This window comes from Malus domestica, chromosome 17 (genome assembly GCF_042453785.1).
Source record: "Malus domestica chromosome 17, GDT2T_hap1".
NCBI classification, from domain to species: Eukaryota; Viridiplantae; Streptophyta; class Magnoliopsida; order Rosales; family Rosaceae; genus Malus; species Malus domestica.
The window spans coordinates 8,633,733-8,777,911 of record NC_091677.1 but is presented as its reverse complement, the minus strand read 5'-3'; the positions used below and the strand labels follow the sequence as shown (position 1 = coordinate 8,777,911).

Here is a 144,179-nt window from a genome sequence, read left to right as displayed (position 1 = left end):
GTTGGCATCATCGTGGACAAGACCTTGACACAAGATGTTGTAGATGTCAAGAGGGTAGAAGATAGAATCATGGCAATCAAGATTGTAATAGGACAAGAACTTATCAATGTGATTAGTGCATACGCACCTCAAGTAGGGTTGGATACGAGTTCGAAGGAGAAATTTTGGGAAGACCTTGGAGACTTGGTGCAAGGAATTGCTCAAACGGAGAAGTTATTTATAGGAGGAGATTTAAATGGACACGTGGGCAGGGAGACAGGTAACTATGGAGGTTTTCATGGTGGCCATGGTTTTAGGGAGAGAAACGAGGATGGGGAAGCTATCTTGGATTTTGCAATGGCATATGATCTCTTCTTAGCCAACACCTTCTTTAAGAAGAGAAAAGAACATGTGATCACCTACAAGAGTGGGTCGTCAAAAACACAAATAGATTTTCTTCTAATGAGGAAAGGGGATCGTATAACTTGTAAGGATTGCAAAGTTATACCAGGAGAGAGCGTGGCTAATCAACATCGCTTGTTGGTGATGGATGTACATATCAAAAGAGTGAGAAAAAAGAACAAGACTTGGAAGTGCCCAAGGACTAGATGGTGGAATCTAAAAGAAGAAAAACAAGCCATTTTCAAAGAGAAAGTAATCACCCAGTGTGTGTGGGATAGAGAGGGGGAAGCTAGCCAAATGTGGGATTCCATGGCTAGTTGTATCCGAAAAGTAGCAAAAGAGGTATTAGGAGAGTCCAAGGGCTTTGCCCCACACCAAAAGGAATCTTGGTGGTGGAATGAGGAGGTACAAACAAAGGTGAAGGCTAAGAAAGAATGTTGTAAAGCCTTATACAAGGATAGGATCGATGAAAATGGTGAAAGGTATAGAAAAGCGAAGCAAGAGGCGAAGAAAGCTGTGAGAGAAGCTAAGTTAGCGGCTTATGACGATATGTATAAGCGACTAGATACCAAAGAAGGAGAGTTGGATATCTATAAACTAGCTAGAGCAAGGGAAAAGAAGACAAGGGACCTAAACCAAATGAGGTGCATCAAGGATGATGATGGAAAGGTTCTTGCTACAGAGAACGCGGTTAAAGACAGATGGAGAGGTTATTTTCATAATCTTTTCAATGAAGGACATGAAATGAGTGCTTCTTTAGGGGAGTTGAGTAACTCAGAAGAGTGTAGAAACTACTCTTTTTATCATCGAATCCGGAAGGAAGAAGTGGTTGTAGCTTTGAAGAAGATGAAGCATAGAAAAGCAGTAGGCCCAGACGATATACCAATCGAAGTGTGGAAAGTTTTGGGAGAGACAGGTATAACATGGCTCACTACCTTTTCAAGAGGATTTTGAAAACGAAGAAGATGTCAAATGAGTGGCGAACGAGCACTTTGGTGCCTATCTATAAGAATAAGGGCGACGTACAAAATTGCATGAACTATAAGGGTTTTAAGCTAATGAGTCATACAATGAAGCTCTGGGAGAGAGTCATTGAGCATAGATTGAGGCAAGAGACACGGGTTTCGGACAACCAATACGGGTTCATGCCAGGGCGCTCAACCATGGAGGCAATCTATCTCTTACGAAGATTGATGGAAAGATATAGAGATGGGAAAAAGGATTTACACATGGTCTTTATAGATTTGGAAAAAGCGTATGATAGGGTCCCAAGAGACATTATTTGGAGGATTTTAGATAAGAAAGGAGTACGAGTAGCATATATCCAAGCTATAAAGGATATGTATGAAGGAGCAAAGACTGCCGTAAGAACTCATGAAGGACAAACCGAAAGCTTTACCATAACTGTAGGATTACATCAAGGCTCATCGTTAAGTCCTTACCTTTTTGCTTTGGTAATGGATGAGTTTACAGGACATATTCAAGATGATATTCCTTGGTGTATGCTTTTCGCAGACGATATAGTGTTGATAGATGAAACTCAAGAAGGGGTAAATGCAAAGCTTAACCTTTGGAGAGAAGTGTTGGAATCTAAAGGTCTTCGCCTAAGCCGATCAAAGACAGAATATATGGAGTGCAAGTTCAGTGCAAATGGAGGCCAAAACGAGTTAGGGGTGAGGATCGGAGATCAAGAAATACCAAAGAGCGACCGTTTTCGTTACCTAGGATCTATCTTGCAAAAGAACGGAGAATTAGATGGAGATCTCAACCATAGAATACAAGCTGGATGGATGAAGTGGAAGAGTGCAGCCAGCGTGTTGTGTGACCGCCGTATGCCACTGAAACTCAAGGGAAAATTTTATAGGACGACAATAAGGCCGGCGATGCTGTATGGCACAGAATGTTGGGCGGTGAAGCATCAACACGTACACAAAATGGGTGTAGCGGAGATGAGGATGCTTCGTTGGATGTGTGGGCACACGAGAAAGGATAAGATTAGGAATGAGGATATCCGGGGTAAAGTAGGAGTAGCCGAAATTGAAGGAAAGATGAGAGAAAATCGGTTACGATGGTTTGGACATGTGCAAAGAAGGCCTACTGACGCTCCGATTAGAAGATGCGACTATGGGACAGAGGTTCAGGGCCGAAGGGGTAGAGGAAGACCTAGGAAAACTTTGGAAGAGACTTTAAGAAAAGACTTAGAGTACTTGGATCTAACGGAGGACATGACACAGGACCGAGCACAATGGCGTTCTAAGATTCATATAGCCGATCCCACTCAGTGACTTGGATTTTCCAAGTCTCCAACCGAGAAGTTTTCCTCACTCGGGAATTTAAGGGAACACTACCTCAACCTACATGCTCCACTCACAAAGCTTCAACATACAAGCTTCAACAAAAGAAAATTCAAAGAACTTAGCGAAGAAGGCTTTGGTGTATTTAACATAATACGTTGAAATGAAGGAAAACTTATTTATTGATATCCCCGATAAGTTACAAATATGTACATATACATGAGTCAAAATAAACAAACAAGAGGGAGCCTTCACAAAGGTTGCTTAGGAGAAGTCTCAGCAGTCGGTAGAGCCCCAGAAAGAGAAGGCACCGGAGGGGGAACATTCGGAGCCTCAGTACTGGACAGAACCCTAGAATGAGGGGGCATCAGAAGTTGATCACTTGGAGCTTCATTACGCGGTTCAGCCCCAGAAGACGAAGGCAATAAATGCCTTTGGAACAAACCCACAAATCTCTGATGATCAAGTAAAACCTGACCATCAGATTCCTTCATCTGGTCAAGCTTCCTCTTCATGTTTGTAGCATAGTCATGTGCGAGCCGGTGCAACTGTTTATTCTCATACTTGAGCCCTCTAATCTCCTGTTTAAGACTCATCACTTCAGCCGCCAATGATTCAACTTGGCGGGTTCGAGCAAATAGGCGTTGGGCCATATTAGACACAGAACCTGCACACTGAACACTGAGAGCCAGAGAATCCTTAACAGCCAACTCATCAGACCGTTTGGAAAGTAGTCTGTTATCTTTGGGAGTGAGAAGGTTCCTGGCCACCACCACAGCGGTCATATCATTCTTCATCACGGAATCCCCAACGGTAAGAGGACCAGTAGGGGAGACGAAGGATGGGCGCCATATGTTGTCTGTAGAAGGCGGGGCTGCCTCTTCAACAAGGTTCAAGTCAAAACGACGGTCGGAGGGGCCAGACATTTTTAAAGGTGTTGAAGAGAGAAGAGGTCGGACAAATCAAGATCTTAGAAGTGCAAGAATGGAGCTTCTACTGGTGGAGATTCAAGTGTGCTTTGGAACTTAATGCCAGCCCTAATAAAAATCTGCACTCGACGGAGCTTCAGAAATCGAAGAGGCGCCTGCTCAGAAATCGAAGAGGCATTTGCTTTCTCAAAAGCTGGGCTGCTCAGAGACCACGATGGTCGATCTCAGAAATTGAAGAGGTGTTTGCTTTCTCAAAAGCTGGGCTGCTCAAAGACCACGAGGGCCGATCTCAGAAATCGAAGAGACACCTACTTTTCCAGCCTTGTCAGCACTTGTCACACGCACACTCAACTTTGCGGAAATTATGGGCATTCTGTCGAAGATTTCTGGTGAAGTAGAAAGCACATGAATCTTACTGTTCAATCACCCACTTCCCACACGCAACAGCAGCTCATTGATACCACAGATAACTTTGCCAAAAGTTCCCTGACAAAGTTGAGACACGTGAAGCTTGCAGCTCCCACTACATCGCTCTGACCAAGAAGGGTAAAAGAATAGCAAAGAAACAGCACTAACAAAGTTTAAACACATAAATTTTGAAGGTTTACCTACCATATTATTACCCACAAGGGAAAGGAACAGTACCACTGCTGGATAATTGGAAAGTCCATGTGTGTCAACCTCTGTGCTTCGTGGCAAGGTAGACTAGCAAACATGCCCAACCTTTACTCACATTCGAGAAAACACTCCCAACAAGATTGCTTGCTCCAAAATCGAAGAGGCACCGCCCTCCGAATCTCGAGAGCCAGACTCCCAACATGATTACTTTCTCAAAAATCGAAGAAATGGTAAAGGAACAGTACCACTGCTGGATAATGGAAAGTCCCTGTGTGTCAACCTTTGTGCTTCGTGGCAAGGTATACTAGCAAACATGCCCAACCTTTACTCACATTCGAGAAAACACTCCCAACAAGATTGCTTGCTCCAAAATCGAAGAGGCACTGCCCTCCGAATCTCGAGAGCCAGACTCCCAACATGATTACTTTCTCAAAAATTGAAGAGAAACTGCTCTCCGAATCTCGAGAGCCAGACCCCCAGCAGGATTGCTTTCTCAAAAATCGAAGAGACATCGTTCTCCGAATCTCGAGAGCCAGATCCCCGACAGGATTACTTGTTCGAAAACCGAAGAGGCACCACTTTCCCAACTTCAAGAGCCGGATCTCCTTGGATAAAGCTTGTCTGTAATCTTCACACGCAACATCAGTTTTCCAGATACCACAGACCACTTTTTCAAAGTGCTCTGACAGAGTTAAAACATGTGAAGCTGGCAGCTCCCACTACCGTGCTATGACCAAGCAGGGTAAAGGAATAGCATTACTACTTGTTGTTAGGGAGACTCCTATATAAGTCGACCTCCATCCCCAACGGACAGGCAGAGCTGCAAAAATGCTTAACCCTTCCTCATATCTGAGAGGGCACTCCCAACGAAGCCTTTCGAAATATTCAGCTTTCTTTCCCCCCGATAATACCTCTGCAAACAAGCTATACTAGAGCAAGAATATCTCATATCATCAGGGTTAAAAGCAAGAGTATCCCATATCATACTTTTTCCCTGTCTTTTCCTTTGGCCTTGTTCTTACCTGCAAGACAATGAGAAAGAGAGCAATCAGTCAGCACTTGAAATCAAGCTTCCAGCCAGGAACTGACTGCCTGGAACCCCTTACCTGATTACTTACCTGGCATTGCTCTCGAGTACTCATCTTCAACATCTTATGCTTCCAAGGAAGATACCGCATTTTCCTGAGGAACAGATAGGGCAAGTGAGAATGATACAAGGAAGCATGTGGAGATAAGCGTAACAGCACACGTGCCGATACATCCACTACTCTGTCAAAAGCAAAAGTATCCCATATCAGCAGGGTCGAACGTACTCTAGATTTGATAGACTTGTTTTGACCCTCAAATTCTTCAGTCAACCTTACACTCTTGAGGAAACCAGAAAACCCTCCAGCCCAGTTCAAGAATAAGCCTGTGGAAAATTACTTCTTCAAAAGCAAAAGTATCCCATATCATCTCTTCTCATTTTTCTTCTCTTTATCCTTCATGCTGCCTGCAAGATAGGGAGAATGTGAACAATCAGTCGGAGCTCTGATTGCTTACCTTGTCTGTCACCTCTTTCAGCAGATCCCCTAGCTCGGCGACTTAGGGGACTCCTACTACATGGTTTGTATCGCGTTTGACCAAGCCTGAAACTACAAGTAAGCTTCAAGTGAAATTGATACATTACCTTGTGCATCTCCACCAGTTAAAGATACCACCCCTGGATGGAGGAAGAGTACTTCCAGAGAAGATGCCACATCTACCTATGAGACAGATAAGGCAAGTCAAGACGATACCACACTCCGGTACTTAGAAGTTTCGTGATTACGGGATCATTCTCCCACAATATTTCTTAATGTCATTTGTACTAAATCATTCACTTGTACTCACTAAAGGAGAGCTTGAACCTATGTACTAGTGTAAACCCTTCACAATTAATTAGAACTCTTCTATTCCGTGGACGTAGCCAATCTAGGTGAACCACGTACATCTTGTGTTTGCTTTCCTATCTCTATCCGTTTATATACTTATCCACACTAATGACCGGAGCAATCTAGCGACGATCACAAAAAGCAACCGTTTTTGCTATCTAGGATTTATCTTGCAAGAGAACGGAGAATTAGATGGAGATCTCAACCATAGAATACAAGCTGGATGGATGAAGTGTAAAAGTGCATCCAGCGTGTTGTGTGACCGTCGTAGGCCACTGAAGCTCAAGGGAAAATTTTATAGGACGGCAATAAGGCCAGCGATGTTGTATGGCACATAATGTTGAGCGGTGAAGCATCAACACGTACACAAAATGGGTGTAGCGGAGATGAGGATGCTTCGTGGGATGGGTGGGCACACGAGAAAGGGTAAGATTGGGAATGAGGATATCCGAGGTAAAGTAGGAGTAGCCGAAATTGAAGGAAAGATGAGAGAAAATCGGTTCCGGTGGTTTGGACATGTGCAAAGAAGGCCTACTGACGCTCCGGTTCAAAAATGTGACTATGGGACAGAGGTTCAGGGCCGAATGGGTAGAGGAAGACCTAGGAAAACTTTGGAAGAGACCCTAAGAAAAGACTTAGAGTACTTGGATTTAACGGAGGAAATGACACAAAATCTAGCGCAATGGCGTTCTAGGATTCATAGGCCGACCCCACTTAGTGGGAAAAGGCTTTGTTGTTGTTGTAGTCCATTTATTCCGCAACCATATCATCTAAGTGGGAAATTATAGTTTTGTTTGCCTATCTTTCGTTTGCTAGAAATGAGGTTTATTGTCCTCTCGTCAATGTAGAGACTTTGAAATTAATTTTGTGGGGCTTCTTGAATACTCGATAAAGTTTTAGACTTTGGTTTGCAGAAGATAGTGGATTTACCTGTTAGAGCAAATGAATTAAACAGAGCACAGACTGCGCGGAATGATGAGTTAAGTCTATCTGATCTCTTAAATCTTGAAATAAAATGGACCTCTAAGCGAGAGAAAATTGAGACTGATCTCCCAAATGAGATCCCCAATCTGCTCAAATTACCAGATTTGGCTGGAGTCAATCTCGACAACTTTTTCTTTGAGGAAAGAAAGATGGTTCTTCGAGTAATTCCGAAGAGTTGTTCGGGTCTAGCACACAGATTGTCGGTAAAGAGAGTTTCCAAGGTCATGAAACTCTTAGGTTGTTTGAGAATGTAAAGCCTTTTGAGACAGTTGTGCAGACTACTGAAGGAGAGAGTGGTGATTCTGGTTGGGCGGCAAGTTTTCAGTTTGCTGCTTCTGAATCACAAGCTTCTGAAACCCTTCCTCTAGCTTCTGAAATCCTTCCTCGAGCTTCTGAAAGCCTCTCTCAAGCTTCTGAAAGCCTCTATCAAGCTTCTGAAAGTCTCTCTCAAGCTTCTGAAAGCCTTCCCCAAGAATCAAAATCCCTTGACGCCTTTGTGGGTTCCACGGTGGATTTTTCTGCCCGCATAGGCACGGTATTTGGATCTGTAGTGGACTCAATGAATGAAAAATCAAACCATAGTGTGACTGGGTCTGCATCCTCCGACTGGTTTCAAGATGATCTGTTGGGCGTTTCCAACTCTGGGTTTTCTGGAGAGCCTGAACGGTTGGAAATCCTTGCTGAGGTGAAGGGTGGAATAGCTGAAAATGTGAATAACTCTTTTCCTGATGGTGTCGATTGGGTTCAAGACAACCAGTTGCAGATCACTAGCAACAAGGATCTTGATGGTAATGTTAGTATACCATGCGTCCAGCCCATGATGAAAGACATTAAAGGTCCAACCCATTATAAAGGATGAATGCTAGAAAATTCTAGCATCTTATCAAATGCCAAGGAACTAGAAAAATCTGGTCCAAATATGCATGTCGGTGGAGTGCATGCATAAGCTAGAAAGTTCTAGCTGTTTGAATAATATTGAGGCTATCATGCAAGCCTAAGTCGATGGGCTTGTGTATAAGTCAGCAAAACTCAATTATAAATAGGGGTGTATGTATGTATCATGAGATGTGAAAAAACGAAGTAAGAGTGTTCCACTCCAAGAGTGAGGGTTATAAGAGTTGTTCCACTTCAAGTTTGAGAGTAAGAGTGTTCCACTACACATTGTGTGTGAGTGAAGTTTAGAGTGATAGAAAGTGTATGTTATACTTTCTTGTATTCATCAAGCATTGTCTTTGGCTTGTACCGACATTCATAACAAGTGGTATCAGAGCCCGGTTGGCTCTTACTACGAGATGGAAGGAAGTGGCACTATGATCAAACTCACCAACTCCAATTGGGTAACATGGAAGCCAAGGATAAAGGACATTCTCTATTGCAAGGATCTGCATGAGCCAATTGAAGGAGATGCCGCTAAATCCGAGAGCATGTCGGATGCCGAGTGGAAGAAGATGAATCACAAGACTATTGGCACAATTAGACAATGGGTGGACGATAGTGTTTTTCACCATGTGTCTAATGAAACCAATGCCCACGAGTTTTGGACGAAGCTTGAGTCATTGTTTGAGAAGAAGACCCCAGCCAAGAAAGCCTTCTTAATCAAAGAGCTCATCAATGTGAAGTACAAGGATGGTTTAAGTGTAGCAGAACACTTGAACAATTTCCAGAATATCATCAACCAGTTGGCTACTATGAAAATGACGATTGAGGACGAGCTACAAGCGCTCTTGTTACTTGGATCCTTGCCAGACAGTTGGGAGACCTTTGTGGTGAGTATAAGTAACTCTGCTTCTAATGGTGTTCTTACTCTTGATAATGTTAAAAATAGCATGCTCAATGAAGAAACAAGGAGAAAGACTTCTGGCACAGATAGCAGCCAAGTATTTGTCACAGAGAACCGCGGAAGAAGCAAGAGTAGAGGGCCTAGAGATCATGGCAGGAGTCCTAGCCGATCCAAGTCAAGGTTCAGGGGTGCATGCCACCATTGTGGCAAAGAAGGCCATATGAAGAAAAATTGTCAAGTTTGGAAGAGAGAGCAAAGGGAATGAAACAATCAGAAGAAAGATGATACTGGCAATACCACCGCTGTCATATGTGGTGATGTACCAGAAATATTGTCTGTTAGTGATTGTCTGCATATAGGTAACTCTAACAGAGACATTGAATGGATCTTTGATAATGGAGCTTCCTTCCATGCTACGTCCAAACGGGAGTTCTTCAGTACATACAAAGAAAGTGACTTTGGCATAGTGAAGATGGGGAATGAAAGCTATTCCAAATTCTTGGAATTGGTGATATTTGCCTAAGAACTAATCTCGGCTGCCAGTTGATGTTGAAAGATGTGAGACATATTCCTGATATACGTCTCAATCTGATATCCATTGGTACCCTTGATCGACAAGGTTATTATCACCATATTGGCAAAGGAAAATTGAAGCTTACTAAAGGCTTAATGGTGGTAGCAAGAGTACGACTTTGTTGTACGTTGTACCGGTCAAATGCCAAGATTTTGAAAGGTGAGTTGAATGCTGTGGAGGACTCATCTCTAGATTTGTGGCATAAGAGGCTAAGCCACATGAGCGAGAAAGGCCTACAAGTTTTGGCAAAGAAGTCTCACATTCCCTTTGCCAAAGGTACGTCGTTAAACTCTTGTGAGCACTGTTTATTCGGAAAACAAAAAAGAATTAGTTTTTCGGTTCCATCTACAAAGAAAGGAAATTTGTTAGATCTTGTTTATTCAGATGTGTGTGGTCCCATGGAAGTTGAGTCACTTGGAAGAAATAAATATTTTGTTACTTATATTGATGATGCTTCACGAAAGGTTTGGGTGTATTTGTTGAAATCCAAAGACCAGGTGTTTCAGACATTCCAGGAGTTCCATGCCATGGTGGAGAGGGAAATTGGGAAACCTCTCAAGTGCCTTCGTAGCGACAACGGCGGTGAGTACACATCTTACCAGTTTAGAGAGTATTGTGTGAAACATGGCATACGTCATGAGAAGACAGTTCTTGGAACTCCACAACATAACGGCGTTGCTGAAAGAATGAACCGAACCATCATGGAGAAAGTCAGGTGTATGCTGAGGACTGCAAAGTTATCTAAGCAGTTCTGGGGTGAAGCTGTAAAGACAGCCTGCTATTTGATCAACCGATCTCCATCAGTACCATTAGGTCTTGATGTTCCGGAGAGAGTATGGACTGGTAATGATGTGTCTTACTCTCATCTGAAGGTGTTTGGCTGCAAAGCTTTTGTGCATGTGCCCAAATAGCAGAGATCGAAGTTAGACTACAAAGCTACATCGTGCATCTTTCTTGGTTATGGCGGTGAAGATTTTGGTTACAGATTATGGGACCCATACCAGAAGAAGTTTATCCGAAGTAGAGACGTGGTCTTTTATGAAGATCAAACAATTGGGGATTCGGATAAAGAGACACAACCAGATGGCGCAATCAGAGGAGTTGATCCATTAACTTCAAATGAAGAAAGTCACGATGACATCCCTGAAGCAGCTGCCAATGAAGTGCATGCAGAACCAGATAATGCTGATCAAGGGGAGCCTAGTCAAGAAGAGCAGATTCAAGAAGAACCCAATCAGGGGGAGCCTCCAACCCTGCAAGAGCATGAAGATCAGGTCAGAAGATCCAGCAGAAGTCGAAGACCATCTACCAAGTATTCTTCATCAGAGTATATCATGTTGACTAATTATGGAGAGCCTGAAACTTATGAGGAGGCCAAAGCTCATAATGACAGTGATAAATGGATGAAGGCAATGGAGTTAAAGATGAATTCCTTATTAAAAAATGATACCTATGAGTTGGTGGAGCTTCCAAAGGGCAGAAAAGCATTGAAAAACAAGTGGGTATTCAAATTGAAAAGGGACGACAACATGACAAGGTACAAGGCTCGTTTGGTTGTCAAAGGTTTTGGTCAAAAGAAAGGAGTTGACTTTGATGAGATTTTCTCACCGGTGGTGAAGATGACTTCCATTCGAGTTATCCTTGGTATGGCAGCAAGCATGGATCTTGAGCTCGAGCAGTTAGACGTTAAAACTGTATTTCTCCATGGCAACTTAGAAGAGGAGATATATATGGAGCAACCCAAAGGCTTTGAAGTCAAAGGTAAAGAAACTTTGGTGTGCAAGCTCAAGAAAAGCTTATATGGTCTTAAGCGGGCTCCGAGACAGTGGAATAAGAAGTTCAACTCATTCATGGTGAGTAATGGGTACAAGAGAACTCATGCTAACTCTTGTGTCTATATCAAACAATTTTCTGGAGGTAAATTCATCATTTTATTGCTTTATGTTGATGACATGTTGATTGTCGGTCAAGATGCTTCTATGATTACAAAGCTCAAAGAAGAGTTATCTAAGTCCTTTGACATGAAGGACTTAGGGCCAGCCAAGCAGATTTTGGGCATGGAGATAATACGTGACAGAAAATCCAAGAAGTTGTGGCTGTCACAAGAAAAGTATGTTGAACGGGTGCTTGAAAGGTTCAACATGAAAGCAGCTAAATCGGTAAGCTCACCTTTAGCCAATCATATCAAGTTGAGCAAAGAGTCGTGTCCAAAAACATATGAAGAAAAGGAGAAAATGGCAGTTGTTCCCTACTCTTCAGCAGTAGGAAGTATCATGTATGCAATGGTGTGCACACGGCCAGATATTGCTCATGCAGTAGGTGTGGTGAGCAGGTTTCTCTCTAATCCAGGGAAGGACCACTGGGAAGCTGTTAAGTGGATTCTCAGATATTTAAAGGGGACTTCTAAGATGTGCTTGTGCTTTGGCGATTCCAAACCAATCTTGGAAGGATTTACAAATGCTAACATGGGAGGTGACCTGGATGGTAGAAAATCTATGTATGGGTACTTGTTTACTTTTGTAGGGGGAGCCGTGTCTTGGCAATCCAAGTTGCAAAAGTCTGTTGCTTTGTCCACAACTGAGGCTGAATACATAGCCGCTACAGAAGCATGCAAGGAGTTATTGTGGCTGAAGCGGTTTCTCCAAGAGTTAGGTTTGAAGCAAAGTGATTATGGCGTTTATTGTGATAGTCAGAATGCTCTGGATTTGAGCAAGAATACTACATATCATTCACGCACCAAGCACATTGATATTCATTATCACTGAATTAGAGACGCTATCGAGAACAAGTTGCTACAGCTGAAGAAGAGTCATACCGATAATAATTCTTCAGACATGTTGACAAAGGTAGTCACAAAATCAAAGTTGGAATTCTGCATTAAGGCTGCTGGGATGGACTCCAGGTAACTTGGAGTCATGATTGGAATTCCTCCCTCATGGACTGGAGGGGGAGATTGTTGGTATACCATGCGTCCAGCCCATGATAAAGACATTAAAGGTCCAACCCATTATAAAGGATGGATGCTAGAAAATTCTAGCATCTTATCAAATGCCAAGGAACTAGAAAAATCTGGTCCAAATATGCATGTCGGTGGAGTGCATGCATAAGCTAGAAAGTTCTAGCTGTTTGAATAATATTGAGGCTGTCATGCAAGCCTAAGTCGATGGGCTTGTGTATAAGTCGGCAAAACTCAATTATAAATAGGGGTGCATGTATGTATCATGAGATGTGAAAAAACAAAGTAAGAGTGTTCCACTCCAAGAGTGAGGGTTATAAGAGTTGTTCCACTTCAAGTTTGAGAGTGAGAGTGTTCCACTACACATTGTGTGTGAGTGAAGTTTAGAGTGATAGAAAATGTGTGTTATACTTTCTTGTATTCATCAAGCATTGTCTTTGGCTTGTACCGACATTCCTAACAGGTAAGACTACTGTGGAGAATGATGATTCGTTTGATGCTTGGAATGATTTCACAAGCTCGAGTAATGCACCAAATCTTGTGGATAGTTCTGTTAAACAAAGTGTTGTGGATTGGGTTCAAGACAACCAATTGCAGACCACTAGCAACAAGGCTCTTGATAATAAGACTACTGATGCGGATGGTGATTCATTCGATGCTTGGAATGATTTTGCTAGCTCCAAGAATGCATCAAATCTTGCAGATAATTCTGTAAAACAAAGTATTAATCAGACGGCAGCTGTTGACCACACTTCAGAAATAAATTTGTTCGGCACTAGCAGCTCCGGTGACTTGGATTTTGGTAGCTTTTTGCAACCAGATTTCTCAGCAGGAGCATTTAACAGTTCCAACAGTTCAACTGAAGTGGACAGAGTGCAGCCAGAGCCTTCTGTATTAGACAGGTGTGTGTATAAGCCAACGTTTATCGGTGCTATTATAGCTGCAGAATCCTGTTTCGAATCACCGTGGAATGCTAATTTGCCGTTTTCAATAATGTAATACGTGAAGCTTCATGGAAAATACTTGTGCTCGTTCTTTAAAGAACCTATGTTAACTCCTTTTTCTGTTGCGTGTTTAGGTTGGCTGATGCAAGCACTAACAACAACAACAACAACAACAACAAAGCCTTTTCCCACTAAGTGGGGAGATGCAAGCACTAACGATGAAAAAAAAAATCTGAAGATGTGGTGGAGGGCGGAGATGTTTCCGGCGTAAGAGCAGGGTCAAAATCTGACGATGTGGAGAGAATAATGTCACAGATGCATGATCTCTCGTCTATGCTCGAAAGCACTCTTTCAATCCCTCCCAAGCAAGACGGATTACATCCACCCTCGAAGGATTGAGACGTAATTTACTTATGTGTTTTTATCATGCAATGTTTGTTGTGCATCATGTAATTCTAGTTTTATATGTTCCATTTGTTCACAATTTTGTATTTTATTCTTTATAATCTTATGTAGAAATCAAAGAAATATATTGGAAGTATTTTCTACACGGCGATTGGAATGCCTGTGATCGGACGGTATGTGTATTTTAACCAAAAGGCAGCAAGTGAATAAAGAATTGAAGAAGAATATGAAATTTTACACACAAAAAAAACAGAGTTGGGAAGGCGGGGTCTGTAGGACAACAGTGTGACCACTCCAAGCATCACAGGGCTGTTAATCACGTTCTGATCGCACGGTCATGGTTCATCCACCAGATTGAGATTCTTGTCTCCTTAAGAATCAAGGATACAGAGGTACAATCTATAGAACAGATCCTGTTCAAGTAACGTAAGAATTGTGAGTACGGAAATGACTATATATAGGCTGTTGTGGTTCCGCGCAGCGTCGATGTGGGACTGATGTTGTTATGCTTTGTATATTTTTGCTGCTCACAAGTCACAACTATCTGCCAAGGTTTTGCCTTCAATTCAACCACATTGAAGCAACTACTACAAAAAAAATCAAGGATTCCAATTCAGAAAGAGTATACCTATTGAGAAAGGAGAAAGCTGTTGATAAAGCTGTAAGGAAGATTATGATGGGTTCGGAAGCAGAGGAAATGAGAAGTAGAGCTTGGGAACTTGCAGAGCAGGCAAAGAGGGCTATTGAGAAAGGAGGATCATCACATTCTGATTTGAATGCCCTAATTGAAAGTGTTGAAATCCCGTGGTTAAAATGTTGGAGCACACATTTGGATGAGGCATTACTTAAAAATTTTAGATGCTTTTTTAATCAAAATGGTCCCTCATATTAGTATAAGTCTTTAATTTGGTCCATAGCAATGAAAATTAATCAATGTAGTCCCTATGTTTGAATTTCCATCACCAATGTGATCCTTCCGTTATACCTTTGTTTGTTTGTTGCTCTGGCATATATATGGGACTATAAACCTAATAAAGCCGTGCCACATGAATTATACAAAATAATTAATTCTTTTAAACTATTTAAGGAGGTGTAGTCAAACTTAAATTTTAGAGAATTTAAATAGATTTTAAAATCCTAGTGTAGTCAACTAAAGAATTTTTAAAATCTATGAAAATCTAGGTGTAGTTAGTCGAGATTTTAATAGTCATTTTTAAAGTTCATCCAATGTAGGTGTATGAAAAAGCTAAAGATTTTGTAGGATTTCATTAAATTATGGATTTTGTGGGATTGGAGAGCAAGAAGTGTATATAACCAAGATCAATTAGAATCCTACCTCACACCTTAAGATTTCAAATCCATGGACCTCTTTGAATGTCTGACTCTCTCTTCCTCCTACTGGCTGCTAGCCACTTTCTTTGTTTTCTTCTTCCTTCATCTCTAAAAATTTTCCTTCAATTTTCGTTGATGGGTCACATCATTTATGGATAGAAATGATATTGGGTTGCATAATCTATCTATGTATAAAGAGAATGGAAAAGGTAAATAGTGATTTTGGTGTCACCAATCTTCAACAAAAAGATTTGGACAAAAATGAACTCAAGACAAAAAACTTCAAATGCATTCCAAAATAATACATCAAATCAGGCAGGGGCATTTTCGTTATTTTAACAGTTTTTTTTAATAATAATAATAATTATTATTATTATTATTATTATTTTAAATTAGTACCTTACAATAGGCTAGCAATAATGTGATTCAATTTCGCTATTTTTAAACATATTCAAAACATCTTAAGAGGCTTGTAATGCAGGTTATAAAAAAAGTCATTCGCACGCGGATAATAATGTGATTAAATTAGTTGTCAAATGTTTTTTTTTAACAAACTATACTATTTACGCTAAGGGGGAGGGGTAGACTTATCCTCACAATGGGTTGCAGCAATGGTAATTTCTAAACTACTGTGAGACAGTGGCATACTATACCAATTGGGTGTATCGAATATCAAGATGGTGAACTAAAAACTTCTCATCTAAGCCGTTATCTACGCTTAGTTTCTTAAATGTAAGGCATCTTTATTACCAGGTCAACTTTGCACTTTAGAAATAACAGGGTACAGCCTTGCCAGAACGGGCTACTCATTGTAGAGCATGATCATATATAATGTTCAAGATGTAAGAATTTGAGTAGACATAATCATTATTTTGATAGAAGTGTATTGATTAAGTGAATAGAGTTTTGTAACGGTCCGCTACCTCATCAAGGGACATAAAATTGGGTAGACCTTTATTCGAAGAATAATTTGAAGAAAACATGGAATCGGACATAGAATTTTCTACTACCGAATTTTCAACCCCAAAAGAAGAATAATTTGAAGAAAACATACCCATTGATGGATTCAGAAACTTGGAGATTCGCAAAAGGTTGAAGGCTTGATTCTTGAAGCAATATATGCTGCTGCTAATTTGTAAAAGAGAACAAATAGGTTTTTCTCCCCAAATTTGAAGTATTGAACAATCTTTTCTGGCTTTTAAGTTCTTCCACATTCCATGATTGATTGAAAGCATTAAAATTTTTGGAATAAAGTTAGAGTGAGAGACCTTTGAAGTCTTGCATGCTCAAGACCTTTGGAGTCTCCCAGCCAAAATCCCTCAATTGATGCTCAAGACCTTTGGAGTCTCCCAGCCAGAATCCCTCAAGACCCTTGGAGACCTTTCATTCTTTTTATAAAAAAATATAAATAATAAATATTTATATTTTTTATTAAATAATGAAAACGGGGCAGGTTCGGGTACGGGTTCGGGGCGGATACCCCTATAACCATAACCGAACCCGAACCCAAACAATTTACCCAACGGTTACCCATAACCGTAAAAAACCCAAAATTTGATCCCCAAAATTGAACCGTTCGGATCGGTTACCTACGAGGATCGGGTTTGACGGATTAAATTGCCATCCCTAGTGGCACCATTTCTGGCCGAAAATGGTTCCTTCTGAGGGGTTTGTAATTCATGGAGGGGTGGAGCCACAACTATCATTCTAAAAGAGTCACCTTCTCAATTCTTGAATTAAAACCTGGACTCCAAGATTGTAAAACAACAGAATGTGTTGATTCCCTTCGAAAATTGTCAAAACATCCAAAAGAGTACAGACGAAACAAATTATGCATATGAATATCATATTTACTTTGTGTTTCATAGTTTGAACCTTCGTTTATGCAATCTCACCGTTGTTTTTGCTTTCTTGTATGCCCTATTTTTCACACAATTCTTACAAATCATGGCAACAAAATCTTATTTTTTGTGTTTCTGGATAATGGGAGGGCGTGCCTATTAAGGATTCAGTAATGTGCTGATGTTTCAGTTCAGCAAGCTCATTTTGTTGTTTTTGTTGGGGGGGGGAGAGAGAATATTGTTGTTCGATACCATGTTCATGACACAAGGTAGAGAATGATTGATTCACATATTTATTACCCTTGTCACTTTGGAAGACCATAATGATAGCATAAATATGTTACAAACCATGGCACACAAAGTGTTTAAAGTGATAAAAAAGAAGAAGAAAGGAAATTAGAGTCTAATCCTTGAATAAGTTCAACTTTTGATTAACACCTGGTATAAGATTAAGAATTGAATTTAGTCTCTTGATCCGCTTTACATGTCATCATGCATATTCCATGTCATTTTTACCCATTTTACATTGATTTTATGGTTTTCTTTTTTCCAATTCTAACCTCGTGAACAATAATTGTTTTTATGAGAGATGTTGCAAAATTTATTACTCATTTGAAATTCAAATATTTGCATTTAATTTATTACTCATTTGAGAAATTTTGTAGAATTTATTACTCATTTGATATAAGGTGATGATCCTCTCTCTCCCTCTCACTCTCGATCTCTCTCTCACTCTCTCCCTCTCTCCCTCCTACAAGACAACCAGCCATATTGCTCCATGGTGAGTCGGTGACCACCACTCCTCTCCATAGCATCGGCCAAAGGCTCACATTATCTCCATAAACTCCCTTTCAATCTCCGAAATAAAAACTTGGACTTCATGATTTTTTATTTTGCATCTTCTAGTTTGAATTGCTTCAAAAAAATCTATTAATCTGAATGAAATTTTCCATTTGGTGATTGTTATACCTAATATATGAAGCCTTTTTTTTCTATTTTTCACAACAATAGTGATCTCAACAAGAAGCCTTTTTTTCGTATAGCTACATTATACTTTTGAGAACTATATAGGTACATACATTTTGGTACATGTACTTCATCCAATATTTCGATACATATGTTTCGGTACACATGTTTTGGTACACATGCTTGATACATATATTTCGGTACACATGTTTAGGTACTATATTTCGGTACATTTATATACTTCGGTGCACATACTTTGGTACACATATTTAGGTACAATCATTTTATAATTGTTTGGTATATACTCTTTACTTTGCAACTTGCATAATGATAGACTTTATGTATTTTGTATTTTTTTCTTAACGTTTCATTAATATATTTTTTGTTATGATTTTCCATTCAGGTGTATTTATTAATAGAGGAAGTCAATGATGATGGCAAAAAAGCTGGATCAAATAATCAATGTAGTCCCTATGTTTGTTATTAAAGGGCCTACCACAACCACTTGAATTAAATTATGAGGTATTCATCAATTTCCCCCCTGAACTTGTGACTATTGGCCAATTTCCCCCCTTAACTTTAATTTTGGCCAATTTCCCCCCTCAACTCTCATAATTAGTCAATTTCCCCCTCAACTTTAATTTGGCCAATTTTCCCCATCAACTCTCATAATTAGTCAATTTGCACCCTACTGTTAATTTTTTTTTAATTTTCCATCTATTCTTTTTTTTTTTTCAATCTTTCTAATAACTTCCAACAAAGTACTAAAATTAACATAAACTCACTTGCATAATATAGGGTAAAATGTACAAAAACATAATACAATTAGTATGTGATATGGGTTGATTATAAGAAAATGTTATGAATCGGGTTTAAAACGTGTAGAAGAAGAAATAATAACAAAAAGACATAATAATCCTAAACTCATGGATCAGACCTATTTCAATAAAATAGGTTATTCTTAATAAGGAGTCTAAAATTATGAATTGATTAGCCATTTTTGCATTAAAGTTCGATTCTCTGCAATTTACTTGAACTTAGCTTTCACTTTTATAAAGAGAATTGTATTCACATACAAAAATGTACGCATCAATCCTTTTCGTTATCAATTTTGTATAGTAAAAAATCAAATAAAATTACTCCATATTGATTTATTATGACTAATAATACTATCTATGATAAATTGTAAAATTCTAAATTTTAATCTATTTGTAATAGGATAAAGATATAGGAAAATGATTAACATACATCTTATTTAGTTTCTTACACACACTTGTTTAATTATGATCAAATTAAAAAATTAATAGTAGGGTGCAAATTGACTAATTATGAGAGTTGAGGGGGGAAATTGGCCAATAGTCACAAGTTGAGGAGAGGAATTGATGAATATCTCTTAAATTATTGAGTGAAATCCAAAAGGCACCAAAAAATGAGGTAAGGATTTTAACTTTGTAAGAACGAGTGGTTCTGATGTGTTTTAGATTTGTAGGATCATTTTCGAATGAGATATTAAATACGTCAAATAGAATTAAAAGATATTTAAGATTCTATTTGATACACCGTATAAAATATCAAATAATGTTAATAATATGAAATACGATATTTGACGTCTGTTTGAATTAAATAGACGGATTAAATAATCCGGGCCTACCTTTTATATATACGGTCTTTACCCTCTTCCTTATATCGTCCAAAGCACGGTACAATTTAGTCGAGCTTCTCTTCTTCCTCTCCAGACGGCGATTTCCAAACGCTCTCTCTTCCTCTCCGGACGGCGGTCTCCAAACGCTCTCTCTTCCTCTCCAGACGCACTCCTCTCTCGTCTGAATCCCAGGTTCGTCTTCTCAAATTCTTCTTCTTCGTTTGCATCACAGTTCGTCTTTTCATTTTTCTTCTTCTTCTTCCCAGGTTCCGCTCCTCCCTCTGTTCTTCCCCCTCCTCCTATATTTCTTGCAATTTTATTTCAATTGGTTGAATCTAGTTATTGTTTTCTCTCTGATTATGCAATTGATTATGTAATTTTGTGTTTTAATTATAATTTTCGAATTTTAGGGTTTGCTGTGGGGTCAAATTTGGGGTAGAGTTAGAATTTTCACTACAGAAGCTCACACACTCTCTCTCCTCGCCACTCGCCCCCAAGTTCTGCTGCTTTTTTCCGGCTACCCAAAAACAGCAGCGCTCGCCTGGTACGCCTCTTCGATTTTGGGTATAAAGTTCCCATTTTTATTCATATGGGTTCTTATTTTTGCTATGTATGTTTAAGATTTTGCACCCACCGGGATCAAATTTTGGTCGGTTTTGTGAATTGGGCATCGAGTTTCTGATGCTTTAAGAGAAATGGGTTGTCAGTGATTTTTTGATATTTCAATAGTTGGACTTGCGTGGCTGCATGCGTTTTTTGATTTCTGCTGGGTTTAGCTAACTGGGTTGTGCGGTTAATCTGTTTGTTCTCCAACTTTCTTACGATTTTAGTGCTTTTAGGTGAAGTGCTTCCTGTGCCTATTTGTTCTGTTGGCGGCTTCTCTGCACCAGAGGATTCACCCTTCTTTGTTTCTTTAGCGACCTCTTCATTCGCTTTCTTTGGATCTGAGACATCAAAGCCATTCTTTACAAGATCCTAGAGTCCATGAGAATTTAGTATGGTTTCCATATGAATTCTCTAGAATTCATAGTTGTCACCATTGAAAACTGGAGTGCGAAGCTCTGCAGTACTTGATCTAGCCATATTAGACTTTGAAATTGAGAAATCAGACAAACTTAAAACTCGGATGACCTCAAATACAACTTAAAATGATTCAAGTTTTCTTCCACGGGTTCACGCCCAGTTTAGACGATGAATCTAGGCTTTGAGGCCATGTTAGCATTTAGTAGTGTTTTTGAGCTTTGAAAATGGATTTGAAGCTCAGAGGTATGAAATTTGATATTATTTCGTGTTAATTTTTAATTGAACTTGAAGAATGAGGAATGCATATCTTGCTTGTGATTGGTGATAGTGGGAGTGGGAGTGTGCTTCCTGTGCCTATTTGATTGGGTGTTGAAGTATTGCTTTGTTATGATTTCCTTTTGGTCTGGCATTCTGTTGATTGGGTGTTGAAGTATTGCTTTGTTTTGGTTTCGTTTAGCAGTTGTGGTTTACTGAATAGAATTGTTGATTGGGTGTTGAAGTATTGCTCTGTTGATTGGGTGTTGAATAGAATTGTTCTGGTTTTGTCTAGCCAAGATGTTATCCTGACCCGTTTAACTGTGTTTCTCTGCTTGCTCTTATCCTTCCTGCTACTGTTTTTTCTTGCTGCTGATGCAGTTTTTATCTGCTGGTGTGGTTTTCTTCTGTTGCTCTTGACTGTTAGGCTTTCTTCTGTTGCTCCTGGTGTGGTTTTCTTCTGTCCGCCTGAGTTGCCTAGTTATCATTTCACCAAAGTTTTCAAGAAAAAAGAACAAAAAAAAATGCACATTGTTTTTTTAGTTTGAAAAATATTAAATTTGTGACTTATTTTTTGTGTGTAACTTTACACCGTGTGAAAGTAAAAGTCATGATGACTTTTGTTTCAAACAAAAATTCAGAGTAGCCGACACTCTCAATTGGAAAAGAAGAAAAAGCTGTTGGCATTTATTCGAATTTGTAAAGTAATTGCCTTTTAGAAAAAAAAGTGTGTGAGTGAGAAATAGAGAAGAAAGGGAGAGCTGTTACTGTTCTGGTTTTTATCACTTACTATTAAATTATAAGGAAAACTTGAAAAGAGTTTGAAAACTTTGAGTTTTAATGATAATGACAAAATAAAAGGTAAAGTGAATAGTATAATGATTGACTTTTTAGTATAAAAATGTGGTTTTTCGTTAAAGTGAACATTTAACAGTACCGAGAGTTTTTTGTTAAAGTTCCCATATATGCACAATTGATTATATGCTATCTTATTGTGTATGTAATTATAGGAATGGAAAGTGAACAAAGTAGTTAACCAAAAGGAAGTAGAAGGGTTTGGAAACAATACGAAGAAGATGCATTGCTGTCCATACTTGAGGAGGCAGTTGTTAAGAATTTGCGATGTGATAATGGTTGTTTCAAACCTAGAACAATGGCTCAATTTGAAGCAGCTATTAATTTGAAATGTCCTAATGCCAATATAAAGCAGTTCCACATATTGAGTCCAAAATGAGGAGGTGGAAAAAAGATTATGCAATAGGTTATGACATGGTAAATAAAACTGGTTTTGCATGGAATGATGTACGAAAATGTATTGAGGTTGATAGCACTACTAAAGTATGGCAATCCTATGTGAAGGTAATTTTCTAACATAATACTAGATTGAGAGGACAAATCAAGGTGCTGAGTATTCTTTTTGAAAAGCCATAGAATGAGAGGACATTCTTGTCTTTGGATGGTGCAATGAAAATAGTCTTCGTACTCATGTTACTTGGACAAAGTAACCACCTCCAAAATGAGGAGGTGGAAAAAAGATTATGCAATAGTTTATGAAATGGTAAATAAAACTGGTTTTGCATGGAATGATGTACGAAAATGGATTGAGGTTGATAGCACTACTAAAGTATGGCAATCCTATATGAAGGTAATTTTCTAACATAATACTAGATTGAGAGGACAAATCAAGGTGCTGAATATTCTTTTTGAAAAGCCATAGAATGAGAGGACATTCTTGTCTTTGGATGGTGCAATGAAAATAGTCTTCGTACTCATGTTACTTGGACAAAGTAACCACAATTGACATTTCAAACCAACAACAATATATTTTGTTAAAAGTAGCATGCATAGCATGTATATATTGAGTACTTGGACAAATTGCTTCTTATTGAAAGCAAAGCAGCAGCATGCATATATTTTGGCTATGTAGACAAACCGTTTCTTACTAAAACCAACTTGCATTTGTATATTTTATGAACTTGGATATGTAGTTGGATTAATCTATATAACGTAACGACTGTAGTTGTTTTTTGTGAACCTTCTTTTATGTTATGGGAAAATATTTTGAATTTGATGTATGGCATTTACTATTTTTTTTTGTTATTTGAAAATTTGTGTGGTTTTCAATAGGTTAAGTTCAACAAACAAAGAAAGATTTGTCAAATCTCTTTTCCCCTTGTCCTATCCGGTTCAGTACCAAACACAGTATAAATAATACGGTCATTAGTCCGATACTGTGCTAAGCCATTGAACTTTTCATAAAGTGTTCGAAGCTGCTACGGTGTCGTTTGGCACTGGGAGATGATAACAATGTTTGTTAGGCTTAGTTTAGAAGTGCTTTTAAAATGATTGAAAATGCTTGAAATGGAAATATTATGGAAATATTTTTGAAACTTATCTCTTGTAAAAATTCATGTGGATTTAAAAAAATACTTTTAAGTGCTTCCTGCAAGAACCACATGTTTAGTGTTTCTTTTAAAAAACACTTAAAATGTTTTTGAAACTCAAAATAAATTTCACAAAAAACGATTTCACTCAATTCAAAAGTATTTCTAAGCGAATTCTTAAACTTCTAGTATTCGATTACATGATGATGTAGAGAATATTGAATTTAATTAATTTTCTCTTGCAGCCAAAATTAGCACATGATTTTGTTGGCCGTAGACTGAACTTCTTGCGTCTTGACTTTTGACTAGTTGCATTGACTCAGTTCCCTCTTTGTAAGTTCTTTTCTTTCCTACCTTCAATTATTCAGTATAAATTGCAGTCCCCCAAGGACTCTTCACTTCACCAACACACTTTCAACTTCTCTCCCTCTTAATTACTTCTACCATAAGTTAATCTCCTTTTATTTTCTTAATCTCTTGGATTCTGCTGAAATATTTGAAGTTTTGGATTCAACTTCTTGCTTTCAGATCTGTCGAGCTCCACAGAAAAATGAAGGTAATTAGGGTTTCTCTTTCTGCAGACAACTTTTTTATGTGATTCTTTTACATAAAAGATATGCATGCATAACTGATGTTGCTACTTTTGGGTAAACCCAAAACTAGAACCTTTTGAAAATCTTGAATACCCTGCACTTTTTTACACTAATTTGTCGACACTTGGTTCTGAATTTTGATCGTTGCTTATATTTCTGACTATAATTTGTTTTGTTTCATGACAGAAAGTAGTGTTGAAATTGGAATTATACGACGAGAAGGGTAAGAAGAAAGCCATGAGGGCCATCTCGGGGCTTGAAGGTATAATTCCATGGCCATACTACTCTCCTTTTCAACATATTACTCCGATTTCAATAGTTTCGAATTAGCAGACCTTAGAACAGTTTGTTGGTCTGCACTCAAGTTCGAATCCACATCTATTGAGTGACAAACTAATTTAATTTTGTTAATGGAATTTCCTTTTGCAGGGCTTGATTCATGTTCAATGGATATGAAGGACAAGAAACTGACGGTCACAGGGGACATAGATCCAGTGGAATTGGTGGGTAGATTGAGGAAGCTTTGCCCGGCGGAGATAGTCTCGGTCGGACCGGCAAAGCAGGAGGAGAAGAAAATGGAGCCAAAGGAGGAGCCGAAGAAGAAAGATCCAAAGGACGAAATGGCTGAGGTTATGAAGGCCTACCAAGCTCACTATCCTCCAATGCCTTCATATTATTACGTAAAAAGTTCAGAAGAGGATCCCCATACATGTGTCATTTGCTAAATGGTTGGTAAAATTAAGTTGATATGGTGTTCTTCAAGAAGAGAAATCATAGGTACAGTGGGTAAAATCGCATAGAAGTTTGGGTAATAAAATGGGTTGGTGTTAGTTTTCTATGATCTAGAAGTCTCTGGTATGTCCCTTCGGGGACATCCGATAAAATTGGAACGATACAAAGACGAGAAGTCTTTCTGGTATTTCTGGTGTGCTACTTTGTATTTTTGTTTATATTTTTTATGTGGTATTTACTCAGATAATCAATGAATGAAAATCAGCTTTTTTTAGTGCACGATTCTTGTTTGATCACTCGTTGATTTTGTATTTTGCCAAATAAACTCTGCAATGGTCATCCACCAAAAATTTCTACGGATGTCGAGCATGCAAATGCTGCATTTGCTTGAATATATGGCATGATGTTGTTACAGGTGCTCCTTGCATCCATAATTTCAGCATGCAAAATGCTGCATTTGCTTGAATATATGGCATGATGTTGTTCCAGTTGCTCCTTGCTTCCATAATTTCTGCAACGGATGCTTCTCTGAGTGGTTAAAGAGATCACAGGAGAAACGTTCAAGTGTACTATATACCCAGTGTCGAGCAGCTGTACAGTTTGTTGGAAGAAATCACTTCCTGCTTAACGTTGTGGAGGAAATACTAAAAGTGGATTCTTCACTGAAATGCTCCAACGATGAAGTGGCAATTTCTTTTATGCAACAGTACGATTAATCTTTATCTTAAACTCTGAAAAAACATCTTTGCGGAAAAAGGGCTCGCTCCCAAGTGGATGAAGAAGATGATAATGCGTCTAATCCATGCCCTCAATGTGGTAATGAAATATGGTGGGTTTCGCTGCAATCAACCCACTATCCATCTGCAATGTCAAGCATGCGGAGGAATGATGCCTTCGCGCACCAATAACAGTGTACCTCAACACTGTTTAGGATGTGATGAGGCATTTTGTGGTACATATTGGCATGCACAAGGGGTTGCACAAAGTGATTCTCACCGTGTGTGCAGTCGCGAGACTTTCAAACCAATCTCAGAACGGACCATCTCTAGAATCCCTACTTCAGCGCATGAAAACAATCGACATGAACAAGTTATCACTGAGAAGCGTATTGCACAGTTGGGGAGAACATTGCAGGATGTCATTGCAGAATGGCTTGCAAAGTTGAACAACAAAGAAATTGATCGAACGAGGATGCCGCTGAATCATGTTGAGGCAATAACTTCTAGGACACCTACGTGCAATTACTGTTATGAGAAGCTGATCTCCTTCCTCTTGTAGTTGTTTCGGATTTCGATTCCCAAATTTCATCTACCCAGCATCAAACGGAAAATTGCTGGTATGGATATGCATGTCGGACACAGCACCATAATGAAGAACGTGCTCGTAAAAGAAGTCATGTGTGCCAGCCAACTAGGGGTACTTATATGTAGATCTTCTTTCTCTTGTTTCCTCTGTTTTGAGAATTAGAAATTTATTACAAGCTTATCTTCTCTGGTACTACTGAGATTTTCTGGCAGCCAACATTTATGCATAAGAGTTGTTTACTTTTGTTTGCTCATAAGTTTCGCGTACATATCATTGCAAGACTCAAAACCTACACATGCGAAGCAACTTGAAAACTTTTGTAGCTCTGTGCATCCCTGAGGGCATGATGAAGTGGTAATCATTTCATAAGACATGATTAATGGATATGATCATCTTGCAATACTAATTAAACAAGTCGAATTTAGACCGGTTGAGATCGATTAGTAAACAACAGAGGGTTTTCAATACTCTGGTCTTACAACATTAATGCATGATCATAGATTCACAGGTCCACAGAAATGAAATCGTCATCCATATTTTACAAACCAAACGTTTAAGTTCAAATTCCACAAAGTACCAAAATCTACCTCTCCTTGGACATAATTTCGAAACAAACTTGAAAAAGGAAATTTGGAAACTAGAGCTCATAAACTTGTTGAAGCTCCTTTTTCACTGAAGACTAGTTCGATACAATAAACTGTCGTATAATATAACCACCATAAAACACAGTAAGAAAAGAGGGAAAGTAGAACCAACACTCAAACAATTCCACTCCATTTAACCCATCAGTTTCAAGCCTTCTGAGAGATGGTAGCTGTGCCAATGCTGCCAATGAAAAACAATATTCACAATCCACAGGTCCAAGAATAACAAGATGAGAGAACGAACAAGTCATCTCCTAACCGATTTGGAAATTTTGCACCTCCGTATCTTTCTATCACAAATACTTTCAAGTTTATATGGGACATGAGTACCTGTAAAATTTGTTATTACGTGAATACTAACATTTGAAACATGTTTATGATTTAAAATTTACATAGCCAGATCGTAAATAAACATATAAACGCACATTGACGAAATAGGTACCATTGCAAATCATATCTTTCGGTAATCAATCCTTATGTTCGGGATGTGAGAAATCTTGGGCCAATCTTCTCCCATGTCTGGTAATCATATCTTTCGATAAGCCTTCTCAAATCGGTGGGCAACTCAGCTGGATATCTACAATCTGACACCAACAACGTTTGTAAATTATACAAACTGCATACCGTGTCTGGTAATTTCTTTATTGGATTCTCACTCAAGTTGAGTTACCGTAGATGCTTCAAGTTGCTAATCGAATCAGGCAACTCCCAGATACAATACCCACGTAGTTTGAGAACTCTTAAACACTGTAGCACTAAAAGGAGATCAAGTCGTACTGTCGACGGAATATAGCTTTCAAGAATGAAGGTGCGCAAATACTTAGCTTCATAAATAGTGTCAAATCTCTCAAAATGAACAATAGGTGAATATTACATATAAGAAAAATGACGACCCTTTCTCACAACATCCAATGAGAAGTCGTGGTCTTCTAATCTAATGCAAAATTCTCCAGATACGTAAGTCGCCAAATCATGCATCAGATCATGCATGATGAAACAATCATTCGAAGACAAGTATTGAAAAAATGACCGTGAGATTAGATCATCAAAGTATTTCTCTCCAACATCTTCCAACCTAGTCTTCTTTTGGGGTTGTAACTTTGGCCATCCACAACAAAATTAATTTAGACTTCTGAAATACATTATCTTTGGGAAATATCGAACAATAAGCAAAACAACACTTCAGCACTGAAGACCAGTACTGGTAGCTTAGCCATAGAGCTGGCAGAATTTCAATCTTTGCATCTGACAACTCCCATATGTCACTTTTTAGCACATTTTCCCATTCCTCCACATTTGGTTCAGAGCGTAAAAGACCACCGAGAGATTTTGCAGCTAAGGGGGGCCTTTACACTTGCTAACAATTTGTCTTCCAATTACCTCAAGATTTGGATCTACAATAACACTTGCATCTTTGAAGGCATGTTTTGCAAATAAAGACCAACAGTCTTCCTCAAGTAAGTGCTCTAAATAGTGGGTTTGAAGAGTACCCATCGTAGATGCAACACCAACATTCCGTGCGGTGACAATGATCTTACTTCCATGAGCTCCAGACTCGAAGGGGAGTTTTAAGGAATCCCAAATATTGTAATTCTCGTTCCAAACATCATCAAGAACAAAAAGAAACTTCTTCCCCGCCAAAGCATCTTTGAGTTTAACTTGAAGCTGGTTTAGGTCTTTGGTATGACAGGTTTGAGAAGTGACTGAGGCATAAATTGTTTGTGTGATCTTAACAACGTCAAATTCATCAGAAACACAAACCCATGCCTGGAGCTCAAAATGCTGCTTCACTCTATCATCATTGTACAAGAGCTGAGCAAGGGTGGTCTTTCCGATCCCACCTATGTCCACAATGGGAATAATGCCAATCTTACTACAAGTGACATCATTTGATAGCAACAATTGAATGATGGTTTCCTTCTTATGATCTCTTCCATACACATCAGAGCCTTCTACTAAAGAAGTTGAAAGCAATGTTTGTGAGATTCTGTGTCTACTACCTCTTTTCAAATCAAGGGCATCTTTCTGTTCTACAATGAAGCTTAGCCTCTCAAGAATTTCCTCTATCTTGCTGTCTAAAGACTCATAAAAAACATGCAAAGAAGCAGAGATGAGGTCTTGTACCTTCCTTGTGCTACTTCCAAATTCAGCTTCAATTTTTCGCCTCAACGCTTCTGTCTTGATCTCGTCCAGTAGGTCCTCAGCATCAAGGACTGCCTCTTTAAGCCACAGCCTCACATGTGAGTTACGTAATTGCTTTTGCTCGGCATCATCATAAACAGCATTGACAGACGTCAACTTGATCCTCAACTTCTTCAGCAACCCATTAGTCAGTTTCTTTCCTCTGATGAAGTTCTTGACCTCCTGAGAATCCAATTTCACAAATACTTGCTGGAAGAAACCCGAGAGAGCAGCTCCACCTACCAACTCCAAAGCCATGATCGATCTCTTCTTTGCAAATGGAAATTTTGTGACACGGTTCAGAGAATGTATCACAACTAATCAAAGACGCGTAAGAATCTGGTCTTATCCACGTAGACTAAAAAGGTGATGACTTCTGTAGAAATAGAAGTGTATTACAAATCTACACAACACATGAGAGCCATTCGTTCTATAAAGCAAAAATCTTTACCTAATTTTTTGGGAGTAATTTTATTCGTACCATGTTTTTATACTACATTTCTATATTACTTTAGGTGGTATCTGATGTGGATAACCACATCATTTGAAAAATTTACAAAACCCAAGGAAATGAAGGAGAAAGACTCATCGTATACCACAATTATCATTTGATTAACTAGTTTTTCAAAATTATTAGTTTATTAAATAATGAACTAAATTTAAACATCTGATTAATTCAAATGATGTAGCTGTCCACATCAAATGCCACCTAAGATGATATGAAAATGTAGTACAAAAACATGGTATGAATAGCAATACTCATTTTTTTGGTGCTTTTTGGATTTCACTTGTCAATAATTTAAATCTAGTGGTGGTGGTCGGCCCCTTAATGCTGCGGGCCCAGTCCAGCATCATTGGCAACATCCCCATCAACAAAAACTGGCACAGTCCTTTGCTCCTGTTCAGCCCAATTTTCTGCCCAATTTTTCTCAGCCCAGCTGGCCCGCTCCGAGACCCTCCTTGGCGCCATAACTGCAATACATTCCATCATATCCACTGGTTTAGGCCGCACAGGTACTGTGGGCCTGATCAGGCCGCACCCTTTGCTGGAACCCAGTTCGAACAGCAGCCTGAGTGCCTGACCCACTTTGGCATCCCGACACTGGTGTTACCCATCACATGACGAGTCGATCGTCTATGCGGGTCCTTCTCCTTCTAATGTTTATTTGGGTAGGCAATACAATGTACATTACCCACATCGGCAACCTTCCTCTTTCTCTTGATTCCTTTAATTTTCATCCTTGCATTGTCTTTTTTCTTCCTGATCTTTGTAATTTTTTTTTCTTGCTTGTTTCATCCATGATAATTTAATCTTCTTTGTCTTGCTCCTCACTTTTATCAAACCTATAACTTACTCACCGACCAGGGCCGTCTCTGAAATTTCGGGGGCCGTGTGCAAAATTTATAAAAGGGTGCCTTTTTAAGATATGTTTTTTTAAAGTATGACAATATATTGGTACAAGAAAATAATAATTTAAATCAAAGCAACATTTAGGACTCACTGATTGTAAGTTCACAAGTGTCAATAAATAAGTAAAAAGAGTTACAAACATAACCTTCACTAAATAATAAAAAACAGTTCAATCTTAAGCAATCAAATAAAGAAAAGAAAAAAAGCTTCAAAAACTCTAACTTTAGAGTTTCACTTGAATATATAGCATTATTATATAATTAATCAAATTAAAAAGAAAATCGTTTTTTAAGGTGTTGCTATTAGCACTCCTAATATCTCATTGTGCACTCCAAATTTTTATATTTAGAAAGAAAAAAAAAATTTACACTTATAAAAGTGCACTATAAAGTTTTAAAGTGCTAATAAAAATATTTTTTTAATATATAACATTATTACATATAAATATTAGATACCAAAAATTTTTTGGGACCCTGTACGATTGCACCTTTCGCTCCCCCTCAACGCCGCATTTGTCACCGGCATGTTACTTTTCAGGCTCCCTGTAAAGATGAGCTTTATCATTTGTCTCTTTTTTCTACCATCTCTGAGGTTTTTTTTACCACTTTAAGCACTTTGTTGCAATGGTTTGTAACATGGTATCATTCTCTACCTTGTATTCTACGAATGTAACAAACATAAAGATTTGCAAGAATTAAGAAATACGCATTGGACTCATTCCACCCAAACATAGAAGACACATGAAACTTGAAATGAAAAGGTTTGGCCAAATCTACTAATACTATTACACTAATGCGGCATTACTACTCACCATCACCATCAACCATCTCATTCGAAGCTTTTTTTCTCACAAATCCCCTTCGTTTCACCCTGAATTTCCACAAAGAAAAAACCAAAATTCTAGAAGTTCAACAACCATGAGAATGAGACTTAATACATTATTATTGAAACTCTTCACTTTTATATAAGAAAATTGGTGTATTGGTCTTGAATTGTGATGATATTGTTGTTTTGGTTTTTGAATTAGAAGTCCAATGAAATCGATATCTAGATTTGACAGAAAGAATTGTTATTGGCACTCCAAACTTTTTATAATTAGTAAAAAAATTACACTTGGGAGGAGTGTATTATGTTAATTTTGGAGTGCTAATAACAATTTTCTTGACAAAATGTGGAACATTAGTTTTATTACCAACTTGTACGTAAAAATTAAGCACGTTAAATGATATTCTACCTTAGCAGCGTAGAGGATGTTCTACTCTAAGGGAAGAGAAGGTTGAGCTAAACCACACAATGTGTCATCATTAAATAGGCATTTATCTCAACAAATATATAACGTCTTCGTCATCTATGCCTAAAATCTCTTACTTACAAATAAATAAAAATATCTCTAAACTGTAATAGTAGTCGGTAACTCATATACCAACTTTAAAGAACTGTTAATTTCATACACCAAACCTTCTATTGTGTTGCAAGGGATCAATGCTCTCATTTACTCTTATCTTCACATGTACTCACAATAAAATTCATTTATTCATTACTGTGTATCAAAACCTTACATTACGAAAATAAATGATTTAGATTACGAGTGAAAGTAGTCGATCGTTCTAGTAATTAGAATCTTTATCTTCACCTCACTGTATTTCCGATTTAAACAGTACATGTGGAGCCAAAAATAATCACAAGGCGACACGTGGATTTTTGGATGAAGAAGACAAAAATACCCTTGAGGTGTATCAGGATTCCTACACGCAAGCAGTGAGTAATCATCTTCAACCAAGTCAGAAATGCCTAAAATAGGTAACAATTTAAAACCTATTTCATTCCATATATTTTTTACCTCACTTTCCCTCTTTTAGCCAAACAATTAGCTAGTCATTCTATAACCTACCAAATCTTCCACATAAATTAAGCTAATTGACAAATTAATGGGATTATTACATAATAAACTCATTAATTTTCAATTAGATTATCAATTTAACCTAAAAATTGTTAAAGGGCTGGCCACTTCCTTTTCATCCTCACCTTTCTCACTTTTCTCCCATTTACTTCTTTCATACTTAATTAGCCAATAAATTGGCTAATTAAGCCAAAACCATAACCACAAAATCCCTTGAAAAACCAGCCATTCCTAGCCCTATAAATAGGCTCCTATTTTCACCAAACACTCATTCCAATCATCTTGCAAAAAATCCTAAACACTCTAAACACTATTTCTCTCTAAAATTCTAACTTTGGCATCGGAGGTTCTTCGGCCAAAACCGCCCCCATTCGTCGTGGGCGCGTGAGATTTTTGGCCTTAACCTAAGGTGCTAGTTGTTTTGTAGGTGCAAAATCGTCCAAGATTGAAGATGAGAAAATTTGCATCCACAGTACCCCTTCTGTAACATCACACATCACTCAGGGGAGTGATCCTTAAATGTATATTTCCATCCCTACCTAGCACGAGGCCTTTTGGGAGCTCACTGTCTTCGGGTTCCGTAGGAACTCTGAAGTTAAGCAAGAAGGGGGCCAGAGCACTCCCATGATGGGTGACCCACTGGGAAGTTGCTCGTGAGTTCCCAGAAACAAAACCGTGAGTGCGTAGTCGGGGCCCAAAGCGGACAATATCGTGCTACGGTGGTGGGGCGGGCCCGGGAAGTGATTCGTCCCGGGTCGGGATGTGACAAATTGGTATCAAAGCCAATCCCTGGCCGAAAGTGTGCCGACGAGGACGTCGGGCCCCTAAGGGGGGTGGATTGTAACATCCCACATCGCCCAGGGGAGTGATCCTTAAATGTAAATTCTCATCCCTACCTAGCACGAGGCCTTTTGGGAGCTCACTGGCTTCGGGTTCCGTAGGAACTCCGAAGTTAAGCGAGAAGGGGACCAGAGCACCCCCATGATGGGTGATCCACTGTGAAATTGCTTGTGAGTTTCCAGAAACAAAACCGTGAGGGCGTGGTCGGAGCCCAAAGCGGACAATATCGTGTTACGGTGATGGAGCGGGGTCGAGAAGTGATCCGCCTCGGACCGGGATGTGACAACTTCGATTCATTTAGTGTAGACTAGTTATAGAGCTCGCGCGTTGCTGCGGGTTTTAAAAGTCTATAAAACATGTAAAAAGTTGTATTACAATACATTGTATCATGGTGTTATGATTATAAAAAAAAAAAGTTTGATTGGTTATGTACGAAATGAAATTTACTTACCATGGGAGAGGTTGGTCTAGGTTCTGCCCAGATGCTAAGCAGATGCCAAAATGTGTATCCTGGCGACTTCTTGGTTCAACCTGAAAGGAAAATGAATATATTTTTATATTGAGATAGTGAAGAAAAATTATTTTAGTTGAACTATTGTCAAAACTGTGAATTATCATGAATTAAAAACATTCATCATCTTCTTTTCAAATGCATAACAAAACTTGTAAAAAAAATGAATCGAAAATTTAACACCAAAATTTAAACACCGACAGACAAATGAATAATAAAAAATAGCAAACTAAATGATCAAGGCCACTTTGTTTCTCTGTAAGCTTTCTTTGCAAAGCACAGGAGTATATAATGAAAAAGCTCTATTAACGACATCCATAATGAAAAACTGCAGAACAACAAATATAAAAATATAATGAAGACCAAATTTATTTATTTTTAATCAGAGAAGCCATCACGCACCCGAAATTTTTTACTCATTTTGACCATAATTATAACAGATGCTGGCTATAAATACACAGACTCACACAAAATCGAAATTTCTATTTTATAAATAAAATCAAAACATATATTCTAACTATTTATTTAAAAATCTGACCTTTGGGGAATTAATTTTCTTAATTTTCTCAACTGAGGGTAATTAGCATTCTAGGTTAATATGCAAGATGTAATCTAAATTAAGAATTGCCTAGTTTATATCCTTCTGGTGATCATTTACTTTTGATGGGACTCATTTATATGCTACTGTGCATTGAAACTTGTTTGCATTTTCAAGGAAATTTACCTTCCCATGATTATTTAACATCTGATGCAGATTTTGGACTCATTTAGTAATGGCCTATGCTTTTACAATTTGGACGTGCTACATATTGAAAACAGAGTACGAGAAGGTTGCAACAATGAGGTTGCATTTTCTTGCATGACGGCGTCCTGATCAGTTCACGGTAAGATCAACTTGATTATTCTTAAGCTTATGTGATAAATAAATTGACCTTGAAGCACAGTAGTCGGGACATGCGTTGTACATATAAATGTGTTGCAATTAATAATACGAAAATACGTACCTTTAAATAGTGAAATTCAGGTACGGGATTTCACATCTACTATGGGATTAACCTTCACCATGTCCATTTGTTCTAACGTTTAACATCATCTATAGATATTAACTTAAAAATAATGAATTTTTTTTAAACTAACTCAAAAATTTTAAAACCTAAAAGTTCTTACTTCCCACCCCAAACTTATTTCACACTTTGTCCTCAAGGTGTGGAAAAAAAAAAAAGTAATAAGAAACTTAAAACAACAAAAAGAAAAATAAACAAAGATCCTATTTTACGAAAAAGAAAAGACAAAAATGAAAATTAGATTACAAAAAGAAAAATTAATGAAAATGGCTTGTAAACTTTATATTTTAACCAAAAATCATGTTACAATTTTTTTTAATGGTTAGTACAAAGCCCAATACTAAATCAGTCCAACTACAATGGCCCAACCAAAATAATATCATTACTTGTCGATTTTTCCCCTAACGTTTTAGGTTAAGTCAATTTCGTTTTATTCGTCAGTTTACTTTTGCCCCTGTCAGAGAGCTGAAAAAGTCACAATTCTTTATATTCACCCCCAACAACCCATAAATCCCACTAACTCCCTCTCGGGCTCCCCCACTCTATCTCTCTCTCACTTTCTCTCTCTAACTTTCTATCTGCAACTCCACTTCGATTTTTCAGGTTGATGATGGGAAACTGATTTAGTGCGCAAATAAAGAGAGGAGAGAGAGAAGAACACACATAAATTATGGGTTTTATTCATCTGTCATTTGATTTTCTAATCCCGGATTACTTCTCGTTTGCTTCCAAATCCTGAATCATTTCTTGAGGTCAACGGGGGTGTTGAATTTGATTAGTCTGAGGTTGGTGCGTCATCACAGGAGAGGGTTTGTATTTTAATTTGGAGGGAGGGAGGTTGATTCGGTGGAACTGGATTTGTCAAAGTGGGTGATTGGGGGCTCCGCCGATGGATTCGCAATGACAACAGAAACTGATTCCCCTTTTCAACCATCCCTTGATCAAAAAAAACTTCCTATCCTTCTATTTTTTTTTTTCTTTTCCTCCCATGAGGACAAAAAAATTACTTTGATGCAGATGGAATCAAAGCCCCTTGTTGTTTTTCTGTCGGACAGAGAGTCGCAGACCTTTCACCTTCCTCACTTGAAAAAAATCCCCTTGTTTTTAGGTTTTGCAATTTTGGACGCGGTGGGGTTGATGATGGATTGTGCGCTATTGGCGTTGGTAGGTGAAGACTGGGTAATGGGCTGCTATTTTCCTTCTTTTTTTTCCAGAGTTTTTATTTGGATAGTTATCAATGTTATATTGAATCAATTAAGGGACAAGTGTAAATTTTGAGGGAAGCCAATGAGAGGCCACATATGATTTTCGGTGCAGTAGATCTGCACTCCTGATTTCTACTTGACTGATTAATTTAGTTAATTTTGGATTATTGTGTTAGAAATTGTGATGTGTTCAAATTAAAAGTTAGAATTTTTTATATAAGTCTGGTGGTGGCATATGCTTTCTTGATTTACTCAACATGTTGTATGATTCTACTTTATTCTCACCGACGAAAAAAAATGGTACATTGTTCGTATTTGGTATATTTGAAATTTCATAAATACTACTCGTGTTCAGTTTTATAAATAGTACCCGTGTTCAGTTTTATAAATAGTTTTCGTGTTCAGCTTCATAATAGTACCCGTGTTCAGTTTCATAAATAGTAATCGTGTTCAGTTTCATAAATAGTATACGTGTTTAGTTTCATAAATAGTTTTCGTGTTCTGTTTCATAAATGGTACCCGTGTTCAGTTTCATAAATAGTACCTGTGTTCAGTTTCATAAATAGTTTTCGTGTTCTGTTTCATAAATGGTACCCGTGTTCAGTTTCATAAATAGTTTTCATGTCCCGTTTCATAAATAGGAATCATGTTCAGTTTCATATATAGTACCCGTGTTCGGTTTCATAAATAGTACCCGATTTCATAAATAGTGTCTAGTTCTTAGTCCAATTCCAACGAATCAACCTCCCTCCCTCCAAATTGAAATACAAACTCTCTCCCATGATGTCTCACCACCCTCGGTTCTATTTATGAAAGTTGATCAATTACTAAACACTATTTATGAAATCAGACCAAGAAAGAGACATTATTTATGAAACTGTACCAAATACTATACACTATTTATGAAACTGGACTCAATAACTAGGCACTATTTATGAAACATGACTAAGGACTAGGCATTATTTATGATGCAAGAACAAACCACCAATCTATTGATTCAACACTAACGCAGATGTTCTGCCTTCCATGTGTCTTGTGAATCTTTTTGGAATTTTCAGACTTTCAGAGCTCAAATCAGTAAAATAAAACGCAAAAAAAATGAGTATTTAGTTTAAGAAATAGTGATAGTGTCCATATTCAATTTTAGAAATAGTCGGTGTTCAGTTTAAGAAATAGTGATAGAACTAATGTTTAGTTTAAAAAATAGTTTGTGTTCAGTTCAAGAAATATTAGTGTTTAGTTTAAGAAATAGTGATAGTACCAATTAGGGGTGGGTTCGATTTCAATTGGTTCAGTTTTTTACCAAAAACGAAATCGAACTGAATTTAATATCCAGTTTCTGGTTCGGTTTTATACAGTTTTTTTTTTTCGATACGATTTCAGTTCCTTTTTTTATATATTTATAAAACCTGAAATTAAAAAAAAAAAACTGAAAATTTATTATTTGGGAAACTGTGCTTCCTTAACTTTGGTAGAAACAAATTGTGCTTCCTTAAATATCAAACTAATTAACAGAAATAAATCAGTCAGTTACTTTAATAGATTACAAGATCATTAGATTATGATCACACATCTCCACCTTCTACTTGTGATGCTCATGTTCTTCTTACCTGCATAGTAAAATGCATTGTCAACTGATTGAGAAACCATATTAGTTCTTGGTACGGCCATCATAACATCTCAGATTCTTTGAGCAATAACAAGGTTTCCGTGGAGTGCGCTTTTCCTTGAGGTAATATATGGGGATGGAAAACCATCTAAGAAGTAAGCGGGGTGAGGGAAAACCCTGAGTAGTTACAGGTTTATTCTCTAATCTCTATAAGTAAGGGTGTATGTATATGAGTGACACACAATGGCAATACTCTAGATTAATAGGTTTCTTCCCTACTCGTTTCAGTAGTTGAACCTAAGAGTGATGAATAAGAATACAACAGACATGGAACAGACTACGAAAGAGTAATGTAGCAACAACAACAAAGCCTTTTCCCACTAAATGGGGTCGGCTATATGAATCCTAGAACGCCATTGCACTTGGTTTTGTGTCATGTCCTCCGTTAGATCCAAGTACTCTAAGTCTTTTCTTAGGGTCTCTTCCAAAATTTTCCTAGGTCTTCCTCTACCCCTTCGGCCCTGAACCTCTGTCCCGTAGTCACATCTTCGAACCGGAGCATCAGTAGGCCTTCTTTGCACATGTCCAAACCACCGTAACTGATTTTCTCTCATCTTTCCTTCAATTTCGGCTACTCCTACTTTACCTCGGATATCCTCATTCCCAATCTTATCCTTCCTCATGTGCCCACACATCCCACGAAGCATCCTCATCTCCGCTACACCCATTTTATGTACGTGTTGATGCTTCACCGCCCAACATTCTGTGCCATACAACATCGCTGGCCTTATTGCCGTCCTATAAAATTTTCCCTTGAGCTTCAGTGGCCTACGACGGTCACACAACACGCCGGATGCACTCTTACACTTCATCCATCCAGCTTGTATTCTATGGTTGAGATCTCCATCTAATTATCCGTTCTCTTGCAAGATAGATCCTAGGTAGCGAAAACAATCGCTTTTTGTGATCTTCGCTAGATTGCTCCGGTCATTAGTGTGGATAAGTATATAAATGGATAGAGATAGGAAAGTAAACACAAGATGTACGTGGTTCACCCAGATTGACTACGTCCACGGAATAGAGGAGTTCTCATTAATTGTGAAGGGTTTACACAAGTACATAGGTTCAAACTCTCCTTTAGTGAGTACAAATGAATGATGACATTAGGAAATATTGTGGGAGAATGATCTCGTAGTCACAAAACTTCTAAGTACCAGAGTGTGGTATCGTCTTGACTTACCTTATCTGTCTCATAGGTAGATGTGGCATCTTATCTGGAAGTACTCTTCCTCCATCTAGGGGTGGTATCTTTAACTGGTGGAGATGCACAAGGTAATGTATCAATTTCACTTGAAGCTTACTTGTAGTTTCAGGCTTGGTCAAGCGCGATACAAACCATGTAGTAGGAGTCCCCTAAGTCGCCGAGTTAGGGGATCTGCTGAAAGATGTGACAGACAAGGTAAGCAATCAGAGCTCCAAGCAATCAGTCCCAGATGAGAACTTTGATTTCGAGTTCCGGCTGATTGTTCACATTCTCCCTATCTTGCAGGCAGCATGAAGGATAAAGAGAAGAAAAATGAGAAGAGATGATATGGGATACTTTTGCTTTTGAAGAAGTAACTTTCCACAGGCTTATTCTTGAACTGGGCTGGAGGGTTTTCTGGTTTCCTCCAGAGTATAAGGCCGACTGAAGAATTTGAGGGTCAAAACAAGTCCATCAAATCTAGAGTACTTTCGACCCTGCTGATATGGGATACTTTTGCTTTTGACAGAGTAGTGGATGTATCGGCACGTGTGCTGTTACGCTTGTCTCCACATGCTTCCTTGTATCCTTCTCGCTTGCCCTATCTGTTCCTCAGGCAGATGCGGTATCTTCCCTGGAAGCATAAGATGTTGAAGATGAGTACTCGAGAGCAATGCCAGGTAAGTAATCAGGTAAGGGGTTCCAGGCAGTCAGTTCTTGACTGGAAGCTTGATTCCAAGTGCTGACTGATTGCTCTCTTTCTCCTTGTCTTGTAGGTAAGAACAAGGCCAAAGGAAAAGACAGGGAAAAAGCATGATATGGGATGCTCTTGCTTTTAACTCTGATGATATGAGATATTCTTGCTCTAGTATAGCTTGTTTGCAGAGGTATTATCGGGGGGAAAGAAAGCTGAATATTTCGAAAGGCTTCGTTGGGAGTGCCCTCTCAGATATGAGGAAGGGTTGAGCATTTTTGCAGGTCTGCTTGTCCGTTGGGGATGGAAGTCGACATATATAGGAGTTTCCCTAACAACAAGTAGTAATGCTATTCCTTTACCCTGCTTGGTCATAGCACGGTAGTGGGAGCTGCCAACTTCACATGTTTTAACTCTGTCAGAGCACTTTGAAAAAGTGGTCTGTGGTATCTGGAAAGCTGATGTTGCGTGTGAAGATTACAGACAAGCTTTATCCAAGGAGGTCCGGCTTTTGAAGTTGGGAAAGTGGTGCCTCTTCGGTTTTTAAACAAGCAATCCTGTCGAGGATCTGGCTCTAGAGATTCGGAGAACGATGCCTCTTCGATTTTTGAGAAAGCAATCCTGCTAGGGGTTTGGCTCTCAAGATTCGGAGAGCGGTGTCTCTTCGATTTTTGAGAAAGTAATCATGTTGGGAGTCTGGCTCTCGAGATTCGGAGGGCGGTGCCTCTTCGATTTTGGAGCAAGCAATCTTGTTGGGAGTTTTCTTGAATGTGAGTAAAGGTTGGGCATGTTTGCTAGTCTACCTTGCCACGAAGCACAGAGGTTGACACACAGGGACTTTCTAATTATCCAGCAGTGGCACTGTTCCTTTACCATTGTGGGTAATAATATGGTAGCTCGACCTTCAAAATTTATTTGTCTAAACTTTGTTAGTGCTGTTTCTTTGCTATTCTTTTACCCTTCTTGGTCAGAGCGATGTAGTGGGAGCTGCAAGCTTCACGTGTCTCAACTTTGTCAGAGAACTTTGGCAAAGTTATCTGTGGTACCCATGAGCTAATGTTGCGTGTGGGAAGTGGGTGATTGAACAGTAAGATTCATGTGCTTTCTACTTCACCAGAAATCTTCGACAGAATGCCCATAATTTCCGCAAAGCTGAGTGTGCGTGTGACAGGTGTTGACAAGGCTGGAAAAGTAGGTGCCTATTCGATTTCTGAGATCTGAGATCGGCCCTCATGGTCTCTGAGCAGCCTAGCTTTTGAGAAAGCAAGCGCCTCTTCGATTTCTGAGATCGGCCTTCGTGGTCTTTGAGTAGCCCAGCTTTTGAGAAAGCAAACGCCTCTTCGATTTCTGAGATCGACCCTCGTGGTCTCTGAGCAGTCCAACTTTTGAGAAAGCAAACGCCTCTTCGATTTCTGAGCAGGCGCCTCTTCGATTTTTGAAGCTCCGTCGAGTGCAGATTTTTATAGAGGCTGGCATTAAGTTCCAAAGCACACTTGAATCTCCACCAGTAGAAGCTCCATTCTTGCACTTCTAAGATCTTGATTTGTCTGACCTCTTCTCTCTTTAACACCTTTGAAAATGTATGGCCCCTCCGACCGTCGTTTTGACTTGAACCTTGTTGAAGAGGCAGCCACGCCTTCTCCAGACAACATTTGGCGCCCATCCTTCGTCTCCCCTACTGGTCCTCTTACCGTTGGGGATTCCGTGATGAAGAATGATAAGACCGCTACGGTGGTGGCCAGGAACCTTCTCACTCCCAAAGATAACATACTACTTTCCAAACGGTCTGATGAGTTGGCTGTTAAGGATTCTCTGGCTCTCAGTGTTCAGTGTGCAGGTTCTGTGTCTAATATGGCCCAACGCCTATTTGCTCGAACCCGCCAAGTTGAATCATTGGCGGCTGAAGTGATGAGTCTCAAATAGGAGATTAGAGGGCTCAAGCATGAGAATAAATAGTTGCACCAGCTCGCACATGACTATGCTACAAACATGAAGAGGAAGCTTGACCAGATGAAGGAATCTGATGGTCAGGTTTTACTTGATCATCAGAGATTTGTGGGTTTGTTCCAAAGGCATTTATTGCCTTCGTCTTCTGGGGCTGTACCGCGTAATGAAGCTCCAAATGATCAACCTCTGATGCCTCCTCCTTCTAGGGTTCTGTCCAGTACTGAGGCTCCGAATGATCCCTCTCTGGTGCCTTCTCTTTCTGGGGCTCTACCGACTGCTGAGACTTCTCCTAAGCAACCTTTGTGAAGGCTCTCTTATGTTTGTTTATTTTGACTCATGTATATGTACATATTTGTAACTTATCGGGGATATCAATAAATAAGCTTTCTTTCATTTCAACGTATTGTGTTAAATACACCAAAGCCTTCTTCGCTAAGTTCTTTGAATTTTCTTTTGTTGAAGCTTGTATGTTGAAGCTTTGTGAGTGGAGCATGTAGGTTGAGGTAGTGTTCCCTTAATTTCCCGGGGGAGGAAAACTTCTCGGTTGGAGACTTGGAAAATCCAAGTCACTGAGTGGGATCGGCTATATGAATATTAGAACGCCATTGTGCTCGGTCCTGTGTCATGTCCTCCGTTAGATCCAAGTACTCTAAGTCTTTTCTTAGAGTCTCTTCCAAAGTTTTCCTAGGTCTTCCTCTACCCCTTCGGCCTTGAACCTCTGTCCCATAGTCGCATCTTCTAATTGGAGCGTCAGTAGGCCTTCTTTGCACATGTCCAAACCACCGTAACCGATTTTCTCTCATCTTTCCTTCAATTTCGGCTACTCCTACTTTACCCCGGATATCCTCATTCCTAATCTTATCCTTTCTCGTGTGCCCACACATCCAATGAAGCATCCTCATCTCCGCTACACCCATTTTGTGTACGTGTTGATGATTCACCGCCCAACATTCTGTGCCATACAACATCGCCGGCCTTATTGTCGTCCTATAAAATTTTCCTTTGAGCTTCAGTGGCATACGGCGGTCACACAACACGCCAGATGCACTCTTCCACTTTATCCATCCAGCTTGTATTCTATGGTTGAGATCTCCATCTAATTATCCGTTCTTTTGCAAGATAGATCCTAGGTAACGAAAACGGTCGCTCTTTGGTATTTCTTGATCTCCGATCCTCACCCCTAACTCGTTTTGGCCTCCATTTGCACTGAACTTGCACTCCATATATTCTATCTTTGATCGGCTTAGGCGAAGACCTTTAGATTCCAACACTTCTCTCCAAAGGTTAAGCTTTGCATTTACCCCTTCCTGAGTTTCATCTATCAACACTATATCGTCTGCGAAAAGCATACACCAAGGAATATCATCTTGAATATATCCTGTTAACTCATCCATTACCAACGCAAAAAGGTAAGGACTTAAGGATGAGCCTTGATGTAATCCTACAGTTATGGGAAAGCTTTGGGTTTGTCATTCATGAGTTCTTACGGCAGTCTTTGCTCCTTCATACATATCCTTTATAGCTTGGATATATGCTACTCGTACTCCTTTCTTCTCTAAAATCCTCCAAAGAATGTCTCTTGGGACCCTATCATACGCTTTTTCCAAATCTATAAAGACCATGTGTAAATCCTTTTTCCCATCTCTATATCTTTCCATCAATCTTCGTAAGAGATAGATTGCCTCCATGGTTGAGCGCCCTGGCATGAACCCGAATTGGTTGTCTGAAACCCGTGTCTCTTGCCTCAATCTATGCTCAATGACTCTCTCCCAGAGCTTCATTGTATGACTCATTAGCTTAATACCCCTATAGTTCATGCAATTTTGTACGTCGCCCTTATTCTTGTAGATAGGCACCAAAGTGCTCGTTCGCCACTCATTTGGCATCTTCTTCATTTTTAAAATCCTATTGAAAAGATCAGTGAGCCATGTTATACCTGTCTCTCCCAAAACTTTCCACACTTCAATTGGTATATCGTCTGGGCCTACTGCTTTTCTATGCTTCATCTTCTTCAAAGCTACAACCACTTCTTCCTTCTGGATTCGACGATAAAAAGAGTAGTTTCTACACTCTTCTGAGTTACTCAACTCCCCTAAAGAAGCACTCCTTTCATGTCCTTCATTGAAAAGATTATGAAAATAACCTCTCCATCTGTCTTTAACCGCGTTCTCTATAGCAAGAACCTTTCCATCCTCATCCTTGATGCACCTCACTTGGTTTAGATCCCTTGTCTTCTTTTCCCTTGCTCTAGCTAGTTTATAGATATCCAACTCTCCTTCTTTGGTATCTAGTCGCTTATACATATCGTCATAAGCCGCTAACTTAGCTTCTCTCACAGCTTTCTTCGCCTCTTGCTTCACTTTTCTATACCTTTCACCATTTTCATCGGTCCTATTCTTGTATAAAGCATAGAACTAAAATGACATCCTCAATAACGATGATATGAAGAATACAACAACCTATTCAAAATGTCTACTTACCTCTAGCCTTAAAATACTTGATTTTAAGAGGTCATGAGCAGACTGCAATGAAGAAGCACCAAGATCTTGGAAACCTTGTTTCACAGCTTGCACTGTGTATGGCATGAACTTCAAAATAGAACCTTTGTCTGCAACTGCCCCAACTACCTCGACATTTTTTACTCGGCGACCATTCTAATACAAAACATGAAATCACTTGTATCCAACTGTCTGTTTACTTAATAGAGGTTAAGCATGCAGAAAGCTAATCAACAATGACAAAGAAATAACAAACAACATGTTGAAAATCCAATGCAATTTATATATATATATATATATATATATATATATATATATATACAACTTTTGCTTTTAGTTTAGGAATAAAGGAAGGTGCACCTCATTGGGTCGTGATTAGATTAACAAAGACCCTCTGTTCAAAATTTAAAAAATTCAACCAATTGCTTGGCAAAATATAGTTGCTCCAAAAATTCCACAAATTAACTAGAACAAATTGAGGGACAAACTTTCAAAATGCAACAACTATTACTATTGCTTCAAGGGAACGAGTTTCATGGAAGTGATCTAAAACCCACATGCAATTCACACAGAAATCGATCTAATCACAAATATCAAACAAAAACCACTACCCAGTCCATCAATTCATCCATAAACGAAGAAAAAAAAACCCATAAATTTTCAAAAACTTTCACGAAACTAACATCTAAAAGAATTAGAATCAAATCGAACAAATAGAATGACACGGGATTTAATTAAATAAATAAGAGACAAAGATCTGACCGAACCTAGAACAAGAAGACGAGATCGACTGGAAGATTCAGGGGATTGTTTCTCTAGCCAAATCGCAGCAAATCGAGCGAGGTGGGAGACTGCGACGGCGAGCGAGGTGGGCGAGGTCTTTCGAGCAAATTGGCTGACGGAATGGTTCCGTTAGGGGGCAAGAATTGGAAAAAAAGTTATTCCGTTTTGGGCTTTTAATTCATCCCATGTGTTTTCAATGTTTGCGGGATCTAATATAGATTAGTTGTGTTCTTAAGATTAAATATGAAGCTCTTTTGGTTAAATAATAATATAGGATGATTTTTTGTTAAACTAAACTTAGCTCAAACTCTTTTCATTAAAACTCCTAAGAAAAAAATAATAATAATAAACAAAACGGAAAATTAAAGAAGTGAGAGGGAATTGGACACACGTGGATTCGAAGGGATGACCTCGTGGTTGATGGATTGATGTGAACTATTGGGCTAGGAAAGATCCAAGTCAGCTACAAGCCTGAGCAACCCATTTGTTTGTTGAAGTTCAATCTTGGAAGCAAGCCCACAACCAAAAAGAGATAAAAATCCTGAACATGTAGTAAGAAAACACCATCATGAGGTGTCGAACTCGTGACCTGCTGGTCCAACATGAGGCGCTGAGACTACCATAGCAGATTCGTATATAAACTAAGTTTTAGTTCTCACGAGCAAAACAGCCCGCGATGTCACGGGTTTACAACCCGAGTTCCACATAATTACAACAATGTTTACAATTCTATTACTACATATATACAATTGTACTTATAATTCTATTTACACATATTTACTAATCCAACAAGATCATCTCATGATTCTTTTGGTGAGGATCCTGGGGATCCGTGAATTGTATCCGTTCATCGTATATCGTGCGATCAGTTTTTGTCAGGTACTATTTATGTTTAATTTTAAATAAAAATGTTTAAAATAATTTTTGATCGCATAATGTGCGATGAACAGACATGATTTACAGATCCCCAGGATCCTCATAAAGAGGATCCAGATTCTATACTAATCAACATTTAAAACTATGTGAGATGGGAAGGGAGTTTTACTTCAGTACAAAACATGATAAAATTAAACAAATCCTCATGTCATTCGTTCTGCATTTTGACCTCTCATCTTATAAACTGGGCTGAATGCTGCACATGAACCGTCGATTTCCCCCGCAAAGAAGGGATTCTCCATCGTCACCACCATTGGTGTTCTCTTCCTGCTTTCCTTTGCCCAGAAATTGGGAGCCTATGTACAACCAAAAGTGCGGATTTCTAAATCCCACCTATATAGAATTACTTAAGTTTCTCAAAACGTAATGCAAACAACTAATTTGACTAAAATTTGTCCCTCATGTATGTGGAGCCAAAAATATTCATTAGGCGACACGTGGACTTTTGAACGAAAGAGGACAAAAATACCCTTGAGGCATACCGGGATTCCTACGCGCAAGTAGTGGGTAATCATCCTCAACCAATTCAAAAATGCTCCAAAAGAGGTAATCAATTCCAAATTATCTCATTTTAGGTAATTATTTCCAAAACTTAATTTCCCTAATATATTATTTAGTTAATTAGTTATCTAAATAATATATTCTTCCCATATCTCCTAAAATCATCCCTTAAAATCATAAATAATTGATTAATTAGGGGATCAATTCAATTAATCCCCTAATTGTCAATAAAGTGACCCAAATTAGTGGACAAAACCGGCCACCTCCCTTTGCTCCACACCTTTTCTGATTTCCTCCACTTTATTAGCCAAATAATGGTAGTCATTCAATTTGGTAACTTCCCATTTATTTCTATTATATTTTATTAGCCAATAAAGTGGCTAATTAAACCACAAAATTCACCAAAAAACACACAAAAGGGGCCGGCCACTTTCTTGAAAAAGTGGATCAACTTAGTCCTATAAATAGTCACCCATTTTTACCAAACACTCATTCCAAACCTCTTGCAAAAATTCCAAAACACTCTAAACACTATTTCTCTCTAAAATTCTAACTTTGGCATCGGAGGTTCTTCGGCCAAAGCCCCCCCCATTCATCGTGGGCGCGTGAGGCTTTTGGCCTTAACCTAAGGTGCTAGTTGTTTTGTAGGTGCAAAATCGTCCAAGATCGAAGAGGTGAAAATTTGCATCCACAAATTGGTGCTTTCATTGAAAGTTGAAATCCATACTCGTAGAAGCCTCTCGCACAAAAAGGTTTTTTCTTTATTTTCTAGTCCATTTGAATATTTTTCATACGTTCTTATTATTAGAATTTTTTACTTGCAAAGGTTCTTTGATAAAACGTATAAACAAAATATAATGGCTAGAAATTTAGAAAATTCCATAAGTGAAAATTCTAATATACAAGAAATGAGATTGCAGAGATTCGTGAGGCAAAATGCGACAATAAGGGGAGCGGCATCACCACCACGAGTTTCCACCATGGGAACCACCGCGGTGGCTACCTCGGTAGCCACCCACGGCGAGGTCCATGGTGCTTTCACCACGGCCATCATGGGAACCACCGCGGTGGCTACTTCGATAGCCATTCGTGGCGAGGTCCATGGAGCTTTCACCACGGCCCGAGCCGTGCCATCCAAGGCTCACGGTACCAAGACCACGACCCAAGCCGTGCCATCCAAGTTTACGTGGACCCAAGCCCAAGCCTCGCATTCACATGCACCGCGCATTGAGCAGCCTGCTTCCGTCGAGCAGCCCACTCCCGTGGCCCAGCCTGCTCCCGCCAAGCAACTTGCTCTCGCGGCCCAGCCTGCTCCTGCCAAGCAGCCTACTCTCGTGACCCAGCCTGCTCCCGACGACGAGCAGCCCATTCCCGTGGCCCAGCCTGCTCCTGCCAAGCAGCCTGCTCTCATGACCCAGCCTGCTCTCGACGAGCAGCCCACTCCCGTGGTCCAACCTGCTTCCATCGAGCAGCCCATTCTCACTGCCTATCCTGCTCCAGTGGCTTTCCAAGCAGCCCAAGTCGGCCTAAGACTATCTCAACCATCCGGACCTACTATCAAGCTGGGGGCATTCTCACCACATTTTTTCGTGGGTTTGACATTTCCCAACTCAAATCTCGCGCCCGAAGTCTACCACCCTTTCACTGCCCAAGGAGGCGCATTTCTTCCAAGCTCTTCCAATCCAAATGGCGAACAACACTTGTCTCGACAAGTCATAGAGTTGACGAGCGCCCTTGCACAACAGACAACCTTGGTGAATCAACTTTTGCAACGCATCGGGATCCAACGTGCCTCGGATGAGGTATCCCGAAGTAGAACAAGGGCAGACAGACCTTTTCAGCAGCGTCCCGGTAAGCAGCCACTCGACCAGCTACGAGCCGAACGTTTGGGCAGTGTACATTCCCGTCTTAGCGCGCGAAGGAGCATGCATTCTCGACTAGGCCCACGGATGAGCATACATTCACGGTTGGGGTCATACTCCGATAGTCAACATGAGCAACCTTCCAGGCAAAGTGTCCATTCGCGGCTAAGCCCACAAAGAGCATCTTCCAGCTCACATCAGAGTAGGCAGCACGACGGACGGAGAGAAGCAGTCACTCAATCCAGCTCAAGTTCAACCAGCAGCCTGCGAAGAACTCGTTCGCCTGCTAGGAACGCACCACATGCACTGCATCCGCGGCATAGACGAGCCAAACACATGGAAGAGCAGCCTAGACCAGCAAGTTATGGATGGGGGCAGCCGAGAGCTCTACTACCCCAACAAAGGAAAATTCAGGAAGAAGTAGAGAGACTCTTGACCAAATGATTGCATGATTTCCAACGCAACGAGGTCACCGACGAGGCACTACGACGGAACATGACCAATATAAGCAGGTCACCCTTCACGGACGAGATCGAGCAGGCAGAGCCTCCACGCGAGTTCAGCATGCCACATTTCACATCTTTCAAAGGGGATGAAGACCCGGAGAGACACTTAAAGCGCTACCGAAGCACAATGATCCTTTATCGAAACAACGATGATCTTATGTGCAAGATATTCGCCACCACTCTACAAGGCAAGGCGCAAGATTGGTTCTACACCCTGCTGCCACAATCCATCCGAAATTTCTACGAAATTTCTTTGGTTTTCACCAAAGAATATTCATCTTATCGCTCGATCAAAAAGAAGTCTGACCATTTGTTCGAAGTCAAGAAAAACCCAAAGGAATCGCTTAGCGACTATGTGAGGAGGTTCAAAGTAGAGAAGGCAAAAATAGTTGGATGCAACGACTCGATAGCTAGAGCAGCCTTCCAAAAAGGACTTCCAGCAGACCACCCGTTATTCAGAAAATTGATCATGAAAGAGGATCTAACTCTAGCAGACTCTTTTGCTTTGGCAGAGAAGCATGCACTTTGGGATGAGGCTCACCAATGCACATTCAAGGACTTGAAGAAGTACCCGACATCACCTCCCTAGAAGCAGCGGAGGACTTATTTGCATGTTTGACGGTACCTAAAGTAGCAATAAGCTCTACCATCATGCGAGAAGAGTTGGGGGCCCGACTACCTATATTCCACAGTTTAAAAGCTTTCATCGATGCTATCAGTTGTATTCCACAGTTTAAAAGCTATCATTGATGTTATCAGAAATTCAAAAGCTAACTTTGGCGATTGTTGTTGTAACCTAAAAGCTTAAGTTTTACCTTCAAACGCACGCAGTCATCATCATGATGCACCATTCTGCCGAATCCAGACGTGCGACGATAAAGGAGTAGACCTTAGCAGATGCAAAGTTTTCTAACGAACGTAACAACTCAGCATAAAAGACACGCCAAGGGCATAAGAACATTGGAAGGAACACTCAGAAGCAAGTTTTGTCCTCATCATCTCAGAAGATTCTACATAAGAGCAACATGTACCGGCAGTTGAGCACTACCTTCTGCCGTGCGTTACACGGCCCTAACCGACCCTTACTCCATTATTCAGCTCTAGAGTGGCCCAATATCGAAAGTTAAGCATCTCCTACTACATGTAACATGGCCCTAACTCCACGGCTTCATGCCGAGCCTTCACGCCTAACCTTGACAACGCAACAGAGCAGCCTAATGACGCCCCGAAGGTAGTCGAGCACACTTTAGTCGGACCTATTCCCTCAATGAAGATTTCTGGCATTTGCATGTCAACAGCGCATCCAACTACAAAGGTTCGCGAGCAGCCGTAGTTCTTGTCACCCTAAATGGTTCAATGCTCGAGCAGGCGATCACTCTAAGTTTCAAAGCATCTAACAACGAAGCAAAGTACGAAGCCCCACTAGCAGGCCTTCGAATGACAAAAGACTTGGCGGTGAAAAAGCTTTCAATTCATTCTAATTCCCAGCTAATCACCAGCCATACTACTAGGGGCAAAGGCATGATGATCGTGGCAACCGACTACTTCACCAAATAGGTAGAAGCAGAGCCCATGACAACCACGATTCAGACGGACATAGAGCGCTTCATATGGAGGAACATCATTTACCGATTCGGCATCCCTTAATCCATCGTCACCAACGACGGCCTGCAATTCGTGGGCAAAGATTTGGCTAAGTTCTTCCAAAAATATGGCATAAAGCAGCATATGTCAACACCGAGATATTCTCAAGGCAATAGGTGGGCCGAAACATCCAAAAAGATGATCCTCAACTGCCTCAAGAAATCCATCACCAACAAGAAGGGAAGATGGCCACAAGCTTAAATCTGGCAGAGGAAAAGTGCGAGCAGACTATCACCCGCATCGCAGCTTACCAGCAGTAGTTCCTTTCCAGATACAACAAAAGGTCCAAGATCCGGCAGTTCCAGCCCAAAGATCTAGTCCTAAGAAAAGCCTTCATCATTGCCCTCAAAGAAGGCTCCAAAAAGATGGATCTCATCTGGGAAGGTCCGTACAAGCTCAGCAGAATAGGCGGCAAGAGTAATTACACCCTCGCCACCATGAAACGATAAAAAGATCGAAAAGTAGTGGAGCGCCTACAATCTGAAAAAGTATCATGTGTGACCTCCCACTACATCAAAGCCCGAAGACTCAAGAAGTTCAACGGGCATTACCTCACAAGTCGAGGATTATCCAGTTGTTATGCAATTCCTACCTTACAGCTAAGTTCTCGTTCGTTTCACTCGTTTTTCAATGATGAATTCAGAAGTAATCACAACTGGGCTCGGCTGCATGCTTACAACAACTGATCACTCATGCACTTCAAAAGAAGACTGCGCCATTCTTAGGGACTCATCGCAGGAATTGCGCCCCCCCCCGAGGGACCAACCATGCTTTCCACTGCGAGAGGGTAAACTAATTGCTCTCCAGTGCGATAGGGTAAACCAATTCCCCAACACCCACATGGGTTAGCTCTCCAAGACGGGAGGATAAACTCTACACTCCGAATATCCAGACGTGGATGAGCCTGGCTGCCCTAGTATAACTAGATGCACGATGGCTTGCGCCGGGATTCCTAGAAGTAGCCACAATAGTTTTTTTCAAGGCTTAGCTAACTGAAGGATTTTGGGTCTCTTGGCCTAATCCGCGGGGAACCGGGCCCTAGAGACGGATGGGGCACATTACGCAGTACGCCCTATAGACGGCTGCCCTGGAACCCTAAAGCTGCTACCGAGTGCACTAAGGTAGCCTACGGATTTCGGAAGACTGCCTACGGCTTGCCCTTCGAGCAGTAAAGCCGCGCTAGACTTATACAACCGCACATTCTTGTGAAAGGTTAAATAAGGCGTGCATATACGAAGTTTTATCCACTGCCGACATGCTACGTAGTCGATAAGCTTCACCTCTGCCAAGCGCGGAACAACCTACACCAAGTCCTAAAGTGTTGTGATACTTGCTACGCAACCTACGGAATTGAAGAAAGTCAAGGTTAACAGCCTAGTGGTTACGCGGACTTGTCTGCTTCTGTAAGTAAGGCATCTGGCTGCCAACCCAATGGCTAACAACTTTGCAAAGTTCTACACCAACACCTACGACTGTATAGGTTACGCGAGCTTGTCTGCTTATAAAAAAAGCAGCATGCCTGCCACTGGTCTATCAAGTCTAAAAGGTTAGGGCATGAACAAAAGAAGCGAAGATGAAGAAAAGCGAAGGAAAACATGTTTATAAACAACTAGCAAAAGCCAAAGGAGTTCAAGCAAAATAAGAGCTACAAGGAAAAACAAAGAAAATCCTAAATGCTACCTAGAATACTACATTACAGCAGCTTGGACATCCCACGACTACTTGGTCGCCATACCTTCAGCAGCTGTAACGCTCTTAGCAGCGCCATCATCCGACGCTTTACCCCCGGCTGCCCCAGCCTGGGCACTAACTTCTCCAACTACTTTACCAATGGAAGCCTTAAAAGTAAAAGCAAGCAAGTCTTCCGGAGAAATAGAGAAGCTCATCCACTCCCTTCTTAGCATAAGCAACAATAAACTTTTCATCCTTTGCATAAGCAGCGAAACGAAGCTCAGAAACTGCAAACTCAAGATCTTGAATCTGAGGTATTGTAACATTCAATCTCATTCTCTGTACTTTCATACTTAACTTGGATCGCATCAAGCCTAGTTTTCAAATCAACAATCTCGTGGCGAGCGGTCTCAAGCTGCAGAGAAGTGGGGGCAGAAATATTAGACCCCTTCAAAGTAACAAGCTCAGAATCTGCCATAGTATTTGTCGTCTCCTTATCAGCCTTGCTATATCTGCATCATAGCAAGTAGAGCAGTCTTTTTATAATTGGGTCGTATACTTCGCAAACGAGCTTGGGCAAACACCTTTTTGGCGCCATCAACAAACTTGGCACAAGCGTCCATGTTTTCAAGAGATCTGGTTTCAAAAGCACATAGATCTCAGCAGCCCCTCCAGAAGCAAGCTTAGTGGATTTCTCACAGCTGCCTACGCGAGCAGTCTCCTCATTCCCAACAGGCGAATCAGTCTCAGCAACATAAGGAATGGGCTTTGGCGCCACTTTAGCAGCAGAGTCCACCTTATCGTTCTTCATAATAACAAGCCTCTCCAAAGATGAACCGGACTTTGCTCCCAACAGAGTTCTTGGTACAAAATTCAGCACTAGGGGCATGACAGAACCTGTATGCCGAACAATCCTATCAGCAATCGTACTAGCCATTCTTGACATAGCAGGCGCCACATGCTTAGATCTAGCAGCCTTATTTTTCTTTCCATTGGAAGAAGTCATGTCAATCACATACCTCTCGGTAGCAGGCGGACCCTCATGAGCAGCGGGAGAAGTCTTCAGTTTTTTCTTAACTGGCATCTCATGAGCAGGCGAGGAAGATCTTTTCTTTCCATCTTCATTCATAGTAAGCTCCACGACAGTGATCAGACGAGCCAATGCATCTGCCTTGATCCTCTTTACCTCATCTTTTGGGAGCAGCCCACCTTTCTCTCAGCAAAGAGGACTAAGCAGCCAATGACATTCATGGTACTCAGCAGAGGAGCTCAACCCAACATTCCAGCAGCCCATAAGACCCACAATCTCCTTATTTCTCTCAATCGCCAGCCTGGCCCGAGTCCGGTCCAAGAGCCCAAATGACATGAGCCATGCGGCTCGCCTAGCACTGCACCCCAGCACCACAATCCGCGACCCCAGCCGCACAAGCTGCCCTTGGCTCAAGCCAAGCCAAGCTGCCCAAGCAGTGGTCCCTGCCACGACATCTCCTCGGCCCATGCCGAGCCAACTCCTGGCCCCTGCCAGTCGATGTGCCGCACCACCCCGACGGCTGCCCCGCAATAGCACTATCCAAGAAGAAGGCAAGAAAAATTAAAATTTTCTTTCATCGGTGCGGCACGGAGAAGACGAAGAAATCAACGAAAAACGGTCTTTTGCACGGGCAAGATGTAGAAGATTGCTAGAGGAGGGAGAACAAATATCCTCTAACTTTCTCTCTCTTGTGGGGTAGAATAAATTGCTCTCCAAAGTTGATTTAAAAACCCACTTAAGGTGGACTTAAATAGGCTTTGAGAGAAGTTTATTTCCCTTTCCTAGAAGGACCTAATTTCCAATTAAAGAGAGAATCAACAACAAAATAGGAAGCAATTCAGAGTTTCCTAAAGCAAGAAAATCTCTACACCTATTGCCCTTTTCTGCAAGCAGCTCAACAGGTGTGGGGGCATTTGTGGAGCCAAAAATTCATTAGGTGACACGTGGACTTTTGAACGAAAGAGGACAAAAATACCCTTGAGACATACCGGGATTCCTACGCGCAAGTAGTGGGTAATCATCCTCAACCAATTCAAAAATGCTCCAAAAGAGGTAATCAATTCCAAATGATCTCATTTTAGGTAATTATTTCCAAAACTTAATTTTCCTAATATATTATTTAGTTAATTAGTTATCTAAATAATATATTCTTCCCATATCTCCTGAAATCATCCCTTAAAATCATAAATAATTGATTAATTAGGGGATCAATTCAATTAATCCCCTAATTGTCAATAAAGTGACCCAAATTAGTGGACAAAACCGGCCACCTCCCTTTGCTCCACACCTTTTCTGATTTCCTCCACTTTATTAGCCAAATAATGGTAGTCATTCAATTTGGTAACTTCCCATTTATTTCTATTATATTTTATTAGCCAATAAAGTGGCTAATTAAACCACAAAATTCACCAAAAAATACACAAAAGGGGCCGGCCACTTTCTTGAAAAAGTGGATCAACTTAGTCCTATAAATAGTCACCCATTTTTACCAAACACTCATTCCAAACCTCTTGCAAAAATTCCAAAACACTCTAAACACTATTTCTCTCTAAAATTCTAACTTTGGCATCGGAGGTTCTTCGGCCAAAGCCCCCCCCATTCATCGTGGGCGCGTGAGGCTTTTGGCCTTAACCTAAGGTGCTAGTTGTTTTGTAGGTGCAAAATCATCCAAGATCGAAAAGGTGAAAATTTGCATCCACAATGTATTTTTCTCATCCAAAAAACTAATAAAAGGTTCTAACATTACAACCAAAACCTCTAAACAGCTACAATCAGCGCACCAGACAACATAACACCACTTTCAACAGCGACAAACTCATCATCACATAGCAACAACATCTCGGTTGAGCAGCGCCTGGGTTTTAAGAAACGGAAAACAAAATCGGATAAAGTAATGTTATTTTTAAAAGATGAACACTAAACATAGGATAAAGATGACAACGAACTTGAATTTTGGGTTTCTACCGTGCCCCTTGTGAATTGTAGAAACCCAAAAAGGACAATTCACAACGAACTTGAACTTTTATGTAAAACAACTACGACTGTGAAGGGGTATTATACCCTTTTTGGTCATTTCACACAGTCACAACTGTTTTACATAAAAGTTTACCAAACACTATCATACAATTTTTTTTTTTTTTTTTTCTAAAAGCACTTTTACAAAAAAGTTTACCAAACACTCTGCTGCTTTATTTCACAGCCGCTTATTCTCACAACGGTTTTTTTTTCAAAGCAAAGCAATACCAAACCAGCCCTTAGTTGAACAACATATTGAGATATTTTCTTGATGGCTTCGACCTACAAAGGTAAAAGCAGAACATAAAAAATCATACCGCAAGTGTCCTTGTAGAACCTTTCCAACTGAGGAAAAATAAAGGGAAGATATCAAGACTGACTTGCTCAACCAAAAACTCAGTTTCAACAAAATCTGTTAACTGTACATCTTTGTTTTTCTCAGCAACCTGTTAGTCATAAATTTGAGGATGAACATAGTATGGTAAGATTGTTAATTCATAACACGAAACAATCGATGTTACTAGTACAAAATATAATCAATTAAACCTAATCATCTTATATTAAGAAGACATCATACAATAACAAGGAATGTCCTATCAAGACTGACTTGCTCACTGTTGCTTCTATTTGACACTGGACAAGGAAAGCTTCGGAGTTAGCTCAAGTCCTGATTGACTACTTCTTTGCCTTTCATAGATCAGTCATTGTAGGAACACTTATGTTCTTTCTTTTTCAAATCAAATTTATTGTTGACAGATATCCTTGGAGAGAGATAAGATTACAAGTAGCCCTAAATCTATCATGCCAGCAGCTTTTGTTTCCTTCAGAACTCGATGGGGTGCCGCTGTTTGTGCACAAACACAACAATCCAGAAACCCAACTATATGGTTGACTGAGTGGGCTCCAGAACCCCATGATGTTTATTGGGATAACTTGGCTATCCCCTATGTTACATTGACAATTAGGAGGCTTATAGTTGCCGTTGCTTTCTTCTTCCTCACCTTCTTTTTTATGATCCCCATTGCATTTGTACAGTCCCTTGCAAACATTGAGGGTATTGAGAAAGCAGTCCCCTACCTAAAGCCCATTATTGAAGTGTGAGTATTTTCTTTCTATATAATATATCTTTGTTTGAATGTTCCCTGGCTGGATGGTCAGCTCTTAATTACTTTTTTTTTACCGTCTTTTTGCAATAACAACATCCCGTTTTTCATGCAGGAAAGTCATAAAATCATTTATCCAAGGTTTCCTGCCTGGAATTGCTTTGAAGATTTTTCTTATATTCCTTCCCTCTATATTGATGGTAATGTCCAAATGAAGGCAACCTTCTTTATCACTTATATAATGGTTGATGGGTGGGCCGGAATTGCTGGTGAGATTCTAAGGTTGAAACCCTTGATTATATATCACCTGAAAAATTTCTTCTTGGTGAAGACTGAAAAGGATAGGAAGAGGCCATGGATCCCGGAACCCTTGGTTTCAACACCGGTGAACCTCAAATACAACTATATTTCTTACTTGGCCTTGTTTATGCTGTGGTGTCACCAATCCTACTTCCGTTCATAATAGTATTCTTTGCCCTGGCATATGTTGTGACATTTTCCAAGAGAAGGGTTTAGTTATTTTTTGGTTGAGATATTCATTTCTTGACTGAGTAATTCTGCTAAATTCTAATGCATTTCGTTGGTCAATTCTAGATTATAAACGTCTATAATCAAGAGTATGAAAGTGCTGCGGCATTCTGGCCTGATGTCCACGGGCGCATCATAACGGCACTAATTGTCTCACAACTGCTGCTGATGGGATTGTTAAGCACAAAAGAAGCTGCTCAGTCAACTCCACTGCTCATCACACTCCCAGTGTTGACCATATGGCTCCATAAATTCTGCAAAGGCCGTTACGAACCTGCTTTCATCAGACATCCCTTGCAGGTTTGTTGCATTCACTATTGGTTGACCTAGTTCTTCGTTGTGCTGGTCGAAGTGATTTGACTGTGAAGAACATTTTTCTTATGGTGGATTGCAGGAAGCAATGATGAAAGATACATTAGAACGCATAAGAGAGCCGAATCTGAACATGAAAGGCTTCCTTCAAAATGCGTACATCCACCCAGTTTTCAAGGGTGAAGATGACAGCGAGAACGATGCACCTGCCCAGGAATTTGAGAAGGAGCCCGCAGTTGTCCTAACAAAACGCAGTTCTCGAAGGAATACACCAATGCCCAGCAAATACAGCGGTTCTTCTTCATCAGCATCCATACCCGAGGACGATACTCAGAAGATGATCCCTTAAGAGTGTTTTGTAACTCTTTGTTTAGTTAGCTGTACATTTTTTTCGACGAAAAAAGAAGTTAGCTGTACATTTTTGGCTTCGGAGGTTGTAAAGGAATTGTAGAGAGAGTTATTCGGATCTTCATTGTGTAAAGAAACAATCGAGGAAGAATAAAAAAGGCCTTTCGGTTTTAGATTTGAGGTCAATGTTTGTTATATTCTGCGGGTTGCTCTAGCACGCCATTTATAGGGCACCTTTCATACAACTATGAGTAGGGGTGGTTTTGGTACATTAGCGTACCAAAACCTCTGTACCAATTATCATACCAAATATTTGGTACGGCAAAATCTATTACCATTATCGTACCAAACTTTTGGTATACCGAATATCGGTATACCAAATAGTTTGGTTGGTATGGTATGTCAATGGTAATTGTCACTTTGTTTTACGCCACTTAGTTTGTCCAAAATCTAATATTTTTTAATTAACGTAGAAGTGTAAAAAATATAGAAAAAATATATAAATGCTCGTAATGACAAGTTTTACAACTTTCGTGAAGAGCTTAACTTTGAAATTCGCCATTATAATCATATAAATCATAGATCAAAATTTAACCGTTGATTGTTGTTTACATTTACGCTTCATTTTTCTCATCAAATTTTGTTTTTTCGGATTTTCTTTTTTGAAAACATGATCTATTAGAGGATGCGGGAAGATGAACGGTTTGGATCGTTGATATTATGTTCAGAGTTTTACGGTTAGTGAAAATATTGTTTGATGTTTATAAAGTTTCTATAAACTATATGACATCGACTCATATTTCAGTTAACCGTAAATATCGAAACGTGATATCAAAGATCTAGACCGTTCATCTTCTTACATCTGCCAAATGATCATGTTTTCAAAAAAAGAAAATTTTTAAAATGAAATATAGTAAGAAGAATAAAGCGTAAATGACAATCGACGATTAAATGTAAATTTAAGGTTTATGGATTATAGTGTTGGATTTTGAAGCTGACCTCTTCATAAAAGTTGTAAAGCTTGTCACTATGAGTGATTGTACATTTTTTACACTTCTACAATAATTATTATTAATTTTATTAATTTTGCCCTCAAATAATTATATGAATAAATACATAATATAATATTAATAATATTGGTAGGTACGGTATACCACTGGTACTGGTTTTGGATACCAGTACCGTACCGAAACAGTATGGTATGGTACAAATACCGTACCATTACCAATTGTTACAAATTTTTGGTAATAATTTGGTATGGTATGGTTGGTAGGGCGGTTGGTACGGTAATTTGGTAAAAATTTCCACCCCTAACTATGAGACCTCTTGTATCTTTGGTTCCACTTGAACACACTGATCCAACCTAATGCGAGGTGGTATTCTAACATACGGCCTGTCGGACCGGGTGTTTTGTGCGGCATAACACCAATAGTGAGCCCTGCTATGTCATTTCCCACCTACCCAAAATTGACGTATCCAAATTCTCTTCCCTCCTATCCCTTCCTTTCATTCACAGCCATTCAAAACAATTCCAAGCTAATTCAATGAAGATTTGTTTTACACGCTATGAATGAAAGGTGAGTATATATGAGGGATTGGGAAATAGGAGGAGAGAGAATCAGAATGCAAAATTGATCTTAAAACTCCTGAGTTATGTGTAATGTACCCAATAAGGGATAGAAGAAGCACTTTACTTGTGAAGGATGAAGATAATTTCTTGTTCCAAGGAAATTACTTTGCTTCTCCACAGTGAATCAAAATTCCAAAATTCTATATTTCTTGCTTCTTACCAAATCCACCGCATTTATAAAAAAAAAAATAGTAATAAAAAAAGTAAGAGAAAAAACAAAAGAGGTATTTGTCGGTTTGCCCCCAGAACTTGTATAGAGGTGCCAATTTCCCCTTAACTTTAATTTTAACTAATTACCTCCGGAACTTTTATAATTAGCCAATTTCCTCCCTGAACTAGCGTTACGAGAGAAATTGGCTATTTATAAAAGTTCAGGGGGTAATTGATTAAAATTAAAGTTCAAGTAGGAAATTAGCTAATTATATGTTCAGAGGGTAATCGGCTAAAATTAAAGTTCCCCCAGGGGGGCCCATTCTCTTGATTTAACGATGACAATCCATTCCAATTCATCTCTGATTGGCTGGTTGAACTCGGTTGTGGGGCCCAGTTGACTCATACTCCTCATCCTCTTTCCATCTTTGATAGTTTCCACAGTCTTGACTCTTGCAAGAGAATGGACGAGGTGACGACGGCTGCAGATGCGACGACGTCGTCTTCGCCTTCAACAACGACGTCGATCCCATTGAATCTCACTTTCTTTGCTACGTTCCTCACCTGTGCTCTTGCTCAGTTCCTCAAGCTTTTCAGCACCTGGTATGTACAATTTCGCATTTCTGCAGCTCAACTTTCCAATTTGAAATTAAATTAGGAAATTTTAGCGCCAAATTGATGTGAAATTGAGTGATGTGAGTGTTTTTAAGTTACAAAGTGTGAAATCCCGTTCCCGGATTTCACTGTTATAATCTACGTATTTGTATGATTGAGATTTTATATTATTTTTTAGAATTTATATTAATTTATTTTAATTTGATTTTAATTAAACTAGTTACAAAGTTGAAGTTTGGAATTTAATTATTTAAAATTCGTAGACCGTTCGAGGTCGCAATTTATATCTTTAGATAGAGCTTGACCTCACGAACGCGTAGGCGCAAACCGTTCGTGAAACGGATCTCTAACGAAGAAATTAGAGATGTTTTGGTTAGAAAAAAAATGAAAATGAAAGGAGGGGCTGGATGCTGCCAAGTGGCAACGGGAGAGAGAAGAAGATGAGGGAGTACGGGAGAGAAAAGGAGGGGAGCAGCCCAATCAGAAGGGGGAGAAAGGAAGGGAAAGGAGAGAGACCCGAGTTGGGTCGTTTTCGACCCGTGAACCCTCAAATTTGACCCGGCCATATCTCCTTCATACGAACTCCGTTTTGGGTGATCTTGGTGTCCATGGAAAGCCCTTGATGAGCACTATATATCTTTATTGTTAGATTTCCCTATTTCTTTCCCATTTTTCCATTTCGAAGCTACAAAACCCACAAGTTTTTCGGCGGGTTTAATCTGCTTTCGGTGATTCCGGCGAGTGTTACTGTTGATGACCACCACCAAAAGACTCCTCTCAATCCCTGGAGCAAGGCCCAAGGCTTGGATGAAACGTCGAAGTTCGTTTTGGCGATGAATCGAAGAACACCCATTTCTAGGGTTTCCGGAGGATTTGGATAAAATTGGGACGCTTCCCGGCCTAATTGGACTTGGCCACAGGTATGAAAACTTCTCCCCTCACTGAGATCTACTTGCCTGTAAAATTTGGTAATTTTTAAAAATAGTTGAATCTTTCCGGCAAGTCGGGGCGGCCGATTGCCAACCACGGCGGTGCGTGCGGCGGCGGCCTGGCCAGTGGACCGACGATGTACTTTTAAGTTCATTTAGATGCCTTGATTTCATAATTGATATCCGTATGACGTAATTAGATTGTTGGACTTAGTTTCATTACAATACCTTATTGGATCAAAATATGAATCGACAATCCGATCGTTGGATCGTCACCAAACCTTAATGCGTGATAGAAAATAATATTTGAGGATCATAGAAACTTACAGATCGGGAATCTAATGTACGGATCTACACTAATTGGATTTCTAAGTTTGTAAAATTAAATATCGACCGCCACTTGAATTTTTATATTGGCGGAGATCCAACCATCGGATCGTGTTGAAATTTTAGTATGTTGTTATTTGAGCATAATGTGGACTTTAGAAAGTTACGGATCCAAAATCCAATGTGTGGATCTTCTGGATTGAATTATGTAGAATTGTGGACCCTACCTTTGACCGAGAGTTGACTTTTAGTCAACATGTCTCCAAACGTTCTTAATACTAAATTTAGTACTACGAGAGACTTAAGTGAAGTTTAGTGGGCCTACATTGGTTGGAGAGTGACTTGAATATTTGTGATATGGTTATTACTTTAATTGTTTATGTTAAAATTATTTATGAATATGAATTGGTCTTATAAATATGATTTCTATTGAAATGTGATTTTCATATATTTAGCCATAGACTTATGTTTATTAAACATGATTTGGCTTGTGTACTGATGATAATGGTGATATTTGGATGTTTAATTATTTCTAGTAATGTGAATGATAAGTATGATAAATGTTATGACCATGTGATCTTAGAATCCTATTAAAAGTATTATGTGAAACTTATATGCTGGTGGAACATATTAGTTGGTGGCCACAAGAAGTGAATATGGTAGGTGACTACGTTGTAATTATGGAGATGATGAGGTTTAGATATACCTAGTATATTTGGTATGAATCATATGCTTGTTTGGATTCCGTTGAGTGATGTTCCGGAATCCCTTCTATTCTGTGATTCCGTTGAGTGCTGGTCCGGAATCATATGCTTGTTTGGATTCCGTTGGGTGATGTTCCGGGATCCCTTCTATTCTGTGATTCTGTTGAGTGATGGTCCGGAATCATATGTTTGTTTGGATTCCGTTGAGTGATGTTCCGGAATCCCTCATATTCTGTGATTCCGTTGAGTGATGGTCCTGAATCATATGCTTGTTTGGATTCTGTTGAGAGATGGTCCAGAATCCCTTCTACTCCGCGATTCCATTGAGTGATGTTCCAGAATCGTATCTAACTTGGGTTTCATTTAGTGGTTGTTATGCATTGTGCTCCGCAATTTCGTTGAGTGATGGTCCGGAATCGTATCCTGGAATGGATTCCGTTGAGTGATGGTCCAGAATCCCCTTTGTTGTCTTGGCTCTGTTATGTGGTTCGGATTCTGTTGAGTGATGGTCCAGAATCCCCTTTGGTATCTTGGTTCCGTTGAGAGGTCTGAAATCCCTATTTCAGAGAAGTAGGCTTGGCCTAAGGGTGTCACTCTAGCCTTAGTTATATATATATATATTTGTGACAATGGTTTTGAGAATCTTGTGAATTGAGTTAGAAAATATGTTGGACGTCTGGGTGACTCTTTCATGATTCTCTACGATTCGATTATGATTTCATCAAGTATGAATTTAGAAAATATGGGAATGATTGATATTATTTTGATCAGATTAATTATTTAATGTGGCTAGAGAATGGTTATGTGCCTCGTCGGTTTTTAAATATGACGTATGTTGTGAATGGCGATGTGATGAGACATAATGAATTATATGTTGGATGAAAGAGAAATCATGATTTTCATGGGGGTTTGTTATGTAGCATGAGTCCAAGAATTCCCTGCTGTTGGGTTATAGTAAATGATGGAGGAATGCTATACTTTTATGCTTGAACTGAGTGTGATAAATATTTGTTTTTGTGAGTGTTGAACTACGAATGGCTTGATCCCTAATGAGGGTATGTAGGCAGTCTAACGAAGTGGTTAGATGTAGCCATAAAGCTTACGAAAAATTATTGTGCATCTGGTTTTTTATTGATACTTTGTATATATTCGGGAGGCATGGTATGTTAGATATTAGGGTATTTGGTAGCGTCACATGTCGATTCTAGACGTATGTCGGGATCGGGACGTGACACAAAGAAAGGAGATGGGACTCAAAGATAATGCTTGATTCCCGAGGAATGTCGTCGTCGTATTATGCCACGTTTGTCCACCATCAATCATTTTGGTCAAAAATCTCCATTAAATAAAAATAAAATGACAAAAATAGCTTCAATTTATGTCAAATCATTTTAGCTCATCGTTTATTAAATTGACGGTATTTTGTCATTTTGGTCCTTATTTAATAAAACTTAAAACTTCTGTGAGAGAATCAGAATGCAAAATTGACCTTAAAACTTTTGTGTTACATGTAATGTACCAAAGAAGGGATAGAAAAAGCACTTTACTTGTGAAGGATGAAGATAATTTCTTGTTCCATGGAAATTACTTTGCTTCTTCCACTGTGAATCAAAATTCCAAAATTATATATTTCTTGCTTCTTACCAAATCCACTGCATTCATTAAAAAAAAGTTATAAAAAAAGTAAGAGAAAAAAAAATCCATCAACCCCTTTTTCCTGATTGAACTCAGCTGTCAGGCCCAGTCGACTCATATGCCTCATCTTTCCCTCTTTTCTAGTTTCCACTGTCTTGCTCGTGAGAGAGAATGGACGAGGTGATGACGACTGCAGATGCGACGACTCGTCTTCGCCATTGACGGCGGTGTCGATCCCATCAGACCTCGCTCCCCTCGTTGTGTTCCTCGCTTGCGCTCTCGCTCAGTTCCTCAAGCTCTTGACCCCCTAGTCGGTAGAATTTCGCATTTCTACAACTCAACTTTCCAATTTGAAATTAAATTAGGAAATTTTAGTGTCAAATTGGTGTCAAATTGAGTGATGTGAGTGTTTTTAAGGTACAAAGAAGGGAGATGAGACTCAAAGAGAATGCTCGATTCCTACGCAATGCATTTGTCGCATTTCGCCACGTTTGTCTACCATAAATCATTTTAGTAAAAATCTCCATTATATAAGAATAAAATGACAAAAATAACATCAATTTATGTCAAATCATTTTAGCTCATTATTTATTAAATTGAGGGTATTTTGTCATCTTGGTCCTTATTTAATCAAACTTTTCACAGAATAACCGAAATGATTGATGGTGGACAAACTTAGAGACCACTTCTATCGATTTCAAATCACAGGGACCAAAGTGATGAGTTATTTTAATCTCAGAGACCATTTTGACTAAAAAACATTCTATTAAACTTGAAATGGTTTTACCAGGGCCAACTTGGGGATAACTAACTAGTTAGGATGCATTTGTTGCACCAAGCTATCTCGAACTAATTTCAGGGACTAAACTAGACTAGTTTAGACTAGACTAAGCAGGATTGACTTAGTGAAGTGTTTGGAGTAGTATCGAACTAAGAAACAGGAATATAAAATATAATAATTAATTCTCTTTTTCTTTTTTTCTTTTTCATCTTCCAGAACTCTTTTTTTTTTTTTTTCGTCCCGGTGAAGCTGAATCCCTTTGTTTTTAGGGTGTGCTATCCACACATCCCTTTTTACTTCTCACACACTCCCTATTAATTTCTGTCCATTGATCTTCTTCATTTCATCCGATCTGACGGCCGAAATCCAAAAAGATGTGGGAGAAGTAAAAAGGGGTGTGTGGATATCACACCTCTTGTTTTTTGTCTTCGGTGCCGTAATACAAATACTAGGGATGTCATGAGCCTTTTTATAGTGGCTGATTTGTTATCATAAACGAACATACACAAATATGAACTTTCGTTGCACATGCACATAGCTTAATCTGAAGACTGCCTAAAAATTCAATCTGTGAGTATTAGTTTTTTCTTACTAGTTTGTTTTAACATATGCTCAACAACAACAACAACAACAACAAAGCCTTTTCCCACTAAGTGGGGTCGGCTATATGAATCCTAGAACGCCATTGCGCTCGGTTTTGTGTCATATCCTCCGTTAGATCCAAGTACTCTAAGTCTTTTCTTAGGGTCTCTTCAAAGTTTTCCTAGGTCTTCCTCTACCCCTTCGGCCCTGAACCTCTATCCCGTAGTCACATCTTCAAACCAGAGGGTCAGTAGGCCTTCTTTGCACATGTCCAACCCAATTTTGTGTACGTGTTGATGCTTCACCGCCCAACATTCTGTGCCATACACGCCAGATGCACTCTTCCACTTCATCCATCCAGCTTGTATTCTATGATTGAGATCTCCATCTAATTCTCCGTTCTTTTGCAAGATAGATCCTAGGTAGCGAAAACGGTCGCTCTTTAGTATTTCCTGATCTCTGATCCTTACCCCTAACTCATTTTGGCCTCCATTTGCACTTGCACTCCATATATTCTATCTTTGATCGGCTTAGGCGAAGACCTTTAGATTCCAACACTTCTCTCCAAATGTTAAGCTTCGCATTTACCCTTCATGAGTTTCATCTATCAACACTATATCGTTTGCGAAAAGCATACACCAAGGAATATCATCTTGAATATGTCCTATTAACTCATCAATTACCAACGCAAAAAGGTAAGGACTTAAGGATTGTTGATGCACAAAATCAGTGAGGACTTTGGTACAACAGAAAGTATTAAGTTTGTGATCTTCGCTAGATTGGTCTGGTCATTAGTGTAGATAAGTATGTAAATGGATAGAGACAGGAAAGCAAACACAAGATGTACGTGGTTCACCCAGATTGGCTACGTCCACGGAGTAGAGAAGTTCTCATTAATTGTGAAGGGTTTACACAAGTACATAGGTTCAAGCTCTCCTTTAGTGAGTACAAGTGTGAGTACAAGTGAATGATTTAGTACAAATGACATTAGGAAATATTGTGGGAGAATGATCTCGTAATCACGATACTTCTAAGTACCGAAGTGTGGTATCGTCTTCACTTGCCTTATCTGTCTTATAAGTAGATGTGGCATCTTTCTCTGGAAGTACTCTTCCTCCATCCTGGGGTGGTATCTTTAACTGGTGAAGATGCACAAGGTAATGTATCAATTTCACTTGAAGCTTACTTGTAGTTTCAGGCTTGGTCAAACGCGATACAAACCATGTAGTAGGAGTCCCCCAAGTCGCCGAGCTAGGGGATCTGCTGAAAGAGGTGACAGACAAGGTAAGCAATCAGAGCTTCAAGCAATCAGTCCCAGATCAGAAGTTTGATTTCGAGTTCCGGCTGATTGTTCTCATTCTCCCTATCTTGCAGGCAGCATGAAGGATAAAGAGAAGAAAAAGGAGAATAAATGATATGAGATACTTTTGCTTTTGAAGAATTAACTTTCCACAGACTTATTCTTGAACTGGGCTGGAGGGTTTTCTGGTTTCCTCTAGAGTATAAGGCCGACTGAAGAATTTGAAGGTCAAAACAAGTCCATCAAATCTAGAATATGTTCGACCCTGCTGATATGGGATACTTTTGCTATTGACAAAGTAGTGGATGTATCGGCACGTGTTCTATTACGCTTGTCTCCACATGCTTCCTTGTATCCTTCTCACTTTCCCTATCTATTCCTCAGGCAGATGTGGTATCTTTTCTAGAAGCATAAGATGTTGAAGATGAGTACTCGAGAGCAATGCCAGGTAAGTAATCAGGTAAGGGGTTCCAGGCAGTCAGTTCCTGACTGGAAGCTTGATTCTAAGTGCTGACTGATTGCTCTCTTTCTCATTGTCTTGCAAGTAAAAACAAGGCCAAAGGAAAAGACAGGGAAAAAGCATGATATGGGATACTCTTGCTTTTAACCCTGATGATACGAGATATTCTTGCTCTGGTGTAGCTTGTTTGCAGAGGTATTATCGGGGGAAAGAAATCTGAGTATTTCGAGAGGCTTCGTTGGGAGTGCCCTCTCAGATATGAGGAAGGGTTGAGCATTTTTGCAGGTCTACCTGTCCGTTGAGGATGGAGGTCGACATATATAGGAGTCTCCCTAACAACAAGTAGTAATGTTATTCCTTTACCCTTCTTGGTCATAGCACGGTAGTGGGAGCTGCCAGCTTCACGTGTGTCAGAGCACTTTGAAAAAGTGGTCTGTGGTATCTGGAAAGCTGATGTTGCGTGTGAAGATTACAGACAAGCTTTATCCAAGGAGATCTGGCTCTCAAAGTTGAGAAAGCGGTGCCTCTTCGGTTTTCGAACAAGCAATCCTGTCGGGAATCTGGCTCTCGAGATTCGGAGAACGGTGCCTCTTCAATTTTTGAGAAAGCAATCCTGCTGGGAGTCTGGCTCTCGAGATTCGGAGAGCGGTGTCTTTTCGATTTTTGAGAAAGTAATCATGTTGGGAGTCTAGCTCTCGAGATTCAGAGGGCGGTGCCTCTTCGATTTTGGAGCAAGCAATCTTGTTGGGAGTGTTATCTCAAATGTGAGTAAAGGTTGGGCATGTTTGCTAGTCTACCTTGCCACGGAGCACAGAAGTTGACACACAGGGACTTTCCAATTATCCAGCAGTGGTGCTGTTCCTTTACACTTGTGGGTAATAATATGGTAGCTAGACCTTCAAAAATTATGTGTCTAAACTTTATTAGTGTTGTTTCTTTGCTATTCTTTTACCCTTCTTGGTCATAGCGATGTAGTGGGAGCTGCAAGCTTCACGTGTCTAAACTTTGTCAGAGATCTTTGGCAAAGTTATTTGTGGTACCCATGAGCTGATGGTGCGTGTGGAAAGTGGATGATTGAACAGTAAGATTCACGTGCTTTCTACTTCACCAGAAATCTTCAACAGAATGCCCGTAATTTCCGCAAAGCTGAGTGTGCATGTGACAGGTGCTGAAAAGGCTGAAAAAAGCTGATGCCTCTTCAATTTCTGAGATCGGCCCTCATGGTCTCTGAGCAGCTCAGCTTTTGAGAAAGCAAGCGCCTATTCGATTTCTGATATCAGCCTTTGTAGTCTTTGAGCAGCCCAGCTTTTGAGAAGGCAAACGCCTCTTCAATTTTTGAGATCGGCCCTCGTGGTCTCTGAGCAGCCCAACTTTTGAGAAAGCAAACGCCTTTTCGATTTCTTAGGCGCCTCTTCGATTTCTGAAGCTCTGTCGAGTGTAGATTTTTATAGAGGTTGGCATTAAGTTCCAAAGCATACTTAAATCTCCACCAGTAGAAGCTCCATTCTTGCACTTCTAAGATCTTGACTTGTCCAACCTCTTCTCTCTTCAACACCTTTGAAAATGTTTGGCCCCTCCGACCGTCGTTTTGATTTGAACCTTGTGGAAGAGGCAGCCACGCCTTTTCCAGACAACATATGACGCCGATCCTTCTTATCCCCTACTGGTCCTCTTACCGTTGGGGATTCCGTGATGAAGAATGATATGACCGATGTGGTGGTGGCTAGGAACCTTCTCACTCCCAAAGATAACAGACTACTTCCCAAACGGTTTGATGAGTTGGCTGTTAAGGATTCTCTGGCTCTGAGTGTTCAATGTGCAGGTTCTGTGTCTAATATGGCCTAACGCCTATTTGCTCGAACCCGCCAAGTTGAATCATTGGCGGCTGAAGTTATGAGTCTCAAACAGGAGATTAGAGGGCTCAAGCATGAGAATAAACAGTTGCACCGGCTCGCACATGACTATGCTACAAACATGAAGAGGAAGCTTGACTAGATGAAGGAATCTGATGGTCAGGTTTTACTTGATCATCAGCGGTTTGTGGGTTTGTTCCAAAGGTTGTACCGCGTAATGAAGCTCCAAATGATCAACCTTCGATGCCTTCTCCTTCTAGGGTTCTGTCCAGTACTGAGGCTCCGAATCATCCCCCTCCGGTGCCTTCTCTTTCTGGGGCTCTGCCGACTGCTGAGACTTCTCCTAAGAAACCTTTGTGAAGGCTCCCTCTTGTTTGTTTATTTTGACTCATGTATATGTTCATATTTGTAACTTATCGGAGATATCAATAAATAAGCTTTGCTTCATTTCAACGTATTGTGTTAAATACACCAAAACCTTCTTCACTGAGTGGGGTCGGCTATATGAATCTTAGAACGCCATTGTGCTCGGTCCTGTGTCATGTCATCCGTTAGATCCAAGTACTCTAAGTCTTTTCTTAGAGTCTCTTCCAAAGTTTTCCTAGGTCTTCCTCTACCCCTTCGACCCTAAACCTCTGTCTCGTAGTCGTATCTTCTAACCGGAGCGTCAGTAGGCATTCTTTGCACATGTCTAAACCATCGTAACCAATTTTCTCTCAGCTTTCCTACAATTTCGGCTACTCCTACTTTACCTCGGATATCCTCATTCCTAATCTTATCATTTCTTGTGTGCCCACACATCCAACGAAGCATCCTCATCTCCGCTACACCCATTTTATGTACGTGTTGATGCTTCACCGCCCAACATTCTGTGCCATACAACATCGCCGGCCTTATTGCCGTCCTATAAAATTTTCTCCTGAGCTTCAGTGGCATACGACGGTCACACAATACGCCGGATGCACTCTTTCACTTCATCCATCCAGCTTGTATTCTATGGTTGAGATCTTCATCTAATTCTCCGTTCTTTTGCAAGATAGATCCTAAGTAGCGAAAACAATCGCTCTTTGGTATTTCCTGATCTCCGATCCTCACCCCTAACTCATTTTGGCCTCCATTTGCACTGAACTTGCACTCCATATATTCTGTCTTTGATCGGCTTAGGCGAAGACCTTTAGATTCCAACATTTCTCTCCAAAGGTTAAGCTTCGCATTTACCCCTTCTTGAGTTTCATCTATCAACACTATATCGTCTGCGAAAAGCATACACCGAGGAATATCATCTTGAATATGTCCTGTTAACTCATCCATTACCAACGCAAAAAGGTAAGGGCTTAAGGATGAGCCTTGATGTAATCCTACAGTTATGGGGAAGCTTTCGGTTTGTCCTTCATGAGTTCTTACGGCAGTCTTTGCTCCTTTATACATATCCTTTATAGTTTGAATATATGCTACTCGTACTCCTTTCTTCTCTAAAATCCGCCAAAGAATGTCTCTTGGGACCCTATCATACGCTTTTTCCAAATCTATAAAGACCATGTGTAAATCCTTTTTCCCATCTCTATATCTTTGCATCAATCTTCATAAGAGATAGATTGTCTCCATGGTTGAGCGCCGTGGCATGAACCCGAATTGGTTGTCAGAAACCCGTGTCTCTTGCCTCAATCTATGCTCAATGACTCTCTCCTAGAGCTTCATTGTATGACTCATTAGCTTAATACCCCTATAGTTCTTGTAATTATGTACGTCGCCCTTATTCTTGTAGATAGGCACCAAAATGCTGTTTCGCCACTCATTTGGCATCCTCTTCGTTTTCAAAATCCTACTGAAAATGTCAATGAGCCATGCTATACCTGTCTCTCCCAAGACTTTCCACATTTCGATCGGTATATCGTCTGGGCCCACTGCTTTTCTATGCTTCATTTTATTCAAAGCTACAACCACTTCTTCCTTCCTGATTCGATGATAAAAGGAGTAGTTTCTACACTCTTCTGAGTTACTCAACTCCCCTAAAGAAGTACTCATTTCATGTCCTTCATTGAAAAGATTATGAAAATAACCTCTCCATCTGTCTTTGACCGCGTTCTCTGTAGTAAGAACCTTTCCATCCTCATCCTTGATGCACCTCACTTGGTTTAGGTCCCTTGTCTTCTTTTCCCTTGCTCTAGCTAGTTTATAGATATCTAACTCTCCTTTTTTGGTATCTAGTCGTTTATACATATTGTCATAAGCCGCTAACTTAGCGTCTCTCACAGCTTTCTTTGCCTCTTGCTTCGCTCTTCTATACCTTTCACCATTTTCATCGGTCTTGTCCTTGTATAAGGCTTTACAACATTCCTTCTTAACCTTCACCTTTGTTTGTACCTCCGCATTCCACCACCAAGATTCCTTTTGGCGTGGAGCAAAGCTCTTGGACTCTCCTAATACCTCTTTTGCTACTTTTCGGATACAACTAGCCATGGAATCCCACCTTTGGCTAGCTTCCCCCTCTCTATCCCACACACACTGGGTGATTCCTTTCTCTTTGAAAATGACTTGTTTTTCTCCTTTTAGATTCCACCATCTAGTCCGTGGGCACTTCCAAGTCTTGTTCTTTTTTCTCACTCTTTTGATATGTACATCCATCACCAACAAGCGATGTTGATTAGCCAAGCTCTCTCCCGGTATAACTTTGCAATCCTTACAAGTTATACGATCCCCTTTCCTCATTAGAAGAAAATCTATTTATGTTTTTGACGACCCACTCTTGTAGGTGATCACATGTTCTTCTCTCTTCTTAAAGAAGGTGTTGGCTAAGAAGAGATCATATGCCATTGCAAAATCCAAGATAGCTTCCCCATCCTCGTTTCTCTCCCCAAAACCATGGCCACCATGAAAACCTCCATAGTTGCCTGTCTCCCTGCCCACATGTCCATTGAGATCTCCTCCTATAAATAACTTCTCCGTCTGGGCAATTCCTTACCCCAACTCTCCAAAGTCTTCCCAAAATTTCTCATTCGAACTCGTATCCAACCCTACTTGAGGTGCGTAAGCACTAATCACATTGATGAGTTCTTGTCCTATTACAATCTTGATTGCCATGATTCTATCTCCTACCCTCTTAACATCTACAACATCTTGTGTCAAAGTCTTGTCCACGATGATGCCAACACCGTTTCTCGTTCTATTTGTGCCTGAATACCAAAGTTTAAACCCTGAGTTTTCTAGATCCTTTGCCTTAAGATCAACCCACTTAGTTTCTTGTAGGCACATAATATTTATCCTTCTCCTCACCATAACTTCCACTACTTCCATAGATTTTCCCGTTAAGGTTCCTATATTCCATGTTCCTAAACGCATTCTACTATCTTGAACTCTACCCTTCTGTCCTAGCTTCTTCACCCTCCCCCGTCCAATAGGATCAAAGTACTTCTTTTGTGTGTCCTGTGTAAAGTTGATAGGAGCATATGCTCCCAAACAACTTTGAGTGGAGTCGTTCGAAAAGAAGTTTCTATGGTCCCCTTGCTCATTTAACACTGCATCCGGGTGCCGATGGAGATACAGCGACCCTTGCTTACTTATCACTGTGCTCGGGCCACACAGCGTGCCACTTATGGGTGATGCCCTAGCTTTAGCGCGATTTCGTTCTGGATTCATTTTCATAAGGATTTGACGTAATCGAGGAGTGCCGGCTGTCGACTACCTGACGCCCTCCCCCTCCTCCTTTACCCGGGTTTGGGACCGGCAATGTAAGATAAACTTACACAGGCGGAGTTTGTTTTAACATATGCTCGATCAACATAAATTCATACACTAGCGGAGCCAGTTAAAGCCTAGAAGCATCAAATGACCCTCATAACAATTTGAAAATTTTGTATTTATATGTGCCACATTGAATATTTTTTATGCTAAATAAGTTGATACTTATGATCATTTTGTAAGTAATTTTCATTTATAAGTTTAATTTATGATAATTTTATCGTGATTTAAGATTGACTCTCCTTAACAGAATTTCTTACTCCACCACTGAATTTATATTTGATAAATTTACAGATTGAAGATGACAGACACAGTTGTCCCAAGTTCAATTGTTCATGAACTTCTAAACCAAAATAACTATGAAGAATGGAGTTTGCGAGTTGGCAAAAGGTCTTTGGGAAGTTGTGGAAGCCACCACTGAGCCTCCTAAACGAGAAGATGGTGAAGTTGAATTTCAAGCTTGGAGGAAGAGTAATGCCGAGGCTTTGCACTCGATCCAGGTTTCTTGTGGGGCCGATACTTTTTCTTTTATTAGGGGCACCCGCAGAGCCAAAATTGCCTGGGATATTTTGGCTGAAAAGTTGAAGCCAGCTGAAGCATCCCAAGCCACAGGAATCGGTATGTGCACCTTCACCTTTTCCATATAATTTGGCATTTGTCTTTGGAATTTACTTGGATCCTCACCGGACGAGGAGAAGTTCATTGTCAAAATATTTTGTGATCGATTTACAGAATTTTATTCTTGCAGTCAAAAGTGTTAATGTTATAAATCACTTGGTAAAGATTTTTTTTGTAAAATTAATAAAATATGAGATCATTTAATCATTGAACTGTCTAAAAACAGATGGTTAGAGTCAATACAAGCGTTACAAACCATCTATATCTATTTGCTGAAATTTATTGACTAATTAACCTTAGAATTATTTGATTTTCTATAATGATGATTTTTATTGAGTGCTTTCTAATTTGAACGATTTTTATATTATAAGCACGAACTGTAAATCCATCACCATATGCTTGATCGACATAAATTCATACACTAGCCATTTTTACTTCAAAAGTGAAAATGTCAGTTTAGATTTTTCAAGTAATTGAAAGTTTTGAAATTAATTTTTTTAACAAAAAGTTTCAATTTTTTTAGTATTTTATTTGTCAAATGAGTGAGCCATTTTTTACTGTATTAGATTTTGATGTTTGTTGTGAAATTTTTCTTAAATGTTTGATTTTGATCTGTTGGGTGCGCAGAAAATTAATCAGAAAAATACATGGGAGCTGAATTTGATTGACCATTTAACGGACATTATTAATGTTGAAGAGTAAAAGAGACGAATTTTTAAAAGGTGAATTCCGCCTATCGATACTACGATGTTTTGGATACGTTTTGGAGTTTGAAATCCATCAATACCAAGATTTTGGTAAAACCACTTTTGAAGCGAGTGGCCGAAAGTTCACATATTCGATAGGATATGCTATGTTTGCTTAAATATGTGTCACTTCTCTATATGTGCAGGCAAGCTGCACTCTTGAAGCTGGAGTCAAAATTTACTCAATGAGGGTGGATTCACTCCGGGGCATATAAGGTCCTTGGTGGGATGAATAGAGTAGGCCAAGAATCTGAACAAGGTTGGGTTTGCTATCGGCTATAACTTTGCCCGTTTGTTTTTTACTTAAGTGTATTCACTTGCAAGACAAAAAGAAGTATATTGATTTTAAAAGTGGTTCTGTACTTGATTCAGAACAATTTTCTAACCTGCGGACAAAGTAAATTTTGTGAAAGTTGCGTTCTTGGCATATTAGTCATTATACCGTTTCAAGGTAGATAAAATCGATAGTTTTGCTGTATTAACCTTTGCATTTATAACCTATACAATGAATTAGAGAACATACAATCAATGACCTTTCCTGGCAGAAGCAATGTGATTTTTTTATGGTTTATCGGAATGATGACTATGTGGTATAGTTATCTTTAAGCAGCTCATCTGTAAATGCTGACATAAATCCATACATGCAGATATCTCCCTTATCGACGCTGGAATCATCTTTTGAGGCTCTAAAAGTAAAAAAGTTTGACGATGATCACTCATCCTGTGCTATCCTTATTACTAGTTTTATATTGTGCGATGCGAGGCCAAGTTTGTGACACAATTTTGTTTGTATTTTCAGTTGCATTTGCAGTTGATTCCCTCTATCATCAGACTTCTGAACAATTTGATGAAGGTGGGGCCAAGGGTCTTTTAATGAATAATCTTGGAGTATATGGTGGATGCAGAGTGCTCTTTCACTCTTCGGAAGTACCAGGGAAGTGCATAGCACCTGATAATTGACTTGATAAATCAGATACCATTGATCGTTCTTTTGCTGGTGGTGAGTTGCGTTTTCGGTATTCTATTGAGTTCTTCGAAATCTCATCTTCCCATTTTTTTCCAAATGAGAATGATGTGGTTTACTAAGATTAACTTTTTCTTGATATTTTATAGAATATGTAGAACAGATGGTATTGAACATGCGAAATCAAAGATGAAATTTCACCAATTCTCACGAGTTTAGTTGATCGATTTGATCAAGAATCAGCAGAGCAAGTTGATGCTGCGTATAACAATGAAGCTGATTTTGATTGTGATGTATCTGAGAATTGAGGGAACTGGGCTTATGATCATGATGACCAAACAAGCGTCGTGGAGGAGGACCTTAACTGTGAAAGTTCAAATTTCCCTAGTTATCATGAGGTTTTTCGAACATACTATTCGTATTAAGTTTGAATCGTAAATATTTGTTCCATCGGTTTTTCATTTTAGTTTTATGAATAATTGAAGAATGACTTCATTCCCTGATAATTTTCAACTTTTGTAGAATATTGAACCGGGTGCTTACCACGAGCTTGATTTGGACGAGAGACATGAGAAAGTTGAAGGGTTTTTGTTCTTAAGTCTTGGATTAACTTCAAAACAAAATGCGTGGGTAGGTACTGATTATTGGAAGCATCGAAAAATTAAAGGTCAGGTTCAATGATCAATGGAAGTATCTCTTGTGGTTCAATAGTATGGTAACACATCACACACAATCGGTTTTTTCAGTTTCAGATAACGATCGTCCTGCAGAACAACTAGTAACTACTAACAGTTAAACAAAAGAAGACCAAAGCACAGTAGGATCTTGATTTCACAAAATCCTTGGAAGAAGAGTTCTCAGATATTTTTGCTCCTCCCAAAAATCCAAAATCCTTACTGCTCCCTGCAAGTGGAGCATCCTGTAATACAAAACTTCCTGAGGATGGCCACTATTAACCAGAAGAGCTTATAAAGCTATTTCTTCTACCTCAAGTAAAGGTAACGTGTGTCAACTGTCAACAATCATACCACATATTTTTTGGTGCACTCTTTCTATTTCATGATATGCTCTTTTTTGCTGTAGTGCCTTGGAAGGCGACGCAGGAAGTCCTTAGGTAATAAATTCTTTTTTGATAACAAAGATATACCAACAATTAATTTTTTCGAACGTCCATTTGTTTTCTCAATCCTTTTATTTACTTATTTATTTTGTTACTGATAAATGTGCAAGTAGTTTATATAGAGTACTTGGTGTTGTATCAGATGAATCAAGGCAAACAATGCAACGATGATGGGCAATTTCCATACTACGATGCTGAAAGTGGACTTGGGGGACAATATGACGACGGAAATATCCGTAGTGATGTGAAGGACTTTAGCACACTTGTTTCTCAGCCTCGCCAGGTTGGTTCCAAACTTTTCAGCTTGTTGTAATTTGAGTTAGCTCCACTAGTCGGAATCTTAGTGTCATATGGCCTACGACATGAGTTGTGGTGGTTTTACGAACTCATTTCAACCCATGTAGTTTAAAGGTTTGCAGTTGGATTATGTCTAGTTTTATGAATAGTTTTACACTTTTAGTATGTAATTCAAAATCCGTTAAAACAAATCTGTGCAGTTTTTTGCTTTACGGTTTACTTCCTACATCTTGTTGGAGAACAATTCAGAAATAAACAAAAATAACAGAAATAACAGAACTCGAAATTGAATATTTTATTAACAAAATATTTGCTGTGCAGAATGAAATTACACAAAAAATACAGAATTCAATATAACAATATCAATGGTACTAACTTGATTACAGAAGGTAGAGGCTAGCGCAAAAGCTATGTCCTTCGAACAGTATTTCCGTCCCACTCTTGTGCTTGTGGTTCTACAACGTCTACTCGACCAGGATACAACTACCTAATTCTATAACCCGCACTGGATTATAGAATTCTAGCGAATTTGCTTTGAGTGTTTACTCTCTAGGAATTTCGTACGGAAAAAAAGTAGGAAGAAAAAAGATGATTTATGATGGAATGGAGGACTCCAAATATGTAGGCTCTTTCATACCTCTTCAAATACCTTTTGGATATATCTGAAGCCATACAACTCTTTCTAAGAGCTGTGTCTTTCAGAAGCTACACAACTCTTTCTAAGAGCTGTGTCTTTTAATCAAGGGAACTTTAACGAAAAGCACCTGGTACTGTTCACTTTAACGAAAAACCACATTTTAACACTAAAAAGTCAATCATGGTACTATTCACTTTACCCTTTATTTTGTCCTTATCATTAAAACTCAAAGTTTTCAAGCCCTTTTCATTAGTTTTCCTTTTAATCAAAACGTTTTTTAATTAAAAACTTAATTCGAAATTAAAAACTAATTGATCTGATTAATTTTTAATTCCTAGGCCCTAAGGTCCAAGGCCCTTGTCTTGATTCTTGATTATTTAATATTAATTTATATTAATATTATGGTATAATTATCAAGCCTAATCCGCACAATAGGTGGCCCAAGCCTCAATCCTCATTCCAAATGACCCAACACTCAACTAATATTGTAGAAGACAAAACATATATAAAGGTGTTTGTGAGTCTTGTTTTCCCCAATATAGGATAAGAGTCTCAAAACTTCCAACACATCTAAACAATACCGGTTAACAAGATTGAAGTCCACTGCCACAGGACTTCCAAACAAGTCGATGTGCAGGCTTTGAAGAAACTCTTTGGAATCATGTACAAGAATCTGTTCAAACGTTGACCCAGGTCTGCTAAGTCATTTGTTTATATATTTTTCAGGTTTCTGTTTTGTTAGGCAATATAACATATATGAAACCATCTTTATTAAAAAAGAAGTTAAATTACATAAGAAAGCTTGATTGGGGAGTTATTCATACGCTGATACAAGCCGATAGATTTATTTGAGGTATGATTTCCGATTGAATTGTGTCCTTCAGGAACTTCTATTATTTCGGCCTTGTTTATAAGTACTTTTAGAAATGCTTAAAGCGCTCCTGACAACGTTTGATAGAAAAAAATTAAAAAGTATTTTTGGGCAATAAAAATGCCAGGAATTGCTTCCTAGAAGAAGCATAGAAGTGGCTTTTCCGGAAACACATGTATTTGGTTCCAATAAAAGTGCTTATGAGCATAAATGCTTTATAAATGTGATGACAAGTGGGATAAGGGACACAAATGTGCTCATAAGCAGCTTCTCATGTTGGATATAGCTTCTGATGACGAGTTTGGAGATGATGAACCAACTGCTCTTCCTGGGGAGTTACAAAGCATGGCCTTGAGTGAGTGTGCCTTTTATGGCACTAGTGCCAAGCCCTCGGTTCAAACTATGAAGGTGGAAGGTTTGGTTAATAATCATACTGTTAGAATGTTATTAGACTCTGGAAGCACCCATAATTTCATCGACTCTAGATTAGTCAAGCAATTAGGGTGGCCACTTTTTTTTTTTAACGAAAGATAGAAATATATTAAAGGCGGATAGAAATGTTTACATCCTGAGCAAGGGTATTAAACAAAAAGTCTGGTCTTATACAGTCCCATGAAAAAGCTCAAGCCTCCTTGAACACATACTTAGCCACCAAGTGGGCAGCACAGTTGCACTAGACAAAGGACATCGCCTTCAGCCTCGACACTAGAGCCTCAATATCGCCAAGGATGCATTCGATGCTAAAGTCTTGAGCAATTTCCTTCCTCAGCATCAGGATAACCGCCTTAGCATCGGATTCAATAACCACGTGATCAAACTCTTGAACAATACAAGCTTTCAGGGCGTCTCAGATAGCACAAGCTTCCGTCGCAGCCGCACTATGATAGAAGCCGTACCCCGTGCCTCCAACCGCTTGGAGCAGGCCAGCAAAGTCACAGCCAAGCCATCCCAGGCCAGCGCGCAGGGTACGCTTACACCAAGCAGCATCAGTATTGATTTTGATAGGGTCATACCTTGGTTTCGACCACTGACAGTTTGGCTTCTTTCCCACCTGGAGCCTTAATGTGGTTCCGTTGACCCTAAAAACTACAAAGCCTACGTGGCGCGCAGGCCGAGTAATCTATAAGCTAACTATGTCCTTCGGTGAATGCGGGGCATGCCAACTCGTCGGTCGAGCTTTGCCGAGAAGTAAATTTGTTGATGTTGCGTTGGGCGCGCGGCTGACTTCTGCATCTTGCGATTGCGACCGAGGAAGGAATACGTCTCGGCCTTTTGGGTTCTCGAACCTGAAGACAAGGCTACTATTCTTACGAAGTTCACGAATCGTCGTCGTCAGATTCGGTCACAGTGATATTATTCGTCAGAGTAAACTCACGCCGAATCGACACCAAAATGTAAGGGCACAAATACTCAAAACGAATATAAGTCTTGATAGTAAACGTGGTTCGGCCGTCTGAATGCCGAACTCTAAATCCCACTTGAGAGTATCCAATCATAAAATAACTCGGCATGCAATGCGCCGAGCTCAGTAAACTATAACACCTCACTTCGCCGAGAAGGCTAATGCGATTACCTCAATCAATAAGGATTCGGGAATCCTTCTCGACCAAGACTTGGATAGGTAACCAACCGTCCTCGCCGCAGTGCTGTTGATGCCAACGGAAGATGCTGCGAGACCGACTGATTCTACGGCTACAGAGCTATCTATGCCGACTTAAGATGTCACCGGTTGCTTTCACAGTGCTGTTGATGCCAACGGAAGATGTGTTAGCGAAAAGAGAAAATAAAAATCTCAAGTTGTTGAGAGAGTTTGCGCAAGGCAGTTATGTGTTGAATTGGAGGGCCCCAAATGTTGCACGATGTCCTGTATTTATAGGGACGAGTACGCGGTTGATAATTTTGTGGACTCCAATTGCAACTCTACCACCTCTTCCCCATGCTAATATGCGATGTCACCGCCACATTTTAACTCTTGATAAGCCAATCCCTTTGCTAATAATTATCACAACCTGAATCGATGCTAGCTAGGCTCAAAATTTCAAATACTTGACCACGTGCATGCAAGATAATGACTCTGGGAAACAACTCCAATAATTCATGGTATGCCATCCTTATCTCTTGCTCATCTTATGCATGATATAACTCACGTGGCATACCCCCATTTGACCGGCCAAGTGAAAATATTATAGACACCTCCTCAAGTTGAACCCCACCGAGTTTATCATTAGTGAAATTAGACTTCTAGCTGCAGTAGACCACATGATAAGATGAAATATAACTATAATCGTGTTGAAGAAAGAGTCTGTTTGTTGATGTAAAAATATTTTAACATAAACGCCAAAATAATCACTCTGATGGATAACATCTTGATATCAGAATAATTATCTTGAAATTTATTAAAAATATTTGTAATTCACTTCTCATCCGAGGTTTGGGAGCTATGTCCACCCAACGGCCACTATTGTTGCAAACAGGTTCTGATGAAGGTGGGACAATATAATTGCTACAGTTACCTGTTTGTTTTACCTTGGGGGTCGTGATGTTGTCCTAGGGGTCCAGTGGCTATCCATAATAAATCAAGTCTTGTGGGCTCCAGGTTCTTTTCAAAAGGAGATGAATTGTCTGTTCTCTTCATCTCATATTTTTCTTATCCTCTACTATTTTTATGGTTACGGTTAAACTATGTCAATATTTTATATTCTCATTACTTTTTATCTTATTATTTGTATAAAAAAATCAATATAAAATATTGACGTGACTTAATCGTGATCATAAAAATAAGAGGGGAAGAGAAGAAAATGAGATGTGAGAGGGCAGACAATTCAAGTTCTTTTCAAAATTTGACTATGGAGTTTGAGGTGGGACCCCAGCAGTTTAAATTGACTCATTGCGCACCTTCACAGTCTCCCATACAAGATATTTTGGTGCATCACATCAGTAAAGGGTGCTCCACTTCAAACTTGAGACTCTTTTTATATTTTCTGGAGGCTGGAACAAGTGACACATTAGGGCTCACCCCCTCCCAATTCAGTGAACTGCACACGGTTTTGGAGAAATTGGAGGTGCTTTTACCATTCCTTCCACATTACCTCCCTCATCCGGATCATGCGGATCTCCGTACCGTCACCCATCTCTTTCTTATTAATTGACAGTTTAATTTGATATCAAATTTATCACGAGATTTGAAACTAAAGATCTTTCATTTCTAAGCAAACAATAGTATCACTGAATCGTGATTGACAAAAAACATGCGTGTTGAAGAGAAAAAGAGTGAAGGAAAATCAAAAACAAAAAGTGACATCAGCCGCACGATTTTGCAAAATCGAATTACTTAGTCGGCAGGATTTGATAGGAAAAGACTCGTAGATGACCTTCTCTCTGTCAATGAAGGGAAACGTGGCCTATTGCTTTGATTGATATTTTTGTCGTTCTTCCAAAACTGTGCAAGCTTGTAGGTCGGGCTGGCACACATACTATATATACGACATCGTCATTTGATTGAATAATTGAATGTTATGTTACTAGTGTAGTGACGAGATTGTGTAGACACCAGTTTCGACAATCCACACTTACTAGTAACAAAATTAATCGTGTGAAAAACCGTTCGTGCATTGTAGGATTCAATTGCATTAATTGCTCACAAGTTATTTGTGTATTTGTGAGCATTGCTTTAGTCTAGTATATTTCTTACCAATTGTAAAATTCACTTGCATTAACAACCCACAAGTCACACGTCTACTCTTAGCATCACTATCATTTCATCACCATTAGAAAATCCCTGCTTATACACGTTGGTGCATTATTGCTATTTTCCTAACAATTGAACTTATTTTTTTTATAATACTTTTCACATATCTATTTTTACTTTTCATTTTTATTAAAGGGAAGTGTTATTGGAACTTCAAAAATCTCATTCTACACTCCCCACAAGTATATTTTTCTTTCCTAATATAGAAACTTTGGAGTGTAGAATGAGATTTTTAGAATGCTAATAACAATTCCCTTATTAAATTTTATCTATTAATCTTTTTCATTCATTTGATTTGACATCCCATATTTGAGTATGCAAAAATAATGATGTGTGTGCCCTACTTTTTTGGTTACATGCAACATTACAAGGAAGGGAATTTAATCATAAGATTTTGCGTTTAAGGAAGTGTTGACCCTAGAAACTACAAAGCCTACGTGGCGCGCAGGCCAAGTAATCTATAAGCTAACTACGTTCTTCGGTGATTGTGGGGCGTGCCAACTCGTCGGCCGAGCTCGGCCGAGGAGTAAATTTGTTGATGTTGCTTTGGGTGCGCGGCTGACTTCTGCGTCTTGCGATTGCGGCCGAGAAAGGAACACGTCTCGACCTCTTGGGCTCTCGAACCTGAAGACAAGGTTACTATTCTTACGAAGTTCAATATCAAATTCGGCTTTCAATGTGCCGAACGTAATAACGTGTAACACCTCACTTCGCCGAGAAGGCTGATGAGATGACCTCGACCAATAAGGGTTCAGAAACCCTTCTCGACCGAGACTTGGATAGGTAATCAACCGTTCTTGCCGCAGTGCTGTTGATGCCAACGGAAGATACTGCGAGACCGATTGATTCTACGGTGACAGAGCTATCTATGCCGACTTAAGATATCACCGGTTGCTTCCACAGTGCTGTTGATGCCAACGGAAGATGTGTCAGCGAAAAAGGAAAAAGAAAAATCACAAGTTGTGAGAATTTGCGCAGGGCAATTTTGTATTGATTTGCAGGGGGCTCTCACTGACGCACAGCCTCCCCTATTTATAGCACTGGACCTTGAATCCGAGTTAAAATCCTACTCGGACTAGGTCTTCCTCTCCGGATCAACACCACCTCGACCAGTCCTATCTTTACTAGGACTATGAATCTAGTCCTTAACTGAGCCGGATTCGCTTTCTGGATTACTGATCCCGCCGAGACTCCCTATTGTACTAGGACTCGACTTGCGTTCTGATCTAACTGACCTAGGCTTGGAAGCCCACGAGTTGAACGATCCATGGCCCTTTTGCCGCACGGCCTCCCGGGCCGAGAATGATCCTACCCTCGGCCCAAACTATTATTTTGGGCCCAAACATTGCCCCCTCGCTTCTGAGGTCCTCGGCCTGAATTCTTCAGCCGAGTTTCGGCCTTGAAGAAGCGAATCTACCACTCAGAACCCCAATGCCCGAGTTCCAAGGCGCATTTATTGAACATGATTGCACGATCTTGATCCTGCTAACCAAACTCGCCACGTGGCGTCCTCCAACACGGCCAATCCCCAATAATGACGTCTAAGGCGTGCGGCTGCCTGAACCGCCTTACCATTATGACCTTATGGCTGAACTTAACCACTACCTCAATCAGCGAGCCACTACCTCAATCCATGAGTCCACTTGTCATCGTACAGGCGTCGAAACGTCTTCCGCCATTAATTTCGCCGTCACACGCGATCGTGCGCCCCCAAAACCTGAACCCTTCGGTCTTCTCAACTGCATTTCCCAGATGTTCATCATGATCAGCGATTCCTTCGGTCGATTTTGCCCTTTGTTTTGAATTTCAAACGATTGCCCTTCCTGCCAAAATCCTATAAATACTGAAATCCCTCATTCATACTTTACGCTTCCAAAATTATTCCGAAATTTCTTGCCCTTATTCTCCAGCACATTTCTTTTTCCCAGGTCTTCGTCTTCAAATCCCCCAACCCAGAAAACTTTTTACGCTGTGCTTCCTTCCTACAATGGCGTCCTTCATCTCTAAGCTTTCCAGGGAATGCGAACAACATCAGAAAATTCTTGATCGGAGCTCGATCAAAACCATACGGTTTGAAAGTGACATAAGCACTCCCCACCAAATCGTGGGTCCTCTTTTCAAGGCGACAGTACCGTCGACCATTACTGGCCTTCTCCATGAGCACTGCCTAACACCCTTGCTCCAAGGGTTTGAATGGTTGAGATGGGATGCGGCGAAACCCCAAGGCTCCTGGCCCTCGACGACCACAACCTGGGCAGCCTGGGTTGTTCGAATGGAAAGGCTCTTTGGCGAGCAATGGAAGGCCCTCGGCATCTACGACGTCATCCTCCTCTCGTCAATGGATGTTGTTCTCGACAAGGAGCTTCTCCTAGCCGCCTTGTGCTTCTGGTGCTCGGCCACCAACACCATGGTTCTTCCCCTTGGTCCCATTGGTCCCACCATTCTTGATGTCACCGCCATTTTGGGGACTTCAGCAACCGGGATCCCTATCGACGCAGCCCTCTCTGGGTACTCGTCGAATATTGACCTGAATACGCTTTTTGATCGACGGGCTTTCGAGATGTTGAACCGTGAAGGTCAAATCCCGTCGAAAGAAGACATTCAGAAGCTCCACAAGAACTTCTTCAATTACAACACCCTCTATCTCCATTTCCCCGGCCGAGGAGAAGAGGACCTGCGAGAAGGAGAACATGAAGCTTTCCTCTTCTATTGGTACAACAAGTACATTTGTTGTACCAAGTCGAACAAATGCTTGGTCGAGAACATGCCGATAGCCGAGGCCCTGGCTAGTGGTCACTTCCTGTCACTGAGCTCCAACATTCTCGCCCATCTCTTCCGTTGCCTGGCTGAGGCGACCCTTCACAAAATCGACCCTCACTAGAATGGTCCCCTCTGGGTCTTCCAACTCTGGTTACAAGTTTACTTTGCCTCCCTTCGGCCGGCCATAGCCGACTTCTCACCAACGGAGGCGCTTGGACCTCAGCTGGCCTCCCGACCGACACCTCATCACCAAGCCGAAGAGGTATTTAGGTACCTCTTCGCTCTTGATGACCTCTCCAACGACGAATTCCTGATATGTCGTCGTCGAGACTATCCATCCTCCATCAGACTGCCTACATCCATGTGGGGCGCGGGGGAAGATGCCGACCTTCGTCAGTCCTGGGGGTCGTTTGTGCTCACTCACGACCTTCCTCTCGGCTGCGATGGGAAACAAGCGGGTTGGGAAGTGTACCATCCTAACTTCCTTGCTCGACAGCTCGGCTATCTCCAGGGCTGCCCGGTCCCCCTTCTCTCCTCCCGAACAGTCCTAAGCCGTGGACGTGAACCCCGTTCCTCGGAGAAGGAATGCAAAACCGCCGCGAGGGAGTTCCAAGAGCACTGCCAAAAATTCTACCTTCGACCGGCCACCCCAAAAACCCTTTGCACTGACACCTTCGGTGATTGGTGGGAAGATTACACCCAGGAATTCTTTGGTGCTCCGGTCGAAGATGTGCTGAACAAACTCTTCAGCGACCGACCTAAGAAGGCATCGGCCCCCCAAACTCAAGGTAGCTGTTCATTTCTCCTCTTTTCCTTCAGCTTTGCATATTGATTTGCCTTGCTGATTTGCTTTTATCTTCTCAGGTAGTCGGCCATTGAGAAAAGTGGAGGCAGTTGCCGTTGCTACGGCCGAGAAAAAATCGGTCGTGGCTAAGAAGGATAAAACTGCTGGTCGGGCCGTGCTGACCAAACGGCCTCGCCAAGAGGCCCAGCTGGCTGTCGAACCTCCGCTGCCTGCCAAGCGGGTAAAAAAGCTGGCAAAGAAGGGCGCACGGGAGATCCACGTCATCTCCAGTCAAACTACAGGGGCGACGACTCCCAGTGTTTCCCCTTCTCCTGCCGTCGGCCAACCCTTGGTCGAGAAACAGCCAGCTCCAACCGCAGAGACAGTTCAAACGCGGCCTGTTTCTGGGGCCGGTACACCAGTTGTGCCTCCCTCTGTCGAGGAGGCACCTATTCCAAAAAAATGGTTTCTGCGACTGAGGGAACTTCCCCTAAAAATCCAAAGCCCTCGGTCTTCGTTCTAGAAGAGAGTGAGGGGAGCGACGAGGTCCCGCTGGCACATCGTCCTCATACTCGCCGACAACCTCCTCCAATGTCCGAGATGGTGGTTCAAGCCGGCCCCTCCACGGCTGATCGTGGCAAGCGTCCGGTCGAGGAACCAACGGCGGTGGCCGAACCCCTCGCTCCTTCTCAGGACCAGGATGTCCCTCCCTCATCCGAAACGGCTATCCCGGTCGGCCCCTCCACAGCCGACCGTGGCAAACGACCGGCCGAGGAACCCGAGGCAACGACGGAATCGCCTGTTCATCCTCAAGACCAGGGCTTCCACATTCCTCCGCAGGAGGTTACTTCGGCCTTCGTAAGTACCTTCTACCGTCTTTCCTTGATTGCTTTTCTGCTTTAGAATTCTAAACGAGGAAAATACTAAATGTCAGGTGCCTGTACACTCTTTTCACCAAAAATTCTACGCGCCGAAGGGCGTTATCTATATTTCTTGGCCGCCTTAGTGGCCATCAAACGTAGATAACCTCCATCGGCCGCGTGAACTGAGAAGCAATCTAAGACACTGGGCTCGGCCATTGAGTTCTTTGGGTTCGAGCAACGATCCAGGAGACATGGCCGAGGTCTCCTCTCGACAGGTTAAAAAAAACGAAACCCTCTTGCTATCCTTGTCATGACCTCTTTTGGGCTTAACCTAATTTGTGTGTGCAGGCCTCGTGGGAAGTTGAATTCAAAGCCCTCATCTCCAGCACAACTACCGGGTCTGGCCCTTCGGCCGCCACGATTGAAGCTGCCGATTCAATCGCTCTATCTCAGTTGCGGGAAGTCTTGTCGCTTTCGGCGTCCCAAGTACTCGAGCGCAACGGTCTTGATCTGCTTGGCGCATGTCTGAACGACCTCGGAGCTGACGGTCGTCTGAGCGGAGATGTTATCGTTCGGGCATCGTCGGCCTTGGAGCGGGTTCGGGAGACATTTAGTATCTTCCAGACCGCTCTAAAGGCCGAACAAGACCTGTAGGCTGCCACGGCCGTCCAAGACACCCTTCATCCGAAAATCGACACCTTAAAGGCAAAAGGAGAAGCGTTGGCCGAGCTCGACCGTCAAATGGTGGAACTAGCGAAACGTAGGTCGGCCATCGCCTCCGATCTTGCTAAGGACTTTGAGTCGGGCGAAAAAGATTGCCTAACCGAGTATGCGGCGACCACAAAACGGGTTGAGCGGTTGAAGCTGGACAAGAAGAATCGGCAAGCCAAGGTCATCATGGGCGAGGTGCGGTGGTTGGAGCTGAAGGCCCTGCTCGGCACTCTTCTACCATCTTCCCCTTGAATGTAAACTGATCGACTTACTCATCTTGTACATGCTTATCAATCTTAATGAAATGGTTTCTTTTTTTTTTTTTTTTATTATTATTCCCGCATTTCCCACGTGACTGGGTAGTATTTTTTCAAAAACTTCCCGTTGATTGGTAATTTGTGAACCAAACTGGTCCGATCTTTAAGATGATACGCCCCTTTTCCGTATACCTCATGTATAACGAACGGTCCTTCCCAATTTGGCGACCACTTGCCGAACCTAGGGTCTTTTAGTCCTACGGGTAACACCGTTTGCCAGACCAATTCACCTTCGCCGAATGTTTTCCGTCGCACCTTTTGATTATATGCTCGTTCGGCAATCCGTTTTTGTGCCACCAGTAAGTTATAAGCGTCAAGTCGCACTTCTCCCAAATCTTCTAATTCTTGTCTCATGGACTGATTATATTCGGCGCTAAACAAACTACTTTGCTCAATCAATCGCAACGAATTTATACTTAACTCGACTGGCAACATTGCATCGTGTCCGTATGTTAATGCGTACGAGGTTGTTGCAGTCGCCGATCGGGGTGACGTTCGGTATGCCCATAATGCCTCGTTCAACTTCAAATGCCACATGCCAAGCCTTTCTTTTATTATTTTTTCTAGGATGCCGATCAACACTTTATTACTTGCCTCGGCCTGCCCATTCACCTGTGGATAATACGGTGTGGACTGTTCCAACCGAATTTTCAAATTTGCCGTGTACTCTTTAAACCTTTCGGCTGTGAAAATTGTTCCATTATAGCTTATGATCGTTTCTGGTACGCCAAATCGGGTCACAATGTGTTCCTCCACGAAGTCGCAAACTTCTTTAGATGTTAACTTGGCATATGATTTTGCCTCGACCCACTTAGTAAAGTAATCGGTTGCGACTATTATCCATGCATGCTTAGCAGCTCTAGAAGATGGCGTGATTTTGCCGATCACGTCCATGGCCCATCCTCTAAACGGCCATGGCTTAATGACCGAATGCAGTGATTCGGCCGGGATCCTTTGTATAGGCCTGTGGATTTGGCACTGTACGCATCCTCGTGCAAATTCTATACAATCTTTTAGTATTCTTGGCCAAAAATAGCCGTGCCGCCGAAGTAACCACCGCATTTTCCGTCCGGATTGATGGGCTCCGCATACCCCTTCATGGACTTCTTTAATCGCCCGAGCACTCTCTTAGGGGCCGAGGCATAGCAGTAACAAACCATCTTCGCCTTTTCGGTATAACTCGTTCTGGTACGTGACATAGTTCGTGGCGTGGACTCGTGTCTTGCGACTATGTTTTCCATTAGGATTATCAAGGTACTGCATAATGGGTGTTCTCCAATCATCTGGTATTACCTCGGTCGTGCAAATCTCTACAAAGTCCTGCCGATCCAACAACCAAGGTAAGGACATAACCCTGGTGCGTATCACGTCGTCGCGTCGGAGGATTTGCTGGTTAACCAAGGCCGGGTATAACTGTCGTAACACCGGTATATCTTGACCTAGCTTGCCCCCCAGGAGTTGTGCGCCGGAGGCAATTTGAGCCAATTCGTCGGCGTCGGTATTATGACACCGGGAAATATGTTTAAATGTAATACCGTCTAAGGATTCGGCCAAATAGCTGGCGACCATGTTGTACGGTGCCAGGGTACAACTCATGCAATAAAAAGAACCATTGAGTTGGTTAATCACAAGTTCGGAGTCGCCGAGAACGAGGGCGCGGGTCGCCCGCAGGTCATGAAGAATTCCAAGGCCGACGATTAGGGCTTCGTATTCGGCCTGATTGTTGGTGCATTCGAAATCCAACTTAAGCGAAAATAACCAGCGATCGTGGTTCGAGGATTGAAAGACAATTCCCACGCCCGCCGAAGATAACGTACTAGAGCCGTCAAAGTACATCGTCCAGTGGTTGTCGCGCGTCTGAACCATGCCGATTTCAACGTCGTTGCCCCCAAAACCGTATGGGGAGGGATGTTGAGCAAGGAAATCAGCCACTGCCTGGCCCTTGACAGCTTTCTGGGCTACGTACTGCAAGCTAAATTCAGACAGTGCCATGGTCCATTTCCCAATACGGCCCTTTACGATTGGTCGGGTGAGCATGTAGCGGATGACGTCGGTCTGAGCAATGACTTGGGTAACTGATGGGAGCATATAATGACGAAGCTTGGAAGTGGCGAAAAACACGGCCAAGCACAGCTTCTCGACGGCTGGATAATTGATCTCTGGTTGACTGAGATTGCGGCTGAGATAAAAAATAGCCTGCTCCCGTCCGACGTCGTTATCTTGCGTGAGGAGGCAGCCGATGGACTCTTCGACCGCCGAGATATAGAGCTTAAGAGGCTTACCGCGCCGAGGAGGAACCAGGACAGGTGGATTCGTAAGGGAGACTTTGATTTGCGTAAACGCCGCCTGATGCTCGTCGTTCCACACAAATTTATCTGAGTCCTTGAGTTTCAAAAGCGTGGAGAACGCTTTCATTTTACCTGCCGAGTTGGCAATAAATCGGCGGAGGAAATTGATATGTCCGAGTAAGGACTGGAGTTGTTTCTTAATCGTTGGGGGTGGGGTAGTGATGATTGCGCGTGCCTTATTCTCATCGACTTCAATCCCACGGTGATGCACGAGGAAACCAAGAAAATTCCCGGCCGACACGCCGAAGGCACACTTGGCAGGATTCATCTTGAGGTTGTGCCGACGCATGCGGAGGAAAGCCTGTCGGAGATCGTCCAGATGTGTCTGTCGGCGTTTAGATTTGATGACAACATCGTCGATGTAAACTTCGACGATGGTTCCAATTAAATCATGGAAGATGGTGTTCATCGCCCGTTGGTATGTGGCGCCGGCATTCTTGAGGCCGAATGGCATGACAACCCATTAGTAAGTGCCGAGTGTTCCCGGGCAACGAAAAGCAGTTTTGTGCACATCGGCTTCGGCAATGAATATTTGGTTGTACCCGGCGTGTCCATCCATAAAGGATAAGATCGCATGATTTGCCGCAACATCGATTAACAAGTCTGAAATCGGCATTGGATACTCATCTTTGGGAGTTGCCAGATTCAGATTCCTGAAATCGATGCAGATGCGTAGTGCCCCATTTTTCTTTAAAACAGGAACGATATTTGCCAACCATTCAACATATCGAGCTGTTCGAATGAACCCGGCCTTCAAAAGCCGAACTAATTCGGCCTTGATGCCGAGTTGCACTTCGGTCGAAAATCGTCGAGGTGGCTGACGGAAAGGTTTACATCCGGACTTAATCCGTAATTCATGCTCGACCAGAGTACGTTCTAAACCGGGCATTTCATGATAGCTCTAAGCAAAACAATCTTTGAACTCCGTAAGCAAGGCACGAAACTCGTCCTTCATTTGTTGGGGAAATAACGCACTAACAAACAAAGGCCGTGGGTCATCGGCCGTCCCAACATTAATCTCTTCCAGGGGGTCCTTAACTTGGGGTCGATGATCTTCGAGCTCGGCCGGGGCGGCTTGAATTTTATCAAGAGATAAGACAGGACCATTATCTCATTCAGCAAGGAACTCGACGAGGTTAACGCCCGAATTTGGTTGTTTAGATATAGTATACCAATGGGCCAGCAGTCGTTCCATAGTAGATGAAACCGCGGCCCTTCGTGTTTCCCGATCGGTGTCAAACATCGGCTTCTGGGAGGAAGTTGGCTAATCCGAGTAGCGCCGAATCCTGGTGGACAGTCTCGGCGCCAACATCGATAGCTTTCTGAACCGAAATCCGAGTCGGCCGTCCTTCTTCATTGAAGCCTTGCAAAGTAATGTAGCTGACGTGGTCATCATAATACCGTGCTTGGATCATGTTAGCTTCGAAGGGCTAGCTATCGACCGGGTGAACAGTGACTGAGTTGTCATCCCAAAAGACAAGCACTTGATATAATGAGGAAGGAATACAGCTGGTTTGGTGAATCCAATCTCGACCGAGCAGTGCATTATACTCGATTTTGGAATCAACCACGAAAAAGGCGGTCATGTGAGTGCGACCGGCAATATTCACAGTTAACGGAAGTACGCCTTTGGTTTGGGACTTGTCACCGACGAAACTACTCATTGTGATCCCTGACGGAATAAGTTCGTCATTCGAGCGACGTAAGGCCTTCATGATATTCAGAGGCATGATATTAATGGTAGCTCCACAGTCGACAAAAACTTTGGAAACTGGATATCCCTCGATGTGGGCCGTCACATACAACGACTTTAAATGGTGAAGGTTAGCCGGTGATGAACGAGGAAACAATTCGGCCAAAGCGGCCTTTAGACTATCATCTTTTGTTGTCGACTCACCTTCAACAACAGATACAAAATCAAAATGGCCAGCTTCTTCGGCGACTACATCACCATCAAGGCAATTCGGTTGAGCCGTGCTTGATTGAAAATCAGCGGGTAACACATGGACCATACTGATTTCCATGTTATCGATGACTGACGGGCCCATCGAGTTAGGACCCTTCTCGCTAGCCTCATCTCTTGGCTGGTCGGCGACTGCGGACTCCGTTGTTGTCAAAGTCAGACAACGAGACTCTTCAGTTCCTTCTTCGATGGTTGGATCTCGCGGTGCTACTTCGGCAACTTGCTGGTTCTGCGTGATTGCCTCAGGTGAGGTTAAAATTGACAATGTGCTTGGGGTCAGGACTTGGACCTGCTCCTGGTAGTGTAGCCGGGCATCCCTAGTGTCGAGATAAGCATCCAGACGTGCAACACGTGCTATTTCATCGGTCGTAAGGCCGAAGAGCGAAACAGCCGAAAATACTTCGAATTGATATCGTAAATACTGAAGGTCCTCCATTGAGAAAGGAAGATCGGCTGCATCGATATCAGTGTATGGTTCGACTTCAAATCCAAGGACATGAGCTTCTCGTATGTGCTGGAACCTTGCTTTCAATCCTGGGTCTGAGGTTTTCTGGATGATTCGCTCGGCATCAGGACAAGTCAGGACTAGATCAATGGTGTCCTGGCATGCCTTTGGCAAACCATACAGATCGTTGGCCGAATGTTTCTTATGGAATTCGCACATATATTCCAAAGACTCCCCAAGGAACGGAGGGTGCAAATTCCGTCGAATCTTGATCAAAGGTTCTTGTATAGCCGGCGGGGCTAATTTGCTTTTGGCCTCTTGCCTGAAATGTTCAAGGCGTGCCTTCATCTCCCCTGGTCGAAGTAGAAGTTTGATTCGTTTATCAGCCTCTTCAAACGTGGTTTCGACATCTTAGTCGACCAGCCGTTTCCCTTGAGCCAACTCTGTCATAATGGCTGGAGGTGGTCGTTCATCATCAGTAGCAATTGTGTCCTTCGGCCGCCATTTAGGGACCGAAGTTTCTTGGGCTGCCCGTCGGCGGGCCATGCAATCTATCCTTTGATGCCGGCGTTTCTGGGATTTGGACAACGCGGTGTAGACGCATTTCGAAGAATGATATGTATACCAACGTTGATCTCTAGGCTCGGGAGGTTTGAAGGTTTTTTGGCTCCATGATGATTCTGAACTGCTAGAATTACGTTTATAGTAATCATCGTCATAGAATGAAGCATCAAAATCGAGGCGCCGTCTGACCGGGGGTGTTTCTTCCATCCGTACTTTAGGATCGAGCCTATCAAAAACCCCTTGATGTTGGCCTACGTTAGCTACCTTTTGCCGGGTTGCGTCCATAGGTCGTTCTGTTACAAGCGAAGAGGGTTTCTCCTCTGGCTCACTGTCGACCTTTGCTCTACATTTTCTGCACAAAACCGCCGTCCCACTGTCTTCATCGGTGCTATAATCCATCATAGGTTTGACAATAGCGAGTCCTGTTAAAGCTGTAGGTGGTTCGTTTGAACGAAAATCGGCCATGAACCGTGGCCGAGAATTTTGATTTCGTAAGCGTTGCGTCGCAACAACTTCAGCCTTTCCTTTCCCTTTGTCCTTAGGTAGGTACGCATCGACCATATTTACTGTTGCCGTGGGGAACGGATCAGTATCAACACTCATCTTCTTCTCTGGAAATTTCAGTTTGCCATTATCAATCCAGCTTTGTACGTTGTCGCGAAACACGAATCAATTGTTTGTCGTATGTTTGCTTGAATTGTGGTACTTGCAATACACATTTCCTTTAAGCTCTTCGGTCTTGGGAATGTTGTGACCAGGCCGAAGCTTGGTGATTCTTGCTGATAACAGTTGGTCAAAAATTGCGTCAGCCTTTGTAATATAAAAAATGTAAACTTTTGACGGTTTCAATGTTCCTTCCGCGGCCGAGCGGCTTTTGACTTCCCTAGAGTCAACCTGAGCCAATGCCTTGCAAATGTATGACTTATCTATCACTATCTCAGCTGCATCCACACTAACGCATTCATCCTCGGTTGATGCGTAATTGACAGTAGGATTCTTGTAAATCGTCCCCCGAGTTGGAGCTTTCGAAGTTTTTTCCTCGCGGAGCAAATAATCATACTGTTCGACATGTTGGGCTAATTCGTACATATCCCGAAAGTTTGCCCCCAAGAACTTCTTTTTGTACTCGACGTCGAGGCCGTTCAAAGCAAGCCTGACAAACTCGACTTCGGGTAAAGGCACTCGGCACCAATTCCTGGCTGATTTGAACCTGGTAAGATAATCCATTGGTGACTCATCAGATGCTTGAGCCATCCGTGCTAATGAAGAAACTGACATCTCCATCCCTGGCCGATAAAACTGCTCGTGAAATTTCTCGACCAACTCCTCCCAGTTTTGGACGGAATTAGGAGGGAGATTGATATACCAGGCAAATGCTGATCCGGTCAATGAGAAATTGAACAACCGTAACTTATGGAAATCACTATTAACGTCCCCGCATTGCGCGGTGAAACGGGCCACGTGCTCCAACGAAGACAGGGATGATTCACCGGTAAAAAGGCTGAAATCTGGGATCTTGAACCCCTTCGGGTATCCGAACGTTTCCACGTAAGCTGGGTACGGATGAATAAACTTAGGAAACTTCAGCCCTTTCTTCATGGCCGAGTCGATCATCCGCTGAACTTCGGTCATATCAACAGGTGTTGCTTCGACCCTCTGGTCGGTTCCGTCTGACCTACTATTCGACCCTCCTCCTTTCTCCAAGTCAATTAGTTTGAACCGAGCAGGAATAGGCTCGGCCGGTACAATTGGTAACGGATTGTTTCCTGGTGGTAAGTGTTGAAGAATATCGAAAGGCCTGCTGTCACTGACTTTACTAACCAGCATTTCGAGCAATCTGGTTTGTCGCTCATTGGAACTGAGTATCACGTCATGCAGCTTGTCAATGCCTCAACTAAACATCTGCTCGACTGACCGAGACTGCTCGTCTAGTCGCTTTCGAAGAAACGACCTTGTTGGTGGATCAGATCCTTCACCACCATCCTTGTCGCACTCCTCTACTATCCCTTCATTGAGAACGCAGGTGTTTCTATTTGGGATCTCTAGACCGCGGAGTTGACCGCCGAGATTAATTTCTCTCTCTCGGCGAGTCGCACTCGTGGACTCAGGTGTCACAGCGCTAAGGGGATTCTGCGCCTGTGGCACATTTGGTCATATGTTCTGGTTCGGCAAATCAGCTGTCGACTTTCCCATAGCTGTTTTCTTTTTTACCGATCGTGTTTCAATTGGCATGAACTTCGTAGTTTAGCACTGGGTCCCACTGGGCGTGCCAAAATGTTGACCCTAGAAACTACAAAGCCTACGTGGCGCGCAGGCCGAGTAATTTATAAGCTAACTACGTCCTTCGGTGATTGCGGGGCGTGCCAACTCGTCGGCCGAGCTCGGCCGAGGAGTAAATTTGTTGATGTTGCTTTGGGTGCGCGGCTGACTTCTGCGTCTTGCGATTGCGGTCGAGAAAGGAACACGTCTCGGCCTCTTGGGCTCTCGAACCTGAAGACAAGGTTACTATTCTTACGAAGTTCAATATCAAATTCGGCTTTCAATGTGCCGAACGTAATAACGTGTAACACCTCACTTCGCCGAGAAGGCTGATGAGATGACCTCGACCAATAAGGGTTCAGAAACCCTTCTCGACCGAGACTTGGATAGGTAATCAACCGTTCTCGCCGCAGTGCTGTTGATGCCAACGGAAGATACTGCGAGACCGATTGATTCTACGGTGACAGAGCTATCTATGCCGACTTAAGATATCACCGGTTGCTTCCACAGTGCTGTTGATGCCAACGGAAGATGTGTCAGCGAAAAAGGAAAAAGAAAAATCATAAGTTGTGAGAATTTGCGCAGGGCAATTTTGTATTGATTTGCAGGGGGCTCTCACTGACGCACAACCTCCCCTATTTATAGCACTGGACCTTGAATCCGAGTTAAAATCCTACTCGGACTAGGTCTTCCTCTCCGGATCAACACCACCTCGACCAGTCCTATCTTCACTAGGATTATGAATCTAGTCCTTAACTGAGCCGGATTCGCTTTCTGGAATACTGATCCCGCCGAGACTCCCTATTGTACTAGGACTCGACTTGCGTTCTGATCTAACTGACCTAGGCTTGGAATCCCACGAGCTGAACGATCCATGGCCCTTTTGCCGCACGGCCTCCCGGGCCGAGAATGATCCTACCCTCGGCCCAAACTATTATTTTGGGCCCAAACAGGAAGGGAATTTAAACATAAGGTTTTTCGTGTAAAATTAAACGCTCTTAAATTTTAACCAGTTTAGCTACAAGTCATTTTCATAATCTCTTCAAGACAAATTTAAAATATAATGAGGATCCTCTCCAGATCATCTTTATGAGGATTCTAGAAATTCTCAAATCGGGTCCGTTCATCGTACATCGTGCAATCAATTTTCATCAGATACTATTCATATTTAATTTTAAATAAAAGTGTTTAAAATAATTTCTGGTCACACGATGTACAATGAATGGACACGATTTGAGGATCTCCAAAATCTTCACGAAGAGGATCCTCATTCTTTAAGGAGAATTTTAACAAAATATTTCTGATATTGTTTATTTTTAACGAAAAATTACATTTTTACCTTTCTAATTTTAGAGACACTTTCCAATTTTATATTCAAATAATAAGAGTTACAGAAACATTACAGAGGAGAAAATGCTCCAAACTGTTTTTTCACTTAACGTGAATGCTGAGGTCATCTAGATTGGTGGAGCCCAGGATCATCAAACCATGCTCCTTGGCCATATGCAAAAGGCAGATGAAACACGGATGAGGGGAGATGTCGTTGATAGTTTCAGCTACTCTGCAATCACTTGGAAAGTTACCCAAAATTTGCTTGAACGACACCAATTGCTCTTTCACCCTTTTTCAAGTTCAGAAAAATCAATAATTGATCAAAGTTTACAATGACTTCTATGAACACGGAAAATTCCTGAAACGAAAGAGACAAGAACAACGTGTACAAAATAATATTTTGTATTTAATGATTTTGGGTTACAATCTCTCTCAAATTTGATCATCTGATTCGATCTCCGTAAGATGTTGATTTGTGGATGTGCGATTGATCCAAGGGCCGTCGATGCTTGATCTTGGATGAACGGTTGAAAGTTTCTTCAAGGGCCGTTGGGGCTTGATCTTGAAGGTTGATGAACAGATCTTCAAGGGGCTTTTGGGCTTGATCTTGAAGAGCGATTGCGCGAATTTCTTCAAGGACTTTTGGGCTTGATCTTGAAGGTTGATGGATGAACGGATCTTCAAGGGCTTTTGGGCTTGATCTTGAAGAACAGTGATGAACAAATCTTCAAAGGCTTTTGGGCTTGATCTTGAAGAACAGTGATTGACGGATTTTCAAGGGGTCGTTGGGGCTTGAGCTTGAGGAACAGCGGATGAGCGAATTTCAAGGGGTCGTTGGGGCTTGAGCTTAATGAACAGCGAATAAGCGGATCTTTAAGGGGTTTTGGTCTTGATCTTGAAGAACGGTTGGATGTGTGAATTTGTTGATGTTGTTGATCCAAAGGGTCGTTGGGGCCTGATCTTAGGATGAACGGATGATGAACGGATGATGAACGATGAACGCTTTCTTTAAGGGCCGTCGGGGCTTGATCTTGAATTGGTGGAAGTTCTTCAAAGGGCCTTTGGGGCTTGATCTTAGAAGAACGAAGAGGGCTTTCTTGATTCTTCGGAAACCTGGATGTTTGAGAGCTTCAGAGTTTCAAAGCTTCGAGGATTTTGCCTAATGATTTTGGTTCCCCTAATGAATGAAATGGGCTTGTATTTATAGAATTTTTCAAGGCCTAATTTTGAATATAATATTCCGGATGAAATAAGTTATTTCTGCCAGGTGTTGACACGTGTCATATTTGATGCCTTTTCTTACTCATTTCAATTTTTCGTCGAGTCACATACTACGTGTAAAATTTATGTAATACATGAGCGTTGAAACTTCGATTTATCGGTCAACATTTATTTACCGAAATTTCGATGTCTACAACTTCAATCAACGGCCGGATCTTTTCCATTAAAATCATGGAATCAAGTTATCCAAACCTTTGAATTTCATACATTGGCTCAGTTGTTTTGATTCCTTAAAAAGTGTAATAATTTTTTATCGTTTGATGAAATTTCAAATGTTCGAATCACTTAATATGATGATCTTGATGAAAGGGATATGAGGACCTCTTTCCTCAATCAACTACCTACGTGTCACTGTATCTGTCAGTGATGTCACCATGGCTTCTTGACGAGTTCATGCTTGTCATTATCTTGCATTAAAAATACATAGAATGCGTTTCTTCTGACACACCAACCAAACACTTCAATGAAACCTCTTAATCATTTCAAATACCTGTTTCGTTCAACAAGAATAATAATTCATCATAGTGTAATATTTTCATTCTAGTGGGACTAGTATTTGTTTTGTACAAGGGAAGTAATTTTCGACACAATCACTACCGTTTTTCTCCTTTAAAGCATTTTTGTTTTATTTTGTGTGATGTTTTTGTTAGATTTAAATATCGTAAATAAAAACAATTATTTTGTAACTCAGTTTATTAGAAAATATTTACCCTTACATACTAGGTTTCATGTTCGATCTTCCTCCCTTGTAATTTAACATAGATATTCTATCGTTTGAGAGAGTCTTCTTATGGCACAATATTTTATAGTGTTGTGACTTAAACATTAAATTGTCAAGTGAGGGTCTATAGAGAATTCCATTTTAAGATAATCTTCTTATGACACAATATTTTATAATGTTTGCATAAAAATTATTAATAAATTATAAGGTGACAAAAAGTTCCATTTAAAAAATAGTCTCGTTAACATTTCTTGACAAGCATACTTACAAAACAAAATGTATGAAATTGATATTAGCTAATAATGTATATTACTGTTGTAAAAATGCATGGTAAATATGGATGTCCACTATGTAATGGGAGTAGTAGGTAATGGCTTAGTAAGTCTAGCATGTAAAGGCTTAATGAGTATGTAAGTGAAGGCATTAAGTGAGTGGGGTATGTTTTGATTTAAAATATTGCCTATTCATTTGCTCATATAAGGAAGAACAAAGTGTCAGAAGAGAACACAACATCAAAAGAGAGGAAGAAGAGATGAGAGAATAAAGAAAATTATTTTTGTACTCCTATTATTTCAGCTTATAAATGAAAGCACCACTGCAATCATGGTTAAACTATGACTAATCATTAAAATATGCTCTCTCTTTATTATTATTATTTTTTGAAAGCGACTAACATGTAATTATATAATGCTTCAATTCATAAAGTCATAAACAATGTGTTAGAATCATCCACACAATCAAATATCCTTTTCCCTTTCTTTTGTCTCTACTTGGAAACGCATATTATTCACCTCAAGACCTACTTTAATCCTTAAAGTAAAACTCAAATTTTAAGTTTTAAATTTATTTTAATTTATTTTAATTTTCTCCAATCCTTGGGACAAATATAAGTTAAAACCTAAACTCATTTTTGGAGCAAATTTAGCCCAAAATTCCTCATGGGTTAATTGGGCTAGCATACCATATGTGTGTATTTTTTTTTATATATTTATAAATTCGTTGAATCCAACGGCTAAGATCTCATTTGATCAAATCTAATGGTAAAAAAAAATATATCTAACAGTCCAAATTTAAATCCAATGACTAAAGTAATTAAAAATTATTTTATGTGTTTCATATTCTTTCGTAGTGTTCCACGAGTTTCAGGGTGCCGGTTTAGTGATTTTTCAATATTTATTAGAATCTAAAATTTTAAGTTAAAATGTTTATAAAATTAAATTAGGGTAGTTTACATAATTATTTTTTTTTTAAAAGTTACTTTAAGAAAAAAAAATTCTAAATTCATTTTTTAATAATTATGGGCTAAAAATTTAACCCATAAGGATTAGAAGAGAATAACTGTTTTTAGGTTAAAACCTTAATTTTTTGGCTTAAAAATTTTAAGTTTTAATCTAAGGGTTGAAGATGGTCTAAAACAATCAAACAAACAAAATTCTACTTAAATTTATTGGCCTCTTAGTCACGAAATTAAAAATTTAACATTCCTAACATTACTATAAAAAAAAATTTTAAAAAAAAATCTTGTTTCTAATAAACCAATACGAAACACGGGTTTTCTTGTTCACCCATCACACTCGAAACATTAATACACTCTTTACAATTAATGATAAATCATTTCTAATTTATCTTTTTCTCAATAAAATTTGGTTCATTATATACATTTATTTTAATATACCTACAAGTGGAGAGCAACTTACATCAAACAAGACGTCATAATATGGGGAATATGTTCTATGTAAGTTTATCCTGTAGATAAGACATATCAATCATTTATTTACTTTTATTGTAACACATGAAATGATACAACATAGATACGTGTCACAGCCCGTCCCAAAATATTTCTTAATGTTGTTATGAAAGGACGGATTTGCCCTTGAACGTTGGTTCATTTATGGATGTATGGAACTTAAGAAATCGTAGGGTTTTTAATTTAGTAACCCTAGTTAAATTTTGAACCATTTTAGTGAGGTTAGGTTAAGGGTTGGTGTCTTGGATATGTGAGGACCACATAATCCCACCACACTCTCACTCTCTCTCACTCCCGTATGCTCTCTCTCTCTACCTCTTGAACTCTCATTATTTCTCTTCCTTCTACGTACGGACACCCTCAAACTCAACCAAAACGTCACAGATCGTGGGGAAAAATTGTACCATTGTGCTCGTGAGGATTCTACGATCACGAATATACCATTTTCAGGTGAGAACCTTTTCATTTGCACGTCGATTTACAAAGCTTCGAGTTTGGCATTGTTCATGCAACTTCTATATGTTGATTTTTAGGAGATTTCAAGATAATAGTGAGCCTTAGAACATCATCACAAAGCTCAGAGTAACATTTTGGAAGAAATTAGACATCGGGAAGCCCAGTTTCAAAGAATTGCAGAGGTAGCCGGAAGTTCGAAGCTTTTCCGACGTGATCCCGTAAGCATCGACACTTAAGACAGGTATAACATGATTCCTCACATCTCTAGCTTTCATTTGGTTCAAGTTTCGAAGAAAATGGATTAAAATCGAGTGAGAATAAGCGATTTGAAAAATTCCTAGTTTTCCGGCGACGGCGACGGTCGCATGAGTTCTGAGGTAGGGGATGAGGAATATTCCGTCAGTTTGGACGGAAGATGCTGACGCCGTTAGTTAAGTTTAACGGAAATAGTGGATTTTAACGGAATATTCCTGACGGCGTTAAGTGACGCCGTCAGTGTGCCAGGCACGTGGCCGGGCGTGAAGGCGCGTCTGGCCGTGCCTTGGCCGGCGCGTAAGGGGGCGTGCGGTATTGTTTTTGGAATCTAAAAATATGCGGATGTTCCTGAGGTTGTGTAGATTACATTGGTATATTCAACTACCAAAATTGAGCAATGTATGAGAAGTTATTACTGAGTTTTGTGTATGTGCGTTAAATTGACGTTTATTCAGTTACTTCGCATATAGGTGAGACCTATCTTAAGGACGAGCGTAGCCAGGGGCGACTGGGGGGTTACGACCCTTCCACATACCAGTGAGTGGGCTTTTGTTTTCAATGTATACATATATATATTGTTTATTTTCTCAGAAAAGTGATTTAAATGAATATTGTGAAATGAAATGTCATGCCAATTATAATTATATCAAGGTTATGCATATGTGTTTATATATTGTGATACGAGGGCCGCAGCGCTCAGGTAAGTTCAAGTAAGCTATGCATTACTTTATGTCGATTGAGATGAGATAAGAACTCTCTCACCTGCACCTCGGTGTTAGTGCTCTCGCCCATGGTTAGGGGCATAGCCTTCACGTGTATGTTCACCTCCCGCACCACACGCTCATCTTGGATCCAAGTCAGGTACATAGCCTGTCGTATAGACCACTATAAGTGGGTTCGACTTGTAGGTGACCCGCATTCATTGCACAGCTTCACGTGATTGTAGCACTAGAGCGTACAATTATTATACACCCAGCTTGTCGTATAGACCACTATAAGTGGGTTCGACTTGTGTGCAGGCATGATATGAGTTAGAGTTCAGTTGATGTGATAATTACATTTATCATTGCATATGATTGCGTACTTATATATTTGATTATTGTGGCATGGCATAGGCATATTCATATGTTGACAATGGATTTTGATGATGATGAACTGTGTTGAGATTTAATATATGTATATGCTATTTTCTGAGAAATTATACAGGTTTTACAGCGAGGGGTTAGAACTTTGATAAATGAAGTGATTTTGTAAAACCTTTGTTTTTGCCCACTCAACGTTTTGTTTTGCACCCCTCCAGGTTTTAGGTAGCTTTTGGTTGGTGGCTCACAAGGATTCAGCGGAGATTCTGACAGTCATCACTCATGTAGGACCCTCTTTGGGTGTCATCTATCTTAGGGTGCGTTTGTTGCGCCAGACTGTCTCGGACTGGACTAGCTGCCGGGACTAAGCTGGACTGGCTTAGACTGGACTAAGCTGGACTAACTTAGTGAAGAGTTTGGTGTAATGTCGGACTAAGAAGCAGGATAAGAAAAACAGTACTGTTCACCAGATTTGTGTTTGCTTAGACTAGGACTACAAATTTTTGCCATTGTGTAATAGAGTAATGCTACAAATCTCATGATATGGGTTAATTGGAGCATATTTTTGCCATGTATATTATGAATCTTAAAAAAAATTGACAATTGTTTTGTTTCTATTACCTGCTAATAGAATTGGGTTTAATTTGCAAATGTAGCTTGGTTTAAACTCTATCACCCAACAGAAGAAAAATAATAGTGCCCAATACATGCAACTTCAACAAATACAAGTACATAAGAAGATCTCCATAATTTAGAAAATCCTAGTTAACATTAGTTAACATTAGCCAAAATAGATCTCCATAATTTACAAAATGGCTAGTTAACATAAGCCAAAATACTAGTGCAAAGCTAAGTTATAAGCCATAATATAAGATTGTATGATTAATAAAATACATCCATGTTAACATTAGCCAAAATCCTCATCCGCTTGCGTTGTCGCTTAAAAGCCTTTGGACGAACACTTTCTTGAGTTTCGGTTTGATTGCCCTGAACACTCCCACATTTTTTGGTTTATCCAAAATAAGAGACAATGCATCAATTTGATCCATAGGAGAGAGACCCATTGCTTCAAGTTCATTAGCTATGTCAGTATGATCTGCAGTACCTTGAACTAAAGCTTCAGTTACCATTTGCATCCTCTTCCCACTTTCAACATAAAAATCTTTCAGTCCACTGATAATTGCCTCGGTTCCATCACTTGAACTTCCCACAGCTCTTTTCCTCTTTCTTTGGCTATTTTCAGATGGGGTACTTTGTTGGCTTTGTTGGTTCATTGAAGAAACAAAATTTTCACCTCCAATATCACTTTCACCAACATGATCATGACTTTGTTCCTCCACCATTTGAGCAGGGGTTTCGGCTACATTACCCGTAGCCCGATCTTTTCCAAATATATATGCAAATCTATCAAACAGTGGAAAAGGTTTGCTTCTCCATCCATCGGCTTCTTTATTTCTCTAAGATTATATCAACATAGCAAAACTAAAATTTAGCATGCATAATAAGTGAACGGTTAGTCAATGTGGGTCGTTCAACATGTCTATGTTTGCCACATAGCATCATCAACACAAGAATCGTACAAATGCAAATTGTCTCCAAATAAGACATCTCTAACAATCAATAAAAGCTTCCTTCGATCCATATCTATCCAAACAAAAAAAAAACAAAAAACAAATTAAGGACATTATATATGTAATATTTACTGTTATTAAGGGTGATGGAAATGAAGTGATTATGATACGAAATGAACTAGATCAAAGTAACTAGCGAAGTCACAATCCGAGGCATCAAATATACGGGTGGTGTTGGAAAAAAAAAGTTATCATTAACCCGAGGCAACAAATATACAGGTGGCGTTGAAAAAAAAAGTTATCATTAACCCGAGGCAACAAATATACAGGTGGCGTTGAAAAAAAAGAAGTTATCATTAACCCGAGGCATCATATTCAAAATGTTCTACTCTTATACATCTATAAACATGTGTCTAAGAACACTAGTATGAGGATTGCTATCATTGCTAGGCATTGCATGTGAAGAGGGAAATTAAAGGACACCTGTAATGCAGTAGCCTTAGCCTTAGCCTTCCGTTTATGCTCCTCTTCTCTGCAACCAACAACCACAAAAAATTGCAATTCAGCATCAACCCCACACAATACAAAACATTCACATTGTAATATCATGGTTATAAACCAAGTACACACACACACATTCATGGATAAATGTGCAAAATACACATACATACTCACACTCACACTCACACTAACACACACACACGGACATACACACTCTCACACACGGACATACACTCACACACACCCTGCATACATACATACACACACACACACACACACACACTGCATACATACATACACACACACACACACACACACATTGCATACATACATACACACACACACACACTCACACTGCATACACACACACACACTGCATACACACACACACACACACTGCATACATACACACACACACACACACTGCATACATACACACACACACAAACTGCATACATACACACACACACACACACTGCATACATACACACACACACACTGCATACATACACACACACACACAATGCATACATACACACACACACACACACACTGCATACATACACACACACACACGGCATACATACATACACACACACACTGCATACACACTCACACACATACTCACACGGACATAAACACTCTCACACACGGACATACACTCACACACACACTGCATACATACACACACACACACTGCATACATACACACACACACACTGCATACATACACACACACACACACACACACACACACTGCATACATACACACACACACACACACACACTGCATACACACTCACACACATACTCACACGGACACTCACACACATACTCACACGGACATACACACTCTCACACACGGACATACACTCACACACACCCTGCATACATACATACATACACACACACACACACACTGCATACATACATACACACACACACACACTGCATACATACACACACACTGCATACATACACACACACACACACACACACATAGCATACATACACACACACACACACACACACTGCATACATACACACACACACACACTGCATACATACACACACACACACACTGCATACATACACACACACACACGGCATACATACACACACACACACACTGGTCAGCTGCACACACTGCACTCACACGGACATACACACTCTCACACACGAACATACACTCACACACACACACTGCATACATACACACACACACACTGCATACATACACACACACACACTGCATACATACACACACACACACACTGCATACATACACACACACACACTGCATACATACACACACACACACACACTGCATACATACACACACACACACGGCATACTTACACACACGGCATACTTACACACACACACACACACTGCATACATACACACACACACACACTGCATACATACACACACACACACACTGCATACACACACACACACTGCATACACACTCACACACATACTCACACGGACATACACACTCTCACACACGGACATACACTCACACACACCCTGCATACATACATACATACACACACACACACACACACTGCATACATACATACATACACACACACACACACTGCATACATACACACACACACACACTGCATACATACACACACACACAGACTGCATACATACACACACACACACTGCATATATACATACACACACACACTGCATACATACACACACACACTGCATACATACACACACACACACTGCATACATACACACACACACGGCATACATACACACACACACACACTGGTCAGCTGCACACACTGCACTCACACGGACATACACACTCTCACACACTGACATACACTCACACACACCCTGCATACATACACACACACCCTGCATACATACACACACACACACACACTGCATACACACACACACTGCATACACACTCACACACATACTCACACGGACATACACACTCTCACACACGGAGATACACTCACACACATTCTGCATACATACATACATACACACACACACACTGCATACATACATACATACACACACACACTGCATACATACACACACACACACACACACACACACTGCATACATACACACACACACACACACACTGCATACATACACACACACACACACACACACACACACACAGAGTATACACACACAGATTACATACACACACATATTACACTTACACATACACAGATTACACACACACACACACACAGAGTATACACAAACAGAGATTACACGCACACAGAGAGTATACACACACACACAGACAAACCAGAGTACACACACACATAGTATACACACACACGCACACACACACAGACACACACAGAGATTACACACAGAGATTCTAATCTCAATTTGACCTAAAAATTGATTTTGAAGTTTACCAGAAAAGTTGAAATACGAAAACCCCAAATTCTAATCTCAATTTGAACTAAAAATATGAAAACCCCAAATTCTAATCTCAATTCGACGAAATCAATCGAAGATTTGAAGCTTACCAGACTGTCTCCGACCAAATGAGGGCTAGAAGACGCAGAGATGAGGGTGAGGAGGACAACGACGAGGAAGCAGGGCAAGGTCGACGACGAGCGACGAGCAGGACGAGGGACGTTGGGGATCCTCGCAGAGATGAGGACGAGCAGGACGTTGGGGATCCTCGCGATTTTCTCTCCGAGCTTACGAGTCCGCCCAAAATTGGGGTTCTTCGTTAAGAACTCGTAAGGAGGCGTGTAATCCGAGCGAGTCCCACCTAAGCCCATTAAAGCTAATCCGGTTGCACACCAAACACAGGACTATAGTCTAGTCCAGTCCAAGCCTTGCTAATCCTGTCAAACAAACGTGCCCTTAGTACCTTATGCTTGACTGTACTTAGGCTAGTTAAGCTCTGATTATGTATCACACTCTATTTCTGCACTTAAACCTTCCTTAATGCTCTGTAGTACTTATTTGTTTTAAATTACTCATACTTTCTTACCTCAAATCGCTTCCGCACAACACTTATAGTTACGTCACCCTCACGTGACGGCCAGCATGCCTAGACTTCAGTCGAGGTGTGTCAGCTTGGTATCAGAGCCTAGGTTTAGCAATCCTGCATATTTTGTGAGTGATCTAATCATTGTGATGTCTTCTGTCAGAATCATGCTGCCTTATAGAGATCCACGTCCTTCAGCTGAACCTAGTTTCCCCGACGTTACTCAGTTAGGGGAAGCTATAGCTTAGGCTATTCAGGCTTCACTTCGCCCTCCCCAGAATACTCCATTAGAGTCAGTGTACAGTCTGAAGTTGCCTGCTTTTAAGGGTAATGAAGGGCCTGAAGTTTGTGAACGTTGGTTAGAACATGTGGAGAATACCTACCGGGTTATGCAAAGTCAGGGTAACCTCCCAGCTGATAAGTGGGTCGAGACCGCTACCTGGTTTATGGATAGAGAGCCTGCATCCTGGTGGAGTCAGGAGATTTATGGATGGACGCCTGAGGAAAAGATGGATTGGAAGAATTTCAGGAAGTCGTTCTACAAGAGATTCATTCCTCCGGCATATTTGGATCAGAAAAAACAGGAGTTTACTAGTTTAAAGCAGGGGAAAATGACTGCTAACGAGTACTACAGGAAGTTTACGGATTTGTCTCGTTATGATGAGGAGACTGCTGCCAATCCAGCCGAGATGCTATGCCGCTTTAAGATGGGAATTAAGAAGAAATGGCGTACCATGGCTGCTATCACTCCTTGTGAGACTTACCAAGACTTTTATGAGATTTTGCTGAGGGTTGAGGAATCTGAAAACATGCCCAGTGACAGTGAAGAAGAGGAGAAGAATGGTAATCAAGGGAAGAATGAGGAAGGAAAAGGTCAATTTTCTTACGGACCTCGTAAGACTCAGAGCTTCAAGAAGAGTGGAACCAGTTCTAGTTCTTCCAGTGGAGGTTTCAGTGCCACAGGTCAGAAGATAGGAGGTAGGCTTACTGGCGGCCAGAGGTTTCAAAGACAGAGGGATTTTAGTGGCCCATGTGGTTCAATTAGAAAAGAAAAGAAAAGAAAAAAAAAGAAAAAAGAAAGAAAAGAGATTAGAACCTACCATATGGTAGCAAGAGAAGAGAAGGGGAAAAAGAAAAGTTGCGGAAGTGAAAGGAGGGGGGCTGACCAACGGGAAAAAAGAACAAGGAGGAAAATGAGGATGAGTGAAAACCACCTTACTCGAATCCCGGTTTTCGACCCATGCTCAACCCGGGTCCTGTGATTTTTTCGACGCCTTTTTAGGTGGTTTTCCCTTCTATTGCCCATCTTCAATTTCCGCTCCAAATTCGAGAGTTAATGACCTCTATTTCGTGTGACTTGGCACCGACGGCGTTGCGAGGTGCACGGTCGGTGGTCCCCTATTTCTTCGTGTTCCGACCCCCAACACCACCACCAAAACCCTTATCTGATCCCAAGAACAAAGCCCAAACCACCTTCGAGGCGGTGGAACATCGGTGACGGCAAATCGACGAACACTCATTCTTAGGGTTTCTGGTGGGTTCGTGGCGATTTGAGGCTTTTCACGGCCAAATTGGCCTTGATCACAGGCATGAAACTTGTTCCACTCATTGAGATCTACAATTCTGTAAATTTTGGTAATTTTTGGAATTAGCTGATTTTTCCGGCGAGTTGGGGCAGCCGGCCGCCTCGTGTGATGGCGCTTGTTGGCGGCGAGTGGGCTGAGACTCCACCTGACCTTTCTAGCTTAATTTTGATCCCCTGATTCCATATGTGACGTTCGATTGACGAAATCCCATGGTTTGAACATAGTTTTGATAAAGGCTAGCACTTGATCATTATATGCATCAACGATTCGACCGTTGGATCGTCACCAAACTTTAATATGTTATTATACGTAATATTTGAGGACCTTAAGAACTTACAGATTAGGAATCTGAAGTACGGATCTTTCCGAATTGGATTTCTAAGTTTGTAAAATCAAGCGTCGATCATCATCTAATTCTAACAATTGACAGAGATCTGGCCGTTGGATCTTTCCAAAATTTTAGAATATTGTTCTAAAGGATAAATGAGACCCTTGGGAAGTTACGGATCGGAAATCCATGGACGGATGTTCCAGATTGACTTGTATAGGGTTATGGACCCTACCTTTGACAAAGACTTGACTTTCAGTCAATATGCTACAAATTGATCTTAAATGTTAAAATCAGTATTACTAAAGACTATGTATGGCTTAGTGGGCCTATATTGGTTAGTGAGTTATCCCAGATAATATATACATTGGTTTACGTGTTCATGTTGTGTATATATATGTGTTTATTTATCTTCTTAATAATGTAAATGATAAGTATGATGAATGTTATGACAATGTGATACTAGAATCCTATTAGATGTATTCTATAGAACTTATATGCTTGTGTAACATATTAGTTGGTGGCCATGAAAAGTTGATGGTGTAGGTGACTATGTTGTAACTCATATGGGTTGAGGTATGGGTAGGTTGTGTGTTGTATTTACGGCACCATGTAGCAATGGTACATGGATGGTCTTTCTTGGTATATCTGTAAGGGTGGACCATACATATTTCATGGATTATCATGCTTGGTATATCCATGATGGGTGATCACTGCCTGCACGATTAGACTATGCATATGGTTCTGCTTGGTATATTTGATATGGGGGACCATACGCATTCTAGGAGTGATCATGCTTGGTATATTCGCGATGGGTGAACACTGTCTACGTCATTAGACTATGCATATGGTTCTGCTTGTTATATCTGTGATGGGGGACCACACGTATTCTAGGAGTGATCATGCTTGGTATATCCACGATGGGTGATCACTACCTAGAGTTAGGATGTGGTCCTACTTGGTATATCCGCGATGGGGGCACCATATGTATTCAGTGGTGATCATGCTTGGTATATCCGCGATGGGTGATCACTGCCTGCATGATAAGATTATGCCTATGGTTCTGCACGGTATATTCTCGATGGGGGATCATACGCATTCTTGGGGTGATAAGGATTAGTTGTACTTAGTACATTTGAAATAGGTGACCATAATTTAGTTGGATTCTGTTGAGTGGTCTAGAATCCTTACTCTTGCTCACTTCCATAAAGTTAGTCCGGCCCCTAGATTCGAGTGAATAGGAATTGTTCACAATAGACATTGTGTTTATAAATTGGATTTATCATGTTATTACTTGGAATCCAGGCAGGGAATTATGTTGAATTCCTTTATTAAATTTCATGAATTGATATGTGATCTTGTTGATTGATTAACGTAGTTAAATGTTAATATTGTGCATCTGTGATTCATGGAATTGATTAATTGAAGTGATTGTGGAATGATGTTGGATATAATTGTTATTATTACGATCAGATTAGTTGACCATTGTGACTAGAGAATAATATTGTGCTTTGTTGATTCTTTAATATGTTACATGTTATGAATTGTGATTTTATGTAGGAAACATGATGATTTATGTGATGGATGAAGTGGAAATGTTGATTGTCATGTACGATTGTTATGTAACTCTGAACCTAGTAATTTCATGCTTGTTAAGTTCTAATAATTGATTGATGAGTGCAATGAGTTTCTACTTAAATGTACTGTGATAAAAGTCAAGTGTATTGTTTGGTGAACTACGAATGGTTTGATCTTTATTTAGGATACGTAGGCAGTCTAACGAGGAGGTTAAATGCAGCCATAAAACATACGAAAAATTACTACGAATTTGGGACTTGAGTTGTACTTTGTTCATAGCCCGAAGGCAAGGTACAATAGATATACGAGTACTTGGTGTTGTTGCGTGTCGATTCTGAACGTATGTCGGGATCGGGGCGTGACACGTAGAGTCTGCAAGAGGTTAGGTCGGAAAGGGATAGCTCGCGATGAGGTTGTTAGGATGGTTTTAGGGGAGAGATTCTTTTGTGTAATCATTTTATCACATGGTAATCATTGATTAGATGTTTTTTTTTTTGTCAATATCATTTATTAGGCGTTGAATACATGTTGTGAAATCCCATCCTCGGTATTTCACTATTCATTACGTATCTCGTATTTTAAATTCGTATTTCGCGATTACATTATCTTTATTAGTTAATTTTAATTTCGTAAATTTTAAGTTTATTAATTGGTTGGTTATTGAGTTGGAAGTTTCATATTCAATCTTTATCTTTCGTTGACCTTTCAAAGTTATAACTAGTGTTTTTAAATAGCTCTCGAACCCACGAACGCATAGGTGAAAGCCGTTTGCGAGTCTGAATTATAACAGTATAGTTACAGACGTTTGAAGTTGTGATACTATAGATTGTGGGAATTATTTTACTTTCCACTTATGGGTAAAAGGCCCAAACACTTTTTGGGATTAAAGGACCGGCTATTATAAGTGGAAATGGGCAAAATTAGATGGGAAAAAAGGTTTAGGCAGCAGCCAATAAAAAGGGGGGAAAGAAAAGGGGATTTTTCCCCTTCCATTTGGCTACTGTGCACCACAACACCACATATTCAACCGATCCAAATTCAGCCATCTTCCACCATATTTTTAGGTAATCTTCAACCATCCCTCACCTGCCACATCTTCCACCACCTTCCATCTTCCATCTCCACCAAAAATCAAGGGTTTTTAAGGCCTAATTCGGGTAGAACTCCACAGGAGCATCCGGGGGTTCTCGACGACGAATCGTCGTTCCGGAGAGTATCACCATTCACCATCACCCTTAATCAACTTCCCTTGGATCCAAGAACAAGACCCAATTGGTGGTTGCGGCGTTGGAACATCAAGGAAGCCGAATTGAAGAACACCCACCTTAGGGTTTTCGACGGGTACGAGCCAATTTGGGGGCCTTCCCGGCCAAATTGGACTTGGCCACAGGTATAAAGTTTACTCTACTTGTTGAGATCTTTATTCCTGTAAACTTTGAGAATTTTTGGAAAAAAGTTGAATTTCCCTATGTGTGACATCCAATATGAAATGTTGATGGTTGACATTATGTATGTATTGCCTTATTTGAAAATTACCCATTTATCATGTTGCATTTGTTGCTTTAAAGTTAGTGAATGCATTAATGTAAAGTTAATGATGGCGAATCGACAATTATATTGTCTCATAATGTGAAATTGTTGCTTTTCATATTTGGTACAATTTTGCTAGAGTTGTTAGTATACATTTAGTCAGACGTGGTCCAAATTTTACCTTTGTGTTGACAGTGAATAGCCATTGTTGATGAACATATTAATTCCATCTCATTGGTTTAACATTATCAGATCTTTCTGCATATGTCTGAAGTTGAACGAATCCTTATATGATTGTATAAATTAATGAAGGGATGAATTTGTTTCCTTATTTACCGTATACATATATCTATGTATACATATTCAAGGGAACTTATTTATATCCCTGAAAATATATATGCACCAACTGCCAAGGCTTTTATATACAGATACATCTATATTTGTAAGTAGCATCTTCACTTATTTACTCTAAGTGTTTTCATTCAACTATTACATTTATTTTGATCATGCTAATTCAAATTAACCAAAATAGTACTTGGATCTCATAGTGTTATTAGTAGTCTCAAGTAATCTAATTAAGACTAGAGTTGAAAGTGATGCATTTAGTAATTGCATTTACTTGAGAGTAGGAGTTGATCGAGGTGATGGATGCTTGTAGTAATAATTTGAAACAATGCTTTGGAACCTAGATGGGAAATACAGAAATGGATGGTGTATCTACTCATGTTGTAAATCATAAATGTGGAGGTAGGAGGTAGGTTGTGTTGGTTTGATAGCACCATGTAGCATTGGTATATCGATGACCTTGCTTGGTTAATCCGCGTCAGAAGGTATCACTAATGGTCCTGCTTGGTTAATCCGCATTGGGGGACCATACTATATATGGATCCATGATTGTGACTGCATCGCAACTTCAGCTGCTTCAATCTCCGGTTATGGCTCTCATTTCATCCATTTCTACATCGGTTAATGTCAAACTTGACGATTCGAACTACCTCAATTGGCATTTTCAAGTGCAGCTTTTGCTTGAAAGCAATGGAATCATGGGGTATGTTGATGGTACTACTCCCTGTCCATCCCAATATGCATTGATCTTAGGCGAATCTGGTATCAATTCCTCTATTACTTCTTCTTCTGCTCAGACTGATGAATATATAGTATGGAAAATGCATGATAAAGCCATTATGCAATTGATTACTACAACATTATCTCCTATTGCTATGTCTTGTGCTATTGGTAGCACTAGCTCCAAAGATCTGTGGATTAGGCTAAAGGAACAATTTTCCACTGTATCTAGGACTAGCATTTTTTAGATGAAATCTAATTTGCAAACCATTAAAAGGGGATCTGATTCAGTATCTCAATATCTTCATCACATTAAATAAGCTAGGGACTATTTATCTGCTGCTGGAGTGTATTTTGCTGACGAAGACATTGTAATCCTTGCATTGAATAGGCTACCAACTGAGTATAACACTTTCATGTGTGTCATAAGGGGGCGTGAAATTTTGATTTCACTGAAAGATTTCAGATCCCAGTTACTTGTCGAAGAAGCTATTGTTGAGAATTCAATCACTACTCCGTTCATGACAGCTATGGTTGCTAACACATGTCCATCCGATTCTAAAGGGCCTAATTTTCAGACTCAGGGTTTTTCTAATACTCATGGTCAATCTCACTTTACTACTAGAGGCTTTAAATCCTATAATAGGAATAAGAACAAGGGTAAAAGAAGATTCAATCAAGGCTCTTGATTTTATAATTCTAGGCCAATGTTCTCTACTCAGGCACATGTGATTCCCAACTCTACTCCTGGAGTTCTTGGTTAGCCACCTAGTCAACAGTATGGCAATCCTTCTGCACCTATGATTCAAGTCTGCCAATTATGTAATTCTGAGGGCCATACTGCTCCATTTTGTGGTTCTCTTTCACCTGAGAGAAACAAGTGTCATATTTGTGGTAAAAACAATCATACTACCTGGTATTGCTTCTATAATGACAAGGGTCCAAATTATATTGGGATGAACACCAATGCATCTTCTTCTTAGCAGCCCTTTTATCACATGTCACCACAGAATGTTAATTACTCTTCTTATCAGGCTTCTCCTCAGCAATCTTCATTCGTACCTTCCCAGTTTTAATCCCAGCAGCCTCATATGCAAGCAATGCACACAATGGTTAATTCTACATCTCAGTCATCAGGATCTCAAGTTACTCCTCAAGAGTGGATCACTAATTCAGGTCCTACCAATCACATGACAGCTGATTTGATGAACCTGTTCCTAGCATCACCATATCCAACAAATGAAACAATTCAAACTACAAACGGTGAATGTTTGGCAGTATCTCATGTTGGTTATTCTACTATAAACACATCAGTTTCTCTAATCAAATTGAACTTTGTGCTCTATGTTCCTCAGTTAACTCAGAATCTTTTGTCAGTACATCGAATTTGCCTTTACAACAATTGTTGGCTTATATTTGATGCTTTTTGCTTCTGGATTCAGGACAAAGCCACAGGGAGGATCCTCTACAAAGGGTTGTGCAGTAATAGGCTATATCTCATTCACTCCCTCACAACTTCAAATTCTCAGCAAAACCATCTAGCTAAGACACTTCTTGGACGACTTGTTCAGTCTAATCTGTGGCACCATAGGTTAGGTCATCCCACAAATAATGTTGTCTCTCTGATGTTGAACAAAGCTAACGTACATTTCACAAAAACACCATTACCTGTATTGTGTCATACATGTCCAGAAGGGAAATTTAGTAAACTACCATTTCCAAATCATGCCAATAAGTCTATAATTCCTTTTGAGACTATTCATACTGATCTGTGGGGTCTTGCACCATGTGTATCAGTTGATAGTTATAGATATTACACCATCTTTGTAGATGAATGTACCAGACATTACTGGATTTTCCCATTAATAAATAAATTAGATTTGTTTTCTACATTTATTGCTTTTCATTCCTTTGTTGTCACTCAATTTTCTGCAACAATTAAGATCCTTCAATCTGATGGGGGGGAGTATATCAGCAACAAATTAAAGACTTTTCTCATTGAAAATGGCATTTCACATCACCTATCTTGTCCATACACCCCCGAACAAAATGTAGCTGAGAGAAAGCATAGACATATTATTGAAACCATTATTACCTTGTCACAAACAGCTAAGTTGCCATCTCAATTTTGGTCACATGCTTGTCAAACAGCAACCTATCTAATCAATCGAATGCCCACTGCTATTCTTAATAACAAATCTCCATTTGAATTGTTATTTGGGACATGTCCAATCCTTACTCACCTTAGAATATTTGGGTGTGCTTATTTTCCACTACTCAAGTCATATAATAGCACCAAGTTACAGGCCAAAACTACTAAGTGCGTGTTTATTGGGTATGCCACAAAGTATAAGGGATATTTGTGCTATCATGTGCCTACTAAGAGGGTGGTTGCCTCTAGGCATGTAATTTTTTATGAACAAAATTTTCCCTACACAGAATTATTGGCTACACAGTCAAACACTCATACATCCCCAAGCATACATAATAGATTTACTTGTCCTGTGCCTATGGTTACTTCAGATAATATGATTGTCTCACCTATACATGGTTCATCTCATCACACTTCTAGTAATTCCATACCCACAACCACAAATACACCAGCATCAGTTTCAGTCTCAACTCCATAACTTGTTTCTTCATTTATATCCACAAGTTCTCAGTTCATTACTGCCACAATACAAGCTTCACCTCAGATCCATGTGGCATTTGAAATAAGTCCTACTTCTGAATCTGAAGCACATGGTGTTAATCCTAATACTTTGCAAGTTGTTCTGCCTATTCCTCAATTCAATTTGCAACCTATGCAAACTAGGAGCAAGAATGGGATTATTAAAAAGAATGATCTTTTAGCCAGTATTCAAGATTTTGTGGAAACCGATCTATCTTTAATTGAACCAGCAAGTTATAAGTCTGCAATTAAAACTCATATGTGGTTAGCAGCTATGAAAGATGAAATCAATGCATTACATACTCAAGGGACTTGGAGCTTAGTCTCATTACCTGCAAACAAAAACTTGGTAGGCTGCAAATGGATTTTTAAGATCAAGAAACACTCTGATGGGTCTATTGCTAGACACAAAGCAAGGCTAGTTGCTAATGGTTTCAGTCAAGAACCAGGATTGGATAATGGATAGACTTTCAGCCCTGTGGTTAAACCTACTACAGTAAAGATAGTTCTTGCTCTTGCTGCACATTTCAATTGGTCACTTAGACAGTTAGATGTCAAAAATACATTTTTGCATGGCATCATTTAAGAGGAGGTATATATGTCTTAACCCCCTGGTTTTGAAGACCCAAATCAGCCTCATCTAGTATGCAAGCTGTATAAGTCTCTTTATGGTTTAAAGCAAGCTCTTAGGACCTGGAATGAAAGGTTCACTTAATTTCTTCCTTCTTTGGTATTTCTCAATACATACTCTGATTCATCATTATTTGTCAAGTCTGTTGGCAATGAAATTGTGGTTTTGTTACTATATGTGGATGATATAATCATCATTGGAAATGCTTCTGATACGATCACACAGGTTATTAATGCCCTAACTATTGAGTTTGATATCAAGGATTTGGGGCCATTACACTATTTTTTGGGCATATAGATCACCAACAATACAAATGGTTTTTTTTTGTCTCAAACCAAATATGTTCAGGATCTGTTGGTTAAATCTGAAATGCTTGATGCTAAACCATGTGATACACCATGTTTACCATACAACAGACTACTCAAAGAAGATAGAGAACCTTATTCCAATCCTGGTTTGTATAGAAGTATTGTAGGGGTTTTACAATACTTAACTTTTACAAGGCCAGATATTGCCTTTTCTGTACATCAAGTCTGTCAGTTTATGCAGAATCCAATGATGTCAGATTTCACTGCAGTTAAACGCATCTTACGATATCTTAAGGAAACAATGTAGTTTGGAATATCCTACACTAGAGGAGATTTATAGTTAAAGGCTTTTAGTGATGCAGATTGGGCAGGGGATCCTAATGATAGGAGGTCAACCACTGGGTTGGTGGTGTTCTTGGGTAACAATCCAATTTCGTGGTCTCTAAGAAGCAACAAATAGTTTTCAGATCTTCAACAGAAGCTAAATATCGAGGCTTATCATTCACCTCTGCTGAGTTAGATTGGATCAAACAATTATTGGTTTTTTTGCACATACCACTACCTAATGTTCCTATACTGTTTTATGATAATCTATCATCCACTGCATTGTCTTTTAATCCCGTTCAACATCAAAAGACTAAGCACATAGAAATAAATGTGCATTTTTTCAAAGAGAGAGTAGCAAAGAAACAACTCTCAGTGCAGTTTGTGTCTTCACATGAACAATTTGCTGATATCCTTACAAAAGGATTGAGTGGTCCTCTTTTCAGAACTCACTGCTACAATCTTATGCTTGGATCATCACATCATAAGCTTGAGGGGGGATGTTAGAGTATAGTGTTTAAGATTGAGATACTTGTCATAACATATTATATCAGTTAGTTACTCTCTAGCTTGTATCAGACTATATAAGCCTATATAAGTCTAACTTCATGTAATTTCTTGTGAATGAAGAAATATACAGATTGTTCTTCTTCTCTTTCTAACTCTCTCTCTAGAAAATCTATCTTCTGTTCTTATTTCAATATACAAGAATACAGTATATAGTTGATCAGGTGATATAGCTTAACATGAGTGACTCTGCTTGGTTAATCCGCGTTGGTGGCTTGATTATGATTTCATAAAGCATGATTCTATATTTGATGTTTATAGATTGTGATCGATGGTCAGTTTTTATTGGATATCACATACTTGTATTATTGTTACTCATTTGAGCCTCGCAGCTTATCCGAGTTCTGATTTGCCCAGTGCACCATTCCCATGATGTAGGCACTAATTATACATGTGATAAGTATGGGCAGGTTACGAGAAACCGCTTGAGATTCTGGTTCTGTTGAGTAGTCCAGAACCCGATGTTGTTGATTCCGTTGAGTGATGGTCCGGAATCGTATCATTTCGGATTCCGTTGAGTGATGGTCTGGAATCCCATCCCTTCTACTCCACGATTTCGTTGAGTGATGGTCCGGAATCGTATCCTTTCGGATTCCGTTGAGTGATGGTCCGAAATTCCTTATACTCAGCGATTCCGTTGACTGATGAACCGGAATCCTTGCTACTCTGCAATTCTGTTGAGTGATGGTCCGGAATCGTATCCTGAGTTGGATATTGTCGAGCGGTCTGAAATCCCATTCTTCAGAGAAGTAGGTTTGGCTTAACTATGCCACTCTAGTCTTCGTTTTAGTATATTTGTGAATAATGGTTTTGAGAATATTGTGAATTGAATTAGAAAAGCAGTTGTACGTCTGTGTGACTCTTTCGAGATTTTCTACGATTCGATTATGGTTTCATAATTTATGAATTTAGAAGATATGGGAATGATTGTTATTATTTTGACCAGAGTAATTAATTAATGTGGCTAGAGAATGGTTTTGTGCTTCGTCAGTTCTTAAATATGATGTATGTTGTGAATTGAGATATCATGTTGAGATATAATGATTTATATGAAGGGTGGAAGGGAAATCTTGATTTTTCATGTGGGTTGTTATGTAACCTTGAGTCTAGGAATTTTATGCTTGTCAAGTTCTAATAATTGATTACAAAATGTTATGTATTCCTGTTAGAATGCACTGGAATAAATGTCTAAATTAGTGAATAATGAACTACGAATGGCTTTATCCCTATTTAGGGTACGTAGACAATCTAACAAGGATGTTAGATGCAGCCATAAAATCTACGAAGAATTATTGCGCAGTTGGAACTTAAGTTGTATTTTGCCATTTCCAGGAGACTGGGGGTATGTTAGAGATACGGGTATTTGTTGACGTCACGTGTCGATCCTATACGTATGTCGGGATCAGGGTGTGACACATGTTAAGTGTATTTTTTCAACTGTTTGGATGGTCCTTTTATAATATAGGTGAACCTTAATTAAATAGATGTGTTTGTATATTGTGTTTTGTTCAGGTGGATGAAACAAATGAACAGAAGTAGTAGTTTGTTTTTTTTTTCTTTTCTGTTATGCTTTGTCACTTTGTTATCAAACCACTTTAATAGTTTGTTCTCACCATGTCAAAAATTAACAAATTTTTGTTAATATATAATCCTTTTCCAAAATGGTGGGTGGAATAAGCAAACGACTATGGAAGAACAAAGAATGAACTTTGAGTGGCCAAATAGTTATAAACATTGTGAGGAAATAAAAGTTTAGTATCTTTTTATTATCAGCACGACAGTTTAGTTATATTGCTCTTTAGTTATAAGCGTAAGGTTTCATATTTGATTCATTTGATTGATCTTTTTAATGTTTATCTTAAATCTATCGGTTAACAAACAAATAATTAATTATGTGTTCAAAATAGATTAGAAGAAGTGTGTGTATAAATTGGTAATAGTCAATTCCTCTGAAGAGAAAAGACGAAAATGATGACCATTGCTCCAACTAATCAAGGCTGAGATTATCACTTCTCATAAATCTGATCTGTCTCGAAATGCATTTTTATTTCATTTTTAAAGTTATAATATTAAGAAATTAACTGTTCTTCAATGGTATTATCGCTTCCATAACATTTTTTTAACTCTTATATAACTATTGTTGCTAATTACAACAAACTCAACTTTTCAGGTGTTAAACAAACTCAGACAATGAACAAAGACTATTCAGATTCTCAACCCAAGTAAGGGCTCAATTCCACTCACTCTTTATTTCTTGATACTTTTGTTTTTGTTAATCGATATTATGCTACTACGAAGTTTTAAACTTACTAATTATACTCAATTTATTTTTTATAATTTTTTATCCGTAATTATCTATATGCTTTCTCATCCCGCAGCAACGCGGGCAGCACATCCTAGTGAACACTTATTTGCCACACCAAAATTACTTGTGCTGTTACAATTTATAGAAAACACAAATTAAAATAATAAAAAAAAATAATTTAAATCTCAGCATTTTTTGGGAGGTGCCGATTCACTTTTGCAAAGGGTCCCCAAAATATGAGGGTCGGCCCTGCCTTCGTTGAATAACAGCTGAAAGGTGAGTTGAGTTGGAAGTTATAAATTCAAAATATAAACACACATATTATGATTTCTTCTCTTATTCTTAACATTTATATAGAGTAGTGTTGTGTTTTTTTTAGTCAATAATTAGGTGGGGTTCTGAGAGAAAAAGAGGGTCTCGAATTTGAATGAGGAGGGCCATAAGGGTGGTTAATTTCCCCTATTGCACTAATCCTTCTCATGGTGTTATTAGAACTTAGACCTACTTGTTGGCTGAAGATTTTTTGGACGTTTTAGCAAGGTCAACCGTGAAGATAGCTGGATAAGGTGATCGCCTAGGGTCTCTGATCCCAGGGGGCCCCAAATTTTTTTCATAAAGCCTGTATCTAACATATAAATATATACAAGTCACATATCAAGAATTTGTTGCTGGTGCAGAGGAAATGGGGAGCCCTTCTTACCTTAAGAGAGTGTGTTAATGTGTGTTCGATACTCGATGGTAATGCATTATTAAAAAATATTCAAAAAAAAAAAACACAAATGAATCCCACTATAAACCACCCATTACGACTCGGGATCTATAATCTCAGGACGTGCATGTGATTTTCATTAAGAATGTCTTAAAATAGAAGATGAACAATGATGTCACCGGGTTGACTACAGGTCGTCGAGGGTGGCTAGAATCCGTCATTGGATGACCACAGGTGGTCTGAGATAGAGAGATCTTGTGGAAAAAATCACACGGAGGCGCTGAGGTGGACGGAGAAATTGAGGAATGAGGAATGACATATCAAAATGATGTCATTTCGATCTCTCCTGGGTTTGGACATCGGCTCTACTCGATGAATCGTAAAATTTTATTTTGTGAAATTATGTTACTACCTTTAATTTTTTTGTTGTAATAGAAGACTAAATAGTCTTTTTACCTTATTTTGATTGACAATGAAAGTCCTACAAATATGTAGTTTGGATAATATAATGGTGAATAATGATTTGAGTAGAATATATAATTTGGTAATCGAAAATTAGGGTACATGCTCACTCGTGAGTATTTCATGCAATCAAGTTAAGAAAAAATTGACATTTAAACCGTATTTTAGACGATTTTTTTTTTAAAGAACCTTGATTGCGATGATATATGGTTATATTAATTCCTATTTCGGTAGGGTTATATCAATATATATAGAGTTATATCAATTCCTATTCAGATAGAAGTCATATACTAATTAGAAATTACATTTCTATAATACAAACAATAATTCCAAAGAAGGTTACAGATTAATTAACTTTGAATTAACACATCCCAGCCTACCTACATGTTATCAGTGGGTATATATATGAATTCTGCTCACGGATTGATGTCCAGTTTAAAAACTTAATTACGCCAGGAATTTTATACCAAATTTGGCTAGAAATATAAGTAGCCTTTATAGTAAAACGTCCAAAACTGGGAATATACAGTAAGATAAAAAGAAGAGAACAAAAGAAAAAGTGGTCCTGCACCGTCTAAATAACAAGAAATTTTTAATTGTAATGGGATCACAAATAAAGTAAAAGAAAAGGTGGTCCCCGAAACGCGTATAACGTGGGAATATTATTGGTGGTCCAAAGATGGCAGGTTAAGTTAGAAGGGTCTAGTCTAGTGTGCCATGGACTGCTTTTAGTTGTAGCGAAGGCCATTTCAATGCCTTTTGGATTGAAAAATGCGAGACGTTTTAATATCCAGTTTGAAGGAAAATTTTCATCCGACGATACCATGCATCATATACAATATATATTCTGTATTTATTAAAATAGAAAATTAATAAAAAATATTTGAAAACTTTAAATTTTAACAAATATGATAAAATAAAATGTAAAATAAATAATACTAAAATTAACTTTTTAGTATAAAAATATAATTTTTCGTTAAAATTTACTTTATAAAAAAAGGAAAATTCTGGACCATGCTTGATAAAGCCTCCCAAAATTGACTCGTTCTTTTTTTCATTGTAATGGCCGTTTGCGGTCGCAAAGTTGCCACCATTTAAGTGTGTACAAAGGAAAACAATTTCTAATCATTGTTGTGGAGAATTCTAGTGGTGCCTAGAATGTTTACACGAACCAGGATCCTCTCAGGATCCATTTCCTAGGGATCCTAGGGATTCCGCAATCTTATTCGTTCATTTTATATCGTGCGGTCAATTTTCATTAGGTACTATTTATATTTGAATTTTAAATGATTTCTGACCGCACGATATACGATTAATTAACAAGATTGCTGGATCCCTAGGAAATGGATCCTGAGAGGATCCTGGTTCTAAAAAGAAAGTGGGACAGTTTGCCAAAATAAAAAAGAAAAACTAATGAAAAGGGTTTGAAATTTTGAGTTTTAATAATAAGGACAAAATAAAGGGTAAAGTGAATAGTACCAGGATTGACTTTTTAGTGTAAAAATGTGGTTTTTCATTAAAGTGAACAGTACCGGGTGCTTCTTATTAAAGTTCTCAAATAAAAAAGGTAAGTGGGACATGACAGCTAAGTTGAACATCATCAGTGTGTACGTCATCACATCTTCCAATAATTTCGTCAAAATTGTTTTGGCTCTGACTAGAATGACAACAACTAAATGTTACAAATACAATGCTGTGTAAAATTTGGTGACAATGAAACAAAGATATGAGAATAAAAATTTAAGATAAATTGCGGTTTAACCTCTTGAATTACCATCTTGGTTAAAATTGATCTTCTAAATTTTTTTTGGTAAATTAACCTCCTGAACTATTTAAAATCAATCAATTAACCAATTGTTGTTAGATTGCGAAATCAATTCTGTCAAATTCAAGGACAGATTAGTAATTTCATCATCAATTGTTACTTGTCAACTATAACCATCAATAAAATTTTGACACATGGTCACCGAATGATTCAAAAACATATAGCATAAAGAAAAAACAAAAAAAAACCTAACATTTACATAATTGACCATCTCACATTGTCATTGCACATTATTTTGTTTCATATGTCATAATTTTATTGGTAGTTATAGTTGACAAGTAAGAATTGATTAAGGAAAAACTAATTTTCCTTTGAATTTTACAAAATAGTGGATGGAATCCATCGATAAGGGTTTAAGTGGCTGATTTCAAATAGTTCATAGGGTTAATTTACCAAAAAAATAGTTTAGAGGGTTAATTTTTTAGTAATAGTTCAAGAGGTCAAATGGCAATTTACCCAAAAATTTATATATATATAAACACGCAACGTCACCATGACGATATATCGTGTAATATGTGGAGCATCACTCGAAAACCTGATACTTACCAAGCACTCAGACACTGTTTTTTTGTCATTTAACATATTTACATCAATTTTATACAAAATTTACCAAACACTCACACACTGTTTTTTTAAAGCACTTTTTCAAAAAAAGTTTAACAAATATACAATAACTTTATTTTACAGCTATTTATTCTCACTGCACAACATAAGTAGTAATTTTAAAACAGCACAGCAATAGGGGTGGGCACTTGAAACCGAAAATCAAAACTGAAACATAAACCAAATCGAACCGCACTGAATGGTTTGGTTTTGCGGTTTTGAAACGATTTTGATTTGAAACCGTACTTCAATGTAGGGAAACTATTTGGTTTCAGTTTTGGCTTTTTAAAACCGCACCGAAACCGAACCGCACAACAAATATTATAAAAAAAGGTAATGTTAGGGAGTATAAATTTTAAACTAAATTTGCAAAGAAATTATTTGTCATCAATAGAAAATAAGCAAGTTAATCAACACTTAAGTTATCAACAACCACATGTTGACAAAAAATATATATATATATATATATATATATATATATATATATATATATCAACAAACACATCATTTAGTTTACAAAATTTAGTTTGTAAATTTAGTCTCCCTAGCATTACCCTAAAAGAAAAACATTTAATTTAATATCCATATTAGATGTTATGTTCTAATTAGTTGTTTGTTAAGAGTCCATACATTTAGTGTGGACTCAATTATAAAGTATTTCATCACTTTCCTACTTAAGATCATCTCCAACTCTTGGTTTAAAATCTAAAATTTTTAACCCAAAAAATTTAGGTTTAAATTCAAAAACAGTTTTCTCCTCCAACCCTTCTAGATTAAATTTTTAGCCCGAGAGTATTAAAGAATGAATTTAGAATATTTTTTTTCTTAAAGAAAATTATGTAGACTATCATAATTTAATTTTATGAACATTTTAACTAAAAAATATTCGGATTGCGATAAATATTGAAAACTCTCTAAATCAACACCATGAAAGAATATGAAACACATAAAATATTTTTTTAATTACTTTAGCCATTAGATTTAAATTTAGACCGTTAGATCCTTTTTTTTACTGTTGGATTTGATCATATTATATCTTTGTCGTTGGATTCATGAATTTATAAATATAAAACTGAAAAAATTACACATATATGGTGGACCAGCTCCACTAATTTAGGGGGAATCATATGCTAAATTTGCCCTAGAAATGAGTTTTGGGTTAAAATTCATATTTGTCTCAAGGGTTGGAGCAAGTTAGAGTAAGTTTAGAATCTAAAATTTGAGTTTTATTTCAAGATTTGAAGTAGGTCGTAGTGATGCTCTTCAAATCAGTCTCATTCTCAAAAGTTTAAAATCATTTCATCAACCCACAGACGCAAAATGGTAGAAGTATATCAAACCCATAATTGCGAGGTCGTGCAATTGATACAAGGCATTTGCTGAAGCATTGGATAGTCACAATTTTAGTAGTTGTTCAATTGTTGTAGGTTTTGCTGCAAGTATTTACTGCCCTAGAGTGATATTATCAGAACGAGAACGCATTTGCTGCCTTGCTGGAGGTGCAAAGTATTTACCGCCCTAGAGTGATATTATTAGAATGAGAACGCATTTGCTGCCTTGCTGGAGGTGCAAAGTCCCCTGAAGGCTTGAATATGCACCTTGACCTTCCATCCAGGAAATTTTTGAAAATGGTTTGAAATAAGGTTTTCAACTGTATGTTTTTCACTCAAAATCGCACCGAATCGAACTGTGTCCACCCCTACACAAAAATACCTAACTAGTCTTAAGCTGGACTGACTTAGAATAGACCAAGCTGGACTGATTTAGTGACGCTTTGGTATAGTGTCAGACTAAAAACTAGGATAGTTAATAAACTTTAATATTATATTATGGATAAATCACACAAAATTACCTCAATTATAGGTCGAACCACAATCTCATACCTCATATTTTAAACACTGTAATATCATTACTTATGAATTCATTGTAATATCACACATTCGTAAACTTTTTTGTTAATTTTGCTGTTACATGTTGACGTGCCAGATGCATGCCTCACTACATTGCCAACTAGAATAAAAAATTATTTATTATTTATTTACCAATTAAAATTAATTGAAAACAAATAATTTTGTCCCCACCCCCCCCCCCCCCCCAAAAAAAAATCCCCAATCCTCCGTTACCCCATTTCTCCAGAACCGGATTCCCTCCTGAGCATTGTAAACTGAGTAAAGGATCAGGGTCGTTGAAATTTGATCAAACGGTTACAATTATTATAACTTTTAGGGGTTCCTATTTGTAGCCGTTGGATCAAATTTCAACGGACAAGATTATTTGCTCAAAAGGCTCAGTTTACAAAGCACAAGAGGAGATCTGGTTCCCATTCCTTCACCCCTCAGCTGTAGCTCCCTGTAGTCTAACAGTCGCAGCTCCCTGTAGGCAGCCTAGGCAATGCTCGGCCGTGCTAGGCGGTTCCTCACCCTTATACATAAAATAAATAAATAAAAGAAAAAGAAAAAGCATGTGTTGGTCTTCTTATTTTTTTCTGTCTCAAATCATCAAATGGACACATATTAAACAATGGCAGGGGTGATGCTTACCTCTGTGGGAAGATTGGAGGTTCAATGTGCCACCATTTTCATGGTAAGACTCGCTGGTTTTGGTTTTGCAGAGAAGATTAACTACTGTGAGCAGCCAAAGACGAGTGGGTGTTTTGAAATGAGAGAGGAGGGTCAAGCATTGGAGCTAAAATGGTAGATGAGGAGCGGCTAGGGTTTTTCATTATAGGGAAATGAGAGCTATTTGTTTTTTTTTTTTTTAAGGGAGACTTTGGATGCGGTCCCTAGTTATGAATATTTTTCGACTAAAACCTTGTTGATTTTCAATTTTTGATCCAAATCCCTTAAATTAATGTGATAATTTATTTCTATGTACGTTACTATATTTTTTTAAAATTAAAAATTGAAATTTATAGTTGTTTATATTAATGAGATTTTAAATAAAAACCATAATTTGTGGGATTAAAAATATTAAAATATAAATATACTATTGTGTGTGTGTGTGTGTAAACATGGGTATATTCATCAAAATTAACCAAAAAATTATTGTATCAAAACATGGGTACATTCTTCAAAATCACCAAAAAAAAAGATATTAGGCTTAATAAAATTAGTAAATTTCTTCGATTAAACTTAACACGGATACATTCTCAAATCAAAGAAAAAAGAACGTACCCATATAAGTTTAAAAATGGATTAGAAAAAAATTGAATAGATTTTATATAAAAAAAAAGGGTACATTTTACATATAACAAATTGGTATATTTAAGAATAAGTACATTTTAAGATTAAAAATTTGAAAAAAAAATTACATGAATGGTACATATAATTAGCATGGGTACATTTAGCAAAATTAAAAATGGGTACAAATAAATAAATAAATATGGGTACAAATAAAAGTAAAACTTTATAAAATATGGGCACAAAAAGAAATTAATATATGGGTACAAATTAAAAAAGGATTGCAAATTAAAAATGGGTACAAACTAAAAAATAAAAATATATGATAAAAAAATTAACCATAAATATAACTATACTAATTATAACATTTTTAACATTAAATGAATATATTTAGAAATAAAAAAAAATATTATTGAAATAATTAATGATGTTATTAATACTAAGGACCTTGATCAAAAAATGAAAATGAATAAGATTTTAATCAAAGAAGTAGAAAAAAGAAGGATGAGAACCTAATTTCTCATTTTTTTAATCTTAAAGAGGGAGAGGTCTAGGAGAAATAAGAGAAATGATCGAGTGAAATCTGAAATGAGAGGGGTTCTGATATTGAGAGATATCTCTCATATTCTAAAGAGAGGCCTAGAATTTCTAAAAAGCAATCACAAATGGGAGCACATCTTAGCCTTTATTTTGGAATCCTAAGAAGTTCACCACATGGATGCATGACACATGTAAATGCCATGTCTGTTGAAAGGAATCTGACACGGGGAGACAGAGAGTCGTTGGGGGCTCTGGGCTCGAGGCAAGACAGAGAGTGTCGCAGATGCTAGGGTTTTTTTTTTGAAATGAACATGAAGCTGCTAAATTAGCATATATTATAGTTATTGCTAAAGATTGACACCAGGGTGGACTTGGGCGTGTTGGTCAGTGCGTCCTCACCAGCTCCCAGGTCTCCAGTTCAAACCTTGCGCCCATTATATTTTTCTTTCTTTTTGATGTGCCTTGCTCATGGCTCCAGCTATTGGTGTCGAATCCAGGTGAGCCATTTCCTTTTTCTTCTTTTCTTTTTGTTTTATTATTTGTTTGTTTCTTTTATGTTTTTCCTTTCTTTTAGTTTCTCTGTCCTAGGCGTTCGTTTTTATTAAGGTGGGACAAAAAATCAATTATCTCCAATTTCTATTTTACAATAATTAATTGGAATTTGGTTTGTTTCACATTATTTAATAATCCATGTGGAGAACGACCTTGCGAGATCCGTTTATACTACAATAACTTTGTCATTCTTGCAAGTATTATAGGAGTTTTTAACACTTTTGTGTGTCTTGTAAAAGTTACATTACTATATTTCCTTATTTTCCTCCTATTGTGCATTTTATGTGGTTTTAAATTGTGAACTTGTTGTACTTGTACATGTATCATCCTACAATACTCCTTACTATGGTTATATGGCATATATGCTTAATGTGTTTTTAAATTTTGGACTTGTTGGATTTTTTTTTTTTTTTTTTTTGCATTTTATCATTCTTTTATTATCTTATTTATGAATTTCATACAAGTATAATTTTTTGTAAGTGTAACTGTCAATATGCACTTATTTACAAAATATACATGAAATTTACCTAAATCCGTCTAGGCCGCCTAGGCGCCCACCTAGACTCTGCCTAGCCGCTTAGCGTTTTTTAGAACCTTGATTGGTGGGACGATCCACGTGTTTAACAAAGCCAGTGTGGAATTCTTGTTGGGCTAGAAGTAGGCACTCGTCTAACATGTCAGCATTTAACAGAAAAATTTACAAAGATTTGACATTGCAATAAATTCGTAAGTTAAGATAAATATGACATTGCAATAAGTAAGAATCTCATCGGTTGCCTTATCTAACATTTTAATTTAACAAATCTTTTAAAAAAATGTATTTAAAACATAAGGTATGAGATTGTGATGTGATTTGTCTTTATATTATTTAATCAGTATCTATTAATATTTTATTATTAATTTATCTTTTTTATTTTATTTTTTCCACCCGGATCCTCGTCGGATCCATTCCTTAAGGATCATAGGGATCTCGCAATCGTGTTAATTCATTATATATCGTGCGATCAGTTTTCGTTAGGTACTATTTACATTTGAATTTTAAATTTTAAATTTTAAATAATTTATGACTGTACGATATACGATGAACAAACACGATTGCAGAATCTCTAGGGAATGGATCCGACAAGGATCCTGGTTCTTATTTTTTCTATAATCCTCTCCCTCTCTTTGTCCTGCCCCTCTCCTTCTCTGTCTCACTCTCACTCGCCTCTTCCACTTTTTCGGAAAGGAACATCTCTTAATCCCTTTTACCTAATCTACCTTATCAAATAATTCAGACTTTTAAAATTTGATCTAACAACTACAAATTTGATTAATTCTAAAAATTATAATAATTTTATCTGTTGAATCAAATTTGAAGGATCTGAATTGTTTGACAAGGATGATTAACCAAGAAAATCCCTTTCCCTCTTTTTCACCCTTTTTTTCTTCCTCCTTTTTTGTGAGAACGTTACTTCGCTGCACAAAGAGCAGAACTGATCTCCAATCACACGGGGATACGTGTCCAAATTTAGATTTTTTTAATCTAAATTTGGACACATGTCTGCGTATGATTGGAGATCAGCAGCGCTGCTGATCTTTTAAGCAGCCAAGTTTCCTCCTTTCTGTGACCACTCTCTCTACCCTCTCCCTACTTTTCTCCCGTTTCACTCAAATTACTCTGGCTTTCTTCTTCTTCTTCTTCAAAGTCAACTGCCTAGCAAGGGAGCTGCTGGGTAGCGGAGGAAGCTAGAATTGCGGTATCACAACTTGACGTTGGATCAGATCCAGAGCGGAACCAGCCAGGTGTTCCTCCGTGAAGCAACGAGGGGAAATCTGGGCTGTGGGTTCGTCTGAGTTTTATGCGAGGGAGATAAATCAATTTGAAGCAAAGAGGGGGTCGACTTCGCGGAAGACTGGCATTACGACGACTTTAGGGCTTACTCTTATCAATTAATTTGTCCCGGTGGAGCTGGATCCCTTTGTTTTTTGTCTTCAGTATGTGCGTGCTCCCATGTCCAGTAGTAATACAAATTTAGTGATCTCTCGAGTCTTTTTAATGGCTGATTTGTTATCATAAACGAGCATACCCAAAGATGAACTTTGGCTGCACCATGTGCACATAGCTTAATCTGAAGATTGCCCAAAAATTCAATCTGTGAGTATTAGTTTTTTCTTACTAGTCTGTTCTAGCATATGCTCGATCGATATAAATTCAGATTTCATAAATTTACAGATTGAAGATGACAGACACAGTTGTCCCAAGTCCAATTGTTCATGAACTTCTAAACGAAGATAACTATGAAGAATGGAGTTTGCGAGTTGAAACCTACCTGTTGGCAAAAGGTCTTTGGGAAGTTGTGGAAGCCACGACTGAGCCTCCTAAACGAGAAGATGGTGAAGTTGAATTTAACGCTTGGAGGAAGAGTAATGCCGAGGCTTTGCACTCGATCCAGGTTTCTTGTGGGGCCGATACTTTTTCTTATATTAGGGGCACCCGCTCAGCCAAAGTTGCCTGGGATATTTTGGCAGAAAAGTTGAAGCCAACTGAAGCATCCCAACCCACAGGAACCGGTATGTGCACCTTCGCCTTTTCCATATAATTAGGCATTTGTCTTTGGAATTAACTTGGATCCACGCAGGACGAGGAGAAGTTCATTATCAAAATACTTTGCGATCGATTTACAGAATTTTATGCTTGTGATTAAAATTATTATTGTTATAAATCGTTTGGTAATGATTTTTTTTTTTTGTAAAATTAATAAAATATAAGATGATTTAGTTATTGAAATGTCTAAAAACAAATGGTTATGTTAAAAAAAAAACAAATGGTTATGTTAAAAAAAAAAAAAACAAATGGTTATGTTAAAAAAAAAAAAAATGGTTAGATTCAATACAAGCGTTATAAACCATCTATATCTATTTGCTACAATTAATTGACTAGACAACATTAGAATTAATTGATTTTCTACAATGATGATTTTGATTAAGTGAATTATAATTTAAATGAATTTTATAATAAGCACGAACTGTGAATCAATCCTGAAGTTTTTTTATTCTTTATGAGGAACTCCTCATTTGAGGTGCCAAACATACCTCTTTGCCTTTTTGTCGTACTGTATACAAAGTGTAGTGAGCTCAATTTATTAGGCGTTCCAAAAGGAAAAACCACTAATATCTGACATTTTTTTGGTTCATATTCATTAAAAAGAGAGACGTCTTTTTCTTTTTCTTTTTTAATTATTTAATTTTTGTTGTTTTTGGTCAATAAAAAGAGAGACGTCAATTGTGCGAGTAGTGTCAGTTTTGGCTTCGGCTTGGCTTTTTTCAGTTGAATCATATCTATCCTTAATAGAATAGTTCAATTTAAACAACTGCAAAAATAAGAAAGGAAAAGGGAGAAATATATTTCACAATAAAGAATGATGCGACATAAACATAAATGATTCCATTTTTCAGGGGAGATATCCAACGACCACATATATGTAACGTTAGCTAGCTTGGCAGGAAAAGAAGACTACTACATTAATCAAACTATTGCGGATTTCATTATGAGGGGTGATGATGGGGATGCTCCAATGCATCTTCTTGAGGGACGTCGCGAGGCATTAATTGCAAGGCGTGAGACCGGTGTGACACTTCTTCACCTGGCAGTCTTTTATACGAAGGTGGACATTGCAAAAAAATTGGTGCACTTAATGGAACGAGAAGACTTGGAAATACCAGACAATGTGGGTCTTACCGCTCTTCATTATGTTATAGATAGAACTCCAGAAAACGTCGAACTAGCAGAATGCATGGTTGGAAAGAACAAGACGTTACTCAGCATTTCCCTTCCTCCCGAGAAAACCATCCCACTTTTGGCCGGCAAAACTACCCCACTTATTCAGGCTCATTATATTCGTAGTGAAGGAGGAGAAAAAATGGCTCGATGCCTTTATTCCCTCACTCCGCACGAAACCCTGAATGATTCTGAATGTGCTATGCTTGTTATCCGCGGTCTTATGTTAAAAAGATTTGGTAAGATCAACATTTAAATGATAAGTATTATTAGTGGCGCCTTAATTTTTTTTTTCCTTGTATAAATACTATAAAACCGATGTATATTAATAATGTTGAGACTAAGCTAATTTTATAACTAGATCTATAGAGGTTATTTCTAAACACTCCACAATATGTAGATATTGCGTGGGATTTAATTCAGCGCCGCCCAGAGTTGGTCATTGCTAAAGATTTTTACGGGAGAACACCTTTAAATGAACTAGCAAGTATAAGTTCTGCATTCCTAAGTGGAAGCTCGCTCAATTTTTGGGAACAATGGATTTATGACGGTTAGTAATGCTTTCCATTTTCTCTTCATTTTAAATTTTGTCCTAATTAAACTTTCTATTTTCTTTTATTCTTATTAGACGCAGCAATAGAAAATTGTTGGTTCAAGGAACTAGTTTATATCGCGTATTAATATATTAGTGGGCCTGTGTTCTTATCTTGATAGGCATACAAATCCCTGCCATTGAGGATGATGTTTGTATAAACATTCAAAAACCGGAAGATGGCGAGCAGAGTAATAAAAGGCAAAAGCATCTCATTTACTCAGGTACGCATGTTACATGACCGACGTGACCATATTTTAGGAGAAGCGTTTATTCTTGAAGTGAAATTGGCAAGGTCAATCTCCCTAATGGTTCTGTATATGTCATTTTTATTTTCCCTTTTTATTTGAGTTGATTTATAGACGCATTTGGATACTTCCTCTTTTTTTTGCACTCCTACATTCCTACTACTATGGTATCTACCTCGACAATGGATATGTAGGAGGTCATCTTCTTCATATTTACCTCTTTTCTAACTTGGTTTCAAATGATGGTGGGGCTTATCTTCTATCAACATACATATCAAGTCTTCGTCTTATATTTTTATCCATTGGAACCTATTAATTAATATATCATTCTATATTGCAGTTTATGTTTTCCAATACAACTATGTATTATAAATAGACACTTATTTATAATTCATATAATAATTTAATCAAATTTGAATAAAAACGCTTAGGCCCCGCAGTCCAACTAGTGGCTTTTAGAACATTGGTCAAAACTATCAAATCTAGTGGTACTAAAGTTTGATTATTGTGTTGTTTTGGAATTATTTCAAATATTTTTGGAGTTTGGAACCTTTTTGCCTTTTTATTAAAATCGATATTCTACACTCATCTAAACTAAGGAAAAAAGAGAGTTTAAACCTGGGACTGAGTGGATAGAAGAAAAATGTCTAACCAAGGCAATCCACCACCTACTAGGTCTTTTATATGTGGGTTAGAGTAGTTGATTTTGGTTTCCAAAGAAACTCACCTCCAACAACTGTAAAAATGTGCAGGCACATGGAGGCTATCTAAGCATTATTGATTTTGATTTCGAAGAAACTCACCACATTTTTGTATCATATTAAGTAATGCTAAAGATATTAAATTTTTGTATCATATTTTATGGTTTAAATGGGGATATAAGGCCATCTCTAACCGAGGGCTGGCCAGAGGGCTCGTTTTAGCCCTCTGGCCCTCAAAGATATTAATATTTTAATGAACAATATATGGTCACATTTGCTTCCATCTCCAACCGAGGGCCAAAGGGCCATAGGGCTCGTTTTAGTCCTGTCACAAAAAACGGTCTCCAACCGAGGGCCAAAAGGTCATAGGGCCAAACATTATTTATTATTTAAAAACTACAACTTCAATTCAAATTCAACGGCTAAGTGACGTCAGCTATAGGAAGTTATATGCTGACATATTTAAGTTTCATGTTGTTAAATGTTTTTTTTTATGTTGGTTAATGTTATTTAATGTTGTTTCATATTGTTTAATGTTGTTTCATATTACTTAATTTAATTTAATGTTGTATAATGGCTTAGGAAGTTATAGGAAAAAATGGAATTTAAAAAAAAATATGAAACAAATTTTGTAAAATAGAAGTTATAGGAAAAAATTAGAATTTAAAAAAAAAATATGAAACAAATTTTGTGAAATAGAAGTTATAGGAAAAAAATGGAATTTAAAAAAAATAGGAAACAAATTTTGTAAAATAGAAGTTATAGGAAAAAAAATAGAATTTAAAAAAATATATAACAAATTTTGTGAAATAGAAGTTATAGAAAAGAAATAGAATTTAAAAATAGAAGTTATAGGAAAAAAAATTTGTAAATAAAACTGTAAAAAAAAATTTCAAAAATAACGGCTAGTTGACGTCAACTAATCGTTATATTAAAAAAAAAATTCTATTTGTGTCGGTTATAGCTGACACTATTTCTTTTATTTCTGTTGGTTATAACCGACAGTTTTAAAAAAAAATTCCAGCCAGCTCTTTGGCCCTTTCTAAATCCGTGGGGCCCATGAGCCCTCTGGCCTAGTCCTCGGTTGGAGATGATTTTCAAGCTATTTTCGGCCTTCTAGACCCTTCGGTTGGAGATGGTCTAACCTCCTCTCTTCTTTTTTCCTGATAAAAAGGGGATATAACTAATTGGTAATTGAAGACTTTACTGACAATTTGGAATTTCAATGCAGGTACAAGTTTATTTCGTGGACTAGTTGTCAAGACCTTCGGTAAACTTTTGGGTACGCTACATTATGAATTGATTTCTATGGAAATTCATTTCACACATTCTTTTTAGTCTTTTATTATAGTCTCTTACACACCTTTGTTTAATTTTGGTTGTTGATTCTATTTGTTTTATTCAATCTAATGTCCATATATAAATAAGGGGTGTGAAATACTTAAAAAGTTGTGTAAAAAATCACCTTTATTATAGTTTCTTACACACCTTTGTCTTAAAAGGGTATGTAAAAATCACTTTTCTTTTCTTTTCCTATTTATTGTCTTAATAATTTTTAATTACATTCTTTTTATTTTATTTTATTTTCAATTATTTTCTAATTCTATATACAGAATTAAGGGTATATTGTTTGATTTGTTTTGAATGTCAACATAGGATTCGATCGTATATATCGAATGAAATTGGCCCATGTTCGGATCCTCGAATTTCTACCTTGCATGTGTGAAGTGACGAAAAATAAAGATGTTAAAGAATTGCAAGGCTTGGAAAAAGCAATGTTCCTAGCAATAAAAAAAGGGCATGTGGAGTATATTACTCATTTATGCAGGGCAAATTATAAACTCCATGACATCACCAATGAAAAAGGCCGGAACATCTTTCAATTTGCAGCTGAATGTCGTCAACATAAAATTTTTAGTCTATTATATGGACTAGGTGATCAACGCAACTGGGAACCGTTCGTAAGTGGGAAAGATAAGTCTGGCAATAACATGCTGCATGTGGTAGGAACTATTTCCTCCGCCGCACAGATTAATCGTATTCAAGGTGCAGCTTTGCAAATGCAAAGGGAACTGCAATGGTTCAAGGTGACTACTTATCTATAGAATCAATTATATATTATACTTATAAAATCTATGTTATTATATAAGAGACTACTTAATTATATTCGTGAAAACTGATGATGGAACCCCCTCCTTTCTCCTATTCACCATCTTCTCTCTTGTATATAATTGAAATTTAAAAGGAAATCAGAAGTTATTTTATATATTTGTGGTCCATTCCTTCATAACTTGAACTGAAAATACCTTGAGACTTAGCCATAAGGATTTGTACCAAGAGATCAGAATTACTCTTCGGATGTATATATTCACATCTCTTCTAAGTTTTTGTTGAATGACATGCAGGAGGTGGAACGTTTTGCAGAGTCTGTAGATCATGAAGTAATAAATAAAACGGATGAGATGACACCACGTGAATTATTTACCAAGGTTCACAAGGACTTGGTGAAAGAGGGTGAAAAGGCAATGAAAGATACAGCAACCTCTTGCACAGTTGTAGGGGCTCTCATCGTTACTATCATGTTTGCTGCAGCGTTTACGGTTCCTGGTGGAAATAAACAAGATACAGGTCTTCCTGTATTCTTAAGTAAGACGGCATTCATAACTTTTATAGTTTCAGATGTTATATCGCTCTTTTCTTCCACAACTTCAGTAATGATATTTTTAGGAATCCTCACATCGCGTTATGCCGAAAATGATTTCCTCTTATCATTGCCAACAAAAATGATATTAGGCCATATCACCCTTTTTATATCTATCGTGGCAATGATGATAACTTTTTCTTCAGCCCTTTCCATTATGCTTCATGGAAAATCATCCATTGCTATTCTACTTACTTTGCTTACAAGTGTTCCAGTTGCATCTTTCATATGGATGCAATTTCCCCTCCTCCTTGAGTTAATCATTTCTACTTATGGAGCAGGCGTGTTTGACAGGAAAATAAAAAATTGGCCTCGTGAAGACCCTAAATACTCTGACTCGTGTTAATGTTATTATAAATGATGCTTATTAGTTTTGGATTGCTACAAATTTTTTTTAGGTTTGTAATGAATAGTTGTTTGGATCTTGTATAATAAAACCAAATCCACCCTAGTTGTAATGAAAAGACATTAATGTACGTGTTTGAACATTTAGTCTTCATCTTGCATCCCTTCTTTTCCATGTGACATTTTACCGCAATTGCAAAAAGTAATTATATTTATGCATTCTGGTACTGGTTAGAATGAATGATGACTTTTTTGAAATGCTAGCTTGGCAGCTCCCAATACACAAATGTAAAATTGACAGACATAGATTGGTCAACAAAAGAAAATGAATGTCTATATCATATAGACGAGCAGCAACATATTATACCTTTGGGTGAACTGTCAATTTAGTCCTTAAATTATCACTTGTGTGAAAATTAGGTCTCTAAAACTTTTTTTTTTCAAAGAAATCAGTCATTGAATTATACAAATCTGCCAATTACATCTCTAATATTAGATTCGAAGCTACTATATTTAATTTTTCATTAATTTAAGTCACGTTACTTGGATGTAATATATATTGAATGGTAGATTGGTAATTTTATTGTAAAGAAATAGTGTATGAAATTAACTTTGGAGGGTAAATTAGACGTCAATCAGCAACCTATATGAAATGTTAAGGGCTTATAGGTGAGAAAATAACGGTATTATACTATAAGTGTGTCAAGTGACTTAAGTTGATGAAAAATTGGATAAAATAGCTTTAAATATAATAGTAGGATGAAATTAGCAATTTTTAATGAATTTAGTGATTTATTTTATCAAAAATATAATTCAAAGATATAATCAAATGGAGGAAACCTGTTCTTCCCATCAGTATCCATCCTCATAAGCTTTCCCAAATCTAATTTCCCAATTCGGTTTTCCCGATTGCAATGGCTGACACTCTGAGCCCTAATCCGGCAACCTAGAAGCGCAGGCTCCCAATGGCCGCTCGTCTCCAGTCTCCAACCAGCCCCTTCTTCCTCGGCTCCAATGACGACAACCGCGAGCGTGCGCAGGCTCGCGCAGCACCCGCCGCCGCGATTCGGAGGAAGTCCCTTGCGTTCAATCTGCTACCACAGCAGGGAGACCCCAATCACGGCCTCGGAAAGGCGCAGATCCTCGAGCTGTTTCAGAATTGCATCAAACTCGCCAGTGAAAATGTCAGTTCAGATTTTTCAAGTAATTGAAAGTTTTGAAATTAATTTTTTTAACAGAAAGTTTCAATTTTTTTAGTATTTTATTTGTCAAATGAGTGAGCCATTTTTACTGTATTAGATTTTGATGTTTGTTGTGAATTTTTTTTTTTTTAAATGTTCGATTTTGATCTGTTAGGCGCAGAAAATTAATCAGAAAAATACATGGGAGCTGAATTTGATTGACCATTTAACGGACATTATTAACGTTGAAGAGGAAAAGGATGCAGAGACGAATTTTCAAAAGGTAAATTCCGCCTATTGATGCTATACGATGTTTCGGATAAGTTTTGGAGTTTGAAATCCATGATCCATCAAGACCAAGATTTTGGTAAAACCACTTTTGAAGTGAGTGGCCGAAAGTTCAGACATTCGATTTGTTGGAATATATTAGTATTTTAGGTATTATATTGTTTGGATTTTCTTATAAGTTTAGTTTGGGCCTAGCCTGTTAGCATTAGAGTTAAGGTTAGTTTATTATAAATAGAGTGCTTTGTTATTCATTAGAAATCAAGCTAGTCACAATGTAACCTCTTAGGGTTTTGTAGCCGTTACGGCATTCTTGGTTGTTTAATAATATTTCTATTATTTTGTTAGTCTTGTTAGTTGCGCACTCTGATATTCAACTTGGTATCAGAGCAGGTTTGATCTTTCGGGATTTAATTCATGATAGGTATCCATGTTGTTTGTTTGATAATAGTTTTCAGTGTTAGTTTTGAAAAGGAAAAAAATTTGATTATGTTTGATTGGACGACCCACCAAAATCTGCCCCACCAAAATCTGCCCCACTTCCGCTGCATCGTCACCCAGCCATCAGCCTTCGTACCAGGTCTGCAACTAGAAACCCAGCACATCTGCTGTTCGTATCCAACGCCAGCTGCATCACCACACCATTTCCTGCACTGCATCCTCACCCTCTGCACGCCTGCACATACCCGATCACTCGATGCTGCACCACTTCCGCAAGCCCAGACGACATGACCTGCTTCCTGTTGCCAGAATCACCGAAGCCGCACCTTCGTCGAACCAGCCTGCACTCGTGTGCCCAGATTTGATTGCAGACCGTATCTGCTTGAAATCCCGCTGGTGCCCATTCTTGCTCGTCGCTTTTGCACCACCAGTTTGACCCGATTGCTGCTTGTTTTATTGGTGTTATTGTTTATGAAGAAAAAAAAAAGGAACGCACAGACATAAGAAAGAGAGGAAGAAGGAGAGAAGAAAAAAAATGAAATAAAAAGAAGAAATGGCAAAAAGCGAAAGGAAAGAAAAAAATTGTTTGCTGTTGCTTTAGGCCCACACGGGCAAAGGAAAAAAATGTTTAAGTTTGTTTTTAGGTCCACACGAGTTGTTGGCCTATTTGGAATTGTTTTGTGACCGTTATTCGAATGCTTGAATTGTAATCACTTGAGTGATAGTATTTGCATTTGTTTGTTCGTTGCTACAATTGAGATATGAAAATCTCGTCCGTTTAGTGACGGGTTCTTTCCATACTCTCAACTCTAGTCAGTCGGAACCAGAATCAGTTTGCCAGCAAGAATCAAGAATCAAGTTAAGTTTGTCAGTTTGCCAGTTTGCCAGTCAAGTTCGCAAGTTCGCCCGTTTGCAAGTTCGTCAAGTCAAGTCCAGTTCAGTCAAGTCAAGTCAAGTTTGCATGCCTATCAATCCGCTTAACGGAGCCAGTCTGCATCTGCTTGTTTGCAAACCCATGTCGTAAACCGCCATGAGTTTGACGGGAGGTGTTGGAATATATTAGTATTTTAGGTATTACATTGTTTGGGTTTTCTTATAAGTTTAGTTTGGGCCTAGCCTGTTAGCATTAGGGTTAAGGTTCGTTTATTATAAATAGAGTGCTTTGTTATTCATTAGAAATCAAGCTAGTCACAATGTAACATCTTAGGGTTTTGTAGCCGTTACGGCATTCTTGGTTGTTTAATAATATTTCTATTATTTTGTTAGTCTTGTTAGTTGCGCACTCTGATATTCAACTCGATTGATACGCTATGTTTGCTTAAATATGTATCACTTCTCGATATGTGCAGGCTTGCTGCACTCTTGAAGCTGGAGTCAAAATTTACTCAATGAGAGTGGATTCAGTACACTCCGAGGCATATAAGGTCCTTGGTGGGATGAATAGAGTAGGCCAAGAATCCGAACAAGGTTGGGTTTGCTATCGGCTATAACTTTGCCCGTTCGTTTTTTACTGAAGTGTATTCACTTGCGGACAAAGTAAATTTTGTGAAAGTTGCGTTCTTGGCATATTAGTCATTATACCGTTTCAAGGTAGATAAAATCGATAGTTTTGCTGCATTAACCTTTGCATTTATAACCTATACAATGAATTAGAGAACATACAATCAATGACTTTTCCTGGCAGAAGCAATGTGATATTTGCATGGTTTATCAGAATGATGACTATGTGGTATAGTTATCTTTAAGCAGCTCATCTGTAAATTGTAATAGTAATATATTTCTCATTGGACTTGTGCTCCATTGATCGATCTTCTTAGTATCTTGATACTGTTGTAATTTTAGATACCAGAGTAGAGGATGCCAATGCTGACAATGGAAAAGATGCGGCTAGTTCCAAGAATGAGACGCAGAAGAAGGTTGACTGTTCTCTGACTCCCTACAGTGAGTTATTGAACTCCCGTATGCTAAATGCTGACATAAATCCATACATGCAGATATCTCCCTTATCAACGCTGGAATCATTTTTTGAGGTTCTAAATGTAAAAAAGTTTGACGGTGATCACTCATCCTGTGCTATCCTTATTACTAGTTTTATATTGTGAGATGCGAGGCCAAGTTTGTGATACAATTTTGTATGAATTTTCAGTTGCATTTGCAGTTGATCCCTCTCTATCATTAGACGTCTGCACAATTTGATGAAGGTGGGGCCAAGGGTCTTTTAATGAATAATCTTGGAGTACATGGTGGATGCAGAGTGCTCTTTTGATTCTTCGGAAGTACCAGGGAAGTGCATAGCATCTGATAATCAACTTGATAAATCAGATACCATTGATCTTTCTTTTGCTGGTGGTGAGTTGCTGTTTCGGTATTCTATTGAGTTCTTCGAAATCTCATCTTCCCATTTTTTTCCAAATGAGAATGATGTGGTTTACTAAGATTAACTTTGTCTGATGTGGTTTACTAAGATTAACTTTTTCTTGATCTTTTATAGAATATATAGAACAAATCGTAATGAACATGCGAAATCAAAGATGAAATTTCACAGTTTAGTTGATCGATTTGATGAGGATAACAAAAGGCCACCAGATATATATACATGTGATCAAGAATCAGCAGAGCAAGTTGATGCTGCCTATAACAATGAAGCTGATTTTGATTGTGATGTATCTGAGAATTGCGGGAACTGGGATTATGATCATGATGACCAAACAAGCGTCTGGAGGACTTTAACTGTGAAAGTTCAAATTTCCCTAGTTATCATGAGGTTGTTCGAACATACTATTCATATTAAGTTTGAATCGTAAATATTTGTTCCATGGGTTTTTCATTTTAGTTTTATGAATAATTGAAGAATGACTTCATTCCCTGATAATTTTCAACTTTTGTAGAATAATGAACTGGGTGCTTACCATGAGCTTGATATGGGTGAGAGACTTGAGAAAGTTGATGGGTTTTTGTTCTTAAGTCTTGGATTTGCTTCAAAACAAAATGCATGGGTAGGTCCTGATCATTGGAAGCATCGAAAAATTAAAGGTCAGGTTCAGTGATCATGTCATCAACAAATATTTGTATGTGTATCTCTTGTGGTTCAATGGTATGGTAACACATCACATAATCTGTTTTTTCAGTTTCAAAGAGCGATCGTCCTGCAGAAGAACCAGTGACTGTTAAACAAAAGAAGACCAAAGCACAGCAGGATCTTGATTTCACAAAATCCTTGGAAGCAGAGTTCTCAGATATTTTTGCTCCCCCCAAAAATCCAAAATCCTTACTGCTCCCTGCAAGTGGAGCACCCCGTAATACAAAACTTCCTGAGGATTGCCACTACTAACCAGAAGAGCTTATAAAGCTATTTCTTCTACCTCAAGTAAAGGTAATGTGTGTCAACAATCAAACCACATATTTTTTGGTGTACTCTATTTCATGATATGTTCTTTTTTGCTTTAGTGCCTTGGAAGGCGGCGCAGGAAGTCCTCGGGTAATAAATTCTTTCTCGCTGATAACAAATAGATATACCAATAATTAATTTTTTGGAACGTCCATTTGTTTTCTCAATCCTTTTATTTATTTATTTTATTACTGATGAAATGTGCATCTAATTCATATAGAGTACTTGGTGTGTTATCAGATGAATCAACGAAAAAATGTGACGATGATGAGCAATTTCTGTACGACGAAGATGAAATTGGACTTGGGGGCCAATATGATGACCAAACTATCCGTAGTGATGTGGAGGACTTTAGCACACTCGTTTCTCAGCCTCGCCGGGTTGGTTCCAAACTTTTCAGCTTGACGTAATTTGAGTTAGCTCCACGAGTCGGAATCTGAGTGGCTTTACGAACTTGATTTCAACTTATTTAGTTTAAAGGTTTATAGTTGGACGTCTAGTTTTATAGATGTTCATCCCGGAGATAATAATGATTGCAATATTATGATTTATGAATAGCTTTACACTTATAGTGTGTAATTCAAAATCCATTAAAACAAATCTCTGCAGTTTTTTATTACGGTTTGCTTCCTACATCTAACCAATACAGGTTAACAAAATTGAAGTGCACTACGACAAGACTTCCAAACAAGTGGATGTGCAGGCTTTGAAAGAAACCCTTTGGAACCATGTACAAGAATCTGTTCATACGTCGATCCAGGTCTGCTAAGTTATTTATTTATATATTTTTCAGGTTTTCAGTGTTCTTAGGCAATAAACATGTAGGAAAACATCTTTATTAAAAAAAGTTAAATTACATGAGAAGGTTTTGGAGCGAGATTTCCTACGAGAAGAAATACCTCCACAGATTTGTTGACCGCAATCCTCATGTTCGCCGAATCCTTCCTTGAGGTGTCCCAAAATAATCTTCCTCTGTAGCTTGCCCAGGCGGAGTACCTGCAAAAGATACTCCGACACTCAAGTCAGTTAATTGGTTCTCTATTCTTTGGATTCTCTCGGGTTCTCTTGCGTACCTGGTTCTTTGGCTCCTGTCCCTATTTATAGGATTGCATACTTGAGGATCAAGTGCCACGATCAGTCCTCCTTCCCACTTCCTTAATGGTCATTCGTCATATAACTGCATGTTTTGGGAACAAACACCACGACCCGCCTTCCTCTCCCACTTCTCCTCCGTAGTGGGGTAGTTATCTAGGCATGTTCCCTAACGTATATTCCTTGTGGGCTTTTTGTCTTGCACAACACTTTGGACGATCGGTATGGGCCCATGAGTCAAAACCGGATTTTATCCTCCCACAATGTCCCCTTTTTTCCTTTTTTACGCATGTAAAATAGGGGAAAACTGAGTTTTTCGATCTCATAGGGCCTTGAAACTACACTCTTTAAGCCAAGCTAAACTTGAAGCACCTAACATCTTCCCACTATGATTTTCGAACGAAGGTTTACGAACGATGATTTACGAACGAGGACTGACATTACGAAAGAGAATTGACATTACGAAAGTGGATTGACCTTACGAAAGAGGACTGACATTACGAAAGACATTACGAAAGTGGACTGATATAACGAAAGAGAACTGACAGAGAACTGACATTACGAAAGTTGACTGACATTACGAAAGTAGACTGACAAAAAAGGATGAAGTTTGACTAAGTAGGCTATTCGTATATGTATCTATTATATAAGTCACTGTCCCATCTGGTCGAACTGACGAAAGCAGCAGCTACCAGCGCAGAAGTCTAGAAATGCGTCTCCCCTGCCGAACACGTTTAGTCTGCATGCCCATCTGTCTTCACCCCTGAAGAATTTCCCATGTTTTACCGTTACTCTCTGCTAGCTACGACTTCGCATAATATTGTGCTTTCCTTCGTCCAGTTCACTGTCTCAGTTTCGGGGAGCCTTCAACCTGTTGCAGCAGAAACACGGAGCCCTGCATTCGTTGCTTGTTGACCGAATAATTGGCTCCCTCCATTAACCAATTTACACTATTTTCACAAGGAGTGCAGCGAACATTCTCCTTAATCACTGATTGGCCATAGCCTCTCTGTAGTGATTCATCATCAGTTAGATCCTTACTATCATCCAAAACTTCAGTTGTATCCGACTCCTCATTGTCGGTGTCAATGACAACTACATCATCAAACTCTAATAACCGAGTCTCCTTCTTGTTCGCAAAGCAGTTGATACGGTCGGAGAAGCGATGTTTGGCGGTGGGCATGGATTTCTGCAGGTTGAGATGTACTGTACCGGCGGAGGCGGTAGTAGCTGGCTTCTTGGCTTTTGTTTGTTTTTTCTGTTTTTGGAGCTCAGCTGTTTGGTTGGGCTTTTTGTTAGTTTGGGGTCTGTGTGGTGTGTGTGGTCCAGGTGGTCAACCAAAACCAAAACAAACAATTTCCTTTAGTCCCAAAAGTGTAGGAAAACTTAGAGTTTGTCCAAATAAACTTTAAACTTAAACCACACCACCACATAATTCGAAACGTCCAAGGGTATAATTATCCTTTCACATCTGTCCCTAAATAAATCCCGGGACGGGCTGTCACAGTTTTTCTCTTTTAACGCAATTTTGTTTAATTTTGTATAATATTTTTGTGAGATTTAAAGATCGTAAATAAAGACAAGTGCTATGTAGCTCAATTTATCAAGAACATTCATCTTTACATCCTATGTCTCGTGTTCGATCTCCCTCTCCAGTAATTTAACATAGATATTCTATTGTTTGAGAGTCTTCTTATGGTACAATATTTTATATTGTTGGGACTTAACAATAAATTGTCAGGTGAGAGTTTATGGAGAATTCTACTTTAAAAGAGTCTTCTTATGACATAATATTTTATAATGTTGGTATGAAAGTTAACAATAAATCATGAAGTGGAAGAGAATCCCACTTTAAAAAAGAGTCTCATTAACATTTCTCGACAAGTATACTTACAAAACAAAATGTATGAAATTGATATTAAGGAATCTGGATCCCCACCGAATATTATTTGTGAGGATCCTGGAAATCCATAAATTATATCTGTTCATCGTATATCGTGCTGTTAGAAATTACTTTAAATATTTTTATTTAAAATTAAATACAAATAGTACCTGACAAAAACTGATCGTACGATGTACGATGAACGGACACAATTTACGGATCACTAGATCCTCCCCAAAAGATATGGAGAGGATCCTGTTGGTTAGCTAATAATGTATAGGGATAGGATCAAGGGACAAATATATTTACAAATGCTTTTACACTCTTTTTAAGGTTTTTGATTACATGATATACAGTGGTTCTTATTCATGATATAGTTAAACTATGACTAATCATTAAAAATAGGGAGTTTTAATAAAACACTTCCGGTATTGTTCACTTTTAACGAAAAACCATATTTTTACCTTTAACTGTCACTATTCACTATACCTTTAAAAATGGCTTTTCGTTAAAATATAAGTTTTTTTGAATTTTTCGTTGATTTTCCTTTAAAAATATGCTCTCGTTTTTTTTTTTTGAAAGCGACTAACATGTAATTATAGAATGCTTCAATTCATAAAGAACGTGTTAGAATCATCCACACAATCAAACATCCTTTTCACATTTTTTGTCTTTACTTGGAAACGCATATTATTCTCCCCCTTTAAACAATCAAACAAACAAAATTCCACTTAAATTTATTGGCCGCTTAATCACGAAATTAAAAATTTAGCATCTCTAATATTACACTAAAAAAAAACCTTGTTTCTAATAAACCAATACGAAACACGGGTTTTCTTGTTCACCAATCACACTCGAAACGTCAATACACTCTTTACCATTATGATAAATCATTTCTATTTTATTTATTTCTCAATAAATTTTGATTCATTAAACACATTTATTTTAATATATCTATAAGTAGAGAACAACTTACATATCACGCAAAATCAAACAAGACACCACAATATGATGAATATGTTATGTGTAAGTTTATCGTGTGGATAAGACATCAATCATTTTATTTATTTTTACTATAACACATGAAATAATACAATATAGATACATGTTTCAATTACTTATAATTTTTTTTAGCTTTTTAGTCAAAATGGTCCATAAGATTGATATAACTCTTCAAGTTGATTCCTGAGATTTTAAAGAGATAGAAGTGATCCATGAGTTTGTTCATCGTTAATCATTTTAGTTCTTTAGTGAAAAATTTCTGTTAAATAAGGATCAAGATGACAAAACACC

At 39.2% G+C, this 144,179-nt stretch overlaps 7 protein-coding genes, 4 long non-coding RNA genes and 4 pseudogenes across 16 annotated transcripts in view; 11 read left to right on the top strand and 4 right to left on the bottom strand.

Annotated features, from left to right (window-relative positions):
* LOC139193329 (uncharacterized) overlaps positions 1–7,978 on the top strand; it is an 8,610-nt gene extending 632 nt beyond the window's left edge. Inside the window, exons 2-3 of the mRNA XM_070816319.1 lie at positions 7,050–7,280; positions 7,397–7,978. Coding sequence (XP_070672420.1) covers positions 7,050–7,280; positions 7,397–7,978 — 813 coding nt within the window. The remainder of the gene's footprint in view (positions 1–7,049; positions 7,281–7,396) is intronic.
* A 4,672-nt stretch (positions 7,979–12,650) lies between these two features.
* Positions 12,651–13,923, top strand: LOC139193892 (uncharacterized). The gene is made up of 3 exons (XR_011578424.1): positions 12,651–13,331; positions 13,508–13,775; positions 13,890–13,923. It is a non-coding gene; the product is annotated as an uncharacterized lncRNA (long non-coding RNA).
* Positions 13,924–14,045: 122 nt separating this feature from the next.
* LOC139193929 (small nucleolar RNA U3) lies at positions 14,046–14,206 on the bottom strand (annotated as a pseudogene).
* Positions 14,207–19,579: 5,373 nt separating this feature from the next.
* Positions 19,580–24,825, top strand: LOC139193553 (heavy metal-associated isoprenylated plant protein 39-like). Of its 4 annotated transcripts, none has more exons than XM_070816703.1 (6): positions 19,580–19,751; positions 19,970–20,103; positions 23,467–23,554; positions 23,750–23,777; positions 24,001–24,076; positions 24,244–24,825. In XM_070816703.1, exons 4-6 carry the CDS (start codon positions 23,772–23,774, stop codon positions 24,537–24,539), a joined length of 378 nt encoding a protein of 125 aa, XP_070672804.1. In that variant the 5' UTR covers positions 19,580–19,751; positions 19,970–20,103; positions 23,467–23,554; positions 23,750–23,771; the 3' UTR covers positions 24,540–24,825. The 4 variants fall into 4 exon arrangements, with proteins under 4 accessions (XP_070672804.1, XP_070672805.1, XP_070672806.1 ...); XM_070816704.1 differs by having other exon boundaries at positions 19,582–19,751; positions 23,724–23,777; XM_070816705.1 differs by lacking the exon at positions 19,970–20,103 and having other exon boundaries at positions 19,603–19,751.
* An 80-nt stretch (positions 24,826–24,905) lies between these two features.
* LOC139193328 (uncharacterized) lies at positions 24,906–26,107 on the top strand (annotated as a pseudogene).
* Positions 26,108–27,830: 1,723 nt separating this feature from the next.
* Positions 27,831–28,934, bottom strand: LOC139187722 (putative disease resistance RPP13-like protein 1). The gene has a single exon (XM_070816318.1). It carries the CDS (start codon positions 28,932–28,934, stop codon positions 27,831–27,833), a length of 1,104 nt encoding a protein of 367 aa, XP_070672419.1.
* A 26,414-nt stretch (positions 28,935–55,348) lies between these two features.
* On the top strand, positions 55,349–56,887 carry LOC139193327 (protein OSCA1-like). The gene is made up of 4 exons (XM_070816317.1): positions 55,349–55,642; positions 55,766–56,035; positions 56,245–56,478; positions 56,573–56,887. Exons 1-4 carry the CDS (start codon positions 55,349–55,351, stop codon positions 56,837–56,839), a joined length of 1,065 nt encoding a protein of 354 aa, XP_070672418.1. The 3' UTR covers positions 56,840–56,887.
* Positions 56,888–73,605: 16,718 nt separating this feature from the next.
* On the top strand, positions 73,606–74,677 carry LOC139193505 (condensin complex subunit 2-like; annotated as a pseudogene).
* Positions 74,678–74,726: 49 nt separating this feature from the next.
* On the top strand, positions 74,727–75,258 carry LOC139193506 (uncharacterized). The gene is made up of 3 exons (XR_011577703.1): positions 74,727–74,868; positions 74,954–74,984; positions 75,133–75,258. It is a non-coding gene; the product is annotated as an uncharacterized lncRNA (long non-coding RNA).
* An 11,848-nt stretch (positions 75,259–87,106) lies between these two features.
* On the bottom strand, positions 87,107–88,393 carry LOC139193326 (uncharacterized). The gene has a single exon (XM_070816316.1). It carries the CDS (start codon positions 88,391–88,393, stop codon positions 87,107–87,109), a length of 1,287 nt encoding a protein of 428 aa, XP_070672417.1.
* Positions 88,394–91,967: 3,574 nt separating this feature from the next.
* Positions 91,968–93,125, bottom strand: LOC139193324 (uncharacterized). The gene is made up of 2 exons (XM_070816315.1): positions 92,575–93,125; positions 91,968–92,493 (listed from the first exon to the last, which is right to left on the bottom strand). Exons 1-2 carry the CDS (start codon positions 93,123–93,125, stop codon positions 91,968–91,970), a joined length of 1,077 nt encoding a protein of 358 aa, XP_070672416.1.
* Positions 93,126–99,586: 6,461 nt separating this feature from the next.
* On the top strand, positions 99,587–101,048 carry LOC139193733 (uncharacterized). Its single transcript, XR_011578183.1, has 2 exons — positions 99,587–99,886; positions 100,650–101,048. It is a non-coding gene; the product is annotated as an uncharacterized lncRNA (long non-coding RNA).
* A 9,089-nt stretch (positions 101,049–110,137) lies between these two features.
* On the top strand, positions 110,138–119,622 carry LOC139193511 (uncharacterized). Its single transcript, XR_011577708.1, has 3 exons — positions 110,138–110,389; positions 118,266–118,317; positions 119,303–119,622. It is a non-coding gene; the product is annotated as an uncharacterized lncRNA (long non-coding RNA).
* An 8,230-nt stretch (positions 119,623–127,852) lies between these two features.
* Positions 127,853–134,764, top strand: LOC139193500 (ankyrin repeat-containing protein NPR4-like). 3 transcript variants are annotated; one of them, XM_070816532.1, is made up of 8 exons: positions 127,853–128,407; positions 128,486–128,823; positions 129,709–130,269; positions 130,431–130,580; positions 130,745–130,846; positions 132,803–132,853; positions 133,228–133,658; positions 133,977–134,764. In XM_070816532.1, exons 2-8 carry the CDS (start codon positions 128,493–128,495, stop codon positions 134,616–134,618), a joined length of 2,268 nt encoding a protein of 755 aa, XP_070672633.1. In that variant the 5' UTR covers positions 127,853–128,407; positions 128,486–128,492; the 3' UTR covers positions 134,619–134,764. The 3 variants fall into 3 exon arrangements, with proteins under 3 accessions (XP_070672633.1, XP_070672634.1, XP_070672635.1); XM_070816533.1 differs by having other exon boundaries at positions 127,875–128,407; positions 129,757–130,269; XM_070816534.1 differs by having other exon boundaries at positions 127,884–128,407; positions 128,500–128,823.
* A 678-nt stretch (positions 134,765–135,442) lies between these two features.
* On the top strand, positions 135,443–140,512 carry LOC139193501 (condensin complex subunit 2-like; annotated as a pseudogene).
* Positions 140,513–144,179: the final 3,667 nt, after the last annotated feature.

Excerpts from the sequence above, each read along its gene's own strand:
- LOC139193553 (XM_070816703.1), top strand. Across the intron at positions 24,077-24,243 it reads GGCCATCTCGGGGCTTGAAG|GGCTTGATTCATGTTCAATG; the intron begins GTATAATTCCAT and ends TTCCTTTTGCAG.
- LOC139187722 (XM_070816318.1), bottom strand. The coding sequence starts at position 28,934 with ATGGCTTTGGAGTTGGTAGGTGGAGCTGCTCTCTCGGGTTTCTTCCAG.
- LOC139193327 (XM_070816317.1), top strand. The coding sequence starts at position 55,349 with ATGCCAGCAGCTTTTGTTTCCTTCAGAACTCGATGGGGTGCCGCTGTT. Across the intron at positions 55,643-55,765 it reads ACCTAAAGCCCATTATTGAA|GAAAGTCATAAAATCATTTA; the intron begins GTGTGAGTATTT and ends TTTTTCATGCAG. Across the intron at positions 56,479-56,572 it reads TCATCAGACATCCCTTGCAG|GAAGCAATGATGAAAGATAC; the intron begins GTTTGTTGCATT and ends GGTGGATTGCAG.
- LOC139193326 (XM_070816316.1), bottom strand. The coding sequence starts at position 88,393 with ATGAAAGCGTTCTCCACGCTTTTGAAACTCAAGGACTCAGATAAATTT.
- LOC139193324 (XM_070816315.1), bottom strand. The coding sequence starts at position 93,125 with ATGCTGGTTAGTAAAGTCAGTGACAGCAGGCCTTTCGATATTCTTCAA. Across the intron at positions 92,494-92,574 it reads TATCGGCCAGGGATGGAGAT|GAATTGGTGCCGAGTGCCTT; the intron begins GTCAGTTTCTTC and ends CAAATCAGCCAG.
- LOC139193500 (XM_070816532.1), top strand. The coding sequence starts at position 128,493 with ATGACAGACACAGTTGTCCCAAGTCCAATTGTTCATGAACTTCTAAAC. Across the intron at positions 128,824-129,708 it reads ATCCCAACCCACAGGAACCG|GGGAGATATCCAACGACCAC; the intron begins GTATGTGCACCT and ends TCCATTTTTCAG. Across the intron at positions 133,659-133,976 it reads GGGAACTGCAATGGTTCAAG|GAGGTGGAACGTTTTGCAGA; the intron begins GTGACTACTTAT and ends AATGACATGCAG.